General features: G+C 47.2%; 2 protein-coding genes and 4 non-coding genes across 7 annotated transcripts; 2 read left to right on the top strand and 4 right to left on the bottom strand.

Annotated features, from left to right (window-relative positions):
• Positions 1 to 46,387: 46,387 nt before the first annotated feature.
• On the bottom strand, positions 46,388 to 46,459 carry Trnat-ugu (transfer RNA threonine (anticodon UGU)). The gene has a single exon. It is a non-coding gene; the product is annotated as a tRNA-Thr (tRNA).
• A 410-nt stretch (positions 46,460 to 46,869) lies between these two features.
• On the bottom strand, positions 46,870 to 46,941 carry Trnat-ugu (transfer RNA threonine (anticodon UGU)). Its single transcript has one exon. It is a non-coding gene; the product is annotated as a tRNA-Thr (tRNA).
• Positions 46,942 to 47,351: 410 nt separating this feature from the next.
• Positions 47,352 to 47,423, bottom strand: Trnat-ugu (transfer RNA threonine (anticodon UGU)). Its single transcript has one exon. It is a non-coding gene; the product is annotated as a tRNA-Thr (tRNA).
• A 410-nt stretch (positions 47,424 to 47,833) lies between these two features.
• Trnat-ugu (transfer RNA threonine (anticodon UGU)) lies at positions 47,834 to 47,905 on the bottom strand. The gene has a single exon. It is a non-coding gene; the product is annotated as a tRNA-Thr (tRNA).
• Positions 47,906 to 56,527: 8,622 nt separating this feature from the next.
• LOC144169623 (uncharacterized) lies at positions 56,528 to 87,509 on the top strand. 2 transcript variants are annotated; one of them, XR_013322481.1, is made up of 9 exons: positions 56,528 to 56,947; positions 59,959 to 60,197; positions 63,283 to 63,426; positions 65,531 to 65,900; positions 67,617 to 67,799; positions 69,725 to 70,028; positions 78,493 to 78,707; positions 82,554 to 82,694; positions 87,191 to 87,509. XR_013322481.1 is itself a non-coding variant. In XM_077698876.1 (9 exons), exons 2-9 carry the CDS (start codon positions 59,972 to 59,974, stop codon positions 87,217 to 87,219), a joined length of 1,650 nt encoding a protein of 549 aa, XP_077555002.1. In that variant the 5' UTR covers positions 56,537 to 56,947; positions 59,959 to 59,971; the 3' UTR covers positions 87,220 to 87,509. The 2 variants fall into 2 exon arrangements, 1 of the variants encoding a protein (XP_077555002.1); XM_077698876.1 differs by having other exon boundaries at positions 56,537 to 56,947; positions 78,455 to 78,707.
• A 3,271-nt stretch (positions 87,510 to 90,780) lies between these two features.
• LOC144169622 (monocarboxylate transporter 2-like) lies at positions 90,781 to 116,593 on the top strand. The gene is made up of 9 exons (XM_077698875.1): positions 90,781 to 91,215; positions 91,419 to 91,623; positions 93,563 to 93,794; positions 95,839 to 95,982; positions 97,937 to 98,318; positions 100,007 to 100,301; positions 102,004 to 102,256; positions 108,067 to 108,216; positions 116,327 to 116,593. Exons 3-9 carry the CDS (start codon positions 93,608 to 93,610, stop codon positions 116,353 to 116,355), a joined length of 1,440 nt encoding a protein of 479 aa, XP_077555001.1. The 5' UTR covers positions 90,781 to 91,215; positions 91,419 to 91,623; positions 93,563 to 93,607; the 3' UTR covers positions 116,356 to 116,593.
• Positions 116,594 to 144,179: the final 27,586 nt, after the last annotated feature.

The raw sequence follows: 144,179 nt of genomic DNA, 5'->3' as shown, positions 1-144,179 counted from the left end.
TTTGCTTATAAGCTCCCTTCTTTACTGTGGCGGTGGCGAATGCAGTCGACACAGCTGCCAGAGCTGAGCCGTACACTTCCACGCTACGTCTGTTCCGAAGTGCAGCATGATGTCCTTTCAGTTTTAACTATCAGTGTGCGTGCTTGCGATTATTCCCTAAATCCACGCCATCTGCATTCACTACGCAAAATTTAGCTCTAGTATGCACATATTAAAGACGAACAACCACCCTGACATTATACGAACGCACTTCTCAGCCAGTATGATACATATGATGCATACAAACGAGAAGAAATGGCAGGAAATAAAGAGTCTCTGCTCGACACGCCTAGTATACAGCTAAGTTTGGGATGCAAATAACTCCTCAAGACTCCTCTGCTGTCATGATCTCATGATGTAACGAAAGAGAGAAACGTCTAGATGGAACTACCGTAGGAATCTGAGCCAACGCCTTGTGAAGTACTGCCAAACTGTGAATGAGCGGAACAACTACGTCGCACTATCTCTACCGCCCAGCCCAACAAGCCCGCCCCGACTGTAGCATGCTCCACCTTTACCTATACAGGTCTCTCGTCATTTTCATCGTAAGGACTTCCTTGACTGGAAGGGAAGGTTCGGTTGAGCGAGTGAGAAAGTGCTTGCCGCTGCCCGTAGACTCCAGAACAAAAAGCGGTTTGGCTCATCAAAGGACTAGAATGGGCATTGAGCACATAGGATACACACCTGATTTGTTCCAGTTGCAGCCACACCCGTGTTAACACTGCGAGCCACGGAGGCGAGGAAACAAAAACACACCTTGCTTTCTGGCTGGGCATAGGTTACATCGCTCTCGGAGGTAACCTACCTTTGCATCTGCGTTTCCTAAAGCGTGAACACGGTTCTCCGATGCAGCCGTACAGGACGTTTTGGCTGGACATTTATTACAGCTGCTGCTTCATTACGACCTCAAAGTACACTGGCGGATGCCTTAAATATTACATAAGGAAGTTACAGTTAAGAGTTCGTAGTGTACGTTGGAATTCGTTTGACCCGTTCCCTCGCACTTCTTCACGACAAAATTACATTGAAACATTCAAAAATTACACACGCACACATGCACGCACGCACGCAAATACGTACATACATGCATGCATGCACACATGCATGAATGCATGTCATGTATGCATGCATACGTGCATGCATACACACATATATAACGTGCGGACATACATACATACATACATACATACATACATACATACATACATACATACATACATACATACATACATACATACATACATACATACATACATACATACATACATACATACATAAATACATACATACGTACATACATACATACACGCATACACGTTGGGCTCAAAAGAAAGTAGCCCGAAAAGTGTTAGTAATAGAAGGTTCGCGAATGAATTATTCCTCGCTTCGTATCCGGAGGAACTCCTCTGATTAGCAAAATAAGCAAAATGAGGCATGTTTGTTTCTATAATTTCCAACGATCCAGGCTTGAGGGGCGCTGGTAAGGTTACAAATAACTTTTAAAGGCTTCCGTTTAAAAATACACGTCCAGATGCGCTACTCTGCCATCTGTTTCCAGAAGAATGCATCGACAGCTGCGTCACACGTCGCAAATTAAAAAAAAAGAACAAAAAAATTTGCGCCAGTTTCCTCCATTCCTCTGACGTCGAATCCTTTTGATGCTCATCGTCAATATCGCCCAATCAAACTCTTCAAACGTTGCTGTGAAATAGCCTGCCACTTCTACGGTCGTCAGGTGCCACTTCAAAAGCTTTCACTCCTTCTCGATCGATCTAGTTCAGTTTTCTTTCTTCCTTACTTTCCAAACAATGTTCTTTCGCAGTGTGTCCAAACACTCAACCTATCTCGTTCAAGCATATTTCTCTTCCTATCGAGCCGAGAAATGATACGTTGTCAATAAAACTGGAAAATTGCACAAAGCTCCCGGAAAGTTTCGGGAAACGAGTTTGCTTTCGCAACATTGGAAGAGATATATGAATGTTTTTCATTGATTAGCTAGCTCTGCGGGGCGTTATTATCGGCCATTTCTGACTGAGTCGGGTTTCCTTATAGGGCGACATTTTACGTAATGTAGAAACCAGTTAGGTGTGGCGACACTTCTTTGTTTTTATAACGAAGCTTTCCTGATCTCAATGAAGGCGGTGTCGTTACGTAAAACGCACTGCGGAAAAACAAACTTTACACAATGGGGGCACACGGTGATGACGATGACACAAGAAAAAAACTCTTCCCGAGGTCGAAATACAACCTGGGTCTCTCGCGTTGCGAAGCCGACTTCTATGCGATCGCACCATTCCGAGAGTTTTTTGTTGCCTGCTTTTGGCCAATACATGCTAAACAAAACATCAGAAAAAATTACAAGACGAGAAGAAGCACTAGCACACAACTTCCTAAAGTGTCAGGTTTAAAAAGGCGGTAACGCTGCCACTCTCTGCAGTTCAGACAACCACTCGGGTGTACTAGAGTCGGCTTTCAACACCCCGACTATGTAAGGGACATTCTCACAAACATATTCTCTCCCTCGCCTCCCGTCTAGATCATTGTACCGACGGGCCACATGAGCCCTCCGTAAACCGTCGAGGGCAGGTCGCATTATGAAGTCATAAGGAACAAACATTATGGTGATTTTCTTTGGCTAAAAACCTGACTCCGGAACTTAGCACCGGAAGACCTTTTTTTTTTTACTTAGAGTATAACACGTGCCATAGGAAAATCCCGACCAAACAATCTATGAACACGTGTCCGGTGGTCTCTGGCTTTTTGAAGAAAGAAGCAGTTAAGGCATCAAGGCACAAATAAACCTTACCCGCCGCGGTGGCTCTGTGGCTAAGGCGTTGCGCTGCTAAGCCCAAGGTCGCGGGCTCGATTCCCCTGATGAAGGCGAAAAGCAAAAGCGCCCGTGTGAACGAGATTTCGGCGCTCGTTAAAGATCCCCAGGCGGTCAAAATTATTCCGCAGCCCTCCACTACGGCGCGTATCACCGTCTGCGTTGCGTCGGCGCGTTAAAACCATGCAATCAATCAATCAATCAATCAATCAATCAATCAATCAATCAATCAATCAATCAATCAATCAATCAATCAATCAATCAATCAATCAATCAATCAATCAATCAATCAATCAATCAATCAATCAATCAACAAATAAACCTTTGCTTGTTTTAACTGGTAACCCGCCACTTCCAACCCCATGCAAATTAAAGCGATTCGTAAATGAATTTGTCAAACTTCTGTTTTTATTTGCATTACATATACTCGCTCAAATAAACACATGTTTCATCGTTCATTTGTGTTTGAGCGCGGCACCGCCAGTTTCAAAAGAAACGGAAGTGCGAAAGAATAAGCTAATTTCTTAATTATCTACAGAAATCAATACAGTTTTATAACGCCTGTGGCTTGCGTAGACAGTTTAATAAGATGATTTCAAGTTTTCCAAAAAGATGGTTGGGAAACGACGCGTCCTGTCCTCAGAATACGAATGTTACGGTTTTCTCAAGATACGAATGACTGGTGAATTTATTACGTCACGCAAATTGACGCCTAACGCAAATTGACGCCCAACAAATTGACGCCAGCGCTCGCGTTTCGCCAGCAGTAGCCCCTATTCACACTTTGTGGAGGTCATTGAAGCTAAACTAAACTGAAATGAAATGCCGTCGGACGTTTACCGTTTTTAGACAGGAACATAATTTCGTACACACATATTAAAAAACTCGCCGCTACTCGAGCGGAAATCCCCATACTTCGCCAAGAAAATGCGACTTTCCGCCAGGAAAATAACTCCTCCAGTCTCCAGATCTGTGCAGTCGCTGGCGAGCCCTCGTCCACCAACCCTCATCCGCTGTAGCGTATAGACACATCCGACGCTCCTGCACTCTACGCACCCCCCCATCCCGGGAGAACAGGACTACCAGCCATTAGCTCACATCACAATGCATTGCCGGCACGCATTGCTTTCAGCAGGCGTCAGTTTTGTGGGGCCGGCCCAGAGTGTACGCTCGGAGCTTTTCGATTCCAAAAAAGCAAGAGCGCTCCATCTCGCCTCGTGAAAGGTACTGCAGTAATTTTGAAGCCGCGATGAGCACAAGCAGCAGCTCGACACCACAGTCTGCCCGAAGCCACTCTAGGACAATAACATGTTTGTTATTTAATGCCTGCGTGTGATTTTTGGAACTAACTGCTCATCGGGCAGTATTATTACATGTTGAAGGCTCGCACAAGAGTGGGGGAAGATTGCGTGTGCGTGGACCGGTGCAGTTAAATATGTTGCAACGCTGCGTGCAGGGCGATCAGTTCTCTAATCATGGACGACGTGTTCTGACCGCGCTTAGCGGTTATTGTTGTCTGGTTTGGCGGTATTCCTGCTTACCTCTATAGCAGTTAATGCATCCGTCACAGAGGCTTCTGCATAAATGTGAGTGCAGTCATGGTAGGCGCTGGCGACGTCCTCGAAAGCGAAGAAACTTCTGTGTACTTTAAAAGTTTACTTCTAAACTTCAGAGCAGTGGAGGTAGCTTAGTTTTTCTCTTGTTGCCAGGAACCATAAGAGCAATATGTTATGGTGAAAATGTCTATGGAGGCGGGGAAATTTTCGTGGGCTCTGGTATTAAGTTTTAGTAGTAGTGGTACTTTTTAAGTAGTAATTGCCCACAACGTAGTGAAATCTGCGGGTACCGAAGACGTCGTAACGCCTGGAAGCGATGCCTTAAAGCTAACGTTCGGCGCTTTGAAACATACTTGGCTGTTACTGGTGTCATCATAGCAAACTTGGAGATGTCTGCAGAAGAGCTCATACCTGTAGAGTGGTATTTCACAGCGCTTTATGAGAATAAATGTATGCTGCCGGAGCGCGCGTTGGAACAAGCGCTGCTGGAGCAAGCACTAGAGAGAGAGAGAGAGAGAGAGAGAGAGAGAGAGAGAGAGAGAGAGAGAGAGAGAGAGAGAGAGAGAGAGCAAACAATCAACGAATCAATTTGCTATAGTAAATAGGTACTCTGAATTTCGCGCTGGATATGCATTGCCCCGGCTCCCGGCTTGTGCTTTGCCGGTTCGGGCCATCCAGCACGATTTCCCGCTCCCCAGTGCCCATCGGTCGTTCTCAGTCCTGTGCAGCCAACCCTCAAGTGGTCGGCACCACCGCAGTCTTCAGTCCTCTTCACAGCCAACCCGCCTGTACGTTTCACGGCTCCCGTCGAGGCTTTTCGTCTCCCGTACGCAGCATTGCGCCAGCCAGAAGTGTTTAAGGTGTGTTGTGTGCGACGAGATCTACCGCAGTGGAAGCACTCTCATCTACTCTTTTCTCATCTTTCTAATCTTTAGTTTTCTCAATCCTATCCTATTATCCCCCACTATGTACTCATCCATGGCCTGGGTTAACGGCACGTGAAATCCCAGATGACTTCAAAAATGTAATCCATTCATTTTCTTCGATCTGAATTCTTTCAACCCAGCCCACTACTTCTACAACACTACTCCTTCCGTAACACTCCGCTGGTGTGCTTGGGTCAGGCGGCGTAATAGAGATTTTAACCAAAGCGGAGAATTGGTCACAGCAGTCGATGGGCATGATTGCGCGTGGGCAGAAGGGCCAAATGTGGTTGGAATTTGCACGTGGGAGCCCACCATGTACCGATCGCCAGAAGGGCGGCGAACCGGGGCGGGTTGTCCCGTCTGTTGTAATTCTTAATCCGCGAAAAGTCGTAGAGCCCAGGTTCCCTTACCCGAACATACCTATAGGTGTACGTGCGGTCTGGAGAACTTAGAAAGAAGCTTTTCCAGCTATGTGACACTTCTTTCCAGAAGAAAATTTCCGCTTTGGTTCTCTTGTTTGCAGCAGGGGGAACATCGTATATTTGCTTTACCCTCGTGCCACACCATCCCTGGTTGAACTACGATGGGCAAACGGGCTCGCAAAACCTTCCCGGATTAGCGCTACGATTATTTGGCCACGCCTTTTTCATAAAAGATATGCGCTCTGGAACGACGGGGTTGTACCGCAGGCGATAAAACCTGCGAGAACTTGCCGTCTTGTCGCTGGAAAAAAAGCGTGAAAACTGCTTCCACATTAAGGACAAAAACATGTGTGAATGCCGCAACCCGCGTGGAAAAACAACAAAAAAAAAACATCCGAATGCTGCTGCTGCAGTTTACGAGACACTGAAAAAGGATTAGTTCAATGACAATTCTCTGAATAAATAACTATTCCTCGATTTTTAATGACGAAGGCAAATTTTATGAAGTGTGACAACTTCAAAAAGTAAGGTTGGAGCATGGAAGATGAAAATCGAGGTGGAATTAGATTTACTGCCAACATGCAGTGAAAGTCCTCTGTTCGAGGTTGCTAATTTTTTTGCCCTAATAAACTGCCCAGAAAAGCGATTTTCAGTCTATTGGAAGCTGAACAGTAGCGTCACGCCACAGCAAAGCCCGTGCGTCCGCTCCTGTCCTTTGCAGTCAGTGTGTATGTACCAGCTGTCTGATTATCACTATGTCCGCCTTGCGCAAGCTTCTTTCTTTTAACTGTGGACCCCAGCGTATATAGATGCCGCTGTTAGACTCTGACGTAAACATGTCCCTCCCACGACCATGCGATAAGGGATTGGCAGTATGTAGAAATGTTTGAACTACACAATTAAACTGTAGGTGAAAAGCGTGCCCATGTAATTCAATCCCAATGTTTGCAGACAACAAGGAGTGACTCTCGATATCACCCACAGGGCCAGTCATGAACTTAGCCAAGTTTTTCCTGATTGATACCCAGATTTCCTAATACTGTCTAGGCTACGAAGTTAAAGAAGAAGACGGAGAAGAAAATGGCTCAGCTGCAGCAGCAAACGCCTCGCCCAAAGTGCCTTCCTTCGAGAGACCCCCGCCCTACTGGGAACGAGCTTCAACTACCACACACAGCACAAGGTACTTCCAGAATGCCATCTCCCACCCCTCAGCCCTCTCGGCCCGCCAGGAGAAAACCTGCGGCGAGTGACATTCGAATGGTCAAAAATCAACGTCGGGTTCCGTTTAGCAACGATTTCCTGGTGATCATCGCATGTCAACTCATCTCTGCCTTGGCACTGTTCATCGCAGTGCGGTGCGGGATTCCACCGGATGCCGACGACACTTTCCAAAACAATACTGGAAGTGGCGAGCGAAAAATGCATATTCTGCGCCGAATCTGGAACGCCGGAAACACCAGCCTGGACCCCTGCAAGGATTTTTTCCTGTACAACTGCTACAACTTCAAGCATGAGCAAGCAAGCCTAGCGACTCAATTCAACATCTTGGACACACGACCCGGCGCTCTTCTGGGGTTTTTTCGCACAGAGGCTGGGAAGCTGCTGTTTCTTTACTACGGGTCTTGTTTCAAAGCCCTATGGAAACCAGAAAGCTTGGGAAGGCAGGCCATACGCGCTGTTCTAAGCATGGCATACGTGTCCCCCACCATGAGCCCTCTCCAGATGCTCGCGCTGATCGTAAAACTCAATCTGGCATACGGGCTTCATGGCAACCTTGTCCTCTTCCAGAACAAGTACGGAAGATTTCCTTCTTGGTTACTTCGACACCCAATTCCAGGGAGGCTACGTTCACACGGTGACGGAGCTGAAACACTCGTTGTCGCCGCATTACCACATGCACTCATTACCGAGCAATATTCTACCAGTGCATTTTTCGGACCCACATTTCCCGACGTCATAGAGGAACTTTCAGAAGTGGATATTAACATAACCTTAGCACAGCTAACCGAATTTGGGAAAGTGTTAAATGCATTGCCACATGACGGACTGTTCTACGCAACAGACATTAGTGTCTTAGGAACACTGATCCCAGGAGTGTCAACCAGGCTATGGAACGATATGATCAAAACCCACACAGCTAGGGAACTCGGCGAAACGTTGATTCACAGCCCTCGCAAAAACCTCGAGGACCGATTTGCCGCATTAATTGGTAGATGTCTGCAACCTGTTAACACGGCTACCATCGTTACTGAGGCGGCAATGTCTATCCTGCTGGAGTACGCGTCGCTACCGCCGACAGCCGGAGAATTATACGAATTTTGCGCCAGAGACACCGCTAAGCTTGAACCTGCGTGGGCGATCAACGACCTCATCTCTTTTGCGGCGAACACGGAACACAACGATATTTTACTGAACACCTTCCACAATATCATTTCGTCTATCAAAGCACAGTTGGCGGGTGCACTCAACCCAGAAGACATCAGCATGGCCGATACAAGGCTGAACAACATGCAACTGCTGCTGCCATACCACGTGTACCCATTGGACTTGCCACTGCCGTCCCTCGTGCCTGACAACTTCTTTCTTAATGTCGTCCTCGTCCGCCAGTGGCGCCTCACTGGAGACCGCTACCGGCCTCCTCCCGGCATCTCTGACGCCCTGGTTCGTTCCATGTCGTACCACGGACTAGTGGCTACTACTGATTATCTTGCCGTACCCAGATACATTTACGGATTCCTGTCAGTAGACAGGAAACTGCACGTAACGCCAACGGCAATATTTGGATTTTCCATGGCGGACTTGCTGTGGTTTTCCCTCTCTAAACGCGACTGGACCCCATCCGGCCAGGAGGCACTTGAACATCTATCTCCTCTCCCCCGACAAGCATTTAAGGAAAGGCAGCGAGCAAGGGATACTGCATTACCCCCTCCTGGCTCTGAAAACATGCATTCACGCACTACGCCTTCGGGGGTACGCCCAGTGGAACGGAAACATTGATCACTGGGGACAGTGGCAGTTCACCATCAGCCAATTGTTCTTTAGAATGCTGGTGTTTTCACATTACTGCCCCTATAGCCATGAATGGGAAATTCGCGCGCGAAATGAGGTTGCCGGACTTGCGCAAAACACGGAAGAATTTGTGGAGTCTTTTCAGTGCGGAAGAAATAGTACTGAGTCGTAAAGTTATCACATTTAGTGTGCGTGTGTGTTTGTCGGTATCACTTCACCGGATGCTGTTTGATCGCCATGAAGAATAGAAATTTACAAATTGCGGCAATTATTCTTTAAACGGCACTAAATTTTCTTGTCTGAATGCAGCTGCGTTGTATGGTACGTTTTGTAACTGGCCTAACGTTTCATTCCCTACTGATGACCGATTATTCCAAGGGCTAGGACCGCCGCATATTAGGTCAGTTGGGGTGTTTCGATGACAGTGATCAGCGGTTGTTTTTGGAAGTATAATCAAGAAGCATAAGCACGGTTTTATGCCCTTGAAAGAGAGCGAATGTGTCGAGGTAACTTGCACTTTAAGCCAGCATATACATTAAATTGAAACAGAGCCGCCGGTCGGCCGCGGATTTACTAGTCCCGGGCCTTGTAAAACCATTTGCCGTAGAGATAAATTGAGCGATGAAATGCTACCCCAAAATGTTTCACCCTTTCCCGGCGTTTAAGAGTCGTCATAGATCAAAAGCAAATTAAGAAATCCGAGTCTTCTTTCCGCCGTATTTGTGGAGGTTGGGTTCTGCCCTTTAGAAGCTGGCTGTCGTGTTAGCTATGTCTTGCCGAAAGCAAGGGAGCTTATCCTTGTACTGTTTTGCTCCACGTCGGAGGAGGTTTGTTTCCACTGCTGAGCAGCCAGGTATAGAATTTTCCGGAGCACGCTCAACTTTACTACTACTAGCTTCTGCAGAGATTTAGTAGTATGAAAGATTTTTTAAATACAGAGCATTTCAGTAACTCACGATGTCACCCGCGTTGACGTCCGTAGTCCGCACCGTTGTTGTCCCTACTATATAAAAAAAAATACTATCCGGCACCAGGTTTCGATCCTTCGACCCTGCGGGCGGAACGCAATGTGCATGGTGCTCTACCCACTGCGCCACAAAGCCGACACAGAATGGGACGCTATGAACGCGCCTTATATCGTTGACTCATTCAGATTACTGCTGACGAGCGCTCTCTCGTCAGCAGTTGCCACAAGTGCAACATTAACGTAACGCAAACTACTTAACGTCGTGCGCCCCCGGAAATGCTCTGCATTTGATCGTGCCCCTCGCGAGGGGGATGTTTCACTGCGTCTTCCTACTGGCCAGTACACTCGTCGCCATCTGTCGGATGTTGTGCGAACCCTTTGCGGCTGATGGCGCGCGATTTGAAACGACATTTTTTAAAAAAAACGAATCTCAAGCGTGAGGCGTGTCGATGAAATACCTCTGGGTCTGTAACCATTCCCATCAGTCGAGCACAAAGTACTGGCGGCATATTTTGATTATCAGGACAGATTTGGTGTCGTTACAATAATATAGACTTTGGAATTGCATAATATCCTGTCTGTTTCATCGCACTATTCCAAAAAACTGAATTTCCTAATATTTTGCTCTCATTTTATTGCTCTTGGAACTGGTGGCGTCTTCACCAGGGAGATTGGGGCGTTGAAAGTTTCGTGTTACGTTTTTTATTTCACGACGCTCTCCCCACTGCTAACCGTTTTGAAAAATCAGCCACTACGCCAAGAACGATTAGAGTTTCCAAATAAAATCCCTCGGGGTCTGTTTACCTGCTTTGCAGCGAATGCTTGGCGACACCAAAAACTTTTTCACTGCTAATTCGCATTCGGATCTTTTTCTTCACTTTCATTAATTTGGACACTAAAATTTGTAATGGCCCCTATGGTATCCCTAACACGTTTCTCGTTCGCTACTCTCTTTGGACCTCTCAATACCTTACAATAATTTTCAATACATCCTTAAAATCTGGTACTGTTCCCAGATCTTGGAAAAACTGCAAAATAGTACCTTTACATAAATCTGGGGACAAGCAAGTCTTCAGCAATTTCAGGCCCATTTCTTTTATCCCCCATTCGTGCAAGCTCTTAGAGCATATTATTTACAAATATATTATTGCATTTCTCGAATCGAACATTCTTTTGTCTAACTTCCAACATAGATTCAGACGAAGTAATAGTACTGTTACGCAGTTTACCGAATTGGTGCACGACATTACTAGTAATATGGACATTGGAAATCAAGTTGACGCACTGTCGAACACTTTTCCAAAGTGTTCGACACTGTACTTTACATTAAATATACTATGTAAATTAAACACCATGGGAAACAACTCACAACTAGTTACTCGGATTTCTAATTTTCTTTATGAGCGCTCGCAATACGTTTGTTATAACTCGACTGACTCCGGTATTAAGTGTTACTACAGGTGTTCTAGAAGGTTCCGTACTTTTCCCGTTACTGTTTCTTCTGTATATTAACAATTTTCCTAGTAATGTCAGCTCTAAAGTTCGTGTGTATCCAGAGGATTGTGTTTTGTATGAACCCATTGACTTTCCTGAAGCTCATCATCATCTAAATGATTCATTTCTTAAATTTTCAAAATGGTAGGCAACCTTGCAACTAAGTATCAATTTTAACAAATCCGTGCTTATGTCTTTCACAAATTGTAAGTCCCCTTCCTGCTTCACGTACCCTTTTAACGGATCCAGCTTAAAAACAGTAACAGATACAATTATATTGGTGTTATTCTTTCCATCAATCTATCTTGGTCTCAGCATATTAACTTTATCTGCGCAAAATATTTTAAAAGATGAGGTTATTTAAGATGAATGCTGTCCAAATCCCCATAAAGCATTAAATTACTAATGTATAAAACACTGATTCGCCCTGTGCTTGTTCTACGCATGCCCCGTATGGAACCCACCCAAGCAGGGTGAAATCGATAGAATCGGGTCCGTTCAAAAAAAAAAAAAAAGCATCAGATTTATCTGTAATCGCTATGACCGCTACTTTTCTCCTTCCTTTGCCCTGCCCTCTCTTCGACTTCCCGCACTACGCGCGCGCCGATGATTCTATGGAAGTGCTTCACTGCTTTATTCACTCATCCTATCGCATGCCTGGCAATACATACATCTCATTTGCCTCGCCGTCCATTACTAGAAGAAATCACCACATTAATATGAAGCCTTACCATTGTAGAACCAATGCATATAAATTTAGTTTTTTCCATTTCACGGCCGAACACTGCAACGGATTGTCTGGTGACACTCGTCCCCTTCCGCTGGAAAAATTTTTACTTGCCCTTTCTGATGTGTGTTGATTGTTCTTGTGTTGTATTGCTCTCTTGATCTGTTTAATTGCTATTGTTTGGTGTGTTGAATGCTCACTACTGCCATTGGCCCAAGTGGGGGCTGCAGCATAAATAAATAAATAAATAAATAAATAAATAAATAAATAAATAAATAAATAAATAAATAAATAAATAAATAAATAAATAAATAAATAAATAAATAAATAAATAAATAAATAAATTTGTCTTTTGGCGCCCATAACTTCGACCTGCTTCTTTCTGCTACACTGTGCAGGCGTCTCTTTCATTGCTTTTGTTTCTTTGTCTTATGGGGCGAATTACGTCAGCAAGCAGACTGACATGCGCCACAGCTTCCCTAGAATCCGCGTTCAGCGAGGCTGATGTGTATCTGTTCTAGTCACGTACCAACACGTTCATGCGTCGCGCGGCACGCGTTATTCTACAAAATTACGTTTCGAATTCATGGTTTTGTGAATTTCGTGGTGAGGACCTATTAGGCGTTCAAAGCTTCCGATTCATGGCTAGTCCACTTTGTGGGTAGGTGCCACGAAGTAGGCAACAACGATCCCGACTTTTGTGATACCGCTGCAACATACGGAGTTCACAGGCATGGTTAGCGAAGAAGGGCATGATTTGTGACATTGACCACGAACTGCAGGCTATGTAAAATGCCACAAACCACTGATCATGTATTCATCGATTGCTGGGGCCGTATGTTGCATTGGGATATCTTTCAACGAACACTGGAAAAGGAATTGCCAGCCACGCCCCACGGAATCCGCATTCGGCCACTGCAAAATGGTAGCGGCGTCCTATCCAAATGATCATGGTCCTAGGCCCCCATAGTTTATGGAAAACAAGAATGACTGTGAATCATGTTGGTGTAAATGCGATACATGTCCGCGAGAATTTTATTGGAAGAGTTGTGTATCTTTGGGATGTGTGTCGTTCTCAGGCGGAACCGCCGGAGTGGGTGGTAGTTGTCGATGAGTTAGTTGCTCTAAAAAATTGTAATGTGAACTCGTCAGTGGCAAAATTACTGATGCGTTATTTTAGTGCTTTTGTTGAGTACCTGTTTTGTGTATAAGCAGGCAATAAAAAAAAGTGGTGTAAGCCCAATTAGTAGAGCATCCGACTGCTATTGTGCAGATCCGGGTTGAAATCCCATGGGATAACAGGTGATGTTTTTTTTACTTACTCTTTATAGCGGCGATTATTTTCTTGTCCGAACAACTACAACAACAACAACGGCGCTTTTACGCAGAATGGAGCACTTCCACCGTTAGCCATTAAAAATGTCACACGCAAGTTCATTTCAACCCAGGTATGGGGTAAGTCGATTCCCACATCTGAGTAGGATCCGCCTTATTTTTTAACAATTTCAGGTTTCAAGTACAGTTCAGTATGCATAAATAAAATCCGCATAAATATAGTTGGTATAAATCTTCACTTCAACGAAAGCAGTGAAATGAAAAGGTAATACTACTTCAGGCCCTCCAGACAGGCGATCTATTTTCCCTCCAGCCAGTGACTTTATCTGATCCGAAAATATACTCTCGTAACTCAGTACCAGAGAAGTCCGACGATCACCTTTCTACAAGTCTGGCGGACATAGATCAGCCCTTCTCTATGACCGAGCTCCACACAGCTTTGGCAAGGGCGAATCCTCGTAGCGCCCCAGGCCTTGTCACCGTCGCAGAACTTCGGAACCTCCCAGAATCTTCCTTACGCCTTCTGTTAGACGAGATTAACCTGGTTTGGATGACCGGCACGTTTCCCGATGCCTGGCGTGACTTCTTTGTCAAAACCATTTCAAAGACCGAAAATCCACCGAATGACCTTGTCAATCTCAGACCCACATCCCTCACGAGCAACCTCTGTAAACTGGTTGAACGCATGGCTCTAGAGCACCTCAATTGACAGCTTGAGAAAACTGCTACGTTTCACTCGCATCAAATCGGCTTCCACCAAGGCCTAAGCACGCAGGATATTCTGCTCATGCTGCATCACGAGGTCCTCAGCGCTCACTCAGCAGTACAGACACGGACTATGGTGGCCGCGGATGTCCGTAAAGCCTACAAGTCCGTCCTACACACAGCTGTGATAGAAAGCGCAGAAGTTTTTGGAGTACGTGGTCATGTGCTTACAATCATTAAAAATTTTCTGTACAATCGAGCCTACAGAGTGCTAGTGGGAGAATACATCGGACCATCTTGCCCAAACAGGGTTGGAGTACCCCAGGGTGCGGTCCTCTCGCCTATTCTCTTCAATCTCGTAATGGAATGCCTCCTGCCATTGCTTGACGAGATTCAGTAATTAAATTTCGCCATCTACGCTGATGGCATCACCATTTGGTTGGTGTACGACTGCAGCACCTGGCGAACAGGAACAAATATTACAGCTTGGCCTAGATGTTGTACGAAAACGGAGCCGTGGACTCGGTGAGGTGCGCTGTGGCTTCCTATATTTTATTGGGGTGCGCAAGGCCCGGCCAGAACTGGAGTGGGAGCGCGTAGAGACAAGCGACCGCCCAGGCGCTCGGTCGTGTTCGATCTTGTGGCCCTCTCGCGAGGCGCGTGGCACCGCTGACGTGCCAGTCCACTGATGATGATAGTGATGAAAGGATGTGGATGATGATAGTGGCGCTGATGATTGAGATCGCGATGATGCCACTACAGGGCTCCCCCCCTAGCGCGTAGCGCGTTAAGATGACAGATGTATAACAAGTGTGGCGGGAAACAAACTATGTACAGGTATGCACAATTTGTCCGTTGTGATGACATATGTATAACAAGTGTGGCGGGAAACAAACTATGTACAGGTATGCAAAATTTGTCCGTTGTCAGGAAGAGTCCGTGGGCAGGCAGTGGTCAAGTGGCAGGGGTTGACTAACGGCACGGTCCTGGTCGTCGGTGAGGTAGCGTCCGGGATGTGGGCAAACCTCTGGTGGACGAGGCTGGGAGGGGGAGTTGGGATAGGTTGGCGCAGGGTGGAGCAGCCCCGAAGAAAGAGTGACGCCAGCCGCGGCCGCTGCGTAGACAAGGCGACGCGTAGTTCAGATTATCCGTGGCGGACGCCCCTCGCATTCAAATTAACGGGTTTTTCAATACGTAGGCGTCTATGGAGACATTACCACAAATTGGAATGGTTGAGGTTCGAATTAACGGGCATTCACATAAAAACAATTCCACTGAGCGCTGCGCCAACGCACGTGCGATATTGCGATCAAAGGAAGACGAAATACCACCTACACCAGCAAAACCATTCATGCAAAACCCCGAGGAAAATTAAACTGGCTGCACGAGCCAGTGTATAGAACTTGCCAAAAGCCAGCGAGCATCAATCCGAATTTACTTTGACCCTTCACGTCCATCAAGGCGGACGATCGCAGCGCCAGATTCCTCTCTCGAAATGTTATTTCACGAAGCTCTACGATGTAAGCAGAAGTCGAACAGTATGTAGTGTGACATGGATGTTGTGTAGGTTGAAGCTTTGTATAATTCCGCACTCTTAGTCCAAATGTGGCAGAGTACGTATGATTAATTAGCCGAGTTGGAGTTTCGCCCAGTTTCTATTGTGCGAATTTCCATGCCACCAAGGAGGTTTTCTATGGCGTTGTAGAAGGGATTAAAATTGTAAAGGCTGTACGAAAGACGTCCGCTCGGAGCGTTTCTGATCGTCGTATCCCCTGCTGAGGAGCGCCACACAGCTCGCCGGCTGAGAAGCACGGCCTCGAGGTGACCCCGAGAATGGCGCTCGGTGCGTACGTACAGTCGCGTGCGATTTGAAGGTAATCGCGCGAGCTTCGACCGATAAAGACGACAACGCCCCCGCGCGGCATTTTTCGGCGTTCCTGGGACCTAGTTTACGCATTCTCCTCTCCATCAAATGCTGTTCCTTCAAGCAGTCATCACTCCCGCGGATAGTATACCACCCTTTCCGCAATGTGGTGATTTTGTGTGGTTGTAATCACGCGTGCGCTTTTTTCTTGGTTATCGTGAGAAACGATAGTACCGATTGTGGTACGTGCTCAGTATTTCTAGTGAATGAGTTCGCGAGCATCTTTTCGATAACTGCTGGAATATATGACAAGTGGGACGTCGTCGCTGCGTGCGCGATAAAAAAAGAGGAATGCGTCACTGGTTTTGCCGCGGGAGTGATGGCTGCTTGAATAAACAGCGACCGTGGGAGAGGATAATGCGTAAGCTAGGAACCAGGCGCAGTAAAACAAGGCGCGAGGGGGCGTTATTGCTGTGGTGGGTCGACGCTCGCGCGATTACCTTCAAATTGCACGCGACTGTACGATGGGCGGTTCGGTCGGGTTCGGCGCATACTGTCTGGAGGTGGAATCGTGATCAGCGGTGTCCGCCTACGGTGACTTCGGCTGGCAGCGGATATTTTTTATATATCCCGGCTTAGTGGGTCTGTGCGCAACCTTAACCGTGTCAAACAAGGAAGCTTAAGGAAATGTTAGATTCAGCTATACTGGAATTTTACTTTCAAGCGTTTTGTCAACGGTTGGGATGTTATGTAGAATATATATAATTCACTCATGCTACTTATTTGTTCCTCACTGTCCAGTTACCTCGAGGGTATGTGGGAGAATTGTAGGCGGGTACATTGGTGCCACAATGAACGGTAAATGGTGAATCGGCACTGAGCTCTCACCGTCACTCTCCTAATGCTCACATTGGGTAGGAAAATCTTGTGGGTGGGTATGTTGTCGCAACCAAATAGGAATTGGTGAATCAGCCTTGAGCTTAGGACAGCAGATGTCAGCGTCTCTGGAAATGTACTTGAGTGAGTGCGATGTTTTTATTCAGCCATAAAAGTTGGTTAACTTAATTTTGAGCTTAGCGACGCAAGGAGCAACGTAAAAGTCACCGTACGTGAAGCTGTGGGTATAGCTGTACGGCGTCACACCACAAGTCGTGTATCTAGTTGTGACATTGAGCTGTAACGCAACCAGTAGGCAGATCTGGGGTATGGAAGGCATCTTTTGCAATACAACTGTTAAAACCGCATGAGATTAGATCACGTAAGCGAATAACTATTCCACCAGACCACGCGGCTCCGCATAGTGACTTATACCCACTGAGCGGATTGCGAGAACCTTTGAGCGACCAACCAAAGAGATCAATGAAACTGCAACAGGGGTCTCGGAGGTTTTTTTCTTCCAAAAGTGCTCTTCTTCATTGGTCTCGCTTAGAGAGGGCATTTACAATGTTCCTAGTCAGAACTGTGTAACGTGACTGTGAATGGAGGTGGGTTGGCGGTTGCGGAGCGTCAGTTGTGATTAGCCATCTGAAAGCATTCACGGTCAGTTCACGGCGAATGAATCCGAAAGTTTTATTTTTTATTTCATGCTGGTGTAGGTGTCCGCTGTTCGGGGGTCCTCTGGATTGCCTACTGTGGCCTTCTAGGCGGTGTTGTTGTCATGCGTGGAAGGAGTGGCCATAGTATGGCCTGTTGGACTCCATTGCTGCAGGGTTCCGAGTGGTGTTTCTTGAAGGCGCAGAGTCTTGTTCCATGTTCCCGGGATGACACTTAAATAATGCTTTCTTTTCCTTGTGTTTACTGTACTTCCTGTACAGGCATTTATTGACAGCGAAGCTGTTGAGCAAATCGTTTGTGCATGGTGTCCGCAGTTAAAAATACCAAGAAAACGCCTAGCGCTCGTGCACGAGTGCCTCGACCGCAGGTTCGTCAAGCCAAGCACACCCACTTAGGGAGATCGGCCAACATGGGCTACAAAAACACTCCAGTATTCACCGTATCGTTGCAAAACTTGCTCGGAACGTGAAAGACACGGCATAGCGTACTCGTGAGTGCACGCCTCGCGCCGAAAAGAAAAACGGCCACACGTTCTTCAAGCCAAGCATACCCACTCAGGGAGATTGACCAACATTGCCAGAAAAAAAAAAGAACTCCAGCGTTCACCTTATCGTGGCAACACTTACTCGGAACGAGAAAGACGCGCCATGCGCGTTCCGCTAGTTTGTTCGCGAAGGAAGACCCCTTCCTCGCGTCGTCCACGATTGCAGCCGATTTGCTTCTTCTTCGCCGTTATAGCAACAAAGACGGAATAAAGGTTGTTGCGGCAGTGAAGAAGAAGCAAATCAGCTGCAATCGTGGACTTTAACCGTCGTGATAGTCGTGAAGGTTGCGTACAACTTCGCTACGTTCAAGTCTTACGCGTTATAATGATCTTCTTTGCTTTGTTTTGTACTTGGTGTCCGGCATTGCCTGGCATTTTGAGCTCCGGGACAGTACTTTTCCTTGATAAAGGGCCCATCGCGCTGGGGTTAGGGAGGGTGGGGGAGGTGCCGCTTTGCACGTGATTTAGAGGAATCTGGTCCTCTTTGGGGAGGTATGTGTGCAGTTTGGTGTGAGCTTCCCTATTGTGTGTAGGTTTTAAGTATGATAGGTTTTAGCGGGATCGGATCTATCTGGGGCTGGATATGGTTACAGGAAGCCCAGATTGGGGTTCATGTGCGAGTCAATTTGATCTTTCCTCACCCTGCATCTCCGACTGATCGAGAACCCAGTAGAGCTTGATCATTCCTATTACCTTTTCATAATACGTGTGTTCCATGGGGGACGCTATTTCTTTGGATGCCTGTGGATGCCTGTTTGAAGCAACTGACATACATGATCAGGGTTTTGATGGTGCGTGTGCTCATTTTAGTGTGTAGCATTTGTTGCCGAGTAGCCGCCCAGCCAGGACCGTGTAACACCCTGCATTCTACAAAAATCCACATTTGTCGAAAAAAATGCCTCTAATCGTTGTAATAACATAGAGATAATTGGTGAAACAGTTTTGAAAACCAAAAATAATAAAAATAGAAAAACACACTGTCACAAAAACGATCTGACAAAACCAAGTATCTTATGCATCTTTCCTCAAAACCCAAGAATAAACAAAGTCCCTAAAAGGAACCTTGGAAATGCGCATAAAAATAGCGTACATGGAGCAACTCTGCAGTACGCCTTGATAAAGAATTCATAATGAGCGAATTGAAGGGACTTCGTCGCTATAATGGTATAATTCACATCATTGGCGAAAACAAACAAAACAAAGCTTATAGCGTATAAAATAATGCGACGTTTACACTACTCATAGCCATATTTTTTCTGGAAAGAGCTCACACTCTATGCATGCGGCATAAGAATACTACGCATTAGTAGACCATTCCCTGAATTTCTGCAGATTTTTTGGATGGCTTGTCCATTAGCGTACATTGCTGTTTCGGTTTCGGCGCTTTGTGTGCAGGGACACAGGCCCATTGCTTCGGTGCCTTCGATTTCTACGGTATCCCATGACAATTGGTTATTATTTTTGCTGGCGTAGCGACGCGGCGCTCGTGAAAGAGCTTGAAAAAATGTCTGGAATAAGGGCCCGGCTGTGATTGCAGTGCATCATCGAATCTCATTACCATAATAACCGGAATGCTGTAGCCTCATCGCGTCATTACCACATCGCTGCGGCATTTCCACAATGACGTAGTATCGCAATGTTGCTGCAGACGGGGTGGGGTGGGGGGTGCGGGGGGGGGTGACAGCTAAGCGTTATGGGCATTTTCTAGAAGAATCTGCGTGGCAGGCATTAGTTTACTGAGTGGGGCATGCTGGCTTTGAGAACATTAGGTCCCTTCACGAACCATTGGACAATTGAGGATTTGTTGACTTTTTTTAACTTTTCTCGTAACCTTTATGCCCCAGGGAAATCTTACTGGCCCTAGATCGTCTACAGCATCACTAGAAATAAATTACCCCGTAAGTCCACACCCGGATTAACAAAGAATGATAGTGGTGAAGATATATTTAAACAAGCTAGCTGTTAGGCTGAATCACGTTAGGCCTAATCACAGCGCCCACCTTTTCCTTGCAGTGAGAATTATAAAATCAAACTGGCCTGTTTATCTAATACACGACCTCTTATACGGCTCACTTGACCTAGATACGGACTTAGGAATGGGCGATGAAGAATACTTCGGCCTCATGTATTCCATGATTCCTTCCTTTCGGCATCGCATGCAGCCAATAAGTGATAACCACTAATTTGAAGAAAAGATAAAAAAGATTAACCACGGCATGCGCCACGTAGCGGCATACATATCTTTTTCATATTAAAGAGCCGTACCAACTTGCCCATTTTAGTCCCAGGCGAGCGCCTTAGCGATGACCTACCATCTTTGTTAAAAGCCTTTCGTGCGGCAAAAATACACAGACCTTTAATCAGTGCTCCCTTAACTCTCACCCTGAAAATGCTCCCTGTTCTCGCGACTTCTTATACCTATTTTAAAGATATTTTCGATCGTTGTACTAGTTTTCCTTGTACTGAAAAGCCACCCTCAAAAAGAAAATGAGGGGAAGGGGGGGTGGAGGATGTATCCAGAAGTACAAGATTCATGGAAAGAAAAAGGTAAAGTTGCAGTTCTTGCCTCCAGACACGCTTGTGACTGAAGCTCGCAGAGTGTTATTATCGCGCGTGCCTTCTTCTTCCACAAATCCCGGCTCTGCAGAACCCAGTCTCACCGGAAGGTGCCAATCAGACACATCGATTGCCGATCGAGCGGGACCTGCCAATACACCGGCCAGGCTGCGTGATAAAATCGCGAATAAAAAATATCATCGGCACTTCGGATCGACACACGGGGTTCCCGAAGCGATGCAGTTGAACTTCTTTTTATTTATGTTTTGTTGTAGGCGGTTGCGCAACAAAAAAATGTTGTTTTATGCGTTCCGGTGGTCTCGGCTGCATTACTAAACTATCCATCGGAGGATAGAATCGATAAGGGTGGGATTCGCAGGGTTTTCATATAAATTTTTTTAAACTAGAAAAAAAAAAACGAAAAGTTGCGCTAATAAATTAAAGAGAACAGAAAGTGCGGTTCCTGGAGTCCCTAATTATGATTACGTCGGCGGAGACTCATATTGATTTCTTTTTCTTCAGTGTCGGCAATTGCTACTTTTCTTTTTTGCTCATGGTTTCCGCCTAATATTTTGGTGTGCTCATGCTAGATACCAGCGAAGGCCAACCTTAATTAGGATACCACGCAGACATGGTCACACCAGAACTAGCCCTTAATGTCTGAACTAGGCAGTGTTGATTGATGTGCAATAATGTTGAAATACTCCCCAGTGGCTGCGCTGGCATTAAATCAGCGAAAAAATACACCTTGATGTAAGAAATAGAATGTCTTATTGTACATACAGAGCACTATTATCGCTTTTTACGGGCTTCGCTAGTGTCTTTTAGGAGTAAACATTTTCCGGCCTACTTAAGTCTGCCTACAAGATAAGAAGGCGAAAGCCTGACAATACCTATCAATGACTTCTTACAGCTACATGGTACTGTTTTCTCTTTCTTCCCATTGAGTTTCTTCGTTTTTTTAGCCCTGATTGCTTCAATAGGCGTCTTTACTGCTACACCATGTCTCGGTATCTTTCTAAATTCATTTTTGTTTTTTCGTCTTTTGGCGCTAATTGCTTCAACAAACAGATTTTTACCACACGCCACAGCTTGTTCCTAGAATCAGCTGTGCGCTAATTGTATTCTACACACGTGCCGTCACTTTCACAGGTCCCGCGGCAAGCATTACTCTAGCTTTTGTTCTACTGCTACTAACGTGCGGAGTGTTACGTTCGGTAAGGATTCTCCGAACCGGGCTCCGTCACCTCCGTGATAGGAGGTAGCGTAGTGGTGAGCGGCCAGCAAAGGTTGCGCCCTTTGCGATGACAAGCAGAAGTCGAAGGAAAACTTATCTTGTTCACGGCATGACGAGACGTGAGCCGAAGCAATACAGGAACAATGCCCATTCAGGCAGAACTCAACAGGTCGCCAGCATGGATTCGCTGCTGCAAAACGAATTGAACTACCCGCAGAGAGGGCGGGTTACGGTAGCCGTAACGGCTGCGTGGCTTTCCTACTGCTTCTGTACAAACGAGCGTAAAATAATACTGACACACACACAACGCTCCTTTCAGAGTTCGTGATAGCAGGCAGTAGCGGCGCTCGTTGAGTTTGGGAGAGGTGGGAGAGAAGATCTCGGCTGCGGCGACCGCGCCGAAGGGACATGTCTCGACATGAAGATCCGTTGGCTTCGGGTTTTGCAGCTGCAACGGCTTGAATCACTGTAAAAAATGAAGGTATTTGTAAACATTTTGGGACTACTAGAGCAAATTGTAGTCTGGAGTCTTTAGACCATGTTTCGACCTCTCTTGCTGCGTTTAGGCGACTTTGTTCAGTAGAAAAATAAATTCTAAGATGCTGTCCTCCTCTGTGTATCCTCCCTGTCAATTTACAATGACGTTTCGTACGACATCAAAACAAGATGGCTTCGATTGACTGCTCTACTACACGGCTCGCCGACCCTGCGACAGAATTAATCGGACCAGCGTTTAGTCGGCCGGCCACAGGAGGGTCGTCCCAATTCGTTCGCTCAGTTGAAACTAAGCCACGAAACGTTTGTGCCTGGGAGATCGTTCCTTTAGTTTGTTAGCTTGTAGAATGTATCAAGCTTTAGGTCCAAGTCACTGCACACAAGCGCACATGCTAGTATGCTGGTATGCTAGTAGAAAAACCTAATGCCGATTGGAAGTGGGAAAAGGGTCAACGAAGTTAATATAGGTACTCACGTATTATATTCAACAGAAAATTTTATCGTACAGCGTAATAGAAACGCATGGGAAGCACGTTTTGCGGTGTGTGAACTAGCACAGCGGCCAGTAGCACGACCACGAATTTGCGAATTGCTTTTCTGCCCAAGGAATGCAGTCTCTAGAGGCGAGACATTTGTGGGAATTTGGGGAACGCTTACATTCATGAGTGTTATTCAAGGTCTAGTTATCTAAAGTTCTTGCAATGCTAAAACAAAATAAAAATTTAAGCAGGCTATAAAGTATATAGGTTATATTTCCATTCCCGGCAGCGCTGGTTGACAAACTCCGGCCAGGTATCGGCATCGCACTTAAAAACTAGCAGGACGCTAGAGAGTACTGGGATGAAGAAGCTGATAGAGTTAGAGAGAAATTAACATAAGGGGGGGTGGGAGGGGGGAGAAGGTATCTGTCAATGTTTGCTCGTGCATCAGTATGTAATGTATTTGCCGTTGCCAAGGTATGGTACGTCCTTCAGGCGATTTGTGTATCAAAAAGCAACATACAAAGCTGCCCAAAGTGTTTCGGTTTTTTTGGGACTAAAGCTGGAAGCACAGGATTTTAACTAATTTGTTTTTCGCGGTGAAAAGCGGTGGCTTGGAACTGGCACATTTTTTTAGCCGACAAATAGTATCTAGGTTTGTTTCTGAGAGAGCAGCGAGATTGCTTTACTGTGGCACAAGTCGACTCTGTGATGTTTTTCCAGATTATGTTGTTTCAACATCTGAAATCCTCTGTGTCTGTGTGCGTGGTTTTCTTGCTTGAAGTCGTGGAGGATTTTATGATTTGTCAAGTTAGGTTTTTCTCGGAGTATTCGAGTGGTGTACCGCGGAAGTTTTTGACCAAATATATGATTGATGTGTGTCTACCTGTTCCGGTTTATCGTCAGTTGTAAGCCGTAGGTCTAGGAAAAGATGTTGGAAAGAGAGTGAAACGAATGGCAGTACGTTCGTCCGTTAAATCTTTCTTCTTCAGACTTTATAGCGGCACGCTCCCAGTAGAACCCTGGCTACAGGAAAATTGACTATATGTAGGGACATTTAACTGCCGCTTATGTAAAAAAAACTTGAAACAATTGAGCACATCTTTCTGGACTGTAAGGATGTGGTGTTCCACTGGAACATCCTCCAACGAACCTTGAAAAACGACCTGCCCTTAGTGCATTAGGGCATTCACTTTTTGCAAATAAACAATGATGGGGGAGTACCCTATGATATGTTCATGGCGCTTAGTCTGCATTCTATGCAGAAAACTCTCATGGCAGTTCAAAATGCCGATGAAGATACTCGCACAGTGGGAGAGTGGATCGTTGAAAGTGTTGCTTATAGAAGAGAAGAGTATAAAGTCATGCCGTAAGAACATGAGTGGTTACTCATTCTGGATGAACTAACGCAGTTTAAGACGTTTTAAGCCACGCCCTCAACCGAGCTATTAATTTGTGTACGGTACAGTGTGACTTGTACAGTCGCCAAGCAGGCAATAAAGAACAAAACAAAGTTGGTCGCCGAGTAGTCCGCAGCCTTAGCTCCGTTGTTTTGCGAATCTTAAGTTCGAATCCCCGACAGCGCCTTTTTTAAGTTGATTTGTTCGTCTTTGGGATGTTTTTTTATACTGAATTCAACATTTTTGTGCTCTAACGTTTATTGCTCCACGATCCAGTACGCAGAACGCGGGCAGACTGACACTGACGCGAGTTATCGTCGCCGTGGGGTTGCCAACTGCTTGCGGGCGCAGTCCAGAAACTGCCGACCCTTGGCATGGTGCGAACACGCCTCTTACGATACAGGCACGAGCCAGGCAAGCTCCAAATGTGAGGGAAAAGCGAAACGCATTCGAGCGTCTCCGGTGACGCTTAGGGCGTTCATCCTCTGGGTACGCCTCGGCTAGTGATTGTTACAATTCCAAGTCCTGCAGTAAACATCGTTTCCCCGAAGTCCGGTGTCGATCAGGAACCCAATCGCCCGGGCTCCGGTTGATTTGGCAGGAGGCTGGCAGGGCGATGGTGTTGAAGTTCTTGGAGAAGGCGGTCGAATTGACGAACTCGAGGCGTTGAGGTTGATTAAATGAAACGAAGGGTTTATATGCAGCTATTTACAGTGGGAAAACTGGGTACATGAATAATAAAGGAAAAACTGCAAACTTCAGCTAGATGCTAGCTCCAAGTGCGCACAAATCACTTGAGCTTCTCAACTTCGTCAAACTCTCCTATCCTCGGAGCGTACACAAACCGCTCGAGAAACGACTGCCGAGACCCTGTCTCGCCGCAACATCCGTCTAGTTGCCCGGTACGGCGCTGCACCCTAAACCTCCGACGCGATCTTAACCTCTTGCCTAGGGGGCTCACAAATCCCAACCTAGCTTTAACGGTCGACACTCCTTGTCCCGCCGGGAACTGCCCAGCTCGGCGCTCAGACGAGAACGATTTCCAAAGGCCAAGTTCGGCCTTATAAAACCTCGAGGTCACCCTCTCTCGGGAACGCCCCTGTAGCGTTCGTACACGTGTATGGGAGTGCCCAAATTCACATAGACAGCTGTCACTCATCACGCCACGGAATATTCAATGGGGCGCCGCCATCTTCGGGTCAACGGCGCGCTCGCAGACGAGCAGGTGCGGGCGACCCCGCGGGGTGAAAGCGAAAAACGGCGACAGTGCACTGCGCCGGCGGGGGCGCTTTAACAATGGTTTCTTGCACGGCGCGCGCTTCGACGCCGGTAATCCCACCACCTCCGCGCGTCACGCCGACGGTGGTTCCCGGAATCCGACGGCGTCGTCTGCTTTCTCAATGGGGCATTATCCCTGTGGTATGCGGTGGGCCAGACAACCCGTATCCCGTGCACGCCGTGACGAATAGGCGACGGCTGCAGCGTCGAGTCTATAGTGCTGGGCCACCAGACAGAGCGGTGAGTTCTCACGCACAGCTCGGGCGCCTGGCCACTAATCTCATAAGTGGACCTTACACCTGCTTTTATGCTCATCTGGTAATTTTACAGCCGACAACATGGCACTAACGCGGCATGCCGATTACTGAGATATCGAGAATCCCCAGCCAACGATAACATCGGATGCAAAACATGTAGTTTCGCCGAACCGAAACCGAAACTGTTTTGAATTCTAATCTTGGACATCGCCCAGTCACATCGCATTGTGTATAGACGTCACTGCTTTAGTTGGGGCGGCCGCCACTTACCTCGCATGGTAGTTTTCCTTCTTTCAGGCTTTCTAAAATAAATATAGCCTTGTGTTTGTTTGAGACAGTGCGTTTGTTTGAGCCAGTCTACAGCATGCAAGGAAAAATAGAACCTTGACAAATTAATTTCAGAGTCCCTTTAAGAGCTTACACAGCGTTGTTGTCCTCATATTGCCGAACTTTTTCTCTGGATTCACACAGGTTCATTGAAGTTGTTGCGAGCGTTCGTTTAGTTTCCGCACGTCCAATTGAAGGCGGCTGCGTTTCTTTTTTTTTTATTTGCAATGTCTGCAACCAGATCAAACGTGGTCTGGAATTCTTCAGTTTTTGACCCCCTTTCTAAACTTTCCTCACCATCAGCCTGCCCGCCCGAAGCTACGATTTCTTGCGCCCGGTATCCAGTGTCTGCCCGTTCAGTCTCGGGTTCTTCAAGACGAGGATGTTTTGCTTTTTTGCCGGTTATCCTGAATGGTCTGCTTGCGTGCACGCGTTACGCGGCGCGTGAAGCAAAGTTTTTCACTTTTTGGAGCGAGACGGCAACATGTGGGTTGGTAGAGAGGGCGGAAACTGGGTCGACACGTCTGTTGAAAGCAGCAACTCGCGTTTCGTTTCTACCTTGAAATTGTCTGCGGGGATGTGAAGCGAACACACGACGGTTTTGGAGCTTGACTGCCACTAAATACATGTTCGTGTCACTCCCTTGTCGGGAAATGGTCCGCAGCCAGGCATTCGAGAGGTTTTTTTTGGTGGGCAGCCATCGCACAGTTCCGGGTTTAGTGACGCACCCGTCTTACAAAGCGACACGCCACAAGTTTTAGGCACCGCCGGCAGTGCAATTCATCCACAGACTGATAAACCTAACAGCAGTCACGAAAAAAAAAATATCGAGGTTGAAGGCTGACCAGACGACGGTAAGATAAAAGTGTCACACAGCAGAAAAAATACACCGTCGCACATGGCGGTGAAAGCAGGTGCGTGGCACTTTCTTCGCCTATAAGTGTGGTGAGGGAGTCAACTTCTCTTTTCACGTGCGTTCTTTTCGCCAGACGAATCGGCAGGCCACACCAAAAAAGGGGAGATCGAGCGGCCGTGTCTGGACACTCGACTACTGGGGGCCTGCGCTGGCCACCCGGACACTATTGTCGTGGAGCCCCCGTTCAGTTTACTTTTTCTATTTTGTAGCATCCCTATTCGGTCGCCCAGCCCTTTTTTTTTTTTAAGAAACGCATGCTGAGTGTGTCTTTTTGCGCTGACCGACCGACCGGAGGACGCGGCTGTCGAGGGGGACCATCGTCCCAGCTTGGGTTTCGACGCGGCCGCGGGGTTCCACACCCCCCATGGCGTGTGCGCTGGTCGCTTTCGAGCTCCGGGTCCTCAGGGCACTTCCGACGACCTTTCTGTCTTTTCCACTGTTTGCTTTAGTGTGTTTTGTCTGAACTACTTTCTTAACACCCATAATTCTCCAAGCGCGCATTTTCGTGTTCAAACCTTGTGTCTGTGTTTGATTGGTCCTTTTCACTTTGGTGGGAACATGGCTGGTTGGTGTTTACAAGCGTCTGCCCGATTGGCTGCAGAAAGTGCCTTACTCCCCGCGGTCTGCGTGCTCCAGAATACACTTTTTCCCCCCAATACGTTCCCCACCGGACCGCTTGACGCGGATATAACGCGGCTCCGCCAGCCATTGAGCGCGGCCTGCACCCGGACTCACTTCAGAAACTCTGCCGCCCGTCGTCGGGCCCTTTCGCCTTGAGGCCGCGATCCAGTCAGCCATGTCCCGTTAAGTACTCTTTATTCTTTTGACTGTCTTTCTCATTTATGTAAAAAGTGTATTGGTTCAGGTTCGTATGTGCTAAATGTCATCAATGTTACTAGTAAAGTAAACAAGTTAACCTTAAAACTTCTTCATCTCCTCGAGAACAGCGGCCGCCGCGGCCTCGTATGTAGGTTGGGGTTTATGAGTGAGGGACGGGGTTTGTTGACACCCCCATACCAGATGGTATAGGGTGCCAGGGTGGGGGCAGTATTTGCAAGGGGCGGTGTAGTTGCTTCAAGTCGTCGGAATATTGTAGCTTAGGTTCTGGATAGGTGTGCGTGGAGTGCTTGGTATTGTTGGCGCCCGCGCCGGTGGTGGGCGTGTATGCTGGCGCATTCTCGCAGGGGCGTGGGCTTGAGGATGTCGTTAGCTTGTAGGCCATCTCCCTCTTGGGAAACAGCCCTGGATTCTGCTTCCGGCCACCACAGTGAAGGGACGCAGGATGCAGGGCTCCCCAGGAGCGGTTAATGCGGCCGTGCCCGGCCACGGTAACATGTTTTTTGCTCAGGACTACAGTTATCAAGTTTCCTTGCCGACATTGCCGACATTGTTTTTATACCGTTTTTTTTTTTTGCACGGTGACATGCGTGCCCTCCCGTATCGCGTTGAAGATTTCCGCGATACTTTGGCTCGGCTAGAATTGCTCCCTGAGGTGCTTGCCTTGGGGGCGTTCCAAATGAGTCACGTATGGACGTGACTTTCAAGTCGGAGCAAGGCGTCAAGAAGATCTTGGAAGCAAAGGGCCTTCACGTCAAAGGTCGACACTGCCTCGTCATCAACCCTGCCAACCAGGATCTGCGGCTGAAGCTCCACTGGCTGCTTCACAACGTGACCGAGGACGACGTTCGAGTTGCGCTGGCTCCCTACGGGAGGGTCAGCGACGTTTCACGGGAGCGCTGGCGTGTACAAGGCGTCCATGACAAGGGCTCGAAGACGCGGTCCGTGACCCTCAAGCTCAACGCGGGCGTGAGGGCTGAGGACCTGCCCCACCAGCTCCGTGTCGCAGGCGAGCAGGCGCTCGTGGTCGTGCCCGGCAGGGCCCCGCAGTGCCTTCGCTGCTCTGGCACGGGGCACATGAGGCGCGACTGCAAGGTGCCGCCCTGCACTCTCGGCCGCAGCTTCGGTCACGAACCGAACGAGTGCGTGCGGACGTACGCGAAGGTGGCCGGACCGGTGGGGGATGTGGGCCGAACGGAGCACATCATGGACGAGGAGGAGGCGGAGGCGGCTGCAGCAGGGGGCGGCGGAGACCCGGTGACGGAGGGCGCGCCGCCTGAAATGAGCGCTGAGGTGAAGGAGTCGGTGGCCGTCGTAGTGCTACCTGCGCAAAGTGGAAACGAAGGAGACCAGCTGACGTACGATGGCTACGGTGAGAGCCCTGTGAGCGAGGCGGGTCAGTTTCCGGCGTTGGAAGCTCCCGCCCCCGAACAGGGCGTCGACTTGAAAACCGGCGACCAGGACCAGTCTGTGGCCAAGCGGCCGCGTCAAGACAGTGTTGGGCAATGAGGAGGGGGGGACGGCTGCGTAGCGGTGGGTTCGGTGAGTGTGGGACCTACGTCGCGGCGCTTGAGCTTCAAGCCGAAGCTTAACACGCCCTACGACAGAGGACTCACGGTAACAAAACATTCGTAAGAGCACCATCCTTGCCTTCGCTTTCGGACTGCTAAAAGTATTTTTAAATTGTCTTTGTGTGTCGTTGAAAACCAAGGAAAGTGCAGGGCGTGTTCTAGTGATGGGCTTAAGGTTTTTGTTTCTGTGTCGGGTGTCGAAGGGTTTTCCTTACGGTCATTGCGCGTTTTTTTTGGGGGGGATGTGTTGGGTGTCGAAGAGTTTTTCCTTCGTGCCAGGGCGGGGGTTTGGGGTGTTTTGTATGTACGAGCGTCAAGTGAAGCTCTCTCAATGGGCTCAAGATGGCTCCGTTTTTTTTAGGGGGGGGGGGGGGGGTGTTTTTGTCGTTTTACGGTGTTTTGTTTTTTTTTTTTATTTTCAAATGTACCATCGGGAATGCTTTGGGGTTTGTTTGTTTTCTCTGTTAACCTGGCGTATTTAAACACGCCAATCCGTATTGCCACGCTTAACATTTCACTGAGGCCGTTAACGCATGCGCACGGACGTTTTTCGGTGGAGAAGTGAACGTTAACTTCACGCTCAATTGGGAGCTCTTCAAACAAGAAGTTAAGTTAAAGGCCCTAGAAAGATCATCCGCAATCAAATACGACGAGAAACGAAGAGAAGCCTGGTTACGAAGTACCCTGGACGTTTTCGTTAAGGAAGAGTGTGAATCGCCCGGGGCGTTGAAGGACGACATTAGAGGATTAAAAGCGCAGATCGAAGTAATAGATAAAGAGAAGTATGAGGGTGCGCTTGGGCGCGCAAGAGCTGAACGGTTTTTGCACGGGGAAGCGCCGAATAAGAGAGCGTTCAGCGCGGAAAAAAAGTGTGCTCGCAGAAATTTGATAGTGAAAAGTGAAGCCGAAGGCGTGATTTATAGTGACCAGGCTAATATCAAGCGTTGTTAATGGGACTTTTACAAAAATCTGTTTTCTTGTCATCATGTCGATACCGTCAAGTTTAGAGAAAAGTTTACGTCTTTGTTACCGTGCCTAGACGAGGAAGTTATGGCGCACCTCGAAAGAGACATTACAGTAGAAGAGATACGCGCCGCTATCGACGAGTTGAGCCCAGGGAAGACGCCGGGCCCTGATGGCTTGAGCGCCGCTTTCTACTAGGCGTTTAAGGGTGACATCAGCCCGGTTCTATGTAAAGTTTACTCTGAGGCGTACAACAAAGGTGTGCTGCCACCTTCTTTTCTAGTGTCGCACACTGTGTTTATACCAAAATCGGAGGAGGTTGCGAAACTCAGGCAGATCCCTGGGTATCGTCCTGTTAGTCTGACAAATGTTGATTATAAGGTTTTAATAAAAATATTGGCTAGCCACTTACAGACTGTCATAAAGGACGTGGTAGGGCCGCATCAAATGTGCGGGATCAAAGGGCGGTCGATAGTTACAAATATTCATAGTGCCCGAAGTGTTCTCGAGTGTTGTGACGCCATGCAAGGGACTTTGGCAATGCTCCAGGTAGACATGGCTAAAGCCTTCGATCAGGTGTCGCACGAACTTTTGTTAAATATGTTGGAACACATGAATGTTGGTTCGGTTATTCTTAATGGTGTGCGCATGGCGTACATTGGGTGTTGTACTAGGCTTGTTATTAACAAAACGATCGGCACACCCGTTCCTGTTCAACGTGCCGTTCGTCAGGGTTGCCCATTGCCTCCGTTGCTTTTTTGTTTGTACATTGAAGCCTTTTGTTTAAGTGTAATCAGGAGCGAAGACGTCGAAGGGTTTAAACTTCGGTCGTGTGAAGTGCGGCTGTTAGCTTACGCTGACGACATTGCTCTTTTTTTGTTGATAGGAGAAGCATAAGCATTGCTGTAAACGCCTTGAAAATTTTAAGTACAGTGCCAGTGATTTTAATTGGCAGAAATGTCGAGGCTTCTGGCATGGCCACTGGGACAGTACGCCTAGTGTTTTCGAGTGTATCAGCTGGCAGACGACGCCGGTGAAGTACTTGGGAGTGCCCCTCGAGAACTATGTAGACAGCGACCCTTATTGGCGCAGTCAAACAGTCTAAATGCGGGAAAAGGCCGAGAAATGGAAGGGTAGCGAACTTTCAATATTTGCGAGGGCCTCAGTGTGTAATGTGCTTTTAATTAGCAAACTGTGGTACGTTCTAAAGGTGTTGCATTGTTCACGGGCACATGTACAGGCCTTGCACCGAGTTTTTGCTGTGTTGATTTGGGAGTCGTCATGGGAGAGAACCAGCCGCACGAACCTCTTTCGGCGCGTGCGTCTTGGCAGTCTGTCATTATCGCATCTGTTTTTGCGTCAAGTGGTAAATCGTTTTTTGTTTCTTCAGGATGTGAAGGACCCCTTTTTCCGCACTGTGTGTCAGGTGAAGTTGATGATGATGATGATGATGTCCTCAAATATTTTGGCACGTACCCACAAGGGGGGATTGGCCAGGGCTAAACTGGTTAAAAACGTGAGGACTTCAACATACTTATTTCCGGAAAGAGGGTGTAAAAGGAAACTTAGTTAAGAATGAAACCCGAATTACCCATTAATCAGCACCGTTTAGCAATTCAAACGACCTGAGGCAGAAAGAAAATTTTGAATGCAATTATATATATCCCTTCTTGCAAACCCCAGCTTTGATGCGCCAATAGATAATATAAGTGTTATCGATAAAGTCAACCCCAACCGCTCAATCGGCTCCTTCAAAAACAGTTGTCTAGCTGTTGAGAAACGGCGACAGTCGAGAAAAAAATGTTCGATTGTTTCGGGGACCTGGCACCGCACACATAGTTCTGTAGGTGAAAGTTCTGATCTGGACAGATAGAAATTAAGCCGTGGAACCCTGCAGCGCAGCTCGGTGAAGGTCACCTCGCATTGCCGAGAGCCACAAAAATGAACATTCCACCCGAACTTTAAATGTTGGAACTCTTCAAATGATAAAAGCGAATCGGAACGGGTGGCGTTGCCAATATCGTCTTAGTCTCGCAGATGCAAATAGAGCCAGATTAGGAATTCCGAATTGAATGGGAGCTGTGACGGCGAGATTAGCTAAATGGTCCGCTTGCTCGTTGCCCCTGATGTCCGTATGGCCAGGGACCCAAGACAAGCGTACCTCCTTCACGTGCCTGGGAACAAAAAATAATAGTGTGCGGTACAATGGAGATTCCGAAGAGGAAGTTAACGCCGATATAACTGCAATCGAATCAGATAATATGATAATTTTTGATACATGCTGTGGTACTTTGCATACAGCGAGAGCTATTGCTAAAAATTCGGCCATAAAAATGGGTGTGTAATCCGGGATTCGCAGCGAATAACTCCAGTCTAAAGATTGTGAAAAAATACCAATTCCAGCTTTCTCGCCATTTTGAGATGCATCAGTATAAATCACAGATGAAGAAGGATACTTGGATAAATATTCATTTAAAATAGCGGCTAATAGCGAGCGTGGTAGAAGTTTTGCAGCGGAAGGGAAGGGGTTTTGAAAGTAAAACTCAGTTTCTCGCTCGATTGTGGATACTGGAATGACCTCATATAACTTAACAGAAATACAATCCAGGCATGATTGAACGAATAGCACTTGGGGGGAGATACGTTTGGGCCACGGAGATGTAAAAAATATACTCGGCTCACAAATAAATACCGGCTTGGCAGCCCCAGAGGGGGCTTCGTACATGCGGAGGTAAGTTTGCACCATCAGCAAGAGAAAACGGACCCTAAGTTCAGGAACGCGTGCCTCTAAGTACAGAACTCGGTTCGAAACGAACCGGGGAAGGCCAAGACAAAATCGAAGAATGCGCCTCTCCAGCAGGTATAACGGACGCAGTTTGAAGTTAGAGCAACTGCAAAACAAGACGCACCCAAACTACATGACTGGCCGGACATAGGCTCGGTACAACAGCAAAAGTGTGTCCCGGCGCATTCCTGCCCGTTTCCCACATAGTCTTTTCATGCGACCAAATGCTCTCTCCGCTTTTGTGACCGATGCGTTAATATGTGCCTTCCAATCAAGAGCAGACGTGTATGTAACACCAAGATATTTCAGCGAATCCACCTGCGGGATGACTTGATTTTTGTAAGCGAGAGAAATTGAAATTGTTCCTGCAACCGGGAAGACAAGTAAAGCACTCTTAGACACATTTAACGTTAAATAAATGCTGTCAAGCCATGTCTCCAAGACAGATAAATAGGCCTGCAAGCGGTCATATAGCGAATGAATGTCGACTGCGGCTGCAAAAAACGCTATATCATCCGCATAAACGTAGGTTGTTACATCTGGGAAAATAGGAATGTCACTCATAAGGATGTTAAAAAGTAAAGGTGATAAAACCGATCCTTGAGGCACTCCTCTAGTTTGTGGAAATCTTCCTGAAGATAGCCTTCCGTTTGTGCAAAAGAATTCCCGATCAGCCAAAAACTCCCTAATCCAAGCAAAAAGATATGTAGGCAAGTTTATACGTGCTAGTTTGTCAAGTAAGATACCATGCTCGACACTGTCATAAGCTTTAGCTGTATCTAAGGTCACTAGTGCCGACCCCAGTTTCCCTTTTTGTGCTAAGCGGATCCTCGCCTCTAAGTCCACATGAGCGTTCCAAATAGAACATCCCCGCCTAAAGCCAATCTGAGCAGGACTGAGTACTTGCCTGTCTTGCATGAAAGAAGTCATCCGTTTAAAAAGTAGGCCAGAGCCCTTCTTGATTTTGTTGTAACGTCAGCTTCTTTTTCTTTTGGCGCAACGAAAGGCTACCTCCGTGAGGTGGTACAGGCTACCATGTTTTTGCGTGCACGCTTCACGCTAGAGTACTTATCTAGTGTGGCGCGTAAAAGATTGCATAATGACCTCGTTGATTCCGTACTTCCCGTTCCTTTGTATAGATTGATGTACCGTGTAGTGCCAGGACAGGATGTGCTTAAGCGTGGGAAGCGTATGGCGACTGGCCCATAGGTGAAGACGTTTCTCTTTAAACTTCTTTCGGGCGTCCTTGATGTGAAAACGTGGCAGAAGGAAAAGGGAATGTTTTTGCCGGGCGGGGTTGACTGCTACCCGCGCAGAAAACCCGTGTCTGTAGAACACGTGTGTTTGGACTGCTGGGACAGGGTCTTCTTTTGGGACGGGCTGCAGCGGACCCACAAAAAAGATTTCCCCCTGGACGCTCACGGCATTAGGTTTTTACCGATTGAGAGTAACGAAGTACCTTACGACCTCGTGATGGTCCTGGCCCTACATGCAATTTGGAAATCCCGCATGGCCATACGCCATAGGGACGTTGACGCTAAATGGTCAAGACAATATTTCGTTGATTCAATGCGTATGCTTATTGAAGTGTGGAGGGCTCAGCCTGAGACTCCAGAGTGGTTGCCTGTGATGGAAACTCTGACCAACCTCAAACAATTTTAATCGTTTTTCTGCTGGCAAGGTGATGACTAGCAGTTTTATCGTTGTAGGGTTTTGTTTGATGGTGCTTGTTTTGTACTGAAATATTCCAATAAAGAAAAAAAAAAAGGGACACGGCCCTGTGTGTATGGGCGCAGGCAGTCACTGCGTAAGCTTCGTACAAAGCCCCGAGGAGGCGCTAGTGGTAATTCCGAGAAATCCGCTCTCCGCCGATCACCCGCTCCTGCGAAGGAAGGGCCTCCCGTGGCATGTCAATTCAGTGTTTTTTTTTTTTTTACATTCTCTTTTTTTTTTTTTAGAAGTGGTTTGTCGCGGAGGGCTAGATGGCTCGTGGCCCATGGCTGCGTGAAGCTGGCGGAAACAAAAAAGCTCCAAGCAAACACTTTAGAGTAGCGGCAGAATATAGACATCACGCGGCACGCATCTCGTATGAACAGCGGCAATGCAAACACCTGATATGCTAAACGTTCCACACCGCTTTACTGAACACATAAAATAGAGTGTATAAAGTAATAGCACTATTTATTTTTACTTCAAGTGGATAAATGTTTTATTTTTCTTCTCAGATTTATCGTGCACATACTCAGGTCGGTCAGAGTGAGCCGAAAAAGGAAGGCAACCATGGAGCGAAAACAGTGCGTGGAGCGATGCCGATGACGCAACGCACGCGTGCATCGGAGCATGTGTCTCAAATTCCCGCGTGCGGCTTGTCGCGACAGCCATATCCGACCAATGGTGCATCGTATCAGGCCGCTCCGTCGTGCATATATCGCTCTTAAATCGCGGGACTCAAGTATAAATAAAACAAGCCTATGTGCGTTGAGAGGACAATTAGTGTAATTCCACGAGAAAATCAAATGAACACCAACTCTATAAACGCATCATGGCCAGAGGCGAACACCAGGTGGAATACATGTCGCTTCTTTAGATAAGATTCGATGTACGAAATGTGTGGCACACAGAAATTGACCGCGAAAATTTAATCTACTGATTGATGTCCCGCGGACATGGCGAAACCACCGATAATCAAAGTTTGTTCTTTTTTCTCGAATAATTACTCCCTGAGATCGGCTAGTTGAAAGGAAAAGCCGGAACTTTTGAAATTCAGAGTGCCGATGAATGGTTACTTGATGTTTTTGTTCCTGTTGAAATGTTTATTGAGAAGAGTGGCGAAGGGAGTTGGGTAAAAAAGAGGGAATTCTGTGTTGTTTCCGTTTCAAACATCCCCCTCGCGAGGGGCACGGTGAAATGCAGAGCATTTTCGGGGGGGGGGGGGGCGCACATACCCGATTTTATCTGGTTCGAAAGAAATTGGCAGCGAGAGCGAACGCCGAGAACCGCCCCATCACGGCACGACCGCGCCACGACCACGTCACGACTGCGTCACGATCACGCCACAACTGTTGTTGCTCCCGCGCCAAACTACGACGCATGCGCGCCCCACCTGTTGCTGAACGCGATCCGAGCACGCAGAGAACACGCGAGGAGCAGCGGAGAGCAGGCGAGGAGGAGTGGGGGAGAGGGCGCACCTGGAACGGCTGTTGCGGACGCCGAGGCACGCCAACGCCGGGTGACATCATGAGTTAAAGAAATGCTCTGCATTTAAAAGTAGAGAAATGGGTGGCCATCTTACACCGCTAGGGCGCAGGCCGTGGCTGCAGTCTCTCCCGGAGAATCAGGGCCTCCTGCTCTTCGAGCTGGCTGAAAAGGAGCACGCGCTTGCAACGCTAAAGAGATGGTAGCGAGGGGTGGGGACGGAGGGAATGGGCGGATACTTGGAAACTAGGTGGCTGGGAGTGTTGGCAGTGACAAAAAATGACGTAATAAAAATGTAAACTTTACTTCATGAATTGGTTGAGTGGACAAAAAGCCCCGCTCCGTAGAACAAATAATTCAACAGCATACACCAATTTTTTCATACGACGTTGGTCCTTTAGAAGTGACAGCATAACAAAACTGCAGTCGCCTAACCCCAGGTCCGTGCTTTTTTAAGCTTCAACGATTTAGCGCTTGGATACTGCTGTTGGTTGAACCGAAACTGCTTCCTAGCCTCTTAAAATTTATGGCTTTTCGAATGGCGTCCGCCTCGACCATGGCACGTTGCGCGGCGCTCTTTAGCTTCAGTTCAATGCGTTTTGCGGAATTGGAAAGCAGCAGTTACCAGTCGGCGCACGCAACTCACTTTCTCTGCTCGTGCAGAACAAATTGGAACTAAAGCCGTTTGACGGGTTTAGGTTGATGCTGAAGTGCTCCTTAAACGCGCAATAAAAAGACCCCGTGCTTTCTCCCGTAGTTATTGTTTTGTTTTCCGCAGGGTGTTTTAAGGGAAGAAGCCCGGAAATATGTCCAGCTGACGACGCCTTCCTGTAGAGTGGATGGCCCGGATTACGTCGAATGAAACCTTCTGCAGCTCATAGCCCTTTACACTTGGAAACAAACACGCAGATTCTGCACTTGGATCACGAGGGACACCGTAGCAGAGCGCTGTCCGGTGAGTGTCGCCATTGGGTTCCCGCGAACTTCTGCTAAACTAGCATCGAAAGTACGCCACAAGAACGTTCGTCTTGCCTGTTCCCTTGCCGCCTTCCCTCTTGTAGCTTAGGCATAATAATCAGCAGCCCGTGTTCAATCGATCTTCTGGCGCACGCGAATATGCACGCGTTCATGAATATTTGCCGTGATAGGGTTTAAAGTAAAAGTTTATTAAGGGTCGGTGCTGGCATGGCCGCTCTATGAAAGAGAGTTCTCTTTTATCGAGTGGCTGTGGTACTGAACACAGAAACTGGCCCCACTGTTGCTTATTAAGCGAAATCTTCAAATACGATGGCTCTTGTCTTGGAGATACGATTGAGGTGAATTACATCCAAACGTTTAGAGCCTCTTGAAATGTCCAGAAGGCGGGATGTTATTTCAATTCATTTTGAGATTTTTGTCACTTAAGGCTCTTTTTACAGCGAACTTCATGTTACAGCGAACATTGCGCTACAGTGGATTTGGCCATTCTTTCGTGGTATCAGGAATCGTCATTGGCCAACCACTGGCTGGGCATGAATACGCAGTCCGGCGAGCCTCCCTTGAAGCCAGAATGACGGTGATGGTAATGATGGTGATTGCTATTATGGATATGATAATAACCTTGATTAGTTCTGTACGTGGCCCCACAAGGTGATAGGCCCAGCCTAGAAAGTTGACTGTGTTGCGGTCAGTATAAGAAGATATCCGTGCCCTGATGTAAGTAGAAGAAGGGACAGTGCAGACTTTTTTTATTTGAGGCATGTCCTCAGTGCAAAATCATGCAAGCTGTCTCAATTTCTTCGCGATACAAATAATTAACCTTAAGGGTGTAAGTAAAAGTGTGCTTACACACGATAACGGAATACATGGTAGCATCGAATAATGCAATAATTGCGAGCTCCGACATATACAATAGCAACAACACATCGCGGCTCCGCTCTTCTCGGAATGGTAGCACTCGTGCTCGTAATAAATAGGAACGGTTGGTTGCAGGTCTGGGGATCTAGGGGGTTCTTAGAACTACATATGGAATATCTCTCGCAAGTTGCGTCATTGCGACGGCATGTGCTGGAACACCCTTCTTCCACTGTCACGAAGTTACCTGACAGATCAAACCGTATCATGTCATTTCGTCCCTCGGTGGGTAAACGACGGGCACATCCCGCTAGATTACATACTAAAACGCGGCCTCTTCCCTTTTTTGAATATGGGGCTTTACCGCTCACGCTTACCAAAGTGTGCCCACTCTATAGCAGGGTGCGCCGAGGCCACGTGTTGTGCACGCTGCTAGAAGCGACGTATATACGCGCGCGTTCGCCCGAAACCGTATCGCACCGGCGCCCGCGATAAAATCCAAGTGCACACACAGAGGAGCGTGAGTGCTAGGCAAACACGACCTAAACAGCGGCGGATCTGTGTCGTCGGCGGACATATTGCTTGCCGAAGTGCCGACATCGCTTGTCACGCAAGCCGGTATCGCGAAAAGCGGAGTTCTTCGTTTTTTAAGGACGATAGCATCTTTCCAGCTAGGAAGGTAGACGCCAAAATTTTGGTTCCTCGAATCACCCGGAAAAAGGAGACGGAAAAAAATGTCGCAATCTGTCTCTGCGAAAGTTGATGTCCAGCGAAACTGTGTAAACCGCTACAAATGCTGATGGGCGAGGATGTGAAATGTTTCTCGTCGTCTCGGCAGGCTTGTCGCTTGTGCTCGGCTTCTCTGGCGGGAAATGCTGGGTCCTGACTAGCCTGACGCGTGCTCTCGGCATTCTTGGCAAGAAATGCTCTATTTAGTGACCCTAGTTTTGCCTATCCGTCAAACATAATCTGCAAACAATCTTTACCAGGAACACACGGTGAGGGGCCCTATTGTTTACAGGCCCCTTATTATCCGTAATGCGCTTTCGATGATTGTCTTGTGGGTTTTTAAACGAATACTGACATATATGCCGTATGCATGATGAGCCTGACGCATGCTCTCGGCGTCTTGGGCAAGAACTGCTGTGTCGTGCCTGACTTCTTTGTTCACGGCACGCAATTTTCAGACCAACGACAGGCTAACAGCTTCGCTGTAAAAAAACTCGGCGGAGACACCGCGGTGTTATCGAGGCCACGTGTTATACGTAGAAAAATAGGAGCAGTCACAACTTCACGGCGCACGGCAGATGACTGTTAGATGTTCAGAGAAAGCACAGTTGTGCATGGGGAGAAGCTTATACAGCGATATTTTTCTTTATTCAAATGTTTGCCCTACGGCATAACTATGCCCGAGTTCACAGGTACACGAACAAGTTTGCTTCGTGTATAAAGTCCAGAAGTTGTCGATGAAATGCTCCATGAACCCAGTGCTGCAGGTGGGGAGGGCGGCTTGTGTGGAGGCCGGTTGCACGAACGTGCCTTAGTCGTATCTGATGCAGTCCCGGGAGGGTCCGCAGCAAATGCTGCACATTGCCCTTCTGTACGGTGGAGTCGCAGAATCGGCAGGTAGTCGTATGGGCCGCGGTACTGCAACAGTCAAGAGGCGGTCACGAACGGCCTAAGCGCTATCCCAACGCGTAGTCTCCCCAGCGCAACCTCCTCTCGGAGAGTTGAGTTAGGTCACCAGTAAGGTTTGAACCACATAGGGGTATGAGGGCTCGGGTGGAGCGCCGGAGAGTTTCCTGCTGTTGTTAGAGGTTTTCACAAGGATCTCCAGGGATAGTGGTGATGGTTTCATCAAGGTATACGGGCGACTAGCCATGTGTGCCTCCCTACTGCCGGGTACAGCTGAACGGGGGGCTCTTTCTATGCGGATCTGCCGTATACATATATACAGTGCTTCGTGCTAAGTGGTGAATGGCATCTGCGAACGCTGTAGCTTGTGTTACGCGGCGGATGTCGTGGATGGCTTGCGTAGTGTCAGTTCGCAATAATAGTCGAGTGTTTGGCCCTGCCTGGACAATAGGCAGTATTGCGGCCATCCCGTCGTGTATTGATGCTAGTTCCGCAACGGATTGGCCTCAAAAGAGCAAGTGTGGTCCACTAGCTGGGGGCAGATTTGTGCAGTGTGCAGCATGCCGTTTTTGACGCTGGTATCTACATATGCAATTGCCGTTTCCCAGTCTGGGCTATATAGGCGAGAGACCTGGGCTGTGGCCTGGCGAGGTACTGGGTGACGGAGGAGACAAATTTGTTTATTCTCGTTTGACTGCACTCGCTGCGACGGAGGAACGTTTGAACCCTTCACAGTGGTACTTGGTACAACATATCCATGTACCGGGCTAGTGCAGCGGCTGCACCGATTATTGAGACTTTACAGGCACGTGTAGAGCGGCGTTGGTGCAGCAACTCATCAACAGTGTTGAGTTGGGCCTCACCCTGCAGAGTTAGTATCGGGGTCATTCAAGGTCGTCCAGTAATGGCCCGAATGGTATCGCCATTGTAGGCTTTGAGGCGATTCTAGTTCCTCACCGTGGTATGGTTCATTTAAGCCTGGTACACTAGTCGGGGTTGCAACACGCACCGCACAAGGAGGCAAACAACGCTGGCGCGTGACCGGCCAGCCTTCGTCGCCATTCGACGTTTCAGGTGAATTGTCCGTGCGACACGATCATATGCACGCAGGAAGTGAGCTTGACCGATTCAGCGACGTCGTGAGAACACAGGGGGTGCTTTCATAAATAATCGTCAAGTGATTCTGATGGGGTTATCAATTATTTTCGCTGTGAAAGGCTCACAGATACTGTAGAAGGAAGGTGGTGATGTAGAGGCAGTACGATAACCAAAGTAAAATGGAAGGAAAGGGAATAGAAAGGGCATGCTACTTCCTTGTAGTTGAACTGTTTTGGCGGGAGGTTCAAGTGAAAGATGTGCGCATGTTGCCTTGTCACCCAGTGCATGGCAGCTGTTCGGAACTGGGCTGTGAAACGGAGCGGTATTTGTGGTATGAAAATTGCGGAATATGCGAGGGAAATTCAAAAAATAAATATTATAAGAGGTTTATGGTAAACATTACCAAGACACCCCTTTTTAGTGCGTTAACGGATTGTGAAAGTTTATATTTGGGATTCACAGTGCTTAGAAGTATGGTGGATGCTTTAAGTGCGCTTATTTACACCCCCGCAAATGAAAGTAATAAATTGGGTAATTAAAATTTTGACAGGCGTGACAAAGTGAAAAATTCGCGCCGCTGGAGTTATGATATTCGCACAAGAATTTATGTATGAAACACAAGCTGTAAATTTCAATTGCCGTTTTTTTATCTTGCAGGGAACCATGGGTTCGGAGGAGGAATTTTGAACTGAACTCTAAATTTGACTCATAGAAAAAAGGCAACAAATAAATTACGGAGAATTAATTTGCAGGCCTGCGAGGGAATGAAGTGGAAAATAATAAATAGATAGTGAAATTTTGAAATAAGATGTCTGCACATTTTGATGGCGAAGAACGTTTTTCTTTGGGGGGGACAAGGGGGCAAGACTGACAAATTTATTTCTCTCTTGTGTTGAAAGGTTCTTTTGGGACGTTTCCCTATATTTAAATAAACAGATCACCAGTAAATCAAATGAGTTAAGGATTTTGGAATTGGGCCTTGTAATATTTGAAGCAAACCAAAACAAAAAATATAGGAACTAATACAGGACGCCTTAAGCGTGACTGACGCGAGTTCCCCCGTCGAGTTTCGCACATGTTTGGACAATAGCATCGGAGGGACGAGAAGGAGCTAGCGGCAAGGCTTAAATAAATACAGAATGCTAACCCTGCTAGCATAGCGTCAATGAATACGAAGTACTCGAACTTGCAAATTACTAAATGTTCGTCAACCAGGGAAGTGCCTCAAAAAAACCTTCAAAGGGTATGATCGAGAATAAATTGTAATGAATGGGTGCGTGATTGGCATGAAAGTCCCGAGGCAGTGAACAGTAAGTGCGTGTATAAAGGTTGCTTTATGCAGGATTGTCGAGAAGAAAAGGCAGATCGTTGACGGAAACAGGCAAGAAACCGAGACTAAGGGTAGGAATGTTGGAAGTGGCAAAACACCCACACGGAAACGTTCGCAATAAAAAAATGTCCCACTGAGTTCTGTCCATACTCCCAGAGGCCGTCCTGCGACGCGTGCGGGGTCGACGGAGACCTCACAGCGTGCCTGGTTCGATAAACGGCTCTACACCACGTCGGGTACAGGCACGGGACATCATGCAGCCATCGGCGACCGGGCACAGCGGTAACGGCTCGATGGCACATCAGCCGGTGCCAGCCAGGCTCCCACCTCAATTTTAACACAGAGCCGCTCTCCCTCGCCCAGCACGTCACCAGCCCCACACACGAACGAGCTGTCGGGATCAGCGACGGACGGATCTTTGGAACAGCAGTGGCACCGACCCCATCGTCCACCGGCACCTTATCACATACAACTAGGCCTACTGCGAGCGTATTATAATGGTGTTGGCTCCGTACCAGGGCATTCTTGTTAATGCCTTAGGCGGGGACCTGGAACGGCCTAGACAGCTAGACGTTGCCTGTCGGGTTTCTCAAACGGATAGCGCCCAAGATACCTGTACAGATATAAGAACAGTTTATAGACAAATAGCAAGTCAGCTTTGGTCCCCCAGTGGCGCAACATGTAAATTATAAGAAAGCTGCAGGAATCGATTCACTTCGCAGTAGCGTACTAATGTTTATCTATGGACAGAAATCTTGTTTGCAGTCGCTGAATCCAACTACCTTGCTCCGTATCATGCAACCGACGCACATTCTAATAAGAAGCTACGCAGCACCTATACAACTGCCAGAACGAATATGGATAGTTGAAGCCTCGAAATACGACATGAGACATCTAATATTCGTAAAGAAGGAAGGGTGATTTCGTTAGTGTGGGCTGAAAAGGTAAGCTTGGAGTAACAGAAAACTCCGACTCTGCTTTGATACATCCGATTAGAATTTTTTCCACTCATACGACCAATAGAATGAATATGATTTGTTTTGCGTGTATACGACCCCTCCCAGGTTTTTTCTCTATTCTGCCCCGATTTATTACCGCTGTGCCACTGTGAAATAGCCTCGATGCCATGTTGCAGTAGTGCGGAGTTTGAGGTGTACCGAATTTCTGTAATTATATTATGTCGTCTGCGTAAATAAAGATGTCCGCGCAAACAACACTGGCGTCTGAACATCGTTTGCACAGACAGGAAACAAAAGAGGTCGAAGAACAGAGCCCTGTGACACACCGGTGGTGCCCCAGTACCTGCTACAATTCTGTCCAATAGGGTGCACATGGCAGTGGCGTTCAGTAAGGTAATCCTGCAGCAACGCAAGCAGCGGGCCGGGAATGTTGACGTTAAGAATCTTTCTGAACTTCAGTGAGAGGGAAGCTGCACAAAAAACCCTGTTAAGGTCACAGTAAACTGCACGGGTTGATGACGGTGTTTGACCACTGTTGATGCGCATGTTCCAAAAACCAACTAAATTTGTAGTGGTAGAGTTGCCTCTAACCAGACCATGTTGATATTTAAGAACTGCATTTAACTCTTTAGCAGTACTAATAAAATGAAAAATAGAATTAGAAAATTGATAACAGAAATAATAACAGCTGAGAACTGGCGCCTTCTGGCGCTTGTGCTTGTTTGATATAGGTTAATTAGAGTTTATGATAGCTGCAGGACAACAAAGGCGACGTGGGCGAATTGAGTTCTGTGCAACACATTTTCATAAAATTAGACTAAAGAGACCACATATTAAAAATACCTTGCATAGTTGGTCCTGTACGCCGTTTGCATAAGTTTAATATTGCTTCCATAGCGTTTTCTTTCTCCTCGCTGCTATCGCTGCAACCCATTGGAGTACTTCACCCCTTTGTTGCGGTAACCCCTTCGTTGCTTTCACCGGAATGTAGGACGTACACCCGTGATACTTGACATGGTTTAATCAGGCAGTTCGTTATCCGCGCAGCTTGTTCAGGAATAGGTCATTGTCCCAACATGTGCACACATAACAACTGTGTTATGTAGTGCTGCCGCTGATTATGTAACGCCAGAACTCTTCCAAAGTTTACACAACCTAGAGATACCCAACATGCGTGCAACTTCATGTACGCGCACGTTCCCACTTCTAGCAGGTAAATGACCACGGTGGCCTGGCCTTGTTCGACTTCGAGCGTCATGAGTCGATTACTAAGTGCAAACTGTTTTGTGCTAGCTGCGTTTCAATCGTTAACTATGGTGGGATCAACAAACGTATAGTCAGATAAGGGTAGCCGTGTGGAAGTAGCACGCTGCCAAGTGGCGTCAAACTTAAAGCAGTAGGATGCATCATCTTCAAAACATCGAGACCGACAGACAGACAGACAGACAGACAGACAGACAGACAGACAGACAGACAGACAGACAGAGAGAAGAATGCATGTTCATGCATGCATTTCGATAGAGGTGGTCTTAAACCGACCTTCAAAACTATAGGATAACGTTTAAATGTAGTAACAATGCTCGAAACATTGATGTGTGGGCAAAGAGAAGGAGGAATAAACGTTTATTGATTCCTACGAAAGGAAAATTGAGCGCTGCATGACCTTAATTGTATGTAGTAGCGTTGATCATCCAGTGCGGGGGGCGTCCCTAGTCCAGCATGCCATGGCCCTCAGCTTCTTGTCTGGCCCGGATCACTATAGGCCGCGGTGGTCATCCAGGACCTCGCTGGATAGCAGGACCTCCCACTGCTCCGTCGATGGCGCCAGAACGTTCGGGAGTTCCTTCACACCCTTGCACTTCCACACCATGTTGCAGAGAGTGTTGGGGGTGCCGCAGACTTACCAGCGGCAAAGAAAAAATAAAACGTACAATGTACGGACCCAAAGTCTCGCACCAGCTGCAAAAATGAAAACTAGCATGCAGCTCGGAAACGATGTAGCCCCCGATGTGTGGGTGTATATATATATATATATATATATATATATATATATATATATATATATATATAGCAGAACAGAAAGATACGGGACGAGGGACTCGGTAAAGATACATATCAAGGTTGCAGTCGTCATTGCCAGTGCTAATCGGCTTTTTTCGAAATATTTAATAGGGCCGAATGACGTGTGCTTGTCAAGTTTCTTTGATACATTGATAAATAAGCGAAAATATAAGTCGAGAAAAAATCCGCCGTTTTTCCGGGAGCGGGACTCGAACCCACATCTCCGCATAACCGGTGCGGTGCGTTCGCCATTACGCTATCCCGCAGCGGCTTCTCTCTCGACTTTAAAGCGGGGGATAGCTGCGGGATAGCGTAATGGCGAATGCACCGCACCGGTTTGCGGAGCTGTGGGTACGAGTCCCGCTCCCGGAAAAACGGCGGATTTTTTCTCGACTTATATTTTCGCTTATTTATCAATGTATCAAAGAAACGTGACAAGCACACGTCATTCGTCCCTATTAAATATTTCGAAAAAAGCCGAATAGCACTGGCAATGACGACTGCAACCTTGATATATATATATATATATATATATATATATATATATATATATATATATAGCTTAAGAGGGTTCACGCTGGTCGACCGCCCTCGACATGTCGTAGACACTCGAGTCACCGCCCGGGGATTAAAAAGAAGGTCCCCTTCACCCCGAGTAGTCCGTTTGGCGCTGGCTACCACCCCCAAGTGCAGGAAACAAAAAATACCTTAACATAAATACCCAAGAACGTGGTGGGGAAACAGCCCCGCCAGTAGTGTAGTGGTCATCGCACCAGACCGGTACTCTGGAGGTCGTGGATTCGGATCTCACCCGGCGGGCATTTTTCCACCACTTTCTTTCTGACTCAAAAAATTCTTCATCTGTTTCTATGACCTACCGCAGTCCCCCCTTTGCGGGCATTTTTTCACCACTTTCTTTTCGACTCAAAAAATTCTTCATCTCTTTCTATGACCCACCACAACCTCCCCTTTGCTTTCCGAGGTTTTCTTGACTGCCAACCCTTATTTTCTGTCTATATATATATATATATATATATATATAGTAAGGAAATGAGGGACTCGTTGAGGAAATACAGAAAGATAGGTCAGCAGTCTACAACGCCAAAGGAGGCATAGGGGTGTGGTTAGGCTCTTTTCTTTTTCACTACGGTTAATTAAGTAAACATTTTTTTAATTATACAGAAGAAAGAAAGAAAGAAAAACACGCGCCCAGAGTGGGGAACGAACCCACGCCTTTCGATTACATGTCGAATGCCTTACCAATTCGGCTATCTGGGCGACTGTGTTCTCCTCCACTTTCTGGGCTATTTATATTTACTATAAGTGTATCTGACGCTTGAGGGTGGTAGCCAGCGCCACTCTGACTACACGGGGAGAAGGGGACCTTCTTTTTAACCCCCGGGGCGTGACTCGAACGTCTACAGCCTGTCATGAGCGGGTTACTGGCGGGAAGCCCTCTTATGCTACCTAGGCATCAAGGCTGCCAGAACCGAGACCCTCGCTTGGCTTTCGCAGAATAATATAGTAAGGAAATGAGGGACTCGTTGAGGAAATACAGAAAGATAGGTCAGCAGTCTACAACGCCAAAGGAGGCATAGGGGTGTGGTTAGGCTCTTTTCTTTTTCACTACGGTTAATTAAGTAAACATTTTTTTAATTATACAGAAGAAAGAAAGAAAGAAAAACACGCGCCCAGAGTGGGGATCGAACCCACGCCTTTCGATTACATGTCGAATGCCTTACCAATTCGGCTATCTGGGCGACTGTGTTCTCCTCCACTTTCTGGGCTATTTATATTTACTATAAGTGTATCTGACGCTTGAGGGTGGTAGCCAGCGCCACTCTGACTACACGGGGAGAAGGGGACCTTCTTTTTAACCCCCGGGGCGTGACTCGAACGTCTACAGCCTGTCATGAGCGGGTTACTGGCGGGAAGCCCTCTTATGCTACCTAGGCATCAAGGCTGCCAGAACCGAGACCCTCGCTTGGCTTTCGCAGAATAATATAGTAAGGAAATGAGGGACTCGTTGAGGAAATACAGAAAGATAGGTCAGCAGTCTACAACGCCAAAGGAGGCATAGGGGTGTGGTTAGGCTCTTTTCTTTTTCACTACGGTTAATTAAGTAAACATTTTTTTAATTATACAGAAGAAAGAAAGAAAGAAAAACACGCGCCCAGAGTGGGGAACGAACCCACGCCTTTCGATTACATGTCGAATGCCTTACCAATTCGGCTATCTGGGCGACTGTGTTCTCCTCCACTTTCTGGGCTATTTATATTTACTATAAGTGTATCTGACGCTTGAGGGTGGTAGCCAGCGCCACTCTGACTACACGGGGAGAAGGGGACCTTCTTTTTAACCCCCGGGGCGTGACTCGAACGTCTACAGCCTGTCATGAGCGGGTTACTGGCGGGAAGCCCTCTTATGCTACCTAGGCATCAAGGCTGCCAGAACCGAGACCCTCGCTTGGCTTTCGCAGAATAATATAGTAAGGAAATGAGGGACTCGTTGAGGAAATACAGAAAGATAGGTCAGCAGTCTACAACGCCAAAGGAGGCATAGGGGTGTGGTTAGGCTCTTTTCTTTTTCACTACGGTTAATTAAGTAAACATTTTTTTAATTATACAGAAGAAAGAAAGAAAGAAAAACACGCGCCCAGAGTGGGGATCGAACCCACGCCTTTCGATTACATGTCGAATGCCTTACCAATTCGGCTATCTGGGCGACTGTGTTCTCCTCCACTTTCTGGGCTATTTATATTTACTATAAGTGTATCTGACGCTTGAGGGTGGTAGCCAGCGCCACTCTGACTACACGGGGAGAAGGGGACCTTCTTTTTAACCCCCGGGGCGTGACTCGAACGTCTACAGCCTGTCATGAGCGGGTTACTGGCGGGAAGCCCTCTTATGCTACCTAGGCATCAAGGCTGCCAGAACCGAGACCCTCGCTTGGCTTTCGCAGAATAATATAGTAAGGAAATGAGGGACTCGTTGAGGAAATACAGAAAGATAGGTCAGCAGTCTACAACGCCAAAGGAGGCATAGGGGTGTGGTTAGGCTCTTTTCTTTTTCACTACGGTTAATTAAGTAAACATTTTTCTAATTATACAGAAGAAAGAAAGAAAGAAAAACACGCGCCCCACTCTGGGCGCGTGTTTTTCTTTCTTTCTTTCTTCTGTATAATTAAAAAAATGTTTACTTAATTAACCGTAGTGAAAAAGAAAAGAGCCTAACCACACCCCTATGCCTCCTTTGGCGTTGTAGACTGCTGACCTATCTTTCTGTATATATATATATATATATATATATATATATATGTGTGTGTGTGTGTGTGTGTGTGTGTGTGTGTGTGTGTGTGTGCTGTGTACGTGTGTGTGTGTGTGTTTGAAGTACAGGTAACCCCGACACAACGATACATCTTCCACTTGTAGTGCAGAATTGTGTAGTGCATTTAAATAACATCGACGCTGTCCCAATATAAAGTTCCTACGACGGTATTAAAAGATTTTTACAACGATCAATTCGTCCTATTGTAACGAAGCCAGCAGTCTGAAATAAAAACGTCGAGTAAGTAAGGACGATGAGAAGGATAGTGAAGGGTTCTCCTAATGGATACTCCTACTTCCGAATCTCGCCTAACGTTACGCACGGAGGGACAAGCATCAAGCAGAAGCGACCGAAGGAAGCTCCGTGAACTATACAGGGTGTCCCAGCTATCATGCACCAAGATTTAAAAAAAGAGTAATGGCGTAACTCGAAGAAAACCTAGTGCATAATGTTTGCAGTACTGTGGAGAAGCGTGCAGCATTTTTTTCGTTAATGAGACTTAACTAATTATTTGTAATTATTATCTAACTCGAAAAGTACTGTCCTAATCACTGAAGTGCCAATGAGGCACTTGTAGGTACCCATGAGGGGCATCTAACTGCAGCATTTTCAGCGACGAACTAATTGCGTACTCATTTATTCTGACTGATAAAGTAAACCCACGAAATATAAAAAATACCACGTGACAGCGCCTCCGCGCGTATTAGAGCGCATCGTAAAGCAATGCCCTCAAACAGGCTGCCGCTCAGTTAGCCAGAATGAAATAAACAAAATAAAGAAAGAATAAATCGCGACCGAGTTTGTGCCTTACCTGCACAGGCGCCCTGCGAATCTTGCTGCTGTTGCTGCTTCCATACATGCCATTGTCAAGGTGATGCGCTGTCTCTTCAGGCGGGTGACAGGCGAAGCAGTTTCTTTCTATCAGCTTATTTGGGGACGCTACTTTACAATGCGCGCGGAAGCGCCGTCACGTGGTATTTTTCATATTTCTCGGGTTTTCTTTATCTGTCAGAATAAATGAGTACGCAATTAGTTCGTCGCTGAAAATACCGTAGTTAGATGCCCCTCGTGGGTACCTACAAGTGCCTCATTGGCACATCAGTGATTAGGAGAGTAGTCCTCGAGTTAGATAATTAATTACAAATAATTAGTTATGTCTCATTAACTAAAAAATTACTATCCGCTTCTCCACAGTACTGCAAGCATTACGCACTAGGTTTTGTTCGTGTAACACCATTGCTCTTTTTTTAAATCTTGGTGCATGATAGCTGGGACACCCTGTATACCGCACATATACGTATGAAAACTAAAACCAGCCCTAGGCCTTGCTCCCGAACGTTGCGGGCAAACATAGAGATCAACTTCTTTTACTTTTGACTCGAATGACCAGCTACCACGAAAGAGGCCGCTTAAAAATTCCTAGAAAGCTACGGTAATGTCATCCGCAGTAATTGATTGGTAAACATTGTGTCATTGACAAGCCTGTCTAGTTCTACCGCTAACATAAAACACAATAGGTATATTATGCGCCATCAAAAATAAAATAGAATTGGGCTCCGTTGCACCAGAGGGATCGAAAGTTTTCAGCAGAAGCGCACGAAGTCGATACTTTGATCCAACCGTGCCGGCCTGACACCGTTTGGTGTCGCTAACTCCTGTTTGCCTATCCAGCGACGTCAGCGATGCTAACAGTGTATTGCGTCTGCTTGGAGTAAAATGCTATTACTCATGACGCAGTCATCTAGATTTACTTAACAAATAGTATTCTCACTCAGGGCCGATGCTTATACGGACGCCCCAGCGGACCGCTCGACAGTATCGCTACTCATGGGTGGTGTGCAACTTCAATTTGTAATGATCAAGAATTCCCAGAAGTTTTTACAACTCTTTCAAACATTTTTTTCCGAACGACAGTAGGCAAACGTACAGTGGCAAACAAAGAGTAGTTTTTTCTGAAGACGCCCGTGTCAGAACGCGAGTTACAGTCGCTATCCGAGATCAGGTTTTTCCCGCAGCACCCTTCGCGACGGAGTCATGACCACAGTTACGCCCATCGTAGGTCTAAAAACTACCATTTAATACACAGAATCTAACGTCCCCCTGTAAACACTGCGAAGTGTCCCCCGAACAGTTCCTTTTGTAAAAAATTGTGGTTGTTCCCTCTTTCATAAGAATCGGTAAAACACGAACGTGAAAGGAGCCTTCACAGGAGGAGTTGAATGTTAAAGGAACCTCCTTCATGTGCGAAGGGTTCGCGAGCCTGACCCCGCAAGACTAAGTGACTCCGACACGCAAGGAACTAAAAAAAAAACCGACAAAGAATTGAAGCGCTAGGACAACGGGAGAAGCGAGTCAACACACACAAACACAACCGTCTTATGTGTGTTGACTCGCTTGTCTCGTTGTCCTAGTGCTTCGATTCTTTGTCATATTCTACCAACAGGCCAAAGCCAGCACCCTCGTAAAAAAATAACCGGTTTATTCTGGGACAACAAAACCAAAAATGACATGCACAGAAACAGCAGCTTGAAACACATAACGGTCATAAGAACAACATGACAGCGGAGGGTGCCTCAGTTCGCGCGCGTCCCCCGTACATGAAGGCGCTGGTATCGAGGCGTCAACTGTCTGCACTCATTAGCGTCATGGCGCGCTGCTTCGCTTCGCCTCTCCTAGACGGCAGCACCACGTAATTAGTCATAGCGAAGGACATAAGGCGCGTTCGTAGAGCTGCTCACGTCTCTGTTCAAAGTGCAGTAGGCAAAGCGCCACGTAACCTCACGTTGTGGCGAGAGGGCTCGAGAGGGCATGGGCTCGAATCCGCGCGCAGCAGCGTCAATGGCACTTTTTCTGGCGACGCCACTGCCGGGACGGATATGACGGGAATGAGATCTTGGTGCACCCGGGCTTAAAATACTTTCGTGTTAAAAAGAAGCTTAACATGGTGTTCCCCCTTGACCCTTGAATACGCGGGAAAAAACATTGCAATCAAACTATCCTTTTCTAGCTCACAAATTACACAATTGGTTGGTTGGTTGGCGGTGGTGATAATTAACGGGCGGACCTATCTTGCGTGGAGTGCCGGCCATTTCTCTCTCCTCCTTTATCAGCACATTTTCAACGCTATGCGCGGGAAATCACCACGATTGACTGGGCTTGTGTTGCGATCTCCTCAAACACAAACATTTTTAAAGCCTTTTGTGCACACAGGAGCTCATAATGATGTACTTAATATGAGTGATGAAGAAAATGTCATGCTAATTACGGGCAAGAAAAAAAAGAGAAAGGTAAAAAATAAAAAGCTCGCTCTTTTTCTTTACACATTTACGACGACATGCGTGCCTAACAACGAAGGTTATTACTTTCAGGAGGTGAACTTCATTATTACCACACGACACCTCCGCCCACATCATTTGCGAAAGTTCAACAGACGAAAGGTCGAGCAATCAGTGCAATCCCCCACTTATGTATGCCGGGTGGGACAAGGCCACTAAAGCTCTGTAGCGTCAAGTAATCCCTGATAGGTATTTTCATTTCGCAAGTTCCGCACCAACCCCATCCGGCTTTGGTGGCGGTTCTCAATACGACTACAAGGCATTTTGCAATTTCTCCTGACAAAAAATGAATAAAGCTATCGGAAGGTCAGAGAGCACAGAACAGCATCCCGAACGGCGTCATACACACGAAAATTTTGGTTCATTCGTCCAGCCGTCCGTCCGCCCGTCTGTGTCTATCTGACTGATAGACCGACCGACCTAGCGACTGACTGACTGAAACTTCAATTCGGGCTATTTGGTTGCTTGAGGATGTGAAATAGCGGGAACAATGTACTATCCGTGCTCGTGCCCCTGGCAAGTCAGGAACGCCCTTAAAAGCACTTGGCTGGCGATCTCTAAACGGACAACAGAGGACGTTATGTGTCTCTCGGCTGTATAAACACACTGATGTTTTTTTTTTTTGTTTTTTTTTGTGTGTGACCATCTGTCTACTGCAGTGCGCGTCCCCAGGAGGCCTGGGGAACTTAAGCCTCTTCATCGTAGGAGTATATGGTACAGGCAGTCCCTGCTCCCTGCATCTGTGAAGGAGCTCCCGTTCCTACAGGGCTCTTTGAGACGTCCCCCAGACGGTTCACCAGCTCAATTCCAGGAACTTCCCAGGCGATTGGTACTCTGCCTCTCTCTACGCCGGACGTAACCATGGCACTCCCATCTGCCCCATCTCTATCTCAATTTACTTTCCATCCTACATACATCAGGAGACTCCTCCCTTGCTCCAACTCACTAACCCACTTCTTCCCCTTCCCTCTTCCTTTCGCTTGTAAGCACATGCGCATGCACCCCTTCCCTCTCCCCCTTCCCTCTCCCCCCGTCCCCCACCACCTTCGCTTCTCCCATGTTTTCTATCGCAAGAAAGGTGCAATTTCAAGTAAAATGTGACGAACCGTACGCTTACCTGTCTTTATTTCGGCTACTCAACTTTTAGTACGAGAGGTTATCAGACAAGTAACCGCATGAAATACTTTTCTCCAAGAAAGTTGGCGGTGTTTTTCTACACATATGTTTATCCAAGTTTACCTACAGGTGATTTGACGCTGAGCTTAATTATAACTCCCATAAGGAGCCAACCAAAGCTTAACGTCAACATTTACAAATGCTCTCCCGACCCAGACATACGACTCTGGCCCGTCCAGTTGGCTGAAGATGTGGGGCCAGAAGCGCTGGTTACAAACAACCGGACAAAATAAAGCCAACCATGCGTCCAGAAATAGCAAAGTTCTCTTAATAAATTTCCCTCAGGAATAATATAGTTCAAAAATAAAGTTAATCTATCTATCTATCTATCTATCTATCTATCTATCTATCTATCTATCTATCTATCTATCTATCTATCTATCTATCTATCTATCTATCTATCTATCTATCTATCTGTCTGTCTGTCTGTCTGTCTGTCTGTCTGTCTGTCTGTCTGTCTGTCTGTCTGTCTGTCTGTCTATCTATCTATCTATCTATCTATCTATCCATCCATCCATCCATCCATCCATCCATCCATCCATCTATCTATCTATCTATCTATCTATCTATTTATCTATCTATCTATCTATCTATCTATCTATCTATCTATCTATCTATCTATCTATCTATCTATCTATCTATCTGTCTGTCTGTCTGTCTGTCTGTCTGTCTGTCTGTCTGTCTGTCTGTCTGTCTATCTATCTATCCATCCATCCATCCATCCATCCATCTATCTATCTATCTATCTATCTATCTATCTATCTATCTATCTATCTATCTATCTATCTATCTATCTATCTATCTATCTATCTATCTATCTATCTATCTATCTATCTATCTATCTATCAGCACTTACATTAAATTAAAAAAAAAGATAAATAAAATTTTAAATATTCTTCGTAAAAGCGCGTCCCTCACATTACACCAGAATCCTGCGTATACTATTCAAGAGTGCTAACAAAATAAGGACAACTCCTTTCCGTGTTATGATCACCACTGTAGGGTTCACCACAATGCCCAACCCTGTATCGTAGACTATTGTTTACCTCGACATGATTGCGAGTGTTCCGCGTGATTTATTAGCGGATAACCCGTGTCGCTCTGCAGTGCCGAAGCGGCCTGGAACCATTCATATTTTCTTGGGCCCCACGATGGCATCCTCAAACTGATTCTTTCCGATGATGGCAGTAGAATCAGTTGCGACTGCGTCCTTGGCGTTGGTGGCATAATTGTCGGTGTTGTACAGCGAAGCTCTACCGCGGCACACGGCCGCTGCGATAACGAAGCAAGGTTGAATTTCGCTTCCTTCCAATATAACTCTCTTCCCAAACCCACTGCAAATCGTCTTCCTGGAGGACCGGTGCGCCTGGCATACAAGAGAGAGTACACGTCGATATTGAACACGTTGTGGGTCTTCTCTTTATTGAACTCCTCACCGACTCAGGATGACGGGGATAGCTGACCCGGGTCGTCGGGAAGCTCAACCTGTAGTCTAACTAAGGGCTTCAGTGGGGCAGCATATGCGCTAGCTAGAGGTTACACTAGGATTGTCCGCAACGATCCGGCCGACTCCGCCCGACGTTCGATGGGCGTCGTGTGAATCATGGCTTGCATCGTCGTAAAGCGCGGCGCTTTCCGTTTTTTTTTTTTTTCATGGACAGGGCAGGGGCGTAAATTACTCAAAATGGACCTGGTATTTTTTTCTTTCCAGGGAACATAGCGCTGGTCTGGAGAGGAGTGCGCTGAAGACACGATAATTGCAGCAAGCATCATGAACACAGAAGCGTACAGCAGTCCTGTTGTGACGCATGCACTTCTTTTTCACTATTCGTTTTGTGGGGTCGACCTTGCAAGCGGCATGGTTTGCCTTTAGTGCATTAACGAGACGACAGGCAAGACAGGACAGACGCAGACACTTTTGCATCGGTTTTGCCTGCATTGAGACAGTACGACGGGATGCGTTTGTGGTTTTTTTTTTTTTTGCGTGATTGGCAAGTTCCTGCAGTTTGGAACTTCTCTGTGTTAACTTCCGGTTTGCCGAACAAGTTTTTCATTCCTTTATTCCACACCACACGAAACCCAATTCCACGACAAAACTTCGACGCCTTGCCGGCAGCGCGACCAAGTGCTTCGGCAGTGCGACCAAGGATTGTTTAAAAGCGGAGCATGCTTCTATCTCCCAGCGGTTCAAGCGGGTCCGCCGACAGAAAACACATTTAGGTAAAGCCAACTCTCTCGCAAGTACTCCCTAGATCTCAATTTAATGTAGATTTCTTCTAAACAATTAGGCTGCAGTTAATCGACAAGACGACTCTATGATACGCGTAGTTTTATTTTCTTTCATAATAAGCTACTTCGCCGTAGTGTTGTTAATATAATGGAATCCCCGCCTGCGTGAAAATATGGGCTTCTACAGGAGGGCTATGGTTACAGAAAATGGCTATATTTCCTGTGAACGGCGGTAAAGCATCTTCTCCCATCGCATCCGTGCTTACATCGTCTTCGCCCATGGAAGTGCAACTTCACAAGTTTCTCAGCGACTGCCACCTTGTGTGCACTGTTATCAGCGCCTGATCACACCTCGCAGCCGCTGATGGGCTGCACGAAGTTAGTCAAACAGCGAGACAGATGCAAACGTGCACTTTTTCCACCTTAAATCGTTCATAAGGTAGGCTCAGCCACGTGTGTCTTGCGCTGTTGTAATCATGCAATAAAGATTCAAGCTGTCGCTCACTCCGGCTTTTCCTTAACTTTTCGGCAATGTAACTTTTCGACACCTAGAACAGCGCTAGTTGCGGTGAACGAAAAAATTCCAACTGGTGGTTCTTTAGGTCACAATCGCCGGTGACACTGTTGTCCAATGTTACTAATCACGGGGCGCGCCCGTGAGGATAGCTAAAAGGCTTGCTTTGCATGCGCATCACGCTTCACGCTTCTAACATTACGGGCAAAAGTCCTTAAATTTAGAGCGCTTTTCACGAGGTTCAGTACGGTTCAGAACCTCGTGAACCGCACTGAAAGGCGTGTACTGGCCTTTCAAGGATTTTGCGGTTTGGGAGTGGCCACCAAATGCCAACCAGCATCTGTTCAGAGTTGGGCCCGGCGAGCCCACGGCTTCCACCAGATGCGGTGATTACGATAAAAGTGAGCCACCAAAAGTAATGGCGGTGCCTCTAACGCATGCGCAGATAAAGGTTGCTGAAAAGTTCCATTGCATCCCTTCCTCACCAACATAATTGGGACTGTCTGAAGGATATTGCCGGACCGTTTACACGTGCCGTTTGAGCGCTGTGGCGGACAGCACTAAATCATGTAAACTCCGAGAAAAAAAAAAAAAAACACGAAAAGTTCACACTGAAGCATACGTGTAAACAACAAAGATCCCTGCTTTCTCTCTTTCTCTTTTTTGCCTAAGTTTGACCTATTCCTTCAGCAGTGCTGCAGAGACTTGCAGTAGCTTTCGCACGAACCTCCTTTCTTTGCATTTTTTTTTCACGTGTTCTTGATATCCGAACGTCTCCACACACACCGTTAGCTTTATCACTTGCGTTTGCAGCCCACACGTGCGTAGCCCCACCTCACGCACTCACTTTCCATGCAGAGCTCGAAAAAAAAAACTTTCCGCCGGAAGGGTATGCGGAAGCGGCAGCACTTCAAAACCGCGGCATTGAACAGTTGTATTCGTGGCCATACACGGCTTAGCTAGAAGCTTGGCTCGACATCGTTGCCTCGACCCATCTTGTCGAAGGCAGGAGTGCGTGCGCAGGCGTGTTCTCACGGCTGATGAATCTTTCGCAAAGCCTCGACTAGCATCGCTGGCACCGCTACGACTAGCGAGTCTAAGGACTAGAAGTGCGGTCGCCTGATGAGCCAACTTCAAGCGGAGCTGCGCTGGCGTTGAAACAAGGAGGATTCCCGAGTTGGCCGAGGTAAGCAGCAACTTTAATTTCCTCAGAAGGCTATTATGTTCGTGTTTCAACTACGCCTGTTACGCGCTCCGAATGGGACCAGCAGATTGTGTTACCTGGATTCTTCTTGTTTCGTTTCTGGAGATAAGTAGTTACTTGTTTGTAGCCTATCAAGAAAGTTTGGCCCATTGTAATGTTTTGAGGTTTTAATACCTCACAGTGCACCGTGCTCGACAAATGTGTGAAGAGAGTATTCGGTTCGCCTGACTTCATTTACTTTCTTTCATCGCGCCCACATCTACTTTGAGAAATATCCTTTTTCTTTAAGCCATTTTAAATAAACCTAACCTAACCCATCAAGTGGCACACTTTTAGATATGAGGTCCTGCTATAGCGGGGGAGGATACACTAAGGAAAACAAGCGCGGTCACCGTGAAATTGCAGTAATGCTATAAATGTCCGACATCGTGAAGCGCTGCTAAAAATAACCGCGCGAGACCATGCACGTTACTCAACACGTTACTGAGAAGTTAACCGTTTCGCATAGAGGTACAGTCGCGTGCGATTTGAAGGTAATCGCGCGAGCTTCGACCGATAAAGGCGACAACGCCCCTGCGCGGCCATTTTCGGAGCGACTGGGACCTAGTTTATGCATTCTCCTCTCTCTCGGTCGCGGTTCCATCAAGCAGTGATCACTCCCGCGGCTAGTAAACCACCCTTTCCGCTTTGTGGTAATCTTGTGTGGTGGCAATCACGTGTGCGTTTTTTTCTTGGTTATCGTGAGCAACGATAGCGCCCATTGTTATAAATGTCCAGTATTTCCAGAGAATGCGTTTCTGCGCACCTTTTCGGGAACTGCTGTAAAATACCACGAGTGCGACGTCGTCGCTGCGTGCGCGATAAAAAAAAGGAAGGGGTTATTGATTTTGTGCTGGAGTGATGGCTGCTGGAATAAACAGCGACCGAGGGAGAGAAGGCGTAAACCAGGAACCAGGCAGAGTAAAACAAGCCGCGTGGGGGCGTTATCGTCGTGGTCGGTCGACGCTCGCGCGATTACCTTCAAATCGCACGCGACTGTACATCTTTCTTTTCTCCGTACTACTAATACACATAGGCTGGAAATTATAGTGAAAGCAGTTCAGTTTTTATATTCACTTTTAATCTATGCTAGCTAATTTTCTGTTTTTGGCGCTCTTTGCCCTAGTTGGCCTTGCGCCAATTAATTGCAACCATCATCAGAGTGAAAGCAGTATACAAATTTTGATTTCGATAAATATTTTACTTCTCCACATTTTTTTTTATTTTCGATAAGTATTTTACGTGTACGCATTGTTTACTTTTTCAAACAGGAGTGTAATGGGGAATTTTAGATCGTTTTCACCACAAGGAACGCAAAGCCCACCCCTACATTTCGTTAGAAGTGTAGGTGTGGGCTCTCAAGATAAGCACTCAATTCATTACACTTTTACGTAATATTTTGAGAAGCTGGTGCGGAGCGTACTTTAAGGTCGACGCAGGCACTAGGGGCATAAACACGCAGCCAATATTTCGCAAATTCTCCAAGTTGGACATGTAGCCCTTCATATACACATGCACGATGTCGTTAGTATAGTATCACCAAGTCAGTTAAGAACTTTAACACCAGAAAGAGCCATAGAGAACTATTAACATAATGTCTAACGTAGCCTGATGCAGTTACTGCACTATTTTTCACTTCGTTCGACGCACACTGTGCAAGACGCTCGTCTAAAACGTCCAAGAAGCGTGCTTTGAACTCCGCGGGCGACGTCTAGTGATAGAGCCCGGTTTTTGACTTGTAACATATGGGCATGCGCGGCCCGTATCGACGCGATGCCTTTGCGTTTTCTATCAAAGAGAAACGCTGTCTGCGGTACGTGCCGAGAAGCAAAGCGGAGATCACCTTACTTAGCGCTCTGGGATCGTTTTCCGCGTGTGTTCGCTGTTGCGGACACCGTTCATTGAGCCGTAGTCCTTCCAATTTACTGCGTAGTAATCGCGTGTATCATACTTGGATTTATTTCCTGGGCTTCACAAGTTACTGCTTTCTCCAAGGGATCCAAGTGGCCTTATACCCATACTATATATTAAGGATCTAAAGAACAGCATCGCCAATGCCGATTGCTGTTCGTTATCGCACTTCGTGAAGCAAACTGTCCGAATACCCTAAATTTCGGCTGCTTTCCTCAGGATAACCGATACAACTGCCCTGGAAATAGGGAAATGAAGAACGTTCCAGAAATAACGAGAACTGCGCGAAAGCTAAATAAACAGTGGGTGACTCCTCCCGGTGGGCTTCAGTTCGAGAACAGTGCACGTAGGCGTGTAGGATTTGCTTTTTGACACACCCACACACTTCATGGCTAAGCTTTTTATAGAAAGTGATAGCTTAGAGTCCTGACAGAACTTCTTATTCGTTTCGATCCACTTCTGGGTTATCTCGTGTTAGGCAATCCCTCAAGGGTTATTGGTTGGAACATTTACACATTTTACAATTTTACATATCGATGAGCAGCCTACATTGTACCCAGTTCTGATACAAGTGTTCATGACGTCGCAGTGGGCGCAGATATGATATCAACTCAGGGGTACCGGATTCTCTGAAACGGGGTCCATAATTTTGAAATGGCTCGCTATTGGCGTCAGAAACCCGTATTTTTATTGATTCACAAGCCCTGCGAGCACGCGAGAGCCGGAAGGAAATAACACATCTAACGCGCAAAGCGATGCGCAAAACGGCACGACCTGCGTTGTTTTACGGATCGTTTCGCGATAGCGACCTCAAGCTTGCGACAGCGCAGAACATGCGAGTGGCAATTTTACCGTTACGTGCCCTTCAATCATTCTCTGCACAATGTACGCACAATGGAACAGCGCGGTTTGCTCGTCACCTGCTTTTCACAAATTATATTTCTTATACCTGACCAATTTTGGGTCATGTCGCAAAGAAGTGTTTCCCTTATATTTCCCGTAAACCGTGCTGACTTTATGGAGCTTCGTTTTGTGCCCACAAGAAAAACTGAACCCATGGAGCAGCGTAGCAGCGGTACTAGCAGCGACGTGGTCATTGTTCTGCCCGACACCCGTGCCTGCTGGCCAGTGGCGGTTTCGGCGGCCGTCTACGTCTTCTTCAGCATGATAGTGGTGAAGTCTGAGGCCGTTACCTACGTCGGCCTCATGGACATGCTGCACGTGAACCGAGAAGCCGCCTCGTGGCCCCTCACCACAGCCATCACCGTGTCCCAGCTGGCAGGTACGGCATGGCTCGGGCCCTGCAAGGCGGCCCTTAGGTGAAGCCAACAGGTCACCCGTGTTGTACTATCGTGATTAATTGAAATACGAACAACGAAGCGCGTGGCTTTCAGTGCATGCCGCGCATTCTGGCGACAAGCCGTGTATGCGCATTAAGAACAGGTTACCAGAGTTCGTGTCCAATATACCTGCGTGCGCCGCTTTCACTCATCGCAGCAACAAAGTTGGGTAACGCTTGCGTGAGCGGGCGCCGAACTTGGTGGGAAGACAACACACTTAACTTTCTTACAGCCTTTTTGGCCGAAAAGGGTGTAAGAATCTTGTCCCATGCGAACACCTTTAAAATGTGTTTTGTTGAAAACAGGTGTAAGGATGAAAAAACGGTGTTCGTGTGAACACTAAAAAAGGGTGTAAGGTTGCTCAGAACCCTGGCCAGGGCAGCAGCTAGGCGTGGTAATGTGAATCGGCGGAGCGCATAGCATTCAACACACACTCAATACGCACAAGTTACACTTGGAACACAAATCTATTCGGCAAGAAAACCAACAGGATGCAAGCGGTACAGGGAGTGCATACTTACTTAGTAATACATGTGCTCTTCTTGCTTTTATATCCAGCAGAGGAAAGCCCCTCGATCGAATCGGTGGGCTTGTCGCAAAACATATATTTTAGCGCTAATTTTGGAACTAGGGATTTTACTATGAAAATGTACCAATCAACACGCAGATTTGCAAAAACGTTTTAATCACGAGGTAGTTTTTGTGCTCCATAACCTATATGAATTTTATTAAACACCAAACAAATCTTCCCGCCACCTCAACACCCTTCAAAAATGGTGTTCATTGTTTCAGCACCCTTTTTCCCAGAAGGGTATAAAGCTCCAAATTAGTGTTCGAAATTAAGAAAAAGGGCGTAAAGAAAAAGGGTGTTAGAAAAGACCGCCAACTCAGAAAAAAGGTGAAGAGAGCTCCAACTTTGGAGGCATTTTGTACTTGTTTACACGGGTGGACTGAACATTTTACACAAGCGGGGCGTGTTTTGTACCTCACGATGTTTAAAGCAATATTAATTGGCATAATTTATTACCCTTGAGGCTGTTTAAGCTTGAGCTAGTTTCGGTGGCGTTAGCAAAAAAATACAAAGAAAAAGAACTGCGGCACCTGTAAAGAGTGTCCCACCGCAGATAGGGTATTATAACAGTGAAGTCGGCTTTCGAGCTTGTTAGAGTGTGAGCACGAGGGGCTTATGCATATGCGCACCTCTTACTATACCATTTCAAAGGTACTAGTCTTTTTTTGGATTCTAAAAGGCAAAAAAAAAAATGGCGGAGCTTGCAATAGTGGTGCAAGGCTGGAGAAACAGCATAGCTGGGGACGACCTAGCTTGTTTCCGCCTTGGATCCCCTGGCAGTGATGGTGGGACCACACACACACACACACACACACACACACACACACACACACACACACACACACACACAACAGCCTTGTAAAATCCGTTTGAACTTGGCCTCACCCCTCAGCGGTCATCCTAGCTTAGCGAGAACATTGCAAAGCTTAGCAAACATAACAAAACTTAGCAACACCGGAAGAAACTAGGTCGACCCCCAGCTCCGCTGTTCTTTTTTTGCAACTGAACCCCTATTTCACACCGTCTGAACACCCTACAGAGAGCCAAGCGTGTTGCAGTCGGTAAACACATTTTCGCGACACGAGTATAGTCTTTTTAATTTTGAAGGTTCAAATTGGTGTTTAACGTGCCAAAGCTAAACTGGGGGCATCAGGTGCACCGTTCATAGAAACGAGCGATTATTGCATACGACCAATTATTTTTCTTTGCGTTTGAAAATTTCTTGCGATTAGAAGAGTATATTAGGGGATGTCTTGTTCTTTACAGTACTACTATGCATCCAAGCATGGCCTTATTCAATGAACAGCTGAACACCTTTCCCACGCCCTTTCAACACCCTAAAAAAAACGAAGGGTTTTGAATTATATCAACATTTTATCACACAAAAAGGGTGTAGAGCTAGGAAAAGGGTGTTGAGATTCAAGAAAAAGGGTATAAAGGCCTCCCAACACCCCTTTTCCGCTTATGCTACACCTTTTTTGGCTAAAAGGGTGTAAAAAAAGTTTAGTGTGAAACCAAAACGCTCACACGCCGAACGACGGTGTTTCCATATCAACGTTGGACACAAACTTTCGTAACTTGTTCCCACTGCGCATGCGCGGCCCGTCGCCAGGATGCGGGGAATGCACTGAAAGCCACGCGCTCAGTTGTTCGTATTTCAATTTATCGCGATAGTAAACGGCTGTGAAGAGCCAGAGAGCAGGAATTTAAAAAATTAGGCCAAAATTTGGTACAGAGCTCCTGTGCGACGAAATTGGCAGAGGGTAGAAACAGTAGGTAGTTGGTACAATGTTTAGATATGCTGATTTTTTAGGCGACCAGCGTAAAATGAACGAGAGGCACTTCGCGTTACAAGATTAATCGCAGACTGATGAGCTGCCCGATATGAATTCTGAAACCACTGCCTGTGGTAGAAGCGGGGCACATCGACAAATAGTTTGGCGAAGAGCGTGGGTGGGATCTTCTGCCGACCGGGGAGACCGAAGCAAGCTCCGGTAAAGGGAAAGGTCGAGGTCTATGGCATTGATAACGGCTTAACCGGTAACAGCCGTTCAGAGTTTATCATTCTATTATCTCTGGAGTGGCTCAAAGTGAAGGAATTGAGCCATTTGCAGTTCAGGAGGCAGTCATGCGACCTGAGAGACGTAATGTTTTGTGGGTGTTTAATTCGTGACGCCTGCTAAGCGTTGGATTTGGCCGTTAAAACTTTCAGTTCAGATTGCAGCTCAATCCTTCCTTCACCTATCTCGGCCACTTCCAGATACAGCGCGGCTTTGCGAACAACGCACTGCGCCAAAATTAAAGGGGGGGGGGGGGGCAGTGTATAATGTTAGGTTTATTTCTAAAATTTTGTTTCAATCATAGCCTCTCTCGGCGAGGGCGTTAAGCTGTTACGCTATTTCGACTCCTTCAACACCTTGTGCGATCTTACCGACAAAGTTGTCGATGCTTTCCAGGACCTCTGTACGGTGTTCTTGGCCTGTATTTCTGCGAGAGAAATCTGTTGTTGGCCGGCGTCGCGCTGTGCTCCGTGCCGGTGATTCTGTGCGCCTTGGCCGACAGCCTCGCCATGATGATCTTCCTCTACGGAATCCTTTTCGGTGAGTGCGGTTGCACCAAACGATGGCGTGCCTGCTTCTCTCACTCAGTACATCATGACTGACTTTATAGCCGGGCTTTCTGACTGGAGCCACGTATAAAATTTTTGTTCACCACCATCGCCTCCCCAACTTGTCAGCCTTACGACCTTTTGAGGAGGTGTAAGAATTTCGGCAATCCTAAACGACTTTGCGAAAGGTCTTGATATACTAAGAGCGGTAAGGGATGGATTTCGTTGACCCTGACATCCATATCACGCAGGTAGACTTATTGAATTTACTATATATGGTTGGCAAACATAGGTTTTTCCAGTGCGCTTGTGAGCTTGTTTTTAGTTGGCATTCCAGCGTAGATCGGCAAGGATTTCGGCCTTTTACAGCGAAGATGTCTTGCGCTAGGCTCTTAACAATATTTTCTGCATCATTTGGGTCGCGTCGACAAAGAATCCCACGTGCTTGCTCTAGGATAGTAAGAAGTGCTCCGTAGTTTTTAATGTAATACAAGTTGGAAAAAAATCGAACTGTAATTGGCTGCTAAGACGACTAGCATTACGGTGAGTTTCATTAACTTGCAAGGATTAGTTTAGTAAACGAATTCCCGTCTACTGTCAAAACATGTCCATCTGCAGAGAGAGAGAGAGAGAGAGAGAGAGAGAGAGAGAGAGAGAGAGAGAGAGAGAGAGAGAGAGAGAGTGAGCGAGTGAGCGAGTGAGAGAGAGAGAGTGAGCGAGTGAGCGAGTGAGTGAGTGAGTGAGTGAGTGAGTGAGTGAGTGAGTGAGTGAGTGAGTGAGTGAGTGAGTGAGTGAGTGAGTGAGTGAGCGAGCGAGCGAGTGAGAGAGATATTTATTAGAGGAAAGCAGAGAGGTTTGCCGGCATGTTCCCGCCCACATGCTACTCTGCGGGGATGGGGAGAAGGGAGTAAAGGCCCTAAAAGACTTAGGACAGAAGAAAGGGGAAAAAAGAAGAGATTAAAAGAAAACGTGAACACGAAACGTTGCATGGTGACGTAAAAGTCCACACGATCTCACAGGTAAAGTTCTAAATTGTCTCTGCGACGCCGATTCCGTGTAAATAGTCAAATAAGGCAACCAACACTTTTCTCTGGGACAATGGAGAGGGCCAGGGTCCAAGGAGACCTGTAAAAGATATAGATGCGGAGAGAGTGTGGCTACGGAAGACAGTTGTGACCTTGTTAAATCAAAGCTATACCACAACAAATTGTATGAGAATCAATTTCGAATGATTTGTAGGACGTTATGCGTGCGTGTCTTCATTCATGTGCGCGTCTTTTATAAGGACCATACATAGCACAATTTAGCTGTCTATCGGTAGCTCCTCTGTTCTTTCATCTTCGCAAGAGGCGAAAGGCCCGGAATTTTTCTTACGGAGACGAAAATCGTAAGTGCACGAGCCTGTCAATTTTGTGGCCTTTTAATCCTCAAGTGGTCCAAAATACTCAGTAACTTTACACTACAGCGCGTTGCATAATCTAGGTGTAGGGCCGCCGCTTAGAACCTCACTTTGAAAGATATATATATCGGCCGACTTTCATATCCTATGCTGGTTCGGGAAGATAAAGGGGCATTCTACAACAAAAAAAATCGTTATCAAGCAGGAGATTCATCATGATACTCTAAAACAACCGAACGTAAATAAAATGCGCAGTCACGGCTTCTTGAATTATGTCCCTTGGTCGGCTGGAGGACGTATCGTGCTCCTCATTATACGGTATCCTAGATTTATATTGTATGATTTGTTGAGCGGCTCCTTTCATATCATGCATAATCATCCTGGCCCAATACACCAGCCATCTTCATGGATTCGCTTCACTTTTTCTTACTGAGACAATTTAGGATTTAATTGTACACTTGTGTCACCACATAACTGTCTTTGGTGCTCTTTGCCCTTGTTCGCCTTGCGCCATTAAACTCAAATCATCATCATGATCTGTTTAGTAGCGTTTCGTATAGTTTCATATTGTTGTATCTTGCTGTCCTTATGGTTTATTTTGAGGGCTGTGAAAGCTGGCGAAGCAAAATGAAGTGACTGTGGGTTCCAATGTCTTATAGAAGTGCCGGAACACGTTTAATGACCAGCACCGCGACAGGTCTAGGCGCAGCCTGCTCGGACGTGATTCCTTACACCGTGGTCGCTCGCCATTTCGTCAAGTACCGAGGGAGCGCCATGAGCCTGCTGTTCATCTTGACCGCTGTAGCCAGCTTCGTGTCTCCCCTCATCGCCGAGGGGCTACGGCACGCATTAAACTTCCAGTACGCCCTCGTGGTTCTTGGTGGCCTGCAGCTGTTCATGGTACTGGGATGCATTGTCGTCGACCGGGTGCCACCCAACGCCAACGTCTTGGACCTTAGCGGATGCCACGAAGACGTCTCGGCTGCTGCCCGGAGAAGCAGCTTCGACACGGCCTCGTACTCTCACTCCTGCTCCAGGACCTTCATCGAGTCCCTCACGATGCCCGAGTGAGCCGTCTACGTATGTACCCCAGAATAGGGAGAGTCTAAACATTTATTGATACGAGCGGTGACTGAAAACTTGGAACTTAAGGTCTACTTTGCAGATTCCATGCCAAATAAGGTGACAACGCCGACGCTTTAATGGAGGAACAGCGGTGTTCAAGACCCCGTTTTACGCGAAGCTTATGTGGCTAGGGCTTTTTGTATTTTGTATGTCCGCGAACAAAATCAGGTGGCTTTGAAGCACGAAGCGTTCTATAGCTCAAAATGCTGGGAAACGAACGGCCCGGCGCATTTATAGTCCGCGGTCATCAACAAAGCTTCAGGCCGTTGCAGGCATAATTTGGGCATTTAACTCATAACTTTGGTAGGCATCTTGAATGTATCAGTTATATGCGGGACGTGTTTTAAAGATAAGCACACTCGGGTAAATTGCAACTGTTTCTCAAAAATCACCGTCGTGCGACCCGCGTCGGCCTTTGTCGGCGTTCCAGTGGCTTGCGTGTTGAGTTTCCTCCGGCTCCTAGGGGTTGCGGCATGGTCGTAAAGACAACCTGCCGTTAATTTTCTGCTGTCGTTATAATAGCATGCATTGTGGTCTCCAGCTTCGTTTGTCACCAAATTTCAGGGTACAATGTCTTCAGAATTTTAGCATGCGTAACGTTCACGTCAAGACTCGCATCAGCACAAACATACACAACGGATGTCAGTGCAGACATGGGCACACTGCGAAAAAGCACTGGCAGGACACGTCGGGGAACTATGGCCGCAATGAGATATGGCGTGAAGTACGGCTCTTGTGTTACTGAACCAAAAACCTTCATACAACTAATGAATACAGTCGTTTTCCATATTTCCTTCTAAACTTCTACCTCGCACCGCTAAATGGTACCCCTGTTTGTAGGCACATAAGAGTCGAGAGGACAACACCGGACGCTGTCTCGCCGCTGACCTTGACTGCACCGTTTAGGCCATCTTTCTGGATCACAATTCCTCCTTTGTATCTTTCCATGACTACGCACTTTATAACGTTAGGCCTTATAACAACGACGTCATGCCTCACAAGCTTCGCGACTGTGCTTATGTCTGCTATCCGTAATTATCCAAATATTACCCGCCCCGTCCGGCAGAGGTTACTCAGATAGTACAATGAAAGAACTCTCCCGCCTCCAGGGGAAGTGACAGGGTGTCAAAATGACAGTGGGTAAATCCTGAAATATAGTTTTTATCGCCCGGTAAACGTTAAACGAAAGACGCTACCGCAAAAGCTCAAGACCTAAATTAAGGCTAGCTGCTACCCTATACTAAACGTCTACTGCAGAAAGAGACAACGGGGAAGGTACATTACACAATGCGGGACCTTCAACTGACCTTTCTATAAAAATATACAATGTATAAAATATAAAATCTAGAGTATATAAAACATTTCTTGACACAAATACCTGCACAAAGTTTCTCTACCCCTTCTGCCATACAATTTTGGCTTACGTGCCATTTTTTTTTTTGCCCGAACAACCAATTAGCTTGTCTGAGAGATGGTGTTTCCTGTTACGCGAGTGGCAGGGAGGGCCAGCTAACACAAACAACTCCCTCCCGTGCGATCTGGTCTACCTCTATCATTTCCCATGCCATCTGGCTTTTGTTCCTACAGGTGATACCCGGTTGTTAGAAAGTTGTTGCGCATTGGGCCGTGTTCCTTTTCCATTGTCGATTTTCGCGCAGTGGACGTTCAGCACCACAAGAGCACTTCCGTGTTTCCGGAGGAAGCGATGTTAGAGAGGGCCCGCGATCGACGCTACTGGGGAGACTTGTGCCTACCGACGGTCCTGGAGAGGCTGCGAACGGCGATGCGGAGATAATCCCCACGCCACACATGAACCTAGTGGTTCATCCGGCGGTAGACAGGTAAGCGACGCCGGCGGAGACAAACACAAGGCCGCGCCCTTCACACTGAAAACATCTGCCACTCGAAACGCCAAATGGCCGGGATTCCGTTGAACAAATGTTTTGTAAGACTGACTACCAGAGATGGTCGAAATGGTCCGAGTGTTACCTATTCATCTTCCCCTCCCAGGGTGAGGAATAAATATTTAAAAAATTGGTTGACGAGGACCACAGCGCGGAGGGCAGTTCTCTGTCCGGATGTTTCTAGGCGATTGTCACCAATCGACCCCTCTTGACCAGCTTTTTCTTTTTGTGGGTAGGGGAGGGGTGCAAGAATGTAAGACATTCTGTGGCTAACATTCCGGCGTAACATTGTGTGAACGAGCTCATCGAGTGTTGGAAAAGTGACGATGAAGTCCCCCAGGCGCGAATAAATTACCGGAAGCTTGTTATAGTCGTAAATAGAAAATGCATTGTATCGCATAATCTATTATGATACACAAATATCTCGCTCTCTGGCATGACAGCGTTCGACATGCAGCCGTTGCCAGCCACCCTGAGATACACCCACCAGGTACTATAACCTTTAAGTCAAAAAGGAGCTTTATTGGTGCTTATACCCTGCCCAAGCTTATACCCTAAACCAGTGTTTCACTAAAGGAAATTTAGAGCTTGTTCTTTTTCTAAAAAAAATATCAAGACAGAACATTAAGACTGTGAGTAGTTTGGTTCCTTACTGCTAAAAGTTCTACGCACTCACTCTCACTCATACGAACCCGCATGCTCTGAAGGGTCGTTATGACACCCCTACTGAGCAGGCTACCACATACTGCTCCCGTAACTGTTTCCTTACCAATGTGGGGAGCAACCCCAGAAAAGCGCCTCCTCGTTAGTAGCCGTATCGGGATCCCATTCATCGTCCCGCCGCTCAGTTCAGTAAGGAATGATCTCCTTCCTGGTTAGCGATGAGCAGCTCTTTATAATGATCATGATGATGATGCTGAATCTGGTCTCCTTGGATCCAAGCATACATTATTTAGGATAATATCTGTAGGGTTAAGCCCGCAATACGCAGCAAAATGTTTCGCTTACTAAGGTACAAGGTTTTACTCCTTGGTTGCATTCTTGGGTACAGCGGGAAAAACAGACACGTACTCACAGAATAAACCGAACAAAGCGCGGTTCGGTTTACTTGTTCCGTTTAATTGTTCCGTTTACCCGTTTGCATCTGTGTGGTATTGTTAACAGCGGAGTTGCTTAGCAAATCGTAATTTTTCGTGTCCGCAGTGAAGTATCCGCAATTGCCCAGCGCGCGCACGTTAATACGTGCCTCGCGGCGACCGCCGGCAGTTGGCAAAACCAAGAAAATTCCCAGCGCTTGTGTGTGCGTTCCTCGCAACGATCGCCCAGCGTCCCCTGCACACGTTTGTTAAGCAAAGCGTACCCACTTAGTGAAATTGGCCAATATTGCGGCGACCGCCGGGCAGCTAAAGAAACCGAGAAAATGTCGAGCGCTCGTGTGTGCGCACCTCGGAGCGACCGCCCAGCTTCCCATGCGCACGTTTGCCAAGCCAAGCATGCCATTTAGTCAGATTGGCCAAGAGTCGCAAAAACGAAAACCCCCAGCCTTCGCCGTAATCGTAGCAACACTTGCTCGGAACGACAAAGACACGTCATAGCCTACGTCCCTCCAAGGTGATGCCAAATGATTATCCCTTTCAAAAACAATGAAATAATTTGACAATTATAGCAACAATGATGGAGTAAAGGTCGTTCCGGCAGCGAAGATGCAAGTAGGCTGCAATCGTGGACTTAAACCGTCGTGATGGTCGTGAAGGTTGCGTACAGCTTCGCTGGTTCTAAGTCTTACGCGTCAGTGTGAGCTTCCTTCACTTTTTTTTTTTTTTTTGCGCTGTACCAAGCATGTTACTTTTAAAATCACGCAGGCCTCCTCCCCGTCCCGGGTGCTCGCAGCCGCAGGAGGCGGACCGTTTGCTCCAGAGGAGCGCGGCGCCCACCAAATGGAACAGGCTGGCGCGCAACTGTCGTTCGATGCGGACCTGGAGGTTCGTGCACGTCGGGGCTTCCCGGGCCGTGACCATGTTCGTGCTCATCTCGTTCGCCATGACCGCTGTGGACTTCGGCAAGGACAGCGGCCTCGGCAATTTTAAGGCGGTTACCCTCGTCACAGTATACGGGCTTGGGGACCTGTGCTCACGCGTTGGAACTGGCCTCGCCCTCGACTTCAAGGTGAGATAGCTACGTCACTCATTGGGGTCGCATGATGCGCCAGACACATGGGCGTCCGAGCAATTCGTTTTCCGGCACGGCGAGGAAAGCAGGTTGGACGCGCACGGGCGCGGATGATGGGGGGTGGGGTCTTCCGGCAGCCAAACCGGTTTTCGGAGTGGAGGACACGTGCGGAAACGCGTACTTTTCCGCAAATGTATTTCGGGTTTCAGTCTGCGGACGTCATTCAGGAAAGTGAGGGGCTTCCTTTTGTTCATTCACGCTCATCTAGTTCAGGGGTACGCGACCTGCACAATCGGCTGGCTACCCGAACCCTCTGCACAATATCTCCTCTGTGTCTGCACCAGTGGGCTTTGACCCGAGTGTTCCTGCTAAGGGACGAGAACGAGGTAGACAAACACATCGGTGCTGATTTAACATAGCAAGGAACTATAGAGGCAGGCTACAGGCAGCCTCAGTAAACGTAATATAAAAAGGGAGCGCGAGTTTAGATGTCATGCTCGCCGACAACGGCCGAAAATATCCTAACGTGATCGATGGGCCTAGTGGTAGTCCATGATTTGTACGGTTGAGGTTTGTAAAAATGTATGTACAAACGAATGTACAGTCCTTGTCCATTCTTTGCGCTTAACTATACAAACCCCGAAAATTTCCATTGGCGATCATAAATGTCTTATCAAAGCCAGGAGCCGGAGAAGCAGTACGAACAGTTCTTTTTTGGGGTTTAGATGGGAGTGATTTACCTAACTGCAATAAATAAGTGTAATGACCCCAGAATAAAAGATAAAGCAATGGAGGCAAACCGAGCAAGTGCGCATAGCCACCGAAAAGAAACAGAAAAAGACGATCAGCCTGTTTTGTAAGCGTTTTTTGGTCTCCATGCCACTGCGCCCGCTTGAGTGGCATTTGACTCTCACCTGTTATCAAGAAAACGCAAATGGAGTGGAGTGGTCACTGAGCATGGGCAGGTGGTCACCTATACAGCCGGTCATGGTATAGAGCGTCTATAACGGCAGCCGGAACTCATCCGGAGCCCAGAATGGAATGGCAGCCTACAATTCTCATCGCATTGCAGACACTCTCAAATCTTGACAATGGATGCGCATGTAGTTTTACGCCTATATGTGCGACATTCCGGGCCATTTTAAATCTGTTTGGAAAAATATTTGTTCATTGAAAATGTAAGTGTACAAGAACACTGCAACCAACCAAGCCTCAGCGAATTGCTTGCCTCATCACACGCCAGCTGGTTCTTAACGTTTACGTTATGATTCAGTTTCAGTGTCGCGTTTCGAACACATTTCGGTCTCATAACGACCTCCAGATTTCTCAGTGAGGTGATGAAAAGGAAGTGAGCACTTGCCAGCAGATGCCGCACCACTGTTTAAGCCGGCTACCTGCGCTGTCCGCGTCGATTCTTGGGGTGAATTAAAACACTTTAACCACGTCTAGCTACATCCGTCTCACGCATGTCAGCTGAATACGCATGGTTTCTGCCAACAAGTGCCATGTACCGTGTTTGTGCCCTGAGTAGGAAAAAAGCTAAGCAAGCGGAAACAAGTCACGCTGAGCTCATATGCGATGGCTGTCAAATGAATGGTTAGTTGAATTCTTCCAGTTGCATTATATGCGATGGCTGTCAAATGAATGTTTTAGAATTCTTCTAGTTGCATTCATCCTCATTTCTTTAGACTCACCAGATTTCAAAGTGCAGTTGCTGCACTCCCACCTTTCTTCCCTTCCCTACCCTCGGCCTCCAGTTACCCCCATTACCATATATAGAGATATCAGAGCCCACAAATTCAGACGATAGGAGGGTGAATACACGCAGCTCTACATTCACAACTGAAGGTTAGTTGAAAAAAAAAAAAAACGTGAGCCTATATACACAAAAAAGACCACGAGTGTCAAGAGAGATCAACTTCGACAACCTGGCAATCCACAGGATTTAATTTTTTAAGAATAACATACATTCTCACCAATTACTGCCATTAACGACGACACTCCCGCCACCGCAACCCCCTCTATCTAAAGCCGAGACAACCGCCTCTGGACGGCTGCAAAAGAATTCCCACGGCGCTCTAGTGCACACCATATACCCCAAATTCTATCCCGCTGCCTGCAGTCACTGCCCCCAACCCGGCGCCCTGTACTACAAGGTATATATATAGAGAGAGAAACATCTTTATTGCCTGCGAGAGGTTACCTACTGTCGCCGGCCTCCTCGGGGGGGGGGGGAGGCAGCGTGTTCGGCCGCTGGCGTTCAAGGGCCGCCAGCGCAAGCTGAACGGCCTCCCGCTGTAGGTTGCAGTCTGTGCTGGCCACCGCACTGGCAAGGCGTGGTGGCAGCGTGTCCATGAGTGGGTCTGTCTCTTGGCACTCCCATAACACGTGCACCATGGTGGCTCGATCCCTGCCGCACACCGCACACACATCACTTTGGTATACCTCCGGGCATACATGCTTTGCGAGTACTGGCGTCCATATTGCGCGTGCCTGCAGCTGTCGTAGCAGTACTGCCTCCCGTCGGGTGAGATTCCGGTGTGGTGGCGGATAAGTCGTTCTGTTTTCCCGATACCAGGTCAGCACCCCTTTATATGTGCCAACCGGTATCATCCCGTCATTGTCGCCTTCCGTAGGTCGAGGGCTCAGGGCAGTGCTGTGGCCGGTGAGCACATGCGCTGCTGGGTCTGCTTCCTCGTTACGGTTCGCACCCGTGCTCACCGGGCCCATATGCGCTGGGAACCACCTGATAGTCGCTGGCACTAGTCGTTGTGGTAGGGCCCCGCACACCCTAGACGCGCACGAGGACACTTTGTTTGTAGCGAAGTTCATAACCGCACTACGCGAGTTGCTTAACACTGTTGTGCACTTTGGGTTAGTTAGGGCTAGTGTGATGGCCAGCTCTTCTGCTTGGTTGGAGTCCCGAGCCCGTACGCTGCCCGCCGTGTACAGCTCCCCTGAGGTCGCCGCGACCACGGCCACAGCGTACGTGTCCGGGCGGTCTGGGTATGCCGCCGCGTCGACATAGTATGCACCAGTGTCCGCGGTATATGTAGCGGTGAGGGCCTTTGCTCTGGCCAGGCGACGTTCTTGGTTCATCTCTGGGTCCATATGTTTGGGAATTGGTGGAACCTGCAGAAAGCCAAGCAGCGCGCGCAGCAGCGGCGATCGGTCCTTGTCCCCCTGCAGCCTCGTTTGAGAACCTATTCTTTGTAATATCGATCTGCCGGTCTTTGTCTGTGCTAGTCTTGTGAGTTGCGCTGTATGTTGTGCCTCTGCTATTTCGCTTAATGTGTTGTGTATTCCTAGCTCTAAGAGGCGCTCTGTATTAGTGTGTGTATAAAGGCCTAGTGCCGTCTTATATGCTTTGCGTATCAAGGTTAGGAGTGCCAGTGAAACCCATCCCTTACCCTCAACCCTAACTCAACATACGAGCAGTGGGCGGGCCAGGTGGCCGTGACCGACCTCTGTCTAGCGTAGCCTGGTGGAGAGGGCGTGGGCAGCTAGCAAGGACCAGGGCTTCCCGGACCATAGCAGACCCAAGGGCGAGCGGGCGCCCAACAATCATCGCCTCAAGCCCGTTAAGGTGAACGTTTGCTCGCTCACTTGCCCACTCGCTCCCTCTAGTGACGGAGCGAGTGAGTGAGGGAGAAATAAATAAATATTAAAAAATTATCCGGGAGGATATTAGAAGAATATCCTGTAAAAAAAGAAATTTCCTTTATTTTTGTGCAAAGTCGTCGAAACTTGGCTGACTCAAGTTTCTCTGCATTTACAAATATAAAATCTTCGGAAACTACCCGTCTGAGCTGATTGCACTGTTTGAACAGAATAACTGTGTTGAAAAAGACGGGTGTTCGACCGCACAAGGCACAGTGTGAAGCAGTCTGAATTTGCAGATAGTGCCCGCGTATTCGTCCTTTTACACAGTGGCCCCTCTGTCCAATATACAAAGATCACAGGACAACAAACTGCCATAAAGGACCCCTACTGCACAGGCAACGTACTTAAGTTGCCTATAGAAGTGACAACTGGGCTCATCAGCGTTGAATTTGAAACTTGTTTATGGTAGCCCACTTACACACTGACACTAAGAAGGGAAACGACAAACCACAGAGCTGACTCGCAACTGATTTTTTTATTAGAACGGACACACATTTATATACAACTTAAACCAATGTGACCACACACGTCATACGTACGTCCCAATCCATCGTGTTGATGAAGGCGCGGATGAAGGCATGAACTGTGTGGATGAAGGCGCGTTTTATCTTTGCGCGGATGAGGGGATGAACTGTGTGGATGAAGGCGCGTTTTATCTTTACGCTGGAGGAATTTAAGCTAGAGAGTGAAATAAGTTGCCTATGGTCCCCAGTAGCGTCACTAAAGAAGCCTTTATTTAGTGACGCTAGTCCCCAGCACACTTGTTATAAGGCTTATCTTTATTCTACGAGTTTCTAGCGACCAGGGCGGAAACGTTTGCTAATTTGGTGGAAATAAAACCAAAGTTAACTTTATTGGCGTAACCAACTTTTTACCATATAAACTTTAGATCTCTAGATGAAAAAAGCGTAGATTCGAGCTATGGAGTTGCGTGGTTTTGAAGGCTCCAAATGAATTAGCAAGCACTTTTGCAATGGTTGCTAAAAAGAGAGCAAATGCAAATCTGCCAAAGCTGTGTTGGGGACCGTAGATATAAGTATATTGTCTTTACCCTATTGGTCGCTTATCCGATTTCATTGTTCTGTGGCCTTGGTTCTATCGGACAGACGGGGCCCTGTGTAAACACCTGACTACACAAGCATTATCTACACATTGAGTACCTTTTACTTTGGCATTTAGCATCCCACTAGGTCTCGTGTGGTCGTACACCCGTCTATTTCCAATAAACCTGGCTGTTCAAACAATGCAATCAGCTCACTCGAGAAGTGTCCGAAGCTTCTTATACCTATAAATAGAGTGATACTTGTGTCAGGAGACCTTCGGTGACGTCGCACACACAGTTTTGTTGCAGTGCGCGTAACGTAGAAAATGCAATCCTGCGCTTAGCTTGGTCATTCAAAAGATGACCTTACTCGAAATGCGCGGTCTTTTGAGTACATAAGTTTAGGTTACTATTTTCAACAAACCTTCAGTTGTGAGTGTAGTGCTGTGTTTTCTTTTCCCTCTTCTCGGCGGTGTTTTAATGCGGAGTTCACCCGTTCACATACTAGAGCCCCTTTTCTCTCACACACGATGGCAGTGCGCGAAGGTCATGACATCAATCTTCAGTGGCTGCCTGGTCACTGGGGCATACAAGGCAATATTAGATCTGATGCAGCCGCCAGCGCAGGCCACTTTATGAGCAGTACGACCCAGCTTCCTTTATCCCGAGAGGGCAGCAACGCCCTTATCCTCGCAAGTGGATGGACTGCACAAATGTCGGGGTTGCAGGACCCCTGCAGGGACCACTGCAGGACTCCTGCGACCACTGCAGGCTACTGACCCGCCCTGCAACTTCCGCTTTCCACGCGGCATCAACAAGCGGTGTGAAGGAGTGTTGCACCGACTTCTCCTGGATGTAGCATTTACTCGGAGTTTTAAGTTCAAGATAGGTTGGGACGATTCCCCTCTGTGCCGGACTTGCGCTGTGCGTGAGACTGTAGATCACTTGTTGTGCGTCTGCCCTCGGTTCGCTGCTCCGCGGAAAACTGCAGCGAGCTCCCTCTCTCGTGTACACCATGGAAGCAGTCTGGAACTTCGTCATTTTCTTGGGCCCTGGGCCGATACTGCTGACAGTACCTTAGGCGCAAAAGTTCTACTCGAGTTCCTACTAGACACTGAACTTGACAAATTTCTCTAGATCAGACAGAGCAAGTGTGTCGCGATATCTACTCTTTCGCACTGTGGCGTTCATCTATTTACTTTGCTTGCGTTGGTGTCGCCGGCGTTCATCGATTTATTTTTCTTGGGTTGGTGTTGTTACTTTTTTTTTTGGCGTCGTTTACTTTTCATTTTGTTTGAGTGTTTACATTAATGATTCTCTTTTCAATTGTATTTTTATGTCAGGACTCTGCTGGCAGCATTACCTTGTTTTTACGTTTTTTTCAATGTTTCTTGTTTGTCTTCTACCTGCTGTAACCCTAATGTCTAATATTCATTACTCATCAACGTAGTCACCCGCCATCTGGTGTAGCAAGCCTTGTCCCTAGCGGGGCTGACCTCACCAGTTCACATTAAAGAGCCTTCTCTCTCTCGCTCTCGCTCCCGCTCTCTCTCTCTTGCTCTCTTTCTCTCTTGCTCTCTTTCTCTCTTTCTCTCTTGCTCTCTTTCTCTTTCTCTCTCTTTCTCTCTTGCTCTCTTTCTCTTTCTCTCTTTCTCTTTCTCTCTCTTTCTCTCTTCTCTTTCTCTTTCTCTCTCTTTCTCTCTCTCTCTTTCTTTCTCTCTTTCTCTCTCTCTCTTTCTCTCTTCTCTCTCTCTCTCTCTCTCTCTCTCTCTCTCTCTCTCTCTCTCTCTCTCTCTCTCTCTTTCTCTTTCTCTCTCCAAAGTATCGCCACAGCCAGGACCGTGTAACGCCCTGCCTTTCCACAAAAATGCGGATTTGGCGGAAGTAAAACTGTTAATCTTTTAAGAGCGCAAGTGAAGATAATTGGTCGAACAGTATTTTGAAATGCCAGAAACTGAAAACAAAAAGAATGAAATTTTCATAAAAACGATCTGGCATATACAAAAATAGGCATTGTAAGAGTAAACAAAAATGTCTGCAAACGGTCGTTCAAAATATGAATAAAAAATGGCGAAAATGAGTGAGCCCTGAATTTCCCCAGAAATGTATAAGCGCGTAAATGAAGATAGTTGGTCAGTTATCGCAAATAAAAAATTTTGGCAAACCAAAACCATAAAATAGAAACGAAATTCACAAATGCTCAGGCAAAATAAAAAAAAAATGTGCATCTTATGCACGTCCTCCAAAAAACAAAGGACGCTAAACTAAAAACGCGGAAAAGAAGGTTGCAAACGCGAATAAAGAAATAGCCAAAACAGACCAACCCTGCACGACGCCTCAAATTTTCGAGATGAAAAAAACACTTTGCGAGAAGAAACAAGTGAAAACTTAAAAACAATAAAAAAATCCAACGCCTTTTGCTACTCAGCCATTACTGGCTGTAAAGAACTTATTCTAGACAAGCGGAATAAGGTTGATACCTACGCATTAGTAGACAATTCTCTAAATTTCTGCATATTTTGTGTGCTGGCTTCTTAATTCGAGTATGCATATGTCCAACTCGCGCGACTTCTTCCTTTGGTTTCTCTCAGAACCCGTCTCTGTTCCTTGGTTTGAAGGCCACATGGGTCCTACCATGGGAAATAGGTTGACAGATACCAATAGACAAAAACGGCAGACAGATAAAGACAGACTACGAAGAACTGCGTGAAAAGCCCAATAAGGCTAATAGCAGTAAAATAAATTCTCGTGCAGCGGTCACACGGATGGAAAAGCAAGTCCTTGTGGCCGCTCGCTTAATTACAGGCGCGACATGCGGGAAATCATTCATGGGACGTGTCTTTTCCACGATGGCTGTCCTAGGGCCGAGAATAATTAACTAGATCGTCGGAAACAGTTTAGCACACTGTTTACGGGCGAAAGGGGCCATTTGCAGCGAGAGTAGCGCAGTGGGCGTTTCACGCACTGCTGCTGGAACATTGAAACATAGCCGCCGTATGCCTCAACGACCGTGCAATTAAAAAAAATACCACGATGCCTACGCAGCGACGGGCGAGAAGTTAAGGCGAAAGTAATTAAACAGACATCCGTTGTTGTGTAGCCGCTTTCGTGCGTTGAACAGCAAATTCGTTTTTGTGTGTGTGTGTGGGAAGCATAGCTTTGCGTTGCTTTTGTGGAGTCCTTGCTTATTGTCTCCTTTTCACCTCCGTACTCTTCATTAGCTGTTTAAAGTTATTTAGCTTTCATTTGGGAGCCGATTGCTGCGGACAATAGAAACAATTATTCAAAAACAAATATTTCATTTGGCACTTGGTGTTTTTTAGTAATTTACGGCCTTGAGCAGCTTTATTCAACTAGTTGCAATAGTAGTGCCTTAAATTGTAGCTTTACACCGTCTCAAGGAGTGTCGAATTCGGTAAAGAACAAAGAGCTCCAGCTTCTTCTAAGGGAGCTAAACTAAAACAAGAGCCCGCGTGACTGGTGGCTAAAAATAGTTTTTTTTAATATCGCTGGTTATGTTCATCGCCCGATTTTCGCTTCTCTGATCCCGCAAGGGCTAAGATGCTCTGATCAGATCGATGTATTAGTGGGAGGTGAGGGCGTACAAATTAACGCCAAAGAGATTTGGTTTATTTGCTTCATGTGCGTTTCTGCGCCTCGCTAATTTTTCTCGCCCAAAATAATAGGCCTTTTTTCTTGCGCGCGTGTTTGTGCGCAGATCCTGACGGGAGAGACAGTGATGTTTTGGGGATTCAGTACCCAGGCCTTGGCGATGGCAGGCCTCGCCCTGCACAAGGAATTCGAGCTCCAAGCAGCGAGCTGCTTCTTGGTCGGTTCTTCCGGAGGTGGTCGGATGTTCGCCAGCACTGTCATGGTCTCCGAAAGGTCCGACGAGGACTCCCTCTCACTGAGCCTCGGAACCATGAACTTCATCACCGGAATCCTTTGTCTTTTTCGGTCACCCGTCATCGGTATGCGAGCTGTGGCTAATTATAGAACTTACTGACTCGTACAGCAGAAGTAGACCTGCTGGCAAACAGTTTATTCAAGCGCGGCGAAAAACGTTTCAGACGGGGCGCGTGATATATTAGCGGACGTAGGTTAAATGAAGCTTGCTTAACAACAAGCCTTAAGAGATAACAGTAAATCGTGCGGCTTCCTAATTTATTAAACACAAGCAGTCCTATGATTTGGTTACTTGAGTTAATATATTTTCCGTGTACAAGTTGGATAAAATAGCCGCGGACGTGGTGGGGTTCGCGGATCCTGCCTCAGCGGTTTCAGCATAAGCATGACTGAAAATACCCCCGAAATAACTTTCACGACCAATCGCATCAATAACAGAATGAAGAGCGAGCAAGCAGGCATGCCCGTATTAAGCCGACAGGTGAAAGTCAAAGCTCATATCATCGAAAGCTTCGTCTCTGGATACGATATGTCTGCTGTCTTCGCCGTAAGCAGTGACCACGAAGACAAGAAAAGATTGGGATATAGGCATAGACACCGCAGCAAATTGCATCAGGCAAGCAGGGATAAAACGAGAAGTAAGTCTATCGACATGGAGTTGGATTGGTAATAAACACGAGTGAGGCCCGTTCTACATAGTGCGAATTTCGCCTGCGAATTCTCAGCTGCGGTGCCGCTTGTGCAGCGAAACTATATATTTTTGTTGCAGTGGCATTTTGCCAAATGCTTGGAACAGGCGAACTTTTCCTGTGAACGCCGGTTGTAATTTGGCAATTTGTCACAGCAATGAAAATAGACCGTTTTGCCGATCTGTTTTCGTTCGCAGCCGAATTCACCTGCGAACGAACATGAGGCGAATTCGCAGGCAAAATTCGCACCATTTAGAACTGGTTTAACGTGGATGCTTGAATCGAATTAAGAACAAGCAGTTAGTTGAGGATGTTGACTCATTCAATGTTGCTTTCCCAGGTCTCATACGGTCGAGCTCCTTAGCAAGTGCTCAGAGCAAAGCATTTCGCCCTCTGTGCAAGCTAACCGCACCCATTAGTGCATTTTAGCCAAGCAGTTGTTCATGCTGCATATGTGTTCATCCTGTGCAAAGTAAAAAAAAAATTCAGGTTGATTACGTTGATCAGGTTGATTGCACTGCTTTGGGCAGGCACAATGCGGAAACATACATAGCTACTCGACAAGCCAGTATTTATTTGCCATTTAAATCATTCATGCAATTTCATAATGCTTTGCGCGCGTGCTTGAAAACTGCGGGCGTGCGGTAACAGGCTTCGCCTCTAGGTTTATTTATATCTGCTTGGACAGAACAAATAAATACGACGCGATTACATGATTCTTGCACCTCATCTGCTTCGCCTGCCAAAGCGCGCAGCTTACGATAATAATAGTAGGAAGCAAGAAACAGTTTAAGACACTTTAAATAATTCTTTTCAGCAAAATATTACAAAACATCAAAGAAAACCTCACCCAGTTTGGAGTATGTAATTTTTGAAAAACATTTCCAGGATAGCCCGCTGTATCTTGAGGCGGGAGCCAAATGCAGGACTTCTGCTTCCCCCCCCCCCCTTTTTTTTGAACCTCCAAATTTGTTTTGCAAGATAAGCCCGCTACCACACTGTCTTATACAAAATAAAATGTCTTAACAGCGGCACTTTTGGCCGCAATTTTTTGAACAAAAACTAAATTTGCGTAGCCACAAGTCATTGCCGGCCATGCCACGCCGAACTTCCGGCCGAACTACACACTATGGCTACATTGTACACTGTACTATGGCGGCACCTATGGAGGCGTAGAGCACTTTCGCCGAATCACGTTGACGCTAGCGCCAGATTCCACTCCAGGTGAGCTAGTGAGAAACTCTATGGCATCCCCACGTGGCGCCGTCGTTCCAAAATCAACTTGCGCTAGCTCGCACGTCCTAACTGGCCGCCATTTTCCCATTGGCGAAAATCGTTTATTTATTTTCAGAATAAACAGATAAGTACCGTCGTTGTTCCCGATGTCACACAACATCGACCACAAAATGCGACCTTCGCTCAGAATTTTTTTTTTAAGTGTTCCAATTACCATTGCGGTACCCTGTATATAGCCGGCAGTACAAAGCGCCGTCAGCTGTATTCTTGGCTGGTACTGAAATTTTTACTGCGCGCGGCCATATTTCTTGATGGATCTACGCAACTGGAGTAAAAAAAAATAGCACACGTGCACGGTTGGCACAGGAAGGAAACTAAACGATTACAGCGGAATAAAAGGAAATAAAGATATAGCAGCTATACGTTATACAAAAAATAAATGTTTGCCACTCTTACAACAGGCGTGCAACCAAGGAATAACTCACGGCGCGAATTAGGTGATGGTTCAGGCACGCGTTGGACCACGGTGGCGGAATTTTAAGATAATGATGTATGTAATTGTAATCCTCAGGAGTAGTTTTGCGCCCCGGGGCTCGATGAAAAGACCCAAAAATTTTCACGTTTTGTTCCTTCCCCTCAAGTCAAACCGTCCGCATAGTATTAGATTACGCGACATGCCATTTAAACGATTCTCAGAATGCGTTTTCGTAAAGTTCTGAGTACGCTCGCACCCTTCTTAGCGACCTGATTGCTCGATGTCCGCGGAGAAACTGGGAGACGGTGAGGTAAGCAGACTCCAGGGTCCTCGAGCGACCCATATTAAAGTGTGAATTAACACCGCCGGTGCGCTGCTGTCTCTCGTCCGGATAAGGCTCGGCATGTCGGCGGCGTCCGCGTTTGCTGCCAAGGGCGAAGTCGGTTATGCTCGACGCGTGCCGCCCGCCGAGCGTCTTTTTCGGAGATGCTGTCATCTCGGATATACCTGACTTGGTGGGCTTAATACCCGTCACCCTATCACGCCGGGGAAGTGGGCTCCGCGCGTGCGGCGTGAACTTCAGCAGAGCGGAAGAAAAAGCCGAATGCAAATGAGTTCTCCCAAACCGTGTCTTATATAGCGCGCTTCTGCCTCCAAGTCGCTTTGAACCAAGGACGGACTTTGATGCTGCCTTAGCGCTCCCTCTTTAAGATGCCTCGTCTTGCCTGCGTGTCTCGATATTATTTGTGACAAGTGTTTTCTCTTCAAGTTTTTTAAAGGACCGAAAAACATTTTTGTGATAGTTTCATTATTCCGGGAATGTTCTCCGCTGCTCAACCAGCGGAAAGTATTTTAGAGATAATGATGAACGAACATTTATTACAGCAAATCTATTTGGTTGACTACCAGGTGGGGTGCCCTTATGGTTTATTAAGCCCTGGGTCTAGGCGGCCTGTTTCGCCCGGCCTACCAGATGTTGTTGATTGTCCGGGATTGAGCTCGTCAGCTACCCTCCTACTGCGCAGTTAAGGCGTGAGGATTTGTGACACGAATTGACATGTCAGCCCTCCAACACTACGTGGGGAAGAGTGCATGGCTCTGTGCAGAATTTGAAAAATATTATTTTTATGATGCGTGCCCAACTTCCTTACATTATCTGTCCGTGCATACCTCGCGATGGATTGGCATCCTCGGCACGCCTATAGTCGGCCTGTATACGCTTAAAGCCACGCTTTCCCGTTAAGATTAACCCATCTGTGCCTGACGAGGAAGCCGAGCTTTACCGTTTGGAACCTCTTGCGACGCGAAGGACAGTGTTGATGCGAAGCATTAGAAACTTCTGGAGTCGAAACCACGTGGCACGGGAATGATGGAATTTCGATGGGTTGGCAAGATGGCGTTGGTGATTGCAAGCTAAGCGCAATGTGGGATATGCCCGCGTGATTGTGTGAGCACGCTGCTCTCTCTTGGTGACAGCTCCCGCTCGCTGTGACGTTCTTTCCCGTGCGCAGGTTTCGTTCGCGATAGGCTCGGCTCATACAACCCCCTGTATGGAGCGTTTGCCATCATAAACGCCCTTTTCGCTATCACGTGGATGATCAACCCCGTTGTGGAGAGGTGTCGGCGGAGAGCAGGGTGGCGACGCTTACCAGGTGGGTACGCACCGGCACGACAACCGCTTAGCGAAAAAAAAAAAATCTACCCAAGTTTCGTTAAAAGTGTCTAGTGTAGCTAACACACTCGAGTAGCTGAAAGTAGCTACATCTAAAGAGCCCATGAAGGCAAAATACAAATTTGCTCAATTTGAAAGAGCTAGCCTTCGGTAACTTACTCAGCTTCATTCCAGCAACAAAATTTATTTATTTATTTATTTATTTATTTATTTATTTATTTATTTATTTATTTATTTATTTATTTATTTATTTATTTATTTATTTATTTATTTATTTATTTATTTATTTATTTATACTGCGATCTTTGTTGAAGATCTTAGCAGGGTGGAGAAAAATATTTGCAGGAGTCACTTTCGCTGCGAAACACTGAAACATACACAAAATATACAGAAAACAGAACAATATGCATCATGTGTGCAGATGCGACTCGAAAGCAGATAGCGATTTTTCGGTTAGCGCCTTGCAAGAGAGGTTGTTCCACTCTACAATGGTTACTGTGAAGCAAAAGTATTGGAAGCAGTTGTTGCGTGGATTGAGCGGTGGGATTGATAGGGCGTGTCGGCGTCTTGTATCGTAATCTGTTGAAAAGTTAGATGTTGGAGGTGTCAATAGCATGCTGTCCAGTAACTATTTGAGACGTGGGATTCGATTCCTCTGATACTGTTGGCAGGTTGCTCTTATGAAGAGCAGTTATCGATGTGCACCCATAAGAATTGTGCATAAACCTGACCGCCTTCTTTTGAATGCTTTCTAGTTTTTAATATTGTTTTAAGTTTAAGGGTCCCAAATAATTACTGCATACTCTAACATTGAACGAATAACATCGTTGTGACCTACGAGGCGTACGGAGAGGGTCGAAAATTTTAAAGCCCATCTTAAAAAGGAGTTTTCTAAGATCATTAGCCGCGGCAGTATTGATATGCTTAGCCCAGTTAAGGTCACTGGAAATCCACCGGCACACGTACTTATAGTGGTTCACTTCTGTCGGAATAGATGTGTGAGAAAAGGGCTTTCAAGTGCGTTATTTTCATGGAAACATTTTTAAAATATTTCCTATTTTCAATTGCCTTCACCAATCCGAAACTTACACACAATTGTTTATATGATATAAAATCGTGAAGTATGACACCAAGTGACAGTCCGGTAACAATGTCATTTATGAAAATCAAGAACAATAAGGTCCCAAGCATCGAGCCCTGGGGAACGCTAAAATTAACACGAACACATCTGGATGAACCAACGAATGAGAAACTAATTGTTGGCGATTAGAGAGGTATGCTGGGATCCATGCGACTAGCATGTTTTGTAATATGCTGTCTAATTTGTGCAATAGCTTGTCGTGAGAAACTCTGTCAAATGTTTTTTAAATCCATAAAAATGACGTCAGTTTAAATTCCTTAATAATTGCACTAGCAAAGCCGTGAACAGTCTCAACTAGCTGCGTGCAGGTAGGACTGCGCCTAAACTTATACTGGAATTTTGTGAGGACGTTATGCTGTTCCAGAAAATGAGAAAAGTACATTTCCGAAAAATACACTATTAACGGAAGCGGCATGCAATATGTACTATTCGATTTCGCGCTGCAGTGGTGCAAAAATGGGCCAGTACAAAAGCATAGTATAAGCGTGTTAGAATCACTTGAATGCTTACGTGGAGTTATCAAACGTAACCACGGGGCGCACTACAATGGCTTGATCATATTTTTCGACAGTAGCTTAGGACGGCGGCCGCCGATTTCTGTATAACGTCACAAGCATGATTCTATGACGTCATACAGAAATCGCCGGAAACGGCTGGGGAGTCGCCACTTCGTCTATAGTGTAAAATCTTGATCGTTTGCTTAAAGTTCCCAATAAAATTGTTTTGATTGTTATCGAGTCAAAGCAGACTTTTGAGTGAACCAAACCTGCATTTTGTCTTCATAACCTATAATTCTAATTAAAATAATGTTAAGTTAACCCTGACCTATTTGTCGGAGTAATATTATTACTTCGTTTGCACCGGAAGGCAAACTGCAGGATTCGTTACATGTAATGCTCATGTCGGATTCCAAAGGCAGATTGGGAGTGATCGGCGACCGCCGCCGCGGAGCATGCTGCTATCTCGAAGAACAGGTGCTCCAAACCCACCTTTGGAACGCACGCGGTCCCGCAGGAGCATATGCCGAAGCATGACGGGAACAGGAATTTCCCGGCAGCCTTTACATAGGGCCCTTCCAAAAACATCTGCTATTCTGCAAGCTCTTTCTTATGGTCGGGTCTCAACTAAAGTCCCTTCTTCGGCTTTTTTGGCCGATGAAGGGACTTTAGTAGCCTCAGTCACGTCCAACGGCACCCATACCGATAGTTTAGCCGGCTTCCTCGCAGGCAGGCGAAAAAAAAACGCAAATGGCGATTTTATACGCCATGCCAATCCAGTCGTCGTTCAAACTGGGCTCCTCGCCACTTGATGCCGAGTTTCAAGTGTATTACTCGCTTTCGTTAAGTAGCAAGCATGAACGCGACTCGGCGTGCAGCATCTATTTTCCCGTTGTGACTGTGGCCGTTGCGCGTATTATCCGGAACGGGGGCCATGGTGATTCGAAAAGGGGAGTAGAGCGAAAACAGATGGCGACGACGTCACGAGAGACCAGGCCCCCCGCGAGTTTCGACCGACTACGCCGATTTCGGGGGAGCAGCTTTTCTTACTTCACGGAGCGATCTCGGCTGGGACGGCGTTCTCGATCTGCCATTAGAACAGGATCTGGTTGCTCCCGATCTGCCATTGGAACATTCCCGTCCAGACGGATCAAAACCGTTGCTCCGAAAGGGCTCCGGGTGTGCCGTTGGAACTATACATTAACCGCGGGAGAGCACCTGCTCAGTGAGGGAGCAGGATGGCAGCGCGGACTGCTGCCCCGTTGGCTGCGAAGCCCCGGAGCGGAAGTGACCGTGTGCATGTGCAAAAAACAAAATGGCATCGCGGGGCAAGAGTGCCGTGGCTGGTTCATCAAGTTGGCGCGTGCTCGGCGAAGGGGCATGAAACGTAGAGTGCGGGCTCCACGGAGCGGCGTATCAAAAGCACCCAAAGCAAACCAAGATGTCTCGCAAAGAGACTCAAGCAAGTGAAGGTGTTCCAGCAGAACTCCCAAAACACATCCTTGCTTACGCACCTATAACGAATATCAGCAACAGATCGCCAAAAGAAAGTTTTCAGTCTTCATATTTCCTTTGCGTAACCTGAAGTAGTAATGAACTAGAAAGAAAAACACAGCGTCAAGAAACAGCAACTAAATAAATACATTGGTCAGTGCCCAATTGCCCACTTGCCACTGTCCAGAATCTTTTATGGAACGGTTTGACTTAAATTTGGAGTATTCGTTATGGCGCGGCAAGCAGAAGGGATCGAAATTACAAGATATTGTTTACCAGCAGTACCCTTGTGCTCTCCCGCAACCGCGCCAGTGTTCTGTGGAGATCTTGTTACTTTTCATCGTTACAAGGGCGGGCCATACGGCAGCAATTTTCTGTTCTTTTTGCTGCCATGACTTTTTGCTCCAGTTACGCGCTGACCGAACTAGAAAGGGAACAGCCGAGTGAACCTTTGGAAGAGATGTTTACTCCGTTCGTTGCTCGACCTGGCAAAGATAACGGTGCCCGGCGGCTGCGTTCCCCTTCCAGCCTGGCGCGTTCGAAGGCTCTAAAGCAGCACAGAGAGGGAATTACAACAAGCTTGTCTTATAACTTTCTTTCGTCCATCGAAGTAAAATGAGATAGTTTTAAAACCTGCTAGAAGAAGCTGGAATTACTCAAAAGCAGCTCACTTCATGGCTGAAGTTTAAGGAAGTAGGGTACCTGAGTACTCCAAGATAGACACAATTTTTTCATAGCTATTTGCAAAAAAATGCGGAAGTAGCATCATTGTTAACTCTGCCACGTTGGTTTTAAATAGAAAAACCGGGCAAAGTCAGATACGCTTGCCACGACAACCGTTTTCCTCTCGTCTTTTTCTTAATTGGAAGTTCTGTATTGGCTCTTGCGCGCTTGCTCTACTATTTGTGATAAATCAGGAGAAAGTATGTTCTCTACGCGAAGCAGGCTCCCTCAACACGTTTTTCGCACAGAAAAAAGAAAAATACCAGTCACCGTGGTGTCTGGAGAAGAATTTCAAAATCCAAGAACTTGAAATTTCGAAAACGTTTCGTCAACAAACTATTAACCCATAAGGTCAAGAACACCACGAATTGACTACGCGGCTGGGATTAGTTTACATATATGACCCGCAGCAACAGCTTAAGTTTGTTGGATCCGCCAGCTTACCCGGTGCACGGATTTATTTCCAGATTTTTCACCACCAAAATACTTGCAGATATACGCATTAAATGCACGTGTGTTCGTGGGTTTCTGTAGGCGTGTTGGAGGGATGGTGTGGCTGTCGTGTTGCTCGCGCTACATGGAATGAACATTTTTTAAGATACAAATTTTTGTACATTTCAGATGAAACCAGCCAAGAGCCGCACAGCTGAGGACCAGCAGAGGAGGCATCCACAATCTGTCAGCACAGAATTCCGTTTCTTACCTTTACATGTTGCTTATAACATTCGGATTTGTTGTAAAAATGTTCCTACTTAATCTATTTTAGACGCGCTATCACCAGTTTTAAACACACACGAGCGTACTTTATTCCTTTTCAGAAACTCGAGTCGTAAGCATCGTTTTGTCTTCTCAGTCAAGTGTAACTTAACTTGGACAGAGGCGATGTTAGCGACTCATTAAAATGTACCAGCGATGCATAAACAAGAGTACAATTTCACAAGTTGTCCTTCTTCTGTCTTCCTTGTATGTGACCATCCCACGGGACAAACAGCCCCTTTTTTGTCTGCTTATTTGAAAATATTAAACTTAAAAGTGAAAAACGCCCAAGCAGCCACCGGCAGCAGCGGCTGCTTTTCTGATGGAGGCGAAAAGTCAAAAGGCCCATGTGTCGAGATTTTGACGCTCGTTAAAGATCCCCAGGTAGTCTATATTGATCTGGAGTTCTCTACTACGGCACACCTCATAGCCCACGTGTTGCTTCTGCGCATCAAACTCCCCAATCAAAAGCGAAAAACCGCGTGACGACGTTCCGAAATCACCTCCAGTATCGCATAAAAATGAGGCGCTGTTGCGTCATCCACCTAAGGCTTTCTGAAAAACTTTGAGGTAGCGTCCTTCAAACCTTGTAAGTTCAAAAGGAAACGTGCAGAAGCTTCAGTTGAAGCCTTTCACCCGTGTGTTTCTTCTCTTTTGACCAAAGGGCATGTTTCAAGTGTGACCTCAAAAGTATAGGAAACGCTGTTACCTTTGGGCGATGTTGCCGGGCAGCGCTGTTGCCGGGCGGCAAAGGAACTGAAATGAAAAGCAGTTTTCTTAGGACATCTCATTATTGCTGGAACCCTCGGGAAAGCCGGGACCGTAGGCATAAAGGATGGGCGTGTAACCACACTACAGAACAAGGTATTTTTGTATCAATTATTACTCGGCGGAAAACAAGAACTTTTTACCAGCGCTCACACAATGTGCTCGCTCCTGTTTGTCCAGCCATTTTTGGTGTGCACTATTTTAACAGGAAGGTTGTTTACGCTCGAGCTTGGATCGTTGGAGTTAGCAAAAAAAAAATTACCACTACAATAATTAGTGCCCGCGCACCTCTCACGCTCTTCTACTCCTGTTACGGTCCTGTAAGGATAAAGTTTGCTGAATTCAGTTCAATTTTCCCGAGTTCGCACTAGTGGCGGTCCCTTTGTTGAGACATTTTGTTATTGTCGGGCTTGGGTTGCCGCCTCGCGCTGGAGGCACGACTACGATTCTTTTTTGTATTTTCATTTAACACGTTCTTTTTAGAGTTATTGCTATTTGCTTTCGCGAACATTCGGCCACGTCTATTTTAAAAGAGCGCTGCTAGTAGCAGCTATGTATCTATGATTTGGCTCAAATGTTTTTTTTTTGCTGATCAATGTTGCGGAATGTGAACTGTGCCACCAGATTCAGCAGTCTGAAAATGTTTTACCGATATATACATCTTGTCGAAGAACTTTTTTAACCTTTTGGCCAGTCTCTTGAATCGAGGGACAAACGTAGTTTCAAACTCCCAGATATGAGGGGGGGAACCTGATAGGTACCCGCCTACACTTGAATGCGGGAGAACGAGTGAGCGCATGACGGGGCGAGCGCTTCAGATTACCCCCACAATTCCCAGCTTGTAGAGTCCCTTCGCTCTCCCAGACACAACCCCGAGGACGGCGGATACATTGGTGGGATTTGGCCTCGCACATGCACACCGAAAAATCTCGGGCCATCTCCACTAACGTGAAACCTCGGGAGGGGCGAAACATGCAGTGTGTAAGTGTATTCTTGGCGCCTTGGCGTTTTTGCCCACGGAGATGAAACCGTTGGAGAGTAGAATATATACAGCTTTGCTGTAAAAGTCTCGTGTCTTTGAAGCGTGATGCTCTCTAGCGCGAGGCGTAAACGATTTCCCAGGTGTTTTAGTACCCTGACTACATGAGACGGGCGACGATTTCGACGTCGACGACTACAGGAGACGCCAAGAGCCTCAGCCCCCTGGGCTTCAACCCTTTAACGGCGCTTCAGCAAGGTGGCCGTCCTGGTAACGCACAAGTGCTACTCGGCTTTCCAGTATTTTTTTGTGTATGCTTTTTTCTCATACCAAAATAAGGTCCCTCAGGCATAGGCCACAGAGGATTAGCAATTACGTACTACTGTGAAACAAGTGGCCGAAGCAGCACCAACAAAGGACATGGCAGCCAGCTACCGCATGTTCTCAGTGCTCTACGAGACCCTTGAATTGGTATTTGTATGACCGCAAGCTCTGATTCATTACGAAACTTACGATGCGGAAAATGCACGACTTAGCTCTGTGCGCAAGAGATGCACGCCGAACAAGTGACGTCATGAACACTTCATAGCGGTAGTAGTTGACGGGAGGATTTTTGTCTTTCTGTTTCGCGGACACTAACACGTATGTATACAAAGAACTTCATCCTTCCCAAGTTCCACATCTAGGTTATGAGCAAACGAGGCATTTTTTTTTTTCTGTTCATTCATTAATTTATTCATTCATTCTCTGTACAGTGATAATTATTTTGCACTTGACATGACGTTTGATGGGATGTTTTCGTTAGGGGAAACTCTGTTCGCATACCTTTATGACATTCTTCTCTAATGTCGGCCAGATTACTGACGCCATGTGTGGAAAACGTTTCGCAACGGTAGCCTTTCGACCCTGTGGGGGAAAAAGTCCGGAGTCAGTTCATGTCTGTTTGGTCTAAAACTTCTGCTCATTTAGCGTCTTTTTTGCGCGTTTTGCTGGGTCAGGGTTGTTGGTTTTCTGCTAGGAAAAAATTCCGTTCAGTGCTGTCCAAATTTTTAATGAAGGTTTGAAAAGAGACTCGTGCGCTAGGATTGTTGAGTCCTGAGAATGAATTACGCGGATGTTTAGGGCGGGAAGGTAGACGAGAGAAGCAGTTCTTTCAAATTTAATTTAAAATAAATGTCCAGGCAGCGTTCACTACTCCTGGAAAAGGTGGCTTCCCGTGATTAAAGAAGGCTTTGAAACATTTGTATAGGAAGCCTAAATGTAAAACTGTAAAGATATCTGCAAAAAAGAAAAAGTGGCGCTTCTTGGTGCCCCCAAATCTTTCAACATTCACAAGCTCTCGAAGTATCACGCGTTAAACAAAGGCCCGCCAGTACGTTCCAGCCAGTGTATTCCGCACCACTATTCATGCAAAAACTACTCTCCATGACGCAAGCTTTCGTCAACAGACTGGTCTAACCAATATGCTTGCGAAAAACCTAAAAATTGTTTAAAAGCAGTACTTCAGTCTATCTACTCTGTAGATGCGGCGCGAATGCGTGTTGATAAGACCTTTTGTAATACACTTCCCCTTCTTTATCTGTCAAGTGTGATGCAAGTATTGGACCGTTCACGTGCGTCATTTGGAGGAAGAGCTCATACATCCCATTCTTTCGGGAAGACAAAGTTCCCGTTATTACCTCGTGAAGTCCCAAGCTAATATCATGGCCCAATTGTGTTCTAATTTGTAGCACTAGTAACAGCGAGTGATAGCGAGTGGGGATAAGGACAACGCGCGAAAACGCACACGTGCATGTGCGCTGATCACCGAATCGGATAAGACGCCCTAGAAGGAAGATAAGACAGTCAACCCAACAGATAAAAGGACAGGGCGCTGGCCGCCGCTACTCGCGGACGATATCCTCAAAAGAATGCTTTCACTCAACAGCTGTGGTGTGCTCCCTAGGCCACTGCACCGAGCGGGCGATCAGCCAACTTCGGAGGGTCGCATAGCACGCCAAATCGCGCTTGTCTCGAGAGCGTGGGCCTGAACCACTTGACAGCCAAGCCGCGTGTTCCAGAAATTCGACACCGGTGCGCTTAGTCCTGGCTGAAATCCAGTTGTCACCGGCCAGTGCAGCCGGTTAGAACTAAACTCGCTGACGTAAGCCCCTGTTTGCTACTTGGGAATATCTCCGATTTTTTTTTTTATTTAGAAACTTCAGCTTCCGCTTGCGCTTTGAAGCGAGCAGGCTCCGTACTTGAGGCGTGTTTGCCAAGCGGTAGTTCTAACCCGAATCTGGCATTGGCTCAGGTGAGTGCGTTAATCACTGATTTGGTAAACCTGGCACGTTATGATGGCTGCAGCCATTGCGCACCTCTTGGGAGACCACCTGTGAAAGTGCGCGTGTGACGAAAACTGGAGAATGAAAAAGGATTCTCGACCAAGCAACCAAAGCCGTCGTGAACGTCTGGGTTTGTGACGGGAGAAGAACAGCGAAACGTCCTGGTGGGCTCGCTTCATTCGGCTCTTCACATCTACTGGGACGGTTGCAGCTTGCTGCAGTTTCAGGTATGTATGCTGTTAATCTGATCCAATTATACCCGTCGCGGTGGCTCAGGGGCTTAGGCATTGTGCGGCTGAGCCCAAGGACGCGGGTTCGGTTCCCGGCCGCGGCGGCCGCTTTCCTGATGGATGCGAAAAGCGAAAACGCCCATGTGTTCGAGATTTCTGCACACGTTAAATATTCCCAGGTGGTCGAAACTAATCTGGAGCCCTCCAGTACGGCGCGCCTCATTGCCTGTGCAGCGTCGGCGTGTGAAACTTCATAATCAATCAACCGAGAATACAATTATCGAGTTGAGACGCTATGATTTGCGCCTCGTGCTGAACTCGCTCGCACCTTCATGAGCAAGCTGAACTTACGTGCATGTTCGCCCAACAAGTCCCCAGTTTCCTCGTTAAGCTTCGGCACAATTACCAAAATTGGTACGGCGTTTATGTGTTGCTTAGGCAGGCATAGGGCGGCTGTGTCGCGGAACGTATTGTACAGCCCAGCTTCTATTAATAATAATGAACTAATATGCTCTTGCAATTCAAATTACCACAACATAGCATGACGTTACCTAGCCTACAGATATTTATTTCCTTGAACATTCGATAACCCGTGGCGGTGTCTGTGTCTGCAAGGCGAGGTGATACTAAAGACGAGGTCGCGGGTTCAATTTCCCACGGTGATTTAGCCGCAGGTCGATGTTTTGGACCGTTCAAGAGCCGCAAGACTACTAATTTAATACGAAATTCTTCACTGCAGCCCTTTGCATAGCCACGGCGATGCTTCGCCGCATAGAGCGCAAGGGGGACTTTTTGATAAGGAACAAGGGTTATCTGAACCAGTGCGCACTCTGTCTGTCCGATAGCGCATTCAGACAGCGCGTGCGCGATGTTTACAAGGCAAGCACATTTAAGATACCGCAGTGATTGGCGGTCAAAAGTTGAAGGTCCAGTTTTTAACAGTTTGGAAACAACTTTAATGAGATTGTTATAACTTCAACTGGTTGAGACATCGTCTTGCATGGAAAATAAACGGCGCAAAGACCGCACCACAGAAGAACAAGACACCCAGTCGAGTATTTTCCGCTTGTCCTGTTTTACCCTGATCTTGTTTTTGAACCACTTATTTTCCTCTGAAGATAGTTTCTGTATTTGGTTCCAGCGGCTGCAAGCTGTACAAATAAATCTCCAAGCTGGCTTGTATAGAAAGCTGTCCATGTTCCCATCCACTTTGTGTTTTTTTCTTTTAAATTGAGCGTTCATTGGCTTGACATTCCTGCAGTGATGATTGACTACGTCTTTGGTCGTTTTTCGTGGCTCATGCAGTAAGTTGTGAACCAGACCATGGTGAGCCTTGCCCTTTCTTTGAGTAAGAGATGTTAAGGTCGCTTTCGTCGGAATCATTTTGACACTATAGCGTTAGGCATTACTGGCCGAAGATTCCGTTCGCGCGCAAGCGCTGCAGGCCACCTTTTCAGTAAAGCTTGATGTCGGGCTAGTTGGTGTAGAAGAAGACATGAAGACATGGCAGTCTGGTTTTCATCTATGGATCACCACCTAAAGATGTATATTTCAATCCTTGCCGCACCTCTTGGGAAAGCTCACCAATGGGAGCAGAAAAACTCGCCCAAATATTCTTCATAGGCTGCGCTGGATACGGCAGCATAAGAACTGATATATCCCTCTCCCCAAAACTCCACTGCCTAAAACCTACTGCCTGAATAAACTCGATAAATGCAAATGTAGCTCCGTATAGTTGGGGGTATGAATAGCAGCATAGAATGCGAGTGTAATTTTATGCGATTCTCCATGAATGTAGCTCGCAAGCCTGCGTAGAGCAGCCACACTAACTTTTGGGAATTCCTAGTCGTTTGAGGATGATGTTCTCGACGCTTCGAGGTGTCCCACCTTGTCACCAGCGATTCCTCGTTGCTTTCATCTCATCCACACATTGCAGAAGCCACTCAGTGAAAGCAGTAGAGGTGGCAGCAGCAGCGCCGCAATGGCTCTACCAGACTCCCGTGCCTGCTGGCCCGTAGCCGCGTCCATGGCCATTTACGTCTTCTTCGGCATGGTGATGTTCAAGTCCGAGGCGGTCATCTACCTCGGCTTTAAGGACATGCTGCACGTCGACCGACAGGACGCCTCATGGCCTCTGACCCTGGCCATCACCATGTCCCAGATGGCAGGTGAGTTTCTTGCGTAGGGGCCGCACTGCGCATGCGCTCGTGGCTTGAGACCTTATCAGCGACGCTCTAAAACCTTTATATCCAGGCAAGCAGCTGTCTCAATGAAGCATGCAAAATGCGCGAAGTGTGAAATTCAAACAAATTCCACTGAATTTTCTTACATTTTATAAATCGTAAATGGCGGTTTGGATTTAAGTGAGTTGCTTGCTTCTCAAAGTTAGTTGAGGAGGGAAGAAGATGCTGCTTTGTTATTGTGCTATAATTTCAATATGACACTCACTTGCATGGTATGCGGAGTTTAGTTCATGATAAAATCACTTACAGATTCCTGCAACACTTCTTTCAAATTTTTTCGAAATCCTAAATCCTTGAAGAAGGTAGTCAACCGACACATCCAGTATTTATACGTAAACTGGCGATACATCAAACTTAGGGTTAATTCAAACAAAACTCACATTTTTGGTTGGCCCGCTATTCTTTCAATGTATTCAAAAACCGCTTAATTAAAACTCCTTCATTCGGTTAATTCGTACTTTTTGCGTGCCCATACCAAAAAAATATCGACTGTCTTCCCGCAACTATTTAAGAATTTGCGTGCTTGTGTAATCATAACAGTCGAAAAATCAAAAATAAGTGCCTCAAGCCTCCAAAAAACAAGGCGTTGGTAGTTAACAAACGTTCGACACAAAGCACAAGCAAGGTAGACTATGATGTTTCTCAACTTTCGAACCTTATTTACCGTTTCAACGATGCGAATTAAAAACCAAAATAACGAACTGGCCTCAGAAAACTTTTAAACATGATTGGCTGCCTACTTTTGTCGAAGTGCAGTAAAAACCACGCGGGCCACTGTGGCAAAAACAAAAAGAAGAACGCGCAATCGAGCAATCGCGTGTCCGTGTCACCAAAAAAAAGAAAAGAAAAAAAAGAAAAGAAAAAAGCGGTACGGCGGTACGAAAGTGACGCTCACGGCATTCGGCTCCTGGAGCTTACGCATCAGCTTTCTTTTAATTTTGTGCAATTAGGGTTTCAAAGCGCTTAAAAATTTTAAACGTGATTCAAGTCAAGCGCTAATCGTTGTGTGGTGTTACCTTGCCCAGAGTCGTACACATGAGAACTTTTGATAATTCAAACTTCTGATAATTCAAACAACATCCTAGGGTCTCCTCTAGCTTGAATTATCGCGAGTCTACTGTATTAAGGGGTTGCAAAGTACGTCAGCCAAACATTACTGCTCTACGCCCGTCAGAAAATTTAGATACTAGCTCAAAAGATATTTCACTCTTTCCCGGTCATGGCGTTCTTCGACGGCTTCAATTACGTAATTACAGCGGAGCAGCGACTGTTCGCCGACCTTCCTTCAGTTGCAGCAATGAACGCATTTGAACGCCACGTTAAAAAGGAAGCCGGAAAAGCAAGGAAGAAATGGAAGGCGTATCTGCGGCGGCGAGCAAATCACGCAGTGCCACTCCGTGCTGACGATCGCTGTAGCGTTCGTAGTGTTTCCACACGCGAAGGAAAGAGGGAAAGCGTTGATTGGGAGTGATTCAGGGTCCCTTTAAGTCGCCCCAAGCTCGGGCGAGGAAATAATACATTGGCGCACAGAACGTAGATATCTGCGAGAAGAAATTCAGAAATGATCAAGCTGGTGCGTAAAGACATACTGCGCAGAAAAGCAACCATCGTGCCGTTGGCCTGGCCTCGCTGCGCACATTTTGCGAGACGAATGACACGTGACAACGATAAAACAAAAAGCAGTTTCTACTTACCAACCTGTGTTTTCGTGTGTATACAAAGTTTGTCGCCTAAAATTGGAAAATAGCTGTCCTGTGACTCTTACGGACGGTTTATTAATGCCGTGAAGGCTATTCGTTTCTTCAGAAACTTCGCATTCGGCACTGCGAATGTATATCTTCATTTCCCTTACTCATGCTTCGAGTTGCCTTAGTCCGCCCTCTGTTCCTGACTGTGCGGACTACTTCTGGATTCTCTGCCCTCTTGATTGCTTCGTAAGCACCTCTGCCATTTCCATTCTTTTTTCCAGGACCCTTGTACGGCGTGTTAAACACGTGCTTCTCTGAGAGGATGCTGCTCGTGTTCGGTGCCCTGCTTTGCGCGGTGCCGGTCATGCTGTGCTCTTTAGCGAACAGCCCGGCACTCGTGGCATTCCTCTACGGCGTTCTTTTAGGTGAGTCACTGTTCTTTCGTACTCGCCGTTAGAGCCACAGTAGCGTAAGACGTTCCCCCATTGAGTACCATTTACGCTTTCCACGCAGATTTCCTGCTGTATATCCCGGCGATTTGCCTCGAGATATTCTTAACCACTTGCACTTGCCGCCTGAACATTTACTGTCATCTTCATTCTTATCTGGTGCAGCAAGTCATACAGCCAGTGAGGCTGAATTAGCGAATGTATTAAGGTGTTCTTTCTCTATTTCCAACTTTCGCTTTTTTATGTTGATGAGTTCAGAAGACGTAATAACTCTAATGTTTTTCCTCAAGAAAAAAACTTCCTTGAAAAAGTTTGGGCAGACGCCGTGTCCCACCGCTGCCGATAAGTTTCTGTTAGCATATTTTTGAAATGTGGCTGATTTGTGCTGACAAACTGTTTTTTTTTCTGTCCGTACAACGCTCCTCCCCCTCTTTCTGCCTTCTGTAGCTCCCATCACAGGTTTACTTCCTTCATTCTCCCTCTTTCCCTCTACCTCAGTCTCTCACAATCCTTCTCCTTTTCTCGCCATCTTTGGTTTGAATGTCGAGTTGACGCTATCCCAGGGGAAATTAACTAAACAAATACTGCCCAAAGAAGACTATAGTCGCTAATATAGCGGAAAGGGAACGCTGAATTGTCTCAGAATGTGAATCGCAAATCATTGTGGAGGTAACCAAGCTTTGAAGTGGTCTAAATGGTGCTAAGTGGCAAATGTTACTGGCGCTGAGAAAAATAATGACGGGAAAATAAAGCTTGCAGAATAATCATAATCGTGGAAGGGTTTCACTGCTAACTTTGTGTGGATATAACTGTCATGTTCGTATTTCGCTCAGCCCGAGCAACAATCTTCACTAGGGGATCAACAATGTATTTTGCGTCACCCTAATTACCCTGACTCCCTCTTGTTAACGTCCAGCAGTGTTCGCACAGAAAAGCAAGACTAAACAAAAAATAAACGACGGTGCGTGTCCTTTATTTTCATACTCACTTTCTTTCTGCGTTGCGTTTTTGATATGCGGGCTCTTAGCCTGTATGACCCTTGCTTCTCAGACCCAATGGATGCAAAGGCAACGAAAAGTGATCTCTTGTAACGTGGTGGGCTACAAAAAATAATGCAAAGATAGGGCAGTTCATTGCACCAAGTGATAAAACATCAGCAGTGTGTCGCACTCCTTTCTAGATACCTTAATCATGGGACAGAGCTTGTGTGAACGGTCGGTTTCAGGCTTTTTTAACGGCAGGGCAGTTTAAGCTTTTAGTGGCGCCGTCGAGCCTTACCAGAAAACTCCGACAACAAAGCTCACGTGAGCGGGCACCTCGTGAGGAGCGCCCGGCTTCGGCCAGCTCGACCCTGGAGGACACTCTGCCCAGCGTTGGTGGCGGGATCTTTCGCGTGCTGTTCTCCTTACTAGTTGACGTGCGTTCGCGTCTGAAGCAGAAAGCACTGACGCCGAGTTCGCGAAACGGGCTTCCGCGGGTTCTAGCGCGACCTAACGCGGTCCACTTTGCCATAGATGTGAAAGCCTGCGTACAAAACGATACTGGCCTGTCAGTCATGGAGAACTTCATTTTCACTGGCAAGTTCGGAAATCAATGTAAGGCACAAAAGTCGGATCTCCGACGAAGGGAGAGGGCCGCCAGCTCTGGTGTTTCTTCAGCCTTGCAACACTAGGGCAAGCTATGCCTGTTTTTTTGCTTGGCAACAATCACCGTTTTAAACTTTCGTGACTGCTACCAAGCTCAGTATTGCAAAGAGATTCGCGCAGGTGAATTGTTTGCAACCTCTCAGCTCATGGCGTTTGCGCTCCAGTAAATGCCGTCCCCTAACGCCTCAACCCCGAAAGTCCTAGTACTAAAGTGACGCCAAATGTGTGAAGTCTTTAATTCCGCCGCGAGCCTTCTTCCCTTGTATTTCCTCATCGGGCCACAGGTCTGGGCGTCGCCTGCGAGGAGGTGATTCCTTTCACCGTGGTGGCTCGGCACTTTGTCAAGTACCGGGGTTCCGCCATGAGCCTGCTCTTCGTGGTGACATCCGTCTCCGGCTTCGTGTCTCCACTCATCTCCGAGGCGCTAAGGCAGGCGCTGGATTTCCGGCTCGCACTTTTCGTGCTCGGCGCCCTGCAGCTCAGCATGCTGCTCGGTTGTGTATTCGTCGACAGGGTGCCACAAACCGCCGTTCATGGCGGTGCTCAGGATGCCGCCGAGAAGGCTGCGGTGACGCCTCTCCTCGCACACAAGGAAAGCAGCGTCGACGTGAAACCATATGCGCAGCCTGAATCTAAGATCCTCGTCACCTCCTTCAAGACTCCCAAGTGAGTAAATATGCACACCACACGCCACGTGCAATGCAATGAGTGGAGTTATATACTTGGGGAAAACAGCCTCAAATCACCGCCTAAACGAAACTTCAAGTGAAAACTTGGGAGCACGCGTGTTGGCATCTTCAAGGAGTACTGACGCGAAATACCAAAGCTGAGATTCCTATTTAAAAAGCTGTGTATAGAGACGCCCCCCCCCCCCCCCCCGATAGTTTCAAGAGCAGCCGTTCACTATAAAATATTTACACATTAATTGTGAACGTTGCACGTACGAGGAAGCTCGACACGGATACCCTCTCGGCATCGGCATCAGCATGATGCGTTGAGGTACCGCGCCATGCGCCCCACCCCGATTTACTGACGTCAGGGCTACCGAGAGGTAGCCAAAGCGCTGGCTGCTGTCGACGTGATCTGATTAACCTTGAGTATGACGTTGCAGTTTCGGGACTGACATCATGCGGCTCGTGCGCACGCGACCACAACCGGTCTGAACGGCCTCGTTCGCTCGAGCGCGAGCGCCGGACCGATTGTGGTGCGACGAGCACCGTCACGGTCCTATCATGGCGGCCGCCTCGGTGTTCGTGTCTTTCTTTTTTTTTTTTTTTAATTGCGAGAGCTTGCCCTACGCCATAGCAGCGGTGTTCGTGTCGTCGAAACCGAAATTGGAATGAATAAAATAGGCTGTAAATAATTATTTACTTTGGTGTCGACCATTTAATGTGTCATTCTATAACTGGGCTGGTAGGCACCCATAGCAGTGAAAAAAAGAAATGGTCGCCATCCTGCCATGCGAAAGTGGATGTCCAGCGAAGCTGTTGTAAGCCATATTACAAATGCTGATGGGGGAAAGTATGAAATGTTTCTCGTCGTATCGGGGGCCTTCATTTGCGCTCGGCTTTTCTGGCGGCAACTGATGGGTACTGCCTTGCGTGACGCATGCGCTCTCGTCTTGCCTAGCCTTCAAACATGATAGGCGAACATAATCTTCACTAGGAACACACGGTGAGGGGGGGGGGGAGGGGTCTCATTGTTCACAGGTGCCTTATCATCCATAATACGGTTTCGATGCTTGTTTTCTGTGTTTTTAAACGAATACTGAGCTCTATGCTGTATGCTTGACTAGCCCTGATGCATGCGCTCGGCGTCTTAGACGAGAACTGCTGGGTCCTGCCTGGGTTTCTTGCTCACGACAAAACATTTTCAGACAAACTAGAGGCTAGCGGCTTCGCTGTAAAGTAATACAAAAATTTGATGTCAGTACTTAGTTAATATATAACCCGAAATTATCGAGAACAACGACCACCGTAACCCAATCTCTTTTTCATCGTACAAATCCTGAGGTCCACGAATAATCTTTTGGCTAAGCTGTGCCATATAGTCCTCAACCACGGTGCATTTCACGAGCATGTTTAATAGCGTAAGACAAGCTCGCACTTGGCCCGTGAAAACATGGAACACCAAAACTAATTTTCCGGGAGAAAACTACGAGGCGTGCCGTACTATTCAAACACGTCACTGTCTCGTGTCTGTAGTAGTTACCCCCGAAAAAATTACCTTTTCCCCTGAGATCTAATGTAAAAGCTCTTGCGTTCCGTCAGTTACGGTTGCCGACTTGGCGACCGTAGTTTAACGTAGTTTAACGTACGCGGCTTTTGCATCCACTTCTGCTTTCTTTGGTCAAGGTTTACGGCCGGTGATCAGCAGTCGGAGGAGACCGATCCCCTGCTCGTGAAGGCACCGGCGTCGACTGCTGGCAGGGTAGTCCGCAACCTTCGATCGCTGGCGACCGTGCCGTTCGTGCACATCGGGGTGTCGCGCGCCGTAACCGTGTTCGTGCTCATCTTGTTCACGATGACAGCCGCCGACTTCGGCAAGGATAACGGCCTCAAGGACTTCCAAGCCGTGTCACTGGTCACCTCTGGTGCGTTGGGGGACCTCGTCTCCCGAACCGGAACTGGCTTCTTGCTCGATTACAAGGTAAGGCCAGCGTTCTTCGTTGTTAAGACGTTGACAACTCTTAAAGCGTCAGGTCCTAGGAATTTGTAAAAGAAAATGGCGTTACAGCTAGGAAGCTGTATTAACGTCCGGATGTAGTACATTAAGTTGGGGTGGCCCGGGCTCTGCAGGCACCGGTGATATTGTAGCAGGTGATAAAATTTGTGAAGTTGGCATGCACGGTGACATTTACAAGACGAGGGCACAAAAAAATAGGGTACAGGAGAAGGAACGTGCATGCGACGAGTACCTACTAACAACCACCTTTGATTAAGAAAACAGTTGACTCCTTTTAAAGAATTTGAACATGAATCGCACGTTTGCGTTGGTAGGAGGCGCCGACTAACAAAATCACACGCACGACCTCGGAAATTGCGAAACGTCCGCTAGGTAGCAGTGTTGTGGAGTGTCCCACTGTGTTGCTCCCTCGCCGCTATTTCACGCCAAGAATATATGGCAGGGGCTTGTCAACAAAATAAAAGTACAGAAAGTAACCTCAATCCTACTTTCCGGCAGGGAAGTGAGAGATGGCCCTCTCTAATCCCAATATTCTGATTTTGATTCTGGGTGAGCTTTGCGGCGGCGCGGCCACAGTTCAAACAACCACCGCTAACTCCTCGTCACACTCCATGAGCCGCTCCAGAGCACCGAGGGACCGGAATCCCGCCTTCTTCATTACTTCTTTCAGTGGACACTTAAGGAAGGCCTCCGAAAACAGCCCACCATCTACAGTTGTTAAAACGGAAGCTTTCTTAATGGAACCGATGGTGCCTTGTCAAAAAACTCATTTCACCCATACACCGGTTGGGCAACCGAAAAGCTCTGCCGCGTGTCTCTGGACACGAGGCACGTGCGTGAAACCGGATTTACATTGTGTCAAAACGGATACTGGAAAATTCCGAAAAAGGAACGGTTAGGCAACACACGCATCGATCATGAAGAAGAAATACAATAGTGCACCTTCATCTCATAAACCACGTAACGGTGTACATTTAGACCGTTCGTAGATGCGTTAACTTAGTGTGCGAAAAATGGTCGCATTGGTGCGTTCTTCCTTTGCGATTTGGGTCTTTGAAGGTTTCACGATCGATTTGACGCACTTTCAAAGGAGGTGTGACGCACTTTTAGCACCTGCTTCTCCCTAATTTCTTTATAAAGACATGGATAAGATTTTTTTCTGTAATAACGCGCTAATCGTGCATGTAATATTGCAATAATCAAGTAGTTTTCGGGCTGCTGTAGTTCCGAGCTAGTATGTCTAGACATTATTTCATGCCAATGTCATGCTGCTACAAAACGAAGCCGACAAGCATTCAGCACCGCCGACTACACAAAGCAAAAATGATTTTGACAGCGCTGTAAAACAAAAGCAAAAAGAGATAGCGGAATGCAAGAAACAATCGAGGGGGACATCAGAACACGTCGCCTCTTTTTTTTTTCTATGCTTTGCCAACCCATGCCTGTAAAAAAGTGGATTATGCATGCTAATAGACCTTACGCAGTTTCCGCAGGAGGGCTTCACAGCAAGCCAGTTAGATTTAAATGCTCATACTTTTTCCGGGCATTACTTTTGCGGCTATTGGAACATCCCTTGCGTGAACAAGTGGGAAAATGCCTTGCGTAAAAAAAAATAAAAATGCAAATATCCCGTTTAAATGTTCCCCTGTTTGTCGTCTTCCTGCAGCTTCTGAGCGGTGAGGCCGTGATGCTGTGGGGATTCGGAATCCAGGCCCTGGCCCTGGCCGGCACGGCCTTGCTCCGAAGCTACTGGCTCCTCCTCGTGAGCTGCTTCTTCGTGGGCATGTCCGGAGGCGGTCGCATCTTCGCCGCCACAGTGATGGTGTCTGAGCGGTTCGACCAGGACTCCCTGCCGCTCAGCCTTGGTGCCATGAACTTCATCGCGGGCCTCGCCTGCCTTGCGAGGCCGCCACTCATCGGTGGGTGCTTCGCAGCTTGTAACCGTGCATGGGGCTTCTATATAATGTGTAGACCTGCACACACTACGCCGTCACACTGATGTGGTGGCGCTGGCATCGGGATCGGAGGCCACCGAAATAGCGGTGGCTGCAAATGTGCGTGCATTTCGACCCACTCGTGTAGGCAACACTGCGCAGAGGGACACTTCTCCAGATCTGACACTGTCCCACAAAATAGCGGGAGTTAAATGGTACTACACGCCCCACACACTTGGCAGTGATCATTTTATTATACAGACAACCGTTCAGACCTCTGCCACACTTGCCCGAAAACTACGACAGCAGTACATTACGGACTGGCACGCCTTTAGGGGGACTTGCCGCGCGCAAGATCCACCTGAAGATGATGTTCTCGTACAAGAATGGATTAATCGTCTAGTGCATTTCAAGACACAACACGACCAGCCCCTTGACGCCGACATTTTAGCCGAAACCGTCGACTTCCATTTGCAACATCTGTGGGAGGCTTATTCCAGCATTCAAAAACGATGGAGACGGCAAAAACACAATCGGCGCCTTTGACTTAAACTTGCTCACCTAAATAGCACGATCGACTCATACGCCGCTGAACTGGCTCGAACGCAATGGGGCCAATTTTGCGATGACATGCGGGGAAACCTCAGCATGCGCCGCACATGGGCCATACTACAGCATATGCTTGATCCCACTCAGTCTAAGCAGGCCAGCAAAAACCGACTCACCAAAATTATCCAACAGTTCCCCGGCTTTAACGACCAACTCATGACTAGAATTAAAGAACTCTACTTCACCAAAGGCGCCTGTGAGGCTCTTCCCGACTACCATGGACCCGCCAATGCCGTCATGGATCGGGCAATTACCGTGGCCGAGGTTCGTGCAGCCTTACTCAAAATCCGTCCAAGATCGGCACCCGGGATGGATGGCGTCACTAATCAGCTGCTTCGTAACCTTGACGATCGCTCAATCGACATTCTAACTGCTTACTACAACCGTTGCTGGGAGGCTGGTGACCTACCATCCGAATGGAAACACGCTAAAGTTATTCTCCTCCCGAAACCAGGCAAACCCCTTGCGCTTGAGTACCTGCGACCAATATCCCTTACATCTTGTGTGGGCAAAGTTCTAGAGCATGTCGTTCATGCAAGACTTGTGAACCACATGACTCAGACTGGGCAATTTCCGCGCACCATGTTCGGCTTCCGGGCAGGGCTGTCAACTCAAGATGTACTCCTGCAATTAAAACACGAAATTATCGCTGCCCCTTCAAAGGATCGGATATCCCACCAGGCTATTTTGCGTAACGTTGCCACTTTGGCTCCGGGTAGACGCACGTACAACTATATCCGTAACTTCCTTTCGAACCGCACGGCTGTTATTCAGCTCGGCGACCTACAATCCGACACTATCCATCTTCCAACCATTGGCACGCCTCAAGGCGCAGTGTTATCCCCGCTCCTATTTAACATTGCACTAACCCACCTTCCCGGTAAGCTCGCCGCGATCCCTCGCTTACGCCACAGCATATACGCCGACGATATTACGCTGTGGACCACCGGAGGCAGCGACGCTCAAATCGAGGAGGCTCTCCAACAGGGAGCTGACTTAGTTACCGCGGCCGCTTGTGAAGTCTGGCTTGGATGCTCACCGGAAAAATCTGAGCTTTTAATTCTCCCCGCCAAACCATCCGGCAAACTACTCCAGACACCCATCATTGAGGTCCGGATTGATGGTAGAGATGTTCCCCAAGTGGCAGTCCTGAAAATACTTGGGCTCTGCATACAGCGCAATCGCGCAAACACTAAGTACCTAGCACAGCTGACTTCTCAGGTGAATCAGACGATCGCCCTCAATCGCAGGATTGCTGCCCGCAACAAGGGGCTCAAAGAAACGGAACGTATCCGGCTGATACAGGCATTTGTGCTCAGCCGTCTCACTTACTCCCTCCCGTATCTCTTGCCCTCGCGTGCCGAACTCTCTAAAGTCAACTGCCTCATTCGAAAGATCTACAAAACGGCGCTACAAATCCCTCGGAGCACTACCACTGCCAGACTCGAGAAACGCGGCATTTACAATATGGCGGAGGAACTCATTGAAGCCCACCTTATCGGTCAGCTAAATAGGCTCTCATCCACGCCCACCGGTCGCACTCTCCTTGCTACTCTTAACCTTAAAGCCCCGATTCTCTGTGACGACAGGCTCCCGGTACCACCCGACATTCATGGCTCCCTCACTATCCGCTCTTTACCGCGCAATATGCACCCTGTTTTCAACAAGCAGCGTAGGGAACAACGGGCACGAGCGCTTACAGAGAAATACCCCGTCCACCCCACTACGGTTTACGTGGACGCAGCTTGCTATCGACGGCAGGACGCATACGCTGTCGCCCTAATCAGCCATCCCAACACTCCTCCCCTTAACTCCCTAACAGTCCGCACCATCCGACCCGCTGAGGCGGAAGAGGCGGCAATAGCCCTAGCCCTTACACATAGGCCGCCCCCTACCACTATCATCTCGGATTCGAAAACACCCATTCGAAATTACGCCAGAGGCATAATCTCGCCCCTGGCATAATCTCGCTCGGAATTATCCTCAAAAATCCCGTGCCCATAGAGCTGATCTGGACTCCGGCCCACACGGGCGTAGGGGGAAATGAGGCAGCACATAGGGCCGCTCGAGAGCTCACCGTCTGAGCAGGCCCTAGCCTGGAACCCTTTCACGGAGCCCTATCAGCTCGGGACAGTCTCTTAACCTTCCAAGACATTACGGCACATTTCCGCTTCTCACACCGCCAGCTCCCTCCCGCACACCCGGATTTATCCAACAGGAAAGAACGGCTATGGCGACTGGTGCAAACCCATACCCTCCCCTGTCGCTACCACCTGCACCGTATTTATCCTTCCGTCTACCCCTCCCCCAACTGCCCGGCCTGCGGAGCAGTGGCAACCCTGGACCATCTCCTTTTGAATTGTCCCCACAACCCCTTTCCCCCATTACCAGACGGTGGGCACTGGGCTGAGGCGCTGGGCAGCTCCGACCTGTCTACCCAACGGGTGGTCACGGCGAGGGCTGCTGCGGTCACCGGTACGCCGGTCACCACGCCCCCTTAAGGGGCCTTTAAAGGCTCAATAAAATGTTTGTCCTCCTTCCCGACGATCACGTCTGTAGCGCGTGCCGCTGAAATAGCGGCAGCTGTAAAACTGTGGGAATACGTGTGGAGAATGCCTACATTTTCTCACTAATTGTTTACGAACATGAAACAAGCCTAGAGCCCTAATGCATTGTGCGCCATTACGGAGATGCGGTGGCGCTAGCGTCGGTAGGGGCTTTTACTGAATGTATCGTTTGGACCCACAACCGTCGTCTGGTCCTGATTCCGCGAGAAAAATGGTCCTGCTCAAGTTTATCCTCAATGGCAAACAATAGAAATCTTCAAAATACTAACAATTGGAATGGTTATCGAATACGAATACAAGCAATTTTAGTGAATATCTTACTGTTGACCAAGAACGAGGCGCTTTTAAGAAGTCCCTATATGAATTCTTCGTATGGTTGCGAGCCCATCCGTGAAAGGCCTTAATACACGGCATTTAGAAATTTTTCTTCAACGGGGCCGTCGCAAGTTGCAGCGCAAAGAAAGTTGTACCGTCAGGTTGTTTGCTATCTTTCGTGCTCCTCTAAAATTGCTAAGATTTCAGGGGAAATAACAGCATGCTGCTAATTAGGATGGACGTTCTCTTCTCCTGTGGCAATGAAGAGTTCCTTGTGTCATACCTTCTTTCGTGCTTTCAAAATAAGCTAAGGACATAAACTCCCGCATCACAGACAAATGGACCTTTACTAAGTTGAACTGCACCGACGAAGCTATAGGTGGTAAAAGTTTAGCTGTCAATTTCTTCGCTTGGCAACACTGGAAACGGCCACAGTCATGACCGATGCGCCACGGACATGGCGCGGCTTGGGCCACTGAGCCCGCACGCCAAAGAAAAAAAAAACACTGGCGTGCGTCATTTACTCCCTTTCAACCTGATTCTCAACGGTGGTGTCAACAGAGATGTTATTAATCGCACTCACACTGGACTCGAGGCAATACTTTTCGTTCGGTGAGGTAGAGTTTGTAACGTCCAAGCTATATCATTTGCTTAGCACAGACAAGTACAAGCATCCCGCGGAGCCCGACGTAACCAGTGACGGCGCACTCACACGGTTGCCTGCATGCGCGCCTCGCCATTGAATACAAGCAATAGATAACAGCCAAATTTATTTCTGCTCCTTTTCAACGTCGACCTGAAATAAGCACGTAAAAAGACTGCAGATCCCTCGTTAAGTGCCTCCCAACCTGTTTCTTTCTGCATTTCGCGGACACCTGTCGAAAATCCCGCGCATCTCCAACAAAGGCCAAGGTTCCCCGTCCGTCAAGCCAGCAGTAGTACCACCCCCGCATTACGAAGTCCGCAGGTGCACAGGCTCACTCCTCGGGTGGTTTATTTGTTCTTCTCTCCTGGGCGTTAGCTGTCTTGATACCTTACTCTGGCGACATTACTTTGTACGATTTTCTGGAATGGTAGAGCGAGCCATCTCTATTACGGCTCACCAGCCCCTTCCTATTGAACACGTAGGTGGTGCTGCTCCTAATGCGATGTCCGCTCTGGCCCCTAACTCTAGCGAGTTACAATCAGCGTGCCTGCAGGTTACTATATCAGCAGCTTGACTTCCGAAAGGCTTGATGTTTTTCTAGTTGTTACAGGTACACTCTTGAACGAAGGGCATTTGAAATGTAAAGGAGGCAAACAGACTAAAATTAGACGAACTGCAGAACTAGTGAAGTGCGTTTTTTAAGATGAATTTTTGTGCGTTTGTTCCCTCTAAAATTGAAAGCGCTATTTGTTAAAGAATGCTTCACTTCATTGCTTTTTTTTTCGTGTAACCCCACGTTAAGACAGCGAAAGTATCGGTCCGCAAAACGCAACCACTCTGAAAATCAATGTAACCCAGTCACAAAAAAATACTGTCTCATCCACATTTAAAAAAGTGTCTTGCAGTAAACTGATTCAGCAGTTTAACCATGAGTTGGAAGCTTCCAGTAGACTCCACAAAAGAGGCTTTGTGTGGACACACACCCACATGCTACGATATTATTTCCAAATGCCGCCACCTGGCTACACCTGGAACTTGTTTGGCGGTGCCGGGGGTTAGAGTACATTTTGTGGCCCTAAGATAAGATTATTGCACGTACTTTGCACGTACTGTGTTCCCCGTAAAGAAACAAAGTGGCTAGTTGGGCAACTTGGTACGGGTTCATGGTATGGCTAGAGCGCAAAGACAAGATACAAAAGAAAGGAACTTTGGGTGAGTCCTGATACAAGGAAAGGACGAGCGCTGTCCTGCGTTTCTGCGCAGCGCTCACCCAGCGTTCCTTTTTGTTGTATCTTGCCTTTTGCGCTGTGGCTATGCCGTGAATACGGTAAACGTCCATACGACTCAAGTGATAGACTGCCGCCGTTGCTGCTACTGGTTGGACTACGAAATGTGCTACACTTTTCTGCGGCAACTATTACATCCTGCAGGAGCTGTGCGTTCAATGGTTAATTCTAAATTGCGTAAGAATTTCAAGTGTGGCCCGGTTAGCACAATTTTATGCAGTTTGCATAGGTTTTCACAACTTAAAATTTGAAGTAAGCAAGTTTGCATTGTCAAATTACAATAAATTAGTCAGGAGCGCAACTCCTTTGACTGACATTTGGTAACAAGCCATTGATTTGTGGCGCCTTAAAATCCATCGAAATGATATGCAGGTTACGTACGAGATGTGATCGGTTCCTACAATCTTCTCTTCATGGCGTTCGCCATCACAAACGCCGTTTTCATGGCCACATGGGCGTTCACTCTGCTTTGGAAGAGATGCCGTAGTGGCAGCAACAGGAGAGAACTGAAGGATTTCACAGGTAAGTTCTGATGAAGTAACAGATATATAAATGCTGCCGACGATGTCGCGATGCTTGCTATCGCCTATTCATCGGTAACATTGAAAAAAAAAAGACAACGTAAAAGCACAGCCATAAATGAGAATCAGGCTATTGGAAGTTCCTTTTTGTACATCATAGACACGAAGTGCACCTAAGAACAAACGTAATGAAAAAGATTCAGTTGCCGAGTACATGTACTCATGCGAAAAGCTGACGACATACTTAATAAATCAAATTTTATTTTGTGCGTGTGTGTATTGCGTGCGTGGTGATTGTATATGTGTTGTTGTGTGTTGGTTGCTGAAGCGGTGTTGGGACTAATATTTAGTCACGCAGAATAATTATTCAAGTGGCGATCATGAGAGGAGACCACATTGGATGAAGTGTCCTAAAAGCAGACAAAAGTTCCCCTCCAGTAACTACAAATGTGGACTGGAGTACCACAGAGAGGAAATATTGAAGAAAGGATGGCACGCAGCTGTGCAGAGTGCAAGCGAAAACCTTTAACGTGCCGCAAAAAGAAAATGGATCGTTCAGAAGTAAACAAATATATGGAACACACCATTAAAATCATGTTAAAATTTGTCTACAATTATAAATTTGTCTTGGTAGTTGTGTTTAAGGAGCACACCACGCTAATGACGCGGCCCTGAAGGCAACATGCAACGTGACTTGATTAGGATGACTGGCATAGTTCATTAAAATGCATAGTCCTAATTTCTTGCGAGCTGCATGTAATTGACAAAACTAAGAAGCACAAGAAAGAATGACGAACCCCCAATGACTTTCCCGCAGTGACCCAGGGACGTCACACATCGTGCCTATGGTTAGCTGTTCCTGTAAAACCGGCAAAAACTATACACAATTGGGGACTTGCAGAAGGAAATAATTGGGGCTAAAATGGAAGATATGGTTTTCATAAACAATAAAGTACATGAAGGAACCATAAAATTGGCACACCTGCTCGTTTTAATTTTCAAAAATTAGATGTTTGACTAGTTCATCTCCATTTTGGCACCGATTGATCTTCACACGAACAGACACACACTTTCTCACAAGGCTGATTCAGAAAGTACCGCAAAAATATCAAAATAGCTGCAGCATAAACCCCATACAAAAATCCGTCACATTTTGCCTTCAAATTCAAGCACAGAGCTTCTGGTTGGAATTGCAGATTTGGGTGCTATAATTCCAGCTTTCACTTTGTATTCTTTAATGTGGGCTCCCTAATCATACAGCTGATGTATTTTAGAATGATTACATCCTCATGCCTCTTAACAGCAGCTTTCGAAGCTATTTGCTGTTTCCTTTGCTGCCGGATGACGTGACGCCGGGCAACGTGAGGGTTCGAGCCAGTTGGTACTCCATAGTGCAAATTTAAAGCGCGACAAATTTTAACGTTAAATGATTAACGTTCAGGGGGGAGGCCACCGACTAATCAAGAAAGCGCATGAGAATAGGGATTGGATTGCGCACGAAATGTTTAATAATGTACCTAAGATATGACTACGTACTGAGGGTCTATAAAGAGAAGCGACCAAACCCTTTCGCTGGCGGGTTGTGGTCTCTAGTTCCATGACTTCTGTACAGGGTCACCTACTGTATACACGTGTGTACTTACAATAAAAAGAAGCGTTCATGCCTATTTGATGAGGTAAGTGGCACATTAGGTTTCATTTCTGCGGACTTATTCTCTCCGTTATAGCTTACTAACGCCACTGTATTTTCTGGCAAAAAGTAGTGTTGTAACTTGTATGCTTGGTTTGTTTGTGGCGCTACGTCACTATTGCATTCAAAGTGGCCGTCCAACACTCTAAACTTTTTTTCCACCCATATACTCCCTAGAAGTTCTTTTTCGCCTGTCCTCTAGTGATCCTCCTTGTAGGAGTTTTTTTACTACATGGAACAGGGAGGTTTTGTTTACCTCCTCAAAACAGGGTGTTTTTAGGTGATAGAAAGGAGGTAGTTAGGGAGTGTTAAGAAATGTTAGGGAGAATTTAAGGAGATCAAAATGGAGTATTCTTTACTTCCTCAAGGCGTTTTTAAGTGATGTTTATGGACTTTTTAGGCGGTTGAATAGGAGCTTATTATGGCTCCCTTGGGAAGTACTTATGTTATTTTAGGGGCGTTTTGAGGAGGTTCAAGGGAAGCATTTACTTCTTTTGCATGGAGTTTTACGTTTTGTAGGCCTCGCGAGGGGAGTTTTTAGGAGGTTCAAGGGAAGCATATATTTCTTTTGAATGGAGTTTTGCAAAGCTGGGGCGGTTTTGTAGGCCTTCCGAAAGGAGTTTTTTCAAGGCCACAAGGGAGAGTTTCTAGTTTCCTGCGGGAGTACTGATTTCACACGGCTTTGCTCGGTTTCAGGTTTATTTCAAACGAACTTTCGCATACAAGTTTACATGGTGCATGGTGTACACAAGAAGGCTCCGAAATAAAAACTTAGGGCGACCTCCTATAAGAAAGCAAAAATGGTAAATTGCCAAAAACACGCCAGTTAGGAATGGAAGACAGCAATATAATGCTAGTTGAACAAACCGTAGAATTAATATTACTACAAGAACTGGAAATACGCGAAAAACAAAGATAGGCGCAAACACAACCACATGGTAAGTGAAATCATTATATAATAGCGGATCAAGAACGCGTCAGTACTTATCAGAACTTATCAGAACGCATCAGCACTCAGTACACAAAGTGAAAAAAATGGTTGCAGTGGTTTACAACAACAAAAAAATTTCAGTTGGTGGTGAAATGAGCGATCTGTGTGCTAGTTGAACAAACTGTAGAAACAATATTACTACAAGAACTGGAAATACGCGAAAAACATATAGGCACAAACACAACGGCATGGTAAGTGACATCATTATATAATACTAGAGGATTGAGAACGCGTGAGTACTTATCAGTACGCATCAGTACTCAGTACACAAAGTAAAAATGGTTGCAGTGGTTTACAACAACAAAATTTTTTTTCAATTGGCGGTGAAATGTGCGAGAGCTGTGTAACGATTTGATATTGAAAGGTAACGAGCATTTTGTAGATGGTAAAGGCACAAGAGATAAATGATGTAGGAGACAGACAGCAATGAGATGGCTATGGATAAATGAGTAATATAAAGAACGAGAAATATGCTGCGGAAAATACCAGTGCGTTTTGATAAAGACACAAATGCGCCAAGAAAAGTGACCCAGTCTGAGGGGTTAATTGCAAGGATATAGAACAGAATGGGTGGTATCGCGACAGTTTCTTCAGAGTGAGAAGAAAAAGCCATGTAATTCGTGTTTTTCCGATAATTTTGAGTTGATTCATTTGGCACCAGTTGCCAACATTATTTAGATAATTGTTTCAAGTTATATTAGTTGGTTAATATTATTGCTTCCCTAAAAGATAGCTGTATTATCAGCATACAGAAGGGCCCATCAAATATCCCCTGTTCAGTAAAAAAAAAAAAGAAAACGTCAGAAACAATACGAAATTCTTTAAACTACTATCCAATGATTACAGGATTGAAAACAAATAAAATATTGGTGATGGATATTGATGCGATAAAATTTAATTAGTTCTAAATCCTTCACACGTGGTTTGGTGCTGGCAAGGTCCAAAAAGGCATGTTCCACAAACGTTAGAGCTCTGTGTGCCTTCTTGGGATATTGAATGTTGAAAACCCAGAACGATGCAAACAGACTACACAGTCCTCCCAGTAAAGATGATGCAGTCAAGACACTCTGGCCATCGATGCGGAGGCTAATTTCCCCTTGCGCGGAATGCAGGCAGGGAGTCAAAGGAACATCTACCTGAAAAAGCAAAAAAGAAAAAAAAATGCCCCACATGTAAAATTCAAAACAGACACAATGGTTAAACGAACTTAATAATTCGGCACAGTAATAAAATTGTCATGCCAGGTTCCCTGCGAATTTCAGTACTTAAATTAGGAATGCAAAGGCTTCATAAAACCAAGTGCCAGTACATTAACCATCGTGGCTTTTGCAGCAATAAAAAAGATATTACTTCCGCACAATATACTCGAGCACAACTTTAAATGACAGTGAAGTTAAAATGCAAGTCTCTCTAGGTTGATAGATTAGCTCACGGGGAACACTATTATACCCCTCTTACACCTGCCATTTTTTTAAAAATAAGGTTGAAACTAGCAAAAACACGTTTTCACCGGAAGGGCTTAAGTGGCATGACGCGCACAACTTCTTTCTTGGCTGCCGCTGGATGGTGCTACTCGTCCATACTTGGGGTGGCAGTACCGCTTTCCAAGGGAGCATGCGAGCTACGCATGAGAAAATCGTTCGACGCCAAAACTTGCGAGGCCTCAAAAGGCCAATGTTCTTCTTCAGTGAAGCGTAAATACTGATCACAGGTCCAATGGAGAAACATTTTGCTTAGTGGTCTCGAACGGCAAATCACAGGGGAGTTTGGGGAAGCATGAGCGATTTGACCGGAACTGACCAAACTGCTTGGTACGTGGTAATGTTGTATTCAGTTGCTTGTATACTGCTATTAATCACCGCTGCTTCACTTGCTTCCGGTTTATCCTGATGCAAACAGCGACTGCAGTCGTGTTTGCGTCACGCTTGATGAGCAGTTGAACAGCGATTTCTCAGCACTTAAGGCAGCTTGGCACTAAATCAATGCTGAAATGGCTACGCGGAGGTCCGACTTCCGTTTGAAATCAACTTGCTGGTTGTCTTCAATGACCCTTTAACAACAAGTTACCCTTATGCCTCATCACTGCAACCGATTGTTCCTCCGTGTGGTGCAAAGTGTGTTAGTGTGTAACGTGAAACGAACCGTTTGTGATTTGTAGGACTGATTCTGCTATTAATTACTGCAGTGACAACAAGCTATGAAAGAAAATCCCGCCATCTCCACGAAGTGAATGATGATGAGAGGGGCGAATCTAAAATGCTTATCAGCAGACAATGTGACGCATTAAGTGCAAGCTGCTTTCATAGTGTGTGCATTGACATTAGGATATGGCCCCCTGGCAGAATGATGCGCTGCGCGAGATTTTGCCGTACCTAAAAGGACAGGCAACTCATTTTTACGGAGTATAGGATCTGTAAAAGGGTTGCGAGTTGGGCGAGTTGGTAATTATGCATTGCGAAAAATAAACTGCGCGCAAATTAACGAGGACAAGAACACATGAAGACGGCACAAGCGCACACTCGCAACTAGTTTATTATTGCACAATTCAAAGCTTTATATGCCCAAGCGCCCAATTGCTGCGCCCCCAATGCGTCACAGTTCTCGGCGCACTCAGCCGAAAATACTAAAAAACCGTAACAACAAAACCACAAAACGAACTTTGAGGCGCACGAAAGGCGAAAAATCAGCAAAGATAACCGCATCATACATGGATTAAGACCCCCCCTCCCACCCCCAACACGCATTCCCAGAAGCACCGAAATAGCGCTCAATATGCGTCTAAATATGCGACTTCTCGATTAAGCAGGGCGATAGAGGGATGACTGACACATTCGGAACCAGCTTTTCTGATGTGGCTGGCTTCTACAATTTCTCGCGTTTGCTGGTTCTTATGTCGCAAAAGGATGGCTGTGCGCTCAAACACAGGGACACAATCAGGTCCGCATGCGCGGCAATGAGAAGATAAGTGGCTCAGGTCACGTTGAAAAAAAAATATATATATATACGGTACTTTTAGACGTCGTACGCTCGAGTTTGTGACAACGCACCCGTGTGCGGCTCTGTCCTGAAGTTCGGAGAAATGCAGGCGGGTTGTGTTATATTTCTCCTCTTGCATTACGCTTTCTTTTATATATTAGCGCCCTCTTCCCCGACCTCTCTACCTTCCTTACCGCTTCCGTCTGACTGCGCTGATTTTCGCCAGCACGAAGTAACCGTCACGTTGCTTTTAAACGACGCCGCGCGCGACAAACGATTTTACCTCGAATGCCCTGTTACAAACCAGCCTACAAAAGAATGCGAACGCATACCCCAAAACCCACAAACAAGTAAAATAATACGAGTGTGCGCTTTTTTCTTTGCCCGTGCGCGTACGAGCGGTGAGCGGCACGGGTACCCGGGTACTTCGCTGTTAACCCTATCCAAACGTTTGACAAACGCATCGACTGATGAAAGACCACTTACCAGCGAGCTGTCCACACCTGTCGCCGTATCCAAATGCTGTTTGCGGCCGTTCCTCGTGTGACAGGGGCACATGAAAATCTTTCCACCAAATGGCACTACTAGTCCTTCACAAATAAGAAAAAACGACGGCCAAGGCGAGGCTTGAAGCTCCGGCCGCGCCGACAGCGCCGAGTCACCGGCCGCGCTGCGTTGAACTTGATAGCATCCGGGCAGCCAGTCGTGCCGCCAGGGCAAGTTGAGTCGCTGCAGTCGGGTGCGTTGGCGCGCTGGCACGGGAATTTAAATCGTGTATGTATGCGCAAGCAAGCGAAGCAGATGAACGTTGCAATTGTTTGCAACGGCGAGAACTGCCTCTTCGTTAGCAGCAGAGTTTGACACCACCTATCGCCAAAATAAACAGATTGAGACAACACGGCCGCGCTCTCTGCCTGTGATCGCGCTGGTTGAAGCATCTATACGGGTATACGTACGGTATTGGTTTTGTAGCTGCGTGGAACCGTTGCGTCCTGCTTACTCGTTCTAATTAGCATTAGGCCACGGTTGAAGTGCTGGTGCACGGAGACAGCAGAAGACTAACATGGCGACCGCCCGCTTGAGATGATTACCTCAGATAGGGCGTTTATTGTGGACGTGGTAGTATACAAGGAACCGAACGCCATCTCACAAATGGTGTTAAGTCGTTCTAAATCCTCCATTTTGCTACCCGGATGGGCAACGGTACTACCGTGGAGGTTCGTCCACTTCTTTAGATCATGCCTAGGGAGTACATTTTTTGCTATAGGTACTTTTCAGGGCACATTACTTGATTAAAACTCCATTTCTGGCTAGTTTGCGTTTACAGTGAATGCTGATGTATTACCGTAACATACAGCAAGCTTCTTTTATTATTTATTTGATAGAAGTAGGCAATACCGGCACAAACAGTGGACTCGAGCAGCAAAGGACAGGAGCAGTTGGGAGTCAATGGGGAGCCCTTTGCCCTGCAGGGGACCTGAGTTGGTTGGTTGTTGTTGTTGTTGATGATGATGATGATGATGCAATAGCGTTGAAGGAAATGATCGTGCATTGAATCCTTTTTTATTCCTAGTTAACAAGAAGACAAAAGTAGGAAAATACAAACGAAAATTGTCCTCGTGTCTGCTTTTTTTGTTGCGAATGTCGACGAATGACGATAGTCGACTGGCGCCTCTGCCATGTAAACGCATCCCTTCTGCTTCCCGCTCACTTATCAGGCTGTTCCTCTCCCGTCTCGTTCCTCCCAAGTAACGCGTGAGAGCTTTGCTCAAGTCAATTTAAATTTACCGCGTTACACTTCTCCACGCCGGGTGCCCCGATGGTAGCGCTGCCGTACGGCTGGGACGCGCGTGATTCGAGGCACCCTACTAAATTGTTTATAGAACCACGTTGCCCTGCTCCACACACATGCCAAGCGGAACGTACAACCTATCTAGTGCAACTTTTCGTTACTGTTGCCGTTTGATTTCTTAAAATTCGGCCAGGTGCTATACTGGCGCGGGCAACAGCAGGCGACGATTTCCTGCAGTTGAGGTACTATTTCATTTGATACAACAAAAGCCAAGCTTCCATGCATAATTTTTTTTAGAAAGGAACACTGCAAAGATCACTTATGTATTAATTTTCTGCCTCACATTCACGTAATGTTTTGTTCTTGTTCAACAATGTTGACAAGTATGATGATTGCTACTGGACTTAGATGTTTAGATTTGGCTATGGGTATATAAGACTATTGCGCATATTTCGTTTCACTTTGGCCGGGTGGCTGAATCGAGTCACAGACAGACAAAATTTCTCCGTTTAAGTAGCCCAAGAAAGACTATCGTCTTTAAAGCATGTGATTGATCGAATAGAAAGAATTGAGGACTCAAAGGTCGTGATGTCGAATCATAGTATATGGCGGTGCCAGACGCACGAGTTCATCGCTTGCCCCCTTTGTTCTCCTCTTTTCAGATGGCAACCACAACAAGGCGTTAAGTTGAGAAGCAAACGGCGGAGGTGATACGAATCTCTTTTCGGTGATGCCGATTTTTTTTCTCGCCTCATATTTAGTCCTGGTTTCCCCCGTGGACGTGCGTCGGATTTTATTATTTTTTTATCCCAATTACATGAACCAAAAAGTATTAATCTTAAAAAAGAAGGAATAATATGTACACGTTTCTAAGATGTTCAGTATGAAAAACAACAATAATAAAACTTTCTAATGGCATTGTTTTCTGCGTATTTGTTTAGTTATAGGCGGTTCTGTACGGTACAGTATTGATAATCACGGGCCACTTATCTCTCCAGAAGAGCTCTTTCTCAGTTAATACGTTCTTTCAGCTGCAGCGTCCTTCACATTAATCAACTGTAATGCGGGCGTACCCTATACTTACAGATTATTATCCTGTTCCGTGATCACGCAGATTGGGCGCAATGTTGTAAATTGAATAACACAAGTTCTAGAAGGAGCCTCCGGCCAGAGCCTTTAGAACAAACTTAAAATACCACAATTATCTGATGAACGGGAACCTGGGATATGGGGTCATGAGATGTGTTGACGGTGGCCCAAAGAGTAACAATTTTGGTGGTCCTAATTCCGCCGGTAAAAAAACAATAATGGGCAGCAATAAAAGTTCTCTCTCTCCTCTCTCTCTCTCTCTCTCTCTCTCTCTCTCTCTCTTCGCGACAGCTGTGCAGTATTGCAGCGTTCGCTGTGGGCGAGAAAGGTGGAACAGCTTTTGTACGTGAACTATTTGTGTATGCTAACGATCTCAGGTGGAAGAAGTGGAAGAATCCCCTAACATCCCTTTCGGGATCTGAATTGTTGTTGTTGTTTGTTCGTTTATTTAATAGCCTCAAGGCTTAGTAGACACCAAGCGGGTCCGATCTATATCCAGGAAACTAGGTTGGCCTCCCGGATATAGTCCAGTAGGAAACGGTAGGCAGGACCATGGAGCCACCGATGGTAATGCATGTCTGGCCGCAAATTTAGGCCTGCTGCCATCCAACATTTTCTTCGAATCTCCTTAGTTCCAGGGCATGTCCATAGTAGGTGGTAAAGGTCTGCCGGAACCGTTTCCTCACAGCAGGTTGGACATTTCACATGTCCTCGGTAGTCCCCTTTCCATCCACTCGTGTGGGCAGGAGTAAGAGCCACGCCCAGTCGGATCCTTCGTAGTACAACCTCCTCCATCCTGGTAAGATTGAGGGGGAGGAGAACCGAACACAGAGGTATGAGAGCACGCGTTCGGCGTCGAAGGTCCTCCTTTGTAGCCATTCTTGTGGCCCATGGGTCACTTGGGAGCTGGGCGGGGGATGATGGGGCCGGGCAGTTGTGTGACAGGAAGTCAGCCCGTTCATTTCCTGCAATACTGGTGTGACCAAGAACCCATGACACAACCACTTTGGATGGCATTTTGCTGTGGAGCTGGTGGATGCGTTGGCAGATGATGGGGGTCTACGCAAACTGTTCAAATAGTGTATCACTTGCGTAGAGTCGGTACGAAGATTGATCGTATTCAAGTCTTCATTGGAAGCGGCTGCACATAGTAGGGCCTCGTGGATAGCCTGCAATTCCAGCAGGATTGGGGTGCATGTGGCAGAGGCGTAGGGAATACTGCCTTCGATGCTGGGATGAGTGGGGCTGGTCCACGCAGTGACTCCATGCGTTCCTGTGCATGAAGCGTCGGTGTGGAGGAGGCATTGATCGTCTGGTCCCGGGTGATTTGGGAGGGGAGAGAGCTGCGCTTTACCCTCCTTGGTCCGCCTTCTCTGCAGATGGCTTGTTTTGTTGAAGGTTATAATCGTATAACCCCAGGGTGGAAGCTCATCCTGACTTTCCGGAGGTGCCAAGTTGCCCGGGTTGAAGTGGTCGTAAAGTGCATGGCCGTTCTGCAGACATGCATACTTTGACAGTCGCACAGCTCGGCGTTGATTTATGAGCTCGTCAATTGTGTTGAGCTGAGCTTGTTCCTGAAGGACCGGTATCGGGGTGATGCGAGGGAGACCGGTGATGGCTCGCATGGCTTCTCTATTAATAGCTTCCAGTTTAGCATGTTGGGATACGGTTAGACGCTGAAACTGGGCTTCATAAACCAATCGTGGTTGGAGCACAGCGCACGCCAGCCTACGAGCGACCTCAGTTCTTGCACCACCCGCTTTTGGCGCAATGCGGCGGATCAGGCGAATGGTATTTGCCGCCGTTTGCCTCACTGCTTTCAGCCATGCTGTAGCGGTACCAGCCTGATGAATATGCATGCCCAGAATACAGAGCTCTGTTGCTTCAGCAAGCTGATGAGCGCCTATGCGTATTAACGGGGAATGTTGCATCGTAGCCACTGCAGCAGGTAACAGTCTAGTGGTTCAGAAAATGGTAGTGATCCTAGAGCCCACTATATATCTGCGTGGCCACCAGTTTATACTTCTCACAAAAAAAACTAAGTAAAAACGAAGGACGTATGCAAGCTCAACATACCAACGTTTTCTATCAATGGTCCAATTTCACCAGGGAAAACTCGGTACCACATGTGCTAGCAATGTTTGATGCCATATCAGCAACAGTGGTTCACCAAAGATACTGCACCCGGCATTTCACGGCTCTTTGAGTTACCTGCCAACACATAACGACCTTGGGCTGAGCTATTCAGTTTATAGCAAAGGCCCCGTAAGGACAAAGGTAGGCGCCAAAAAGACCTATTTGAAAGCACATTTACATGCTATTGGCCGAATGTAGGCGAGGAATTAGATGTGATAGATGGACCGTTGCGGCACCCATGTGGTTAGTCGATTCCTAAAGCAGCTTTGCCAACTGCCATTAAGACTGCTCTAAATGTAAATGACTTATGAATTACGAACATTAAGTCACACGGTGGTGCACTACGCAATATAAAATTCCCGTTAGTGCGATGAGACCTGTCACCAATGTACGCGTATACCAGATGTTAAGGTATTTAGGCACACTACGAAGCATTTTTTGTACGTGGAACGGTCGAAAGATATAATGCTCTCCACTTTACACTTTTCCTGACCTTTTTCAGCGCCAAAGTAACGACAATTCCTTTTACTTTTTAATTTCAATAGTTATGAATCCAGTGGGTCAAATTTTTAACGTGTCAGCGTTTTGGCGAGCTTGGCAAAACTCCTCTTGGGTATCTCCATACCATGAACCTTAATATTTCCATGAACACGCTACAAAATATTTTGGGTAAATGGTAAACCGCTTCCTTCTAGCCGTGAATTCTACATTAGGAAGATTGATTGATTGTAGGGTTTAACGCGCCGACGCAACGCAGGCGATGAGGCACGCCGTAGTGGAGGGCTCCGGATAAATTTTGACCACGTGGGGATCTTTAACGTGCGCCGAAATCTCGTACACACGGGCGTTTTTGCTTTTCGCCTCCATCAGAAAAGCGGCCGCCACGGCCGGGAATCGAACCCGAGACTCGTGCTCAGCAGCCCCACGCCTTAGCCACTGAGCCACCGCGGCGGGTTACATTAGGAAGAGTCAGGCGTTCCTGTTCTGTAACATTTTCCAAGACAACGGAAATTAACAGCGCCAGCATGCAGCATGGGATGGGGGCTTCAGGAAGTTATCGTTCCGGTACACATGGTAGAGTGTACATTCTACCCATGGAGTCGCCAGCGCAACTCCCGGCAAGGCCATGTCGTCATTACCCCGGGACATGACTTGCGACGTGTCTGGGCTCTCCTCCTTTCCCCACTACGGGGTTGGAGGCTATTGCTCAAGCAGCCGAGCGTACGTCTAGTCTCTTCAGCCTTCGTACGCATGACGCTACGATCGCTGCAAGATCATTGGTCGACGGGCCTTCACAGCCGTCGACAGGCCACGGCCAGCCATGCGAAAGCATAAAAAGTGGAGCAAGAAAGTCCCAATTTTGAATGTCATCCGCACGTCTGAACTGCCCGCAGCGTGTCATGCGCGGATCAAGCCGAGCTACAAGCAAGAGCCGTGTTGGTGGATAATTTATTACATTTTGCTGAAAATGAGCAAAAGGAAACATTCTTCGCCAAAGGAAAGTGTTTGAAAGCTAAAGACTTCAAAGGTGGTCACCGTTCCTGAGGCGTCCTTTCGTGTTCCAATGAGGACGTCGAACTAATGGTGACGCAATATTCCGTTCCGAGGTAGGTACAACCCAGACACTTCCAGTGCGGCGCAGAAAGTTAATTAACCGAGTTGATATGCCACGCCCCGCCTCTAATCCGACCTAGAAGATACTGAACCACCTTTATTTGCAAAAAAGATGGGTGAATTGAGCCAAGAGAACATTTTACAGTAACAAAAATTACGGCACCTTGCAAAAAAAATTATCAGTGGCTTATCTCGGCTATGCCAGGATATACGTAGCGTGAGCTAAGGTTCAGCTGGTTATTCTTAGGTTTGCTGGTTGTCTAGGATTGGCTGATTATCATGCTTACTGCTGCTTAAACGATTTCCAATCCAGTCCAGTCCAGTACAGTCCAGTCCAGTTACTGCTCCTCGCGGATGCGCAGCACGGCTCTCGAGGAGCCACGCGAAACGGCTATCAAGCGGTTCCGGCGCAGCATCAGACTTGGCTACTGCGCAACGGAGGCGAAGGCGCCAGTACGTCTGCCGCGGCTATGACGTCACTCCTCTGCAATACGCAGACCGGCGAATGTTCAGACCCAATTCTCTACACACCCGTACTCCAATTGGATTGAATTTCCAGTCCAATCCAAATCCACTCCGATCCGATCCGATCCGATCAAATCCAATCCAATGCTCCTCACGCTTGCGCAGCTCGGCCCTTCAAGGTCCACGCGAAACTGCTGAACCTCGGCCAGTGTTGCTCACGCTACAAAAGTTTGACACTGATGGGGCTCCAACCCACGTCGTTCCGGCCAATACCCCTCAGCAACTGAGCCCAAACAAAGGGGTGCTTTTAGCAGTTATTCAAAACAATAGAAGGAAGGTTTGAAGGAAAGCACTAGGTGGCGCCGGGTGCGTACAAGAAGTGGCAGGCTTGTACCCACAGGAGAACGGAATCTCGCATTGGGTGATAGCGATGCTCGAAGTTGTGCCAGGCAGGTGTACTGTCTATCGCAGTCTGTTTGTACGGAACCACGAAGGGGAAGTCCAATGAGCTTTTGTAAGCGCCAGCATGTTGTATCTGTCCATCTGTGGCACAGCCATGCACGTCGGGCACAGTGCTCCCTCTCAGTGAAGTTGAAGTTGAAATTGGAATTTTATACAGACAGAAGTAGTCTGGAGTGCAAAGGAAAGGCTGATGTACCCTGCCTGACAGCTGTCTACTACCCCTACAGCCAGCAAGCAATAAAAATATACGAGTGCACATAAACCCTTCTTTTGAGTTATGAATGTAAAATAATTAACGTCCACTTCAACACCGAAGGGGGGGGGGAGGGGGAGGGATGACGTGGCGCCGAATGAATGTGCCGGCACTGTGCGCGCCGACATGTAGCAGAAGCCGCTGTAGCTTCAGCATTGAGTGCAGCGGAGCGCCACGCAGAACGTCATGCCTTGTTTGCTACTCCTGCGCCGTGGGCTGAGGTCAGGTGAATTAGCGTGCAACCCTCTGTCTTCCTTCTGCCCACAGCATTCCCGCATAACATCACACTCTCCCACTGCGCAAACGCGGCCCACCGCCGGCTTCATGGCTTTCGTTCTGAAGCGCCTGCGTTGCTCTTTTTTGCTTTGTGCTTTATTCTTGACGCGCGACCAATTCTACTTTGAGCGGCGCATGCATGACGAGGCACATTAAACGTAGCAGCCAACAAGAATTTATGTGGCGCTTCGCTGATACAGATGCCAATGCCTGATTTCCTGCACAAGGGGCCACTAGGGGGTGTCACATTCCTGGAGCACTTGCTAATCCATGACACTCCGGCTTGAAAACCATCATGCGTAATACCAAAAGCTTTACAAATTCCTTAAATATTGCCAATGGCATAGATTGCTTATTTGAGAAATACAACACTTTTGTACAGAAATAAAAATCAACAACAAATACGCCTTATTCTCGCCAGCTTGCACTATAGATGACGCTTTCTGTTTAGCAAGCGAGATGTTCACTTTTGTATTTCAGTACAGAAGTGATACGTTTCTAAAATAAGTAAACTAAGACATTGAGAACATCTTGAGTTTGTAAATCTTTTTCTATTTTACCACAATAGTATTTCATCTCATGGGTCGTGAAATAGTAAGTCCCATAGGAGTGTGGAAAATTGAAGCCTCCCTTTCTGCTTTCGCTTTTACGGCGTTTTTTCAAACGAGTTAGATGGTCGCTTGCATGGTTCCCCGTCTCCTTGGATCTAAGCCGTATTGGTGCTTTCCTGGACGCTCACATAGAGATCTCCGCGTTTGCCTGTTTGCCCTCGTCAACACGGCAGTGCTCGGTCTTTTAATGCCTATTCTTTTCGGTTTCTTTTCTGAGTTTTCTGGTTCTCCGACAGCCTATTTGCTATGTCACCGATAAACGCAACTCCGTATTAACTTCTAGACCAAACATATCGTAGCGTCCCCAGACGTCACGACTTTTGCCAGCACCGGGCGCTCAGCGACCTCTTTTTGTTTTAGGTGCAAGGTATGAGGCGGTTAGTTTCCATTTATGCGGCGCTTTGGTATGGTACACTGCTGACAAGAACAGTCACCACCGTCAACAACGATCCCTAAGAACGCATCTCGAACATACTTTCTTGGTGTATGAGCAGCACATGATACGCACAGTAGCGGTCACAAGTCCCCAGTTCATGACAAATGTTCCCAGGCTACAAATAATTATAGCCTAAGCTTAACTCTTGCGTGTAATTAGAATAGTTTTGTATAATTACCACAAATGACGCTTTCGCCAGCTCTACGGTATAAAGCGTTTCGTTTGGCTTCTATATAGTTCAGCTTCTGCTGGGAATTATTTGTGCCCTGAAAACTTCTGGCGTGGCCTAGGAAGTTTTTAAGCGAGACTAAATACAAAAATTGTTCATTATTAGGTTCCAGACTTGCCAGATTAGCATGCATCCTATTGGGACAGTACGCACTGGTAGAGTGTATCAGGTAAATGTTATAAAAAGACAAGTCTGTCGACTACTAGCCATTGACCTGACTACGATTTTTAAGCCTCCGAGATCACCTCGTTGATTGCCACGTCGTAGTCTAAGGATAGCCTTATCAGTGCCGGCTCGTCTTTCATTCATGTCTTTCAAAACGGGGCCTGGCGCCGAGATGTTAGCTCTGCCATCCTGCACATCATTTGAAGTTTTATTAGATATGCGATGTAACTGGTTTGTTGCTTTTTTCGTTTATTTAATAGTCTCAAGGCTTAGTAGACACCAAGCGGGCCCGTCTATATCCAGGAAACTAGGTTGGCCTCCCGGATATAGTCCAGCAAGGAACGGTAGGCAGGACCATGGAGCCACCGATGGTAATGCATGTCTGGCCGCAAATTTAGGCCTGCTGCCATCGAACATTTCGTTCGAATGTCCTTATGTTCCAGGGCATGTCCATATTAGGTGGTAAAGGTCTGCCGGAACCATTTCCTCGGAGCAGGTTGGACATTGGCATGCCCTCGGTAATACCCTTTCCATCCACTCGTGCAGGCAGGCGTAAGAGCCACGCCCAGCAGGATCCTTCGTAGTACAACCTCCTCTATCCTGGTAAGGTTGAAGGGGAGGAGAACCGAACACAGAGGTATGACAGCACGCGTTCGGCGTCGAAGATCCTCATTTGCAGCCATTCTTGTGACCCATTGGTCACTTTGGAGCTGGGCGATGGATGATGGGGCCGGGCAGTTGTGGGACAGGAAGTCAGCCCGTTCATTTCCTACAATACTGGTGTGACCAGGAACCCATGACACAACCACTTTGGATAACATTTTACTGTGGAGCTGGTGGATGCGTTGGCAGATAATGGCGGTCTACGCAACCTGTTTTAAATAGTGGATCACTTGCGTAGAGTCGGTACGAAGATTGACGGTTGTCAAGTCTTCATTGGAAGCGGCTGCACACAGTAGGGCGTCGTGTATAACCTGCAATTCCAGCAGGATTGGGGTGCATGTGGCAGAGGTGTAGGCAATACGGCCTGCGATGCTGGGATGAGTGGGGCTGGTTCACGCTGTGACTCCATGCGTTCCTGTGCATGAAGCGTAGGTGTAGAGGAGGCATTATTCGTCTGGTCCCGGGTTATTTGGGATGGGAGAGAGCTTTACTTTACCCTCCTTGGTCCGCCTTCTCCGCAGATGGCTTGTCTTGTTGGAGGTTATAATCGTATAACCCCAGGCTGGAAGCTCATCCTGAATTTCCGGAGGAGCCAAGGTGCCCGGGTTTAAGTGGTCGTACAGTGCATGTCCGTTCTGCAGACAATCATACTTTGACAGTCGCACAGATCGGCGTTGATTTATGAGCTCGTCAATTGTGTTGAGCTGAGCTTGTTCCTGAAGGACCAGTATCGGGGTGATGCGAGGGAGAGCGATGATGGCTCGCATGGCTTCTCTATTAATAGCTTCCAGTTTAGCATGTTGGGATGCGGTTATACGCTGAAACTGGGCTTCGTATACCAATCTTGGTTGGAGCACAGCGCACGCCAGCCTTCGAGCGACCTCAATTCTTGCATCACCCGCTTTTGGCGCAATTCGGAGGATTAGGCGAATGGTATTTGCCTCCGTTTGCCTCACTCCTTTAAGCCATGCTATAGCGGTACCACCCTGGTGAATATGCAGGCCCAGAATACGGAGCTCTGTTGCTTCAGCAAGCTGATGAGCGCCTATGCATATAGATGGAAGGTAGACGGCAAGCTACTTGCGGCCAACTTTGTTAGCGATTGTCATGTACTTCGTCTTCTCGGCGGATACAGTAAGATAACCTTCGCTTCAAATGCCTGGATAACTTCAAGAGCCTTCTGCAGCGCTGTATACTGCATCTGTACATTTTTGTGCGTCGACTATACTGTGACATCATCCGCGTAGATGAGCAAGCGTGTGTGCTGCACAGTGTCCAGCTGCCACGCTAAGTGAATAAATACAATGTTAAAGAGTATGGGTGACAGCACAGTTCCCTGGGGGACACCACGCACCGAATGAAACAGTCCTACTGGCTTCCCTTCTACACGGACAGCGATTGTACGGTTTTTTTGAAAAGGCGGCGACATAGTCAACCACACGACGTGGAAGGCCCAACTCAAGTATAGCAGGTATGATAGCGTCGTGGGATAGATTATCATACGCCTTTGAAATATCGGTTGCCAATATGGTACGCGTGGCGTGGCTATAGGAGGAAACATTTAAGATGTCTTCGGACGACATCGCCAAACCATCTTCCGTGCCAAGACCAGGACGAAACCCGATTTGTGATTGGTGATATCTGCGATGCTTCTCCAGCCACCAAGAAAGACGTGTCGCTAGCATTCGTTCTGCTAGTTTGCAGATGGTGAGTGTCAAGGAGATTGGGCGGAGATTTTCTAATCGGTTAGAAGGTTTTCCAGGCTTAGCTAATGGGATAACTATTGAGTGCTTCCATTCGGCCGGGATTTTTGAGGTTGTCCAGGTTTCATTAATTATATCCAGAATAGTATTGAGGACATCCCCCTCAAGGTTTCGGTAAACCTCGTACTGTATACTATCCGGGCCTGGGGTGCCACGCTTTTTGGAACATTCAATATCGGCGGGTAGTTCCGGAACCGTAAACGTAATCTCCAGGCCGTCCGTGTCTGCTGCAGGAGGAGGAGGATCTTGGGGAAGCGTGTGCGGCACATCGTGCCGAGGGAAGAATGGTCGAGTTACCCCTTCGGCAAATTATTCTGTAGTCTCCTGAGCTGCAAGGCGGGAGCTTGCCACCGGATCGGGTTTTTGACGACCGTTTTCCATTGCTGGGAATGTGCTCCAAAGTGTGCGATTTGATGTACGGCCATTTATACCGTCACACCACCATAGCCACCTTTCACGAGGAAGAACTGGTTTAATTTACTGTCACAACTTATTTTTCTCACTTCAAGTTAAAGTTGTTTTTTTAACTTTTCAAACCACTTGAAATTGCCTTCCTAGATGTCCGTAAATAGTTAAGAACCTTTTTTTCAACTAGTGATGATTGACCGATCCCCTCCGTGGTTATGTGCCCATAACCAAAAAGAGAACACCCACAATACTCCCTACCTGCCTGCCTGCCTGCTTGCCTGCTTGCCTTAGAGGCGGCGAAGTGGACTTATTACTACGACGTGCAACTCCAGGCAGTCCAGCAGGTCTCGATGGCCCTAGGTTTGCAGTGACCGAGCGACTCCGCAGAGAGGAGGGGGAGCAGTGGCTCTCTCCGACCCGAGCGGGTAAGCAAGGGAGCAGGTCCTAGGGTCCAGCCGGGACGACGTCGAGGCCGCGTCACGGCTAGGATGAACCTCGCGTGAGAGGGTCGTCTGAAACCACTCGGCAGGCGATTCAATAAAGTTGTTCTCTCTCTCTCTCTTCGACATCTCTCAGTAGTTTGTAGGAAAGACAACAACGCACTAAAACTCCTGACTAGATCTTGATAGACACAATGTTCGTATGTTTCAAGACGGCCACAAGCCATCGTATGACGCACGTCCTACCGCTTCATCTGGGTCCACTTGTAACTTTTCGTCGCCGGTCTCCATCACGTTACAGCTCTCAAGTAACTACGCACTTCGTGCATGTTAGTAGCTATTGATATTGTTTTAATCAAACATGTTTCATCAGGCCCTACTAGTATACTGACAAGAGTCCGCAACCTTCGAGCCTACTTTATTGTTGACATTTGTTCAGCTTATAAGTGGGAAGTTGTGACCTGACAGAGTATTACGATGTCCTCTGTTTTAGAGATTAAGAACGTAAAAGTCTACTTAAAACCATAAAAGCTTCTTTTAACATGACGGTGAATACAGGAGACATCTCCTGTTTCAATGTCCTCTAAAATACAGTAGCAAGGTCATGAAGGTCGTGGAGGTATCCCGGTGTATAGGACATCAATAGGTTTTTTTTTTTAAATCCTCAACCCGGAAAGGGTTTTCAAAAAATGATTTTTTCACACCACCAGTTCTTGCCAAGAGAGGCACGAATTCGTTTCTGAAGTTTGTCCCCGAGCTTCGAGAAAACAAGACGCTACAATGCACGAAGAACACCTGTTCTAAATATAAATGTTTGGTCCTAACTGTCGTTTTGTATTCAATTACAGTAATTCCAGCGTGGCCAAAGCATCCTTTTCTTGTGCGGAGGACTCTCTTGGGAAGCATTTTGTCGCCATCATTTTACCCGCACGCGCTACAGCGAGCGCTGCTTGTAACGTCACCCACGATGCGTCTAACAAGTCAATCTTAAATATGTGACCCTTATAAATTCTTGAAATGTACCCGATGCTCGACTTTCTTTAGACACTGTAGTCTGCAAATTAGAGCGCAAAAAGGTTTCAAGCCTTCTTTATCATTTTTATATGTGCTTCTTTTCCCGGTTGCTTGTGTTTTTGTCTTGATTAAAACCCTTCAATTGACCCCATTTTCTTACAGCAACATTTATTCCCTTTTCACAAAGCCGCTCTTGTAGCTTAAAAAAAACTCCATCTAACGCGGGAGGTCCATTGTTTAATTTTTACACGTCCATTCTGAATTTACTGGTGCTTTGTTTTTTTTACTAACACGGCAGAATAAAACTAACGAACCGTCAGTGAAATAGGCGGATACCACTCTTCAGTCACAGCACCAACGCAGTAGCTGCGCTGAAGTGCAAACGCTACCCAAGCGGGCGTGTCTGAGAACTTGAAAATACGTATACTCCTTGAAAATATGGCATGAAAATGGCACACTGCCTTACGTCGTTGAGACCGAAATCTTTTACTCATTCACATAATAAAACAGCGCACATCTCTCGATTAGGTGTAGAGCTGATCTTGTTTAGTGCTGAGCACACACAATTACCGTCTTCCATTAGCAACATTATCTAAATTTCACAACTGCAGTACATTCTGATTTCTTAGCAGAAATCAGTATTCTTGAGCTCTTGCAGTCTACAAATAATTTGACATTGAAAAATTGGTCAGGCTTAACACTTGTAAACCGAGTTATCACCAGCGAAAGCTCTGTTTGGCTTGATTTTGCAAAGAATATGCTCACAGGGTTTCATGCCTGTGCTTGAGATTTCGCAGCTTGCCGTCTAGCTATATCAACTGGGGGATTGGATTCATTCTTTCGCTTGCTCTGAGGCAGCGCAGAGATGGCCGAGCCAGCGTGCCACCGTGGAGAGACTGCGGGACCAAGCGCAGGCGAATAAGCCGTGTAACATTCGCCTAGTCGAGTGGTACAGCAGAGGCAAGGCTCCAAGCGAGTGCAGCTGAGACGCCTCTTCACAGCGGAAGGGCCAGACACATGTCCGGCGAGCGACGCGTTCCCGCGCGAGTTTTCCCCCTCTCCCAAACCGGTCCTGTAACCTTCATGCGTGCTCCTAGCCGCCGCCGAACCGGTTTACGGAGAGGGAAAACGCGTGCGGAGACGTGCCGCTCTCCGCACATGTGTCCCCCGCACCGGGACGCCGCACCAGCCACACTTGCGCTCAGGTGGCTCAAGGTCATTGCGGCGTGATGAATGACCTTGTGAGAGATGGTCATGACGTAATAGAACTATGGCTCTAATAACCTCCCCCACGATCCTTGGCCCACGATCCGTTAGTTAACTTTCTCTGACGCCTCACACACAAATGGCTGGACGCAAGAAGTTAGACAGGGACCGACAGCGCAAAGCGGTAAGGGAAGTGAAGAAGGTTAATCGCATAATAAAGATTAATTCAGCCAGGGAACGTTTAACGCGCGCACCTTTTGGAGTGAGAGAGGAGAGAGAGAGAGAGAGATAAAACTTTATTTGTCATCTTTGCTGAGCGTAACCACCCGAGAGGGAGGTTCCGGGTGGGCGCTTCGTCAGACGGCGGCCAGGAGCCCATGGACCCTGGCGGCGTCTTCCGCGGCAACCAGGCTGACTCCGAGTGAGAGAGGAGCAGGGCGAATGCCTTTGATGATGAAGATAAGTCCGCCTGGAAGATTAGCTGTACCACTAGAGGAGCTCTAAGACATTAAGTGAAATATTATAGAGTCGGCAGCGTTTGCAGGATAGGAGAAGGCTTCATGGAGTTCACTAGTGAAAGCGTCAGGTGGAATTAAATCGTACAGTAGGTATATCCAGACGGCATGGCTGGGCAACCCCGGCAAAAGGTATATTACTGAACTGCGCGAATGGTAAAGGTACCCATGCCCACGCCCTATTTTTAGTGTAAATCACTATTAGCCTTCCTCGGCCGATCTCGCGAGAACACCTTAGAACCTCATTCCTGAAGCCTCAGTCATCAGGCTTGTGGTACCAGGGTGCTAGCACCCGGCCGCGGTTGCCAAGAACGCCACCGAGTCCCCGAAAAAGCACACCGTTACTGTGATCCTCGTACTCCAGGTACAATCCTCGGCAGGTCCCGCCGCGCACTATAACTCCCTACTCCGCTGTCCGCCATATTAGCACGAAGTTCGTGCCACCGTATACGTGCTTGTCGGCCGCCACATGGTGGTGCGGATAGCCACCAAGTGGGATTGGCCAGAGTCTCTATTGTCCGATCGCCACAAGCACCATTCATGAAGCTTCACGCATTTTAATAGCAGAGCTGTTTAATCTTTTAGTTACCAGGAAAAAATAACACAAAAATATCGACCCTCGTGAGGAGCGTCCGGTGTCGGCCAGGCTTTCCCATGGGCTTGCGCTACGCAGAGAGAGGCTCACAAAAAACCAGAAAAAATACCACGCCGACATGACCATGCGCCTCTTGACAGAGAGAGAGAGAGAGAGAGAGAGAAACACTTTATTTGTATCGGGCCCTGTTAGGCGGGGCGGGTGGCCAGCAGCCGCAGCTGCTCAGCGACCCTGGCTGCTCTGTCCATGAGGGCTTGTTGCGTCGTCAGGTCAGAGCAGCCCAGCACCACCTCCCATAGCTCCGGAGTGGTCATTGGGGGTATGGGGTAGTCGGGACAGGCCTACATGTGGTGCTGTTCGGTGGCTTTCGTGCCGCATGGTGTGCATTTGGGAGAGGGGAATAGGGAGGGGCGAATACGGTGAAGGAGAGCTTGAGGAGCGCCAGGCGTCGACCAGCTCTACTTTCGAGAACACTCGCCCCAGCGTTCGTGGCGTGGTCCCTCGCGTTCTGTTTTCGCCTGTTCACGTGCGTTCTCGCCTGATCTGGGGAAAACAGACGCTGCGTTTGCTCTACAGACTTCGAGTTCGCGATGGGAAACTCCCATCGCGATGACAACTCCTAGGAAAGGTTTTCGAGAAATTGGTAAATAAAATTCTAATGCATTTTTTTAATATAACGGCACCCTGGACAGTTGTCAGGCGGCTTTTCGATCAGGCGGGAGCAATATTGACCAGCTAGTTGGCCTTAAGTCGTGTGTAGAAGACGCCTTTATCCACAAACAGCACTGTCTTTATGTATTCCTTGACTCAGAAAAATTACACCATCTTCACGTAGGGGAACCCTGAGTAGTATGCGAAGCAGCCATGGGGTCGACTGATGTTCCCGTTAGTTTTCAGTTCGTCGTTTCCGTTGACGTTCAGCTTCGCGTGCCTTCGTTGTATCAGTAGCTTTTTGAATTAGTTTTAATGAGTGAAGGAAATAAGGCGCTTTCGTAGCACATGCTCCCGTCTTGGTTTGTAGCGCAGTGGGAAGAGCGCCACGTACCTCCCGTTGCGGCCAGAGAGTCGTGGGATCGACACCGGGCGCCGCCTAACTATTTCTTTTCATAGTGGACTGCGCTGACGTCAGCCCAAACGCTGACGGGGCTGAAGAGACGCGCATGCGCAGTAGAGTGCGGACGGCGGACAACGACAAAGACAATGAGGGAGGGAGGGACACAGCCCCGAGCATGAGATGCTTCGCATCTAAAAGCATACGACGCAACTTGGCACAATGGTATACTGCTTGATGTCAAGGCATTGGGTGTGACAGGACACCTGCTAAACACTATTGAAAGCTATTTGTCACAGCAAACATTTAGGGTACGAATAGGGAGAGTGGTATCCAGAACATGCATACAAGAAAATGGTGTATCCCAGGGTGGAGTATTAGGCTGTACACTGTTTGTAGTTAAAATGAACTCGTTCGGGAAATCGTTGCCGCCTTCAATCTCCTACTCAATGTATGTTGACGACGTCCAGATTAGCTTTAGGTCATGCAACCTGCCCATATGTGAAAGGCAGATACAGTTAGACGTGAAAAGCCTTGCAAAATGCACAGAAAAAATGGTTTTAAACTGAATCCTCAAAAAAAGTACATGTGTTTATGCACAAGACAGCGTGGAATTCGTCCCGAACCTGGCGCTACACTGAACGGAGAACGGATTCACGTCGAGAAAGAACACAAGTTTTTAGGCGTTATACTTGACGAAAAGCTAGCGTTCATACAGCACATTAAGAAACTCAAACAAAAATGCTTAAACATAATGAACCTTTTAAACGTATTGCCGCATGAGCCTTATGGTGCTGACCATGACGGCCTTCTACGCCTCTTTGTCAGTTTAGTTAGGTCACGTATAGACTATGGAAGTGTCACGTACGGGTCCGCGTCTAAAACTGCCTTAAAAATGTTAGACAAAATACTACATTTGGGCCTTCGCCTTGCTTCCGGAGCCTTCAGGACAAGTCCCACCCAAAGTCTTTATGTAGAATGCGACCACTTGTGCCTAGAGCATCAGCGTTCGTATACAGCACTCTCGTATTTTATTAGGACAATGTCTATGAAGAATCACCCGTGTAATTCCATTGTAAATGACGTCTCGTCTGCCCATTTGTATTAAGCGCGCCCGTCGATCCCTGCCCCTTTAACCGTGCGTGTCAAAGGCCTTGTAGAGGCAATAGGGGTGTCTTTTAATGATGGCATGAAGATCTCTATAGCCGACGTTGTCCCACCTTTGGATATGTCAACTATTCATTGTGACACATCCCTTAAACTCACTGAAAAGCGTTGTGCACCCCGGGAATTGATCTTACAGCATTTTTTTTTACATTTACAACACAAATATTCTTATACTCCCTCTTACACGGATGCCTGCGAGTCTCCTTCTGCCGTGTCCTGTGGTGCACATAACCAAGACAAGGACGTTGAACAAAAATAGTACTATCTTTACAGCAGAAGCTTCTGGTATTTTCATCACAGTTCAACACATTACACAAAACAAAATACAAGAATCAATCATCTACACTGACTCCATAAGTGTGGTCACAGCATTGGATTTCTTTAAAACAACAAAAAACGTGTCCTAAATCACCTTTTTAAAAGCTCTTAAGGCTGCCAATTATTCAAAACTAAATATACTTGTTCGCTGGATTCATGGACACTGGAATTTTGGGCAATGAAATTGCAGGCCAGAATCCCACTTTGGCGGCCCTCCGTAGTGATGTTGACCTACCGCAGGTCTCTTACCTCGATTTGAAACAATTGATTCGAAGGGAAATCCGTAATTGGTGGCAGCACACATGGGACACACATACGGAAAACAAGATCCACTGAATCAAATCACATCTAGAAAGATGCCCAACAGGGAAACAAAACAGATTTGTGAAGTATCGATTTGCAGACGGCGAATAGGCTACACTTACACTACACACGCATATCTCTTGAATGGCACACTCCCACCAGTTTGTGACGCGTGTGGGGAACGGTTCTCCATCTTACATGTGTTAACTGAGTGCACATCCTGCAATGCGGCCAGAAAACAACACTTCGCAAAAATCTACACCTACAACATTCCGCTACACCCTTCACTATTCTTAGGAGATGAACCAGTGGTCACAAACAAATGCATTTTAATATATCTTGCAGACATCAAGTTTTAAAAACTCATCTCGTACAGCGCGTGACCTCAGAGCTTACGAGCATTGAGCGAGGTCTTGATGCTTGCTCTGTTTGCACGGGTAGCCATCGCGTAGCCTGCTCTTGGGCTCGAGGCACCGTCACGTGTCAACCATAATCCCTTTCATTCGCCATTATGAACACTTTCACGTTTTAGTCTACGGGCCCATTCACCCACATATACATAATTTTTATGATGTGTCATACTCATGTCATACATATTTTATGCACAAACCTGACATATCGCAGGACCGCGTAACATAGTCTCGGCGCTCTTTCGTCTTAGATACCCTTGTGCCAATAAACGCAAACATACATACATACGTCGAGTTCGCGAAGCCGGTTGCCGCGGGTTCTAGCAGTCCACTTTGGGAGAGATGTGCAAGGCTGCGGACAAAACAATCCGGGCCTGCCAGTCGTGGAGAAATTTCGGGTGGCAAGTTTGGAAAACCGTGTGAGTTGCAACATCCGGGTCTCTGACGAAGGGAGAGGGGCTGCCAGCTCTGCTGTTTCGGGAGCCTTGCCCTAGTGCAGCCTGTGCCAATTGTTTTAAATGCGAATGCATTTATTAGCCGGGGGTTGTCTTGCTCCGTTGGCCGGCGTGCGCCTGCATTCCTCCAGCGCGAGCGCACGTGAGCGCGCGCCTCGTAGTTCTGCCTTCGTTGTCGTCGGCGTCGTAAATGCGAATGCATTTCTTAGTCGGGGGTTCACACAATGCAACGTGAGCATTACGCCTCTCCCTGGCGGTGACGTCACTGCAGTTGCTTCCACGTCATCATCATCGGTTGGAGAAGAAGAAGAAGACAAGTCTGCGAAGCGAAGAGCGCGTAATGCCGAACGCGTTACGCGCTCGGGAACATCAAGAAGGAGTCTAGTCGTTTGAACGCGTGCCACTGCCACCCGCCGAGCCGGTGGTGTGGACGTGTTCGTCAAGCGCTACTTGCCCTTCAGCGAAGAACTGCGACAACAACGACAGGCGTCACTCCTCGTCCTCGATCGCAGTGTCTGCCCGAGTGCTAGTGCTGTGGCTGATGACGCCGTCAACGAGTACTACTTTGCTCGAAGCGGCAAGGACGGCGAGTACTGCAGTGTTAGTCTTGTGTCTAACATGAATGGGAACTTGATATCGCACGCCGTTGCCACGTCTCCCGTTCGAGACACGTCTCCGTACAAGGACTTGTACACCCTTGGGCCTTGCCTACACCGGAGACGGAGTCTTTGTGGTGACCGTGTACCTCGCGCCCAACCTCACTCGAGACGCCGTTGCCGCGCAGCTGGACGCGGCTATGGAAAGTGTGCGCGTGCGCTCCAAACCCTCTGACCCCATACTCTTGGTTGGCGACTTCAACGTTGACGTGCGCAAGAAGAGTGGCGAGTGGCTGGTCGAGTACATGCAGACCAGGCACTCTATGCATTGTCTCTCTGCCGGCTTCGACACGTGCCCCACTACCATTCACGGGAGTTGCATTGATCTGGTCTTTACGCGAAACTGTGACGCGCGTATGCTTCTCAAAGACCCTTTGACCGTGGACTTTAGCGATCACAAGGCAGTGATTGTGGCCGTCAGGTACAACGATAACACAAACAGGTGCTGATGAATAAATGATTACGTTCACACTCTCGTCATTAATTACGCCATTACTCGCAACACACTCATCGGTGCACCCAATGCATTCGCATTTCTGCACGATTCCCTTCGGGGAGGTGCGGGGGAATTTTTTTAGTTTATAGCTCGTTTAAGCAAACGTTGATACGCCGCAGAAGGAGGGGGCGACGCGAGTATGCGACGGCAGAACATTAGGCCTAATGTTGCGATTTGGTGCTTGACTGCGTGAACTGGTACCCACTGCTCGACCTACAGCGCGCGAAATGTTGCTTGGCACGTTTTAAAGGAGCCATGAAGAGAAAACACAAGTTTGGTTCATTCGAAAGATTGCCTCGTTAGAACCATAACGACACCACTTATAACGCAAACTTCGCTCAAATAAGCTACATAATAAGGAAAAAAGGAAATGACCATGCGACCCACCAGCTCATTTTCCGCAACAGAACCTATGATGTCACTGGGGAATGCTCTGCGATTGGCGGAGGCCGGCAAAAGCAAACGCATGTTAGGCAGGGCTTACAGTTTGCATAGCGAGCTAAATGCCCGTGAAACATACTGCACATTCTTTTTATGACAAAGAACGGTGGAGTAAACGGTTGAAGTTCCGAACGAACACGCAAGCGTGTGCGCCAATGCGTACGAAACTACCGCCTGGCCGAGCTCGACATCTCGCCATCGCGCAGACGAATTTTCGGGTTCGAGGCGCTCTGACCTTGGGGAAAAAATGCCGTAAACACCGCGCATTGACGCTCGTATCTTTCTGGTCGAAGCAGAGAGCTCGCGCGAACGGCTTTCCATACACGACACCGGCCAACTGGCATATGCGATACTGCTACTGAAGTTGAACTATTATTAACCGTAATAAAAATACGGCACATACGTACCAGTCTGTATTCGTCCGTCGCGACGGGGCTGACGAGGCAGCGGTGCCGACGGCAGGGCGTTCGTCTGTTGTGGCTATCGCGGAATGGTCGCTTTCCCATCCACCGCGTATCCCACAACTCTTGCCGCTCGTGCACTTAGAAGCATTGAGCGTTCAAGAGGTGTGAGGTTGTTAAATGCAAGCCCTAGCTCCTCGGCGAGAGTTTTGTTCTCCGGATCAGGCGATTCCATGACTAGGGCTGCGGGTGCACTAGGTTTTACAAGTATTTTTAAAATGGCCGCCGTCTCGGTCGACTCCCGCGTGTGGGTGCTATACGGAGTCGACATACTAAGTATCTGTTTCATGGAGCGGCCCGTGCATGGAGGGGCCCGTGTGACGCCGTTGCTCACGTCACCAAATGTGCAATTTTAGCGGGAGATTTAAAATTTTGGCTTAAATTGCCTTATTTCTCAGTGAATAAAGCATCATTTGCTTCCGGGAAAGCGCTTGGGGTACTATGAAACACCTAATCTTTCGAATAAAACAAACTTTTGTTTTCTCTTCATGGCTCCTTCAAGGCTCATCTTGAAGATGACGTAACGTTAAGCCTAACATAGGACGTTAGCCCTAACGTCAGGGTTTGAGACATAACGTCGTCAATCGACACTCATGAGGGAAAAAAATTGCCAGAAGTTCGCACTCACGTGCAAGATTTGAATGGCGGAGCTGTTGTAGTGAGCATTGCCGGACACATAGCTAAGCTTCCGTATGATATTCTATTTGCGTAGTTTCGGTGCTAGTAATCGTCATCATATGCATCGAATAGGTCGTCGTCTTCTTCGCAGCGAGTGCATGGTGGATGGAAAGTCATCTTCAGCATTGTAGACCAGCTCTTCGACATAGACTTGAGGTATCGGTGGAGCAATCTGCAAGTCGTCTCGGTACGGATTGGTATAGGTGCAGCCATATCTTCAATTATCGGTAATGACTTCTAGAGAGTGCGGCTGCCGCGGTGACCTATCCCAAGTGTTAGCGCTGGAGGTTTTCTTTTTTTTTTTTTACATGCGTGGTAGAGCTTCGCGACAGCGCTGCAGATTTTTTTTTTAATTTTACTAGAGCCCCTGCGTGAGCTGGGCTCGGCCATCACCACGACGCACGCACTCTTAAGCACTCGGCATTCTGTTGGTATTTTTTTCCTGCACCGGCCAACTTACGGCCACCAACAACAGCTACGCTGTTAAAAGTACTCGTCGCATTAATTGTATATCAAGCTGAGGGCACCGGTTTGTGTAAGACCTCAGAGAAACTTTAGGCCTGAGCTCTTGTACCTACCCGACAATTTCTGTTCCTCAAAAAGAATTCCTGGCCAGAAACCAACACGTACCACTGGTGCAGCATAGCACAACACGACATTCTGTGGTTGACATGGCCAAAGCGCCTGTCATTTTTTACCTCAGCGCCATAGTCGAAAAATCGCGCAATAAAACTCTCAACTCTAGTATCACACCGTGAAGTTGAAAATTTCGCAATATTCTTAACAAAATGCAGGCGTGACCAGCGGCGACGATGGCGGTCATATCTCTGCGACACCCTCCGCCATGAAGCCGTCCGTAGCCATAGCACCGACCAAATGGCTCGCGAGATAGGTTGTCGCTATTTCGCAATATATCCGCGCATTCCGGATGACGACGCGCCGAAAACACGGGCGGCGAAATGTATGCGACGGGGGAAATGCGAGCAACCGTAAGAAGCAACGCGCCACTTCCGCGGAGGGAGCGCTCGGGGAGGTGCAAACAGGTTTATCCCTAGCAGGCGCACAAAAAGCCCACGCGAGCATTTCGGAAGCATTCATTGTCCTCCGGAAGGCCTGCGTGCAGCGTGAAACGATGATTGCTTCACGTGCCGGCGGTACAGATTGGACGTGTTGGACTCCGCAGCTGTGAGCGAACAACCTCGTGGAGGCAGAAGGCTTCCGAGTAGTTTTAGTGTACATTGAGCAAATACCGCATGGCAACTTTGTTTGAGTCATCCAGAGACAAAAACTCTCAAGAATTGAAGCCGTTAAGTCGCTTGTGCGATTACGGTGTTGGGGACGTGGCAAGCAGCAGCTCACAGGCTTTCTGACAGGGGCAGTGTTGACGTAGTTTGCGCGTCTCCACTTAGCGCATTGCGTTTTTTTTTTTTTTTTTTGCCTTCTCTGGCACATACGTGCGCCCTGTGCAGGACGCGATGGCTTCTTAGGAGAATGGGCGCTGTTTTATCACGAAACACGTGACCGACGCGTCTAGCCGCCTCTGAAGGGGCACGCCGAGGGGAATGTCGCGCCGAATACGTGCCGAAGTGTGCGTACACGCCTTCCCGATTCCTTTCCTCACTACCACCTAAAAGCAGCATGCGTCGGTTAGAATGATTACAAATGCCGGTTGCGTATTTTATCCTACAGAACACGGGTGCACTCTCATCTGCATTTCATCTATTTATTTTATTTGCACGCCAGGTTTCCACTGTTCTTTTCATAGCCTTACACGTGCGGTAGGAATTCGTCTGCGTGACTTGACTTGCCCGTGTGATTGTGCGCAGCGTGTCGGGCTTCCGAGCGCGATGGTACTGCCCTGCCTTGTAACATCGAAGGCTGTTGTCAGGTACTTGTGAGTGGCCCTTTAAAATGCGGTACCCTACGATTAGTTCACAATAACATGTTCAATCGGAAGCCAAAATTTGACGTTGAGCAGCACATCCCAGATACATGAGGAAGTGGAGGAGAAGAGAGAGAGAGAGACTCTTTATTACAGAGAAAGCAGAGAGGTTTGCCAGCATGAATTCGCTGACATGCTACTCTGCGGGGAAGGGGGCAGAAGGAAACAAAGGAAGAAGGGGGAAGAAGAAGAGTAGGAGACAAAAGATAAGAATAAAAAAAAAGAATAAAAATTAAAAATGAATAGAGTCCTGTTTAAGGGCGCTGAGTAAAAAACTTGACTGCACACGCTATGGAGATGGCTACAGTGCTGTAGCGACGCCAATGTCCTCGAGGTACTCAAATAATGCAGACAGGGCTTTGCGCTGGGAGGATGGTGAGTGGAATGGTCCAAGCATTAAGCTTAGTGTTATTGGTCCAGGTTGGAGACATTCAATTCTTTGCTGTAAACGGGCCCTTGATTCAGCATAAGCAGAACACTCTAGTAGTATATGTTCGATGGTTTCGGGTGAGCCACAGTTGTCACAGTATGGGTTGGAAGTCTGGCCTATACGATGAAGGAACGAATTTGTAAACGCTGCATTAAGGCGCAGTCGATGGTACAGTGTCTCCAGTCGGCGAGGTAGTCGTTCCGGCAGCCTCATTCTCATGTACGGGTCTATGCAATATAGAAAGGCCTGATGAAACTCCGGAAGGGACCATAAGCGGTTTCTCTCAGCCAAAACTACTGCCTTAGTCATAGCTGAGGCATCATTTTTCGTGAAAAAAATCCTTCTCCGTGTTCTCAATTCTAGGCCCCTGCGGGCAGCCTCATCCGCTTTCTGGTTACCCAATATGCCACAGTGGCCTGGGAGCCACTGTAGTGTCACACGATGTCCAGAGACGAATGCGAGATGGTGGAGATACTTCACTTCTCGCTGGGCATGTTCATGAAGGCTGAAACAGTTAGCGCGTGTCAGGGTCTGAAGAGCTGCCTTCGAATCGCAAAAAATGGTCCACTGTGTCGACGGCTGGCGAAGAATGCATCGGATGGCTTCTTTTATCCCATGAAGCTCAGCCGACGTGGATGAAGTTGGTCGCTCAAGGCGGTATGACAGGGCTTTCCCAGCTGATGGAATAAAAATTCCTGATGAACTGCACTCAGATGTTGCCGACCCATCAGTAAAAATGTGAGTCGTTGCAGTGTAAAATTTGTTAATGTGTGCGAGTGTCATCTGAAGTAGGCTGATTTGAGGCATTTGCTTTTTTGAATCAATTCCAGGTATAAATGTTTTTATCCGAAGGGGCGACAGAGTCCAGGGCGGGAATCCCAGGGGCATTGTCTGTGGTGCTTGAGTTGGAATTTGAGCTTTAATAGCCCTGATTGCTTGCCCAAAGCTGGAGTTGCTTCGATCTGCGATATGAGCCAACGAATGCGTTCTTGTATGTAACCTGTGCCTCAAATGAATTCGTAGTATTTCTTGAAGTCGTAACACGTCTAAGGGCAGGCAGCCGGCTTCAGCAATTGTCCCAGAACGCGACGATCCTTTAGGAAGGCCGAGGCACTTCCTGAGACAGTTATTCCTCGCCGCTTCAAGCTGTCTTTTGCTTGTAGGGGACAGCTGCTGCAGGACAGGGAGGCTGTAGCGCAACACGCCGTCAACATACGCCTTGAAGAGAAGCACCATGGAACGACAATCGCTGCCCCAGCGTGTGCCAGCAAGATATCCAATAATTTGGGATGCCGTGGAAATTCGCAGACGTAGTCTCTTTACTTCCGGAGCCCAGGAGAGGTTTCTGTCGATTGTAACACCAAGATACCTTTGGGTACGGACGTATTTCAAGGGCCGACCACCCAGGATTAAAGGATATCTATCCATGCTCTTACGGGGGAAGGCCGTAGCGCTGCTTTTTTCTGGGGAGAGATGAAGTCCTTTAGGCTGTAGGTGTTCGGATATTTTTGCAAGTGACGTCTGGAGCTTCTGTTGCGTAACTAGACGTGATCTCGAAGCACTCCAAATGCAGATATCGTCCGCGTACAGAGTTATCTTGACCCTACGGGGGAGAACACGCTTCAGGTGAATGAGCACGATATTGAATAGTAAAGGACTTAATACAGCTCCTTGAGGTACCCCTCTTCTTACTTCATAACACGGTGTAGGCCCTCCTTCTGTGCACATGAAAAGTTTTCTTCCTTCAAGATAGCTTGAAATCCATGCGTATAATCTTCCGCCTAAGCCAAGTGAAAGAAGGGATGCTAGAATTGCATCGTGATATACGGAGTCGAAGGCTGATTTAATATCTAAAAACACCGCAATTGGCATGTGTCCGGAATTTAGTTCTTCTTCCAAAGACGATAGGAGGGTAATAATGCTGTCAATAGCCAATCGGTTCTGTCGAAATCCATTCATGAGGTGGGTACAGTTTTTTAGTTTCCATGTACCAAGTCATCCTTTTGAAGATCATCTTTTCCATTAATTTCCCAACACAGCTAAGTAAGGCTATCGGTCGAAACGAGTCGTAACGTGTTGGTGATTTTCCAGGCTTTAAGATAGAAATAATTTTCGCTAATTTCCAATCAGACGGGACGGTACCATGCAGCCACGTTGCGTTGTAATACTCCAGAAGACGCAGGCGGGAGTGCTGGGATAGATACGAGATTGCCTCATAAGTGATTTCGTCGTAACCAGGAGAAGACCGTTTCTTGACGTCGGAAATCGCTGCATTGAGCTCCTGTATCGAGAATGGCAGGTCCAAGGCAGGTAAGGCAGCTGCCGGTGGTGCAGAAGGGTTGGAGTGTGCTGACAGGAATGAAATGGTGGGGAGGGTAAACAGACGTAGAATCGCGGTTTGCTACACTGCACTGGAGAACAGGATTGAGGGTGCAACAAAGAGGACTGGGAAGAGAAGCAAATAGGAGCGAAGATAGGTGTTCCCACCAATGTGCCTTTTGGAGGCGCTGTACTCGTTCGTCTAAGACACTATCATATAGGCCAGTGGTTCTGAGCCATGTCTGCACGGAGGACTACTTTTGGGTTTGCGAAAGTGATGGGGGACCCCACGATGGAGCATATGTTGATCGGTGTCATAATTTCAAACAATTTGTACTTGAAGGTATGTCTTCTATGCTTCCTTTAGTGGGTCTTCTTTGTTTTGTTCTCATAGCTGGCGTGTTGTTAAAGAATCAGATGTTAAAAATGTGGTACGCGGATAAACAAAACGTACATGTAATGCGGTGAAGCCACCTTTTTACATTGCAAGAGGAGCGACTCACGAGGAGAAACTTAAGGTTAAGGGAAAGCGAAACGCAGCTATAATGAAGCATAGAGCTCTGTGGGGGTATAACAAATATGAAGTAGTAAAAGGAATGTGGAAATGAGTAATGGTTCCGGGTCTCACGTTTGCGAACGCTGTACCCTGTTAAAAATCAGACGTTCTATCAGGCCTTGAAGTAAACCAGAGAACGGTAGGACGTTTGGCCTTAGGCGCGCATGGAAAAACAACTAACGAAGCTGTTCAGGGAGATATGGGCTGGGCGTCGTTTGAAGTTAGAGAAGCTCAGAGTAAAATATGCTTTGAGATGAGGTTGAGGGCAATGAATCAACGAAGGTGGGCAGCTAAGGTTTATAGGTACCTATACTTGAAAAGCGTGGACACGCAGTGGTTAAGGAAGACTAGAAGGCTAACGATGAAATACGGAAAGAACAGTGGAGAATCCAAAACAGCCAAGGTAACCACAAAAGAGGCAAGGCAGATTAAAACGAATAAATGGAGGGAAAAAATGGAAGCTAAAACGTCGTTAGAGATGTACAGGGCTGAGAAAATGAACATCAGAAAGGGAAATTTCTACGATAATTCCCAGGGCAGTGCTTTGCTTTTTGAGGCTAGAGCAGGTTGCCTGCGAACTAAGAGTTTTGTGGGGAAGTATTCACAAAATGATGGGGTATGTGTGGTCTGCGGAAAAGAAACAGAAACTATGCGGCACATAGTGTTAGTATGTGAGGGTATCCATCTAAATCTACATGAAGGGAATATTGGGCTTCCAGAAGCCCTAGGATTTAAGGGTATTATTGAGGAAGTTGACTTCAAGGCTGTTGAGGGGACGAAAAGAAGATTAGAATGCTGGTGGACGAAAAAGAGAGAGGGGAATATTGCCTAGGACAGTTACCACCTATAACAGGAGAAAAAAAGTATTTCGTGCCTAATAAGCTTTAGTGCCTGCCCTAAGCAGCGCTAGTATTAAACCAAGAGTGTAAAACATGGTTATATTAGTCCTTTTTGGTAAGATGACATGTCATCACCCCGCTTCAAAGGGAAACCAATAGCAATCATCAATCATCAATCATCAGAAAGTGCTGGTAAAACCCAGAAAAAATGTCGGGGGAAAAGTTTGAGGCAGGCTTCGCGAACCCCTTGACGTCCGTGGGCCCCCATTTGAGAACCACTGATATAGGCAACGAATAACAGTTTTAGTCTTCTTGGGTGACCGATACGGTTGGGAACAATGTTATATTTGAGTATTTGAGTAAGAGTCCAAAGGTAGTCAATTCTGTAGCAAGCCAATGACTCTGAAAAATGAGTCATTACTGACAACCTTTTTTTCTTAGAGTGTGGGCGCTGATCCTGGACAACCAGTAATTTGAGGAAAAGCTCCTGTTGGTCGGCAGAGTGGCGGTCGTGTCCACCCCCCTCGGACCTCCCTTACCCTGCCCCTCTTTCCTTCCTTTAAAGGTCAATAAATTGCGCTCAACCACCACCGCCACTTACAAGCACATACCCGCCGCGGTGGCTCAGTGGCTAATGCGTTGCGCTGCTGAGCACAAGGTCGCGGGTTCGATTCCCAGCCGCGGCGTTTGCTTTTCTGATGGAGGCGAAAAGCAAAAACGTCCGTGTGTACGAGATTTCGGCGCACGTTAAAGATCCCCAGGTGGTCAAAATTACTCCGGAGCCCTCCATTACGGTGCGCCTCATCGCCTGCGTTGCGTCGGAGCGTTAAACCCTACAATCAAATCAATCACTTACAACCACATCTGCTGTTTAAAGGGATCAGAGTAGAGCTTGAACTATATTTTCTTCAGAACGCCTTTTAAGGGTAGCGATTTGCGCTCAGAAAGAAAGAGGCAAATATTAGTCTTCGGCATGATCGAAGGCACCGACGCATTCCCTTCTAAGCGCCCGTGAGAGGCATTCAGCAAGCACCAGTCACGGACCGTCGGGTTCCAGTAATGGTCGACCAACCGTCGCATCGCTATTTCCCTTCTATAACACCACGAACCACCCGCATTAGGAAAGGTAGCGTGTAATGCACTGCCTGCGAAAAAAGGCCTCCGCAACAGCAATGATCCCGCAACATGGCTCAAATTTACGCAGCCGCAATATACGAGTCTGGGGCTTCACCAAGCACTTCCGGTACTACAAATTTACAGTATAAAAAATTAATTAACCGCTCATCTCTCACAGCAGACAGTGTGTACAAGGTGCCGCACTTGTACGGTCTGAGTCGTTTTTCGCGGCAGCCGGTGGTACGCGAAGATAAATGTCTGGAGTAAAATGAAACTGCCGAAGGGATTTTCACTTTTCACATTGGACGGAAGTAGTTTAGCGACGCCTAAGCAACGCCAACGATAATCTCCTTTAATGTGTTCACCGGTGCTTATTATAGATATGCCGTCATCCATGTTTGTCAAAGTTCGGCTACCCTTCCGCCGTTTGGTACACTGTTGGCTTCGGTTAGCCTTTTTTTTTTCGAAATCGTGCGTACTGCACGCTTAATGGAAAACATCTATGAATACGTTTTATAGTCGTACGAGTTAGAGAAT

This window comes from Haemaphysalis longicornis, unplaced genomic scaffold (assembly GCF_048455015.1).
Source record: "Haemaphysalis longicornis isolate Haplotype H1 unplaced genomic scaffold, Haemaphysalis longicornis Haplotype H1 scaffold_2, whole genome shotgun sequence".
Classification (NCBI taxonomy): Eukaryota; Metazoa; Arthropoda; class Arachnida; order Ixodida; family Ixodidae; genus Haemaphysalis; species Haemaphysalis longicornis.
Note: the sequence above shows the minus strand (reverse complement) of the source record. Positions and strands in the feature narration are given on the sequence as shown.

Coding starts and splice junctions, on each gene's coding strand:
- LOC144169623 (XM_077698876.1), top strand. CDS start 59,972: ATGGAGCAGCGTAGCAGCGGTACTAGCAGCGACGTGGTCATTGTTCTG. Junction 60,198..63,282: donor CACCGTGTCCCAGCTGGCAG/GTACGGCATGGC, acceptor GATGCTTTCCAG/GACCTCTGTACGGTGTTCTT. Junction 65,901..67,616: donor GAGTCCCTCACGATGCCCGA/GTGAGCCGTCTA, acceptor ATTTTCGCGCAG/TGGACGTTCAGCACCACAAG.
- LOC144169622 (XM_077698875.1), top strand. CDS start 93,608: ATGGCTCTACCAGACTCCCGTGCCTGCTGGCCCGTAGCCGCGTCCATG. Junction 93,795..95,838: donor CACCATGTCCCAGATGGCAG/GTGAGTTTCTTG, acceptor TCTTTTTTCCAG/GACCCTTGTACGGCGTGTTA. Junction 98,319..100,006: donor ACCTCCTTCAAGACTCCCAA/GTGAGTAAATAT, acceptor TCTTTGGTCAAG/GTTTACGGCCGGTGATCAGC.